Below are 132,077 nucleotides of genomic sequence, written 5' to 3'. Positions count from 1 at the left end.
TTTATTTGTATTATATTACTAAAAATAATGGGAAGCATAATTTAATACAACGAGCCGAACGAAGAATCTACGTCTTCGGGTGAGGCCCACCAACTGTCTGCACCACAGTTTCAACATGGTTTTGTATGCCAGCGCCAAGTCATAGTCAACAGCTTGAAGAACTTTGCACAGCGGCAACGTAAGACCAAAGAGCTCTTTTGCTACGAATAAACTGGTCAGAAACTGTCCTTACTCCTGATTGAGCTTGCTAACTGATGATGGCACTGCGGAAGTCTCAGCACATTCGCTTTTTTCTTGAAGCTCTTGCAGTGCTTCTAAGGGTGGCTTAGAGAGCTCCACAGGGGCGGTTAACGGCATCACGTACCTTCCACCCTCGTGTTTCACAAAGGGTTAATAGGGGGTAGTTTTCTAGATTCTGGCATGCACAGTCGAATTCGGTCTTTTGAGTACCTGGGTACGGGAGGAGGATGAGCCAAAAAATTGCAGATCAGAGACATTTTCCCAAACACGTTTTCATGACTGGAATGGAGCAGACTGAAGACGAGTTGCCTATGTGCTCACAGCGGACATAAATTGCTCGTGGATGCTGCTGTCTAATCGAGAGCTTGAGGTGCCTCTCGGGCACCTCGCTCATAGCAGCTGCTCGCGTCATATCCCTGTCCTGTAAGCTTGCTCAAGTCCAAACCATGGTTTTTTCAACATTTCTAATATTGTGGTGGCCAGACCTTGTCGGTTAAATCTGATACGGGAACAAACCCAGGAAAACCTTCGCGCAAAGCTCTGTCTGAAACATACCGAACACAAATGGACAGCTGCTCTGTGTTTCTTATGTCAGATGTTTCATCCGCTAAAACCGAATAGCCCACACTTTCGTTTACCCTTTGAACAATATCGGCTTGAATCATCTTTCTACAAACACCAATAAGCTCATTTTGCGCAACTAGGGGAAAGATACATTCCATCTCCACTTTTTTCAACATGCTTTTTCAGCTCGTCATCACCACATCGCATTCTCATTCTCAAAAGAGAACGGAAATTTCCGTCGTTTAAAGCTGGTTCTTTTTTTCGGGACGCAGAGGACCGTCATCATTCGTACCACGAAGGACTAGCTGCTGTCGCCCACAAAAAACAATAGTTTCTACAACCGGTTTGAGCCTCATACGATTTTCATTTGCTTGAGCTTTTCTAGCATCATCACTAACTTGAAGAAAATATTGTCTTGCTTGCTTTTCAGTACGGCTACAAAGCCCTCCGCAAATACAGCACTTCCTATATGGAAATTCAATTTACTGTGACAAGCGGAAACTTCAATCGCGTCTTTCCGCGCTGTAAATGGTTTTAGGACCAGTGCTCCAAGCCTTTGCTGATTTACTCTACCGGAGTATTCGGTTGCAAAGATTACACAGTATTTGCAGAAAGCACCCTTAAATTTATTTGAGTACACAAGCCACAGAAAACGAGCCATCCAGCTCCGCTGAAACCTTAAATTACGTTTGCCTGATGCTGGAAACGAGTAGCTCTCATCTGGCAGCCACGGAGATTCAGTTAACTGCAAATTTGCAGTAATGTCTAAATCACGGGCCCTGTTGACAGCTTTTCCAATGTCGTTTTGTGGGATCTGAAGATAGTTGCTGCCTTGGGAAGTCTCCTGCGTTAACGGATCGTCATCCCCTGGAGAAAACTTTCGAGAGTTAGAACTGGCATAAGGCGTTTCCGAAGCTACACCTAAGGGTCCTAAAACAACGATCCCCGGTTTACTAACATTTTTTCAAGACAAAACGTTCAGGCGCAAGGATAAAACGCAAGATAAAAGACCAGGGATACTGGTCTTTTACCCTAACGATGAAATTAACATTCTGTTTCTGGTTACCGGGTATCCACGCTTTCTATTGAGGGTCTTTTCCTTTGAAAGTATCGAAATAAATCGTTATCCGCTTGTTGCTTCCTCATTGTTTCAGTGTTAGATACAAACTGACCTGAGATTAGATTGCACCAGCAGAAGAGAAGGCTGAGCTGAAGAAGAAGATATGCTGCCTAATCTTAATAATTGACTTTATTGTTCACTCAACGGCAACTAGTTGAAGCTAATCCGGTAATTATAGTGACCTTGTGATTTGGTTAGCTGACTTGCAGAAACTAGAAGGCTACTGTAACAAAAGAGACCTGTTTAAGGGCTCATTTAAAAACTCATATTTATGCCTAATCATTTTTTTTTATAAATTGGACTTGATAGCACATTCCCATAAGGTTTCGGTTGTTTCCCCCATTTTTAAATGAAGAAAGTGCCTTTTCCAATCAAATGACCAAAAAAAGGTGTTTTTCAAAACCTAGGCAGGAGCAAAAAACTAAGGGGGCAAGAACGTCCCTTCCCCTCAATTCCCGCCGTTAGAACCAGCACACAGGCTTTGTCGCAGAGTAAAGTTAGAAGGTTCAATTCAAAACTGTTGATCATTCAAGCTTTATTTTTGATAGATTTTTAGTTGAAAAGTTTTTAGTTTTATTTATTCTTTTTCGGAATAATCCTTTACTTTTAAGATGAGTAGGCGATTCATGAAACTTACTAAGAGGGTCTGGAGGGGTATATGTGATGGGCTCTTATAAATCTCCAGTTAAGGGATTTGAACCATAAATTTTGCAATGGTACCGTTTTATGTTTCCAAATTCTTCCACTTAAGAAGTGGTACCAAAAGTGCCGTTTTTAGTGCTATATGGCACTTTTGAAAGGTAAAATTGATAAGAAGCACTTAGATATGAGTAATAGGTTTTAAATGAGCCTTCCCGGGATATGCTTACAAAAATGAGTGCATCAAATTTGTAAGAATAGTAGATTATCTGAAAAGTAATCATAAGAAGGGAAAAACCATGATTGAAAAAAAATCAAAGCTGGATTCGAACGCATGACAATCTAATTGGAAGTCCAGCGGTGTACTAACAGAATCACCCTTCTAATCATGTAATTTAATATATTGGTGTTTGTAGGACTTTAATTGGGTAGCTTATTAAGGGGGCCTGGAGGACGAATATGCGGGAGGTGTTCTTGCGAACCTCCAGTTAAGGGTTTTGGACCATAATTATTACAATGATTCCGTATTATGCTTCCAAAATTTTCCACTTAAGAAGTGGCACAAAAAGTGTTTTTTTCAGTGCTATATCTCACTTACGAATGGTAGAATTGATAAAAGCAAGTAGATATGAGCAAAAAGTTTTCCAATGAGCCATTAAACATCACTCTAAAAAGTTCTAGTAGCCCACTAGCTCCAGCTTTTCCACTGAGGCATGGCACCAAATTGCCATTTTAAGTGCCATTTGAAATTTGCAGATGGTGGAATTTATAGGAAGAACGTAGATACGAGCAATATTTTTTAAATGAGCTATCAAAATATATGAGCTATCTAAGCTATCTGTAATTTTATATGAGCTATCTAAGATGTTTTGGTAGCCCCCTAGCCCCACCCCATGAGAAACGGCATAAAAAGTGCCTCTTTTTGTGCCATATGGCACTTGCCCAGACGGTGGAATTTATATAAACCACGCAGATATGAGAAATAGCTTTTAAATGAGCTCTTAAGCATCTCTCTATGATGTTCTAGTAAACCGCTAAACCTGGAAAAAAACAAGAAGAAAAAAAAAACCGATTTAACATTTTTGAACTTTTAGTCACTATGGGCTGTGGTTCACTCTTTACTGGGAGTTGCAGCTAATGCTTCAGCCGCGACAGAAGAGTTCCTTGCTGAAATTCTCCCCAAAAACTAGTTAACATTGAAATCTGTGAAATATAATAGATGGTAGAATTTTTAAAAACCTTGCAAATATAACCAATAGCTTTTAATTGAGCCATTAAACATGCATCTACGATGGTGTGGTGGCCTGCTAATGTTTCAGTAGCCTACTGATGAACAGACTATTTGTGAAACTTACTAATGGGGCTGGGGGTTGGGGGTGTACGGGAGAGGTTCTTTTAAACCTCCAGTTAAGGGTTCTGGAAGATAACTATTACAATATTACTATTTTCTCCATGACCACACACTGCCTTTTCTATGACGAAATCAATAAGAATTCCAAATAGGGATAGGTCACTTTTATTCGACAGTGAAGCGAAATATAAAATATAAAAAAAAAACAAAAAACAAAGACTCTAAATATTTCGATGACACAGTCGGTCATCATTCTATTATACTCACACTACTGAGATGTACTAAAGAAAACTGACCGGTTTCAGTGGATGGTTGAATTATACAGGCTTATCTTAGTTTTGAAAACATTTTTGGAGAAACTAAATTTCAGCTGGGAGGGGTGGGGGATGGCCCGAACGTAGGTCTAGAGGAAAACCGGGATCTGGGAGGGAAAGTTGTACCCTCCGTATCATAAAAAATCACGCCCCTGACCCCAACTCCTTTATACTAAGGGATTGGAGAAGCGTATGCATGAGATTCTGGAACTACTATATGCTGTTTATTAAAAAATAGATTACTTAGGGTTGTACCTACTTATTCGAATTATTTACTTGACAATTCAACCGTAACATTCTCTCTATACGCAAGATTGTGCAGCAAAAGAGGAAGAAAGACAAATGAAAAACAGTTCTGGAGGAGAATGTAGGAAATTTTTGAAATGCAAACAAACTTAGCTTGAAATACCATTTATAGTACCTACACAAGAAATGATCTCTTTATGAAAATTTCCATCCATTTCTGGGACAAAATAAATCCCTAAGCCCAAAGTCACATTTTTGTAGAGCTAGTAAAATTTTCCACAAGTATGTCGATATACAAACCTGTCCGCTCAGTTAACCTTTTGTCGCGAAGCTGCTCACATGGAACTACTTTCTGAAGTGTGACTAAATTTAATTTTTTACGAAAGAGAATTAAAGATCTATTTCTTCTTTTTTATTTTTTTTTGTTTTTTACAAAAAGAAACAACACTATCTTTTGATTTTTATCCACTGTAAACTTATTTTTTCCTTCAATTCTTGTACGGCTTCTTAGTTCAGCTTCTTAATAAGGGTTGAGGTGTCTTATCTCCCCTAGATTAGAGGTGATTAGAAATTATAAAAAAAAAAAAAATGCAACTGAAACTAAGGACCAACATTAAAACTTAAAACAAACAGAAATTATTCCGTATAAATAGAAAAGGTCATAGCAGCGTTGTTTCTGAATTAAATTTTAATCAAAAACGAGCATAGATTAATTTAAAAAAAAAGTTTTTCCGAGGGAAGTAAAGAGCGGAGTTGAAACTTAAAACGGACAAAAATTGCTACTTCACAGCCTATCTAACATATATCAATAAAACTAATGCAAATAAATCAACTGGTGATATTTCCCTATGTTTGTAGGATTACAGAAAACTAGCGCTTTGAAGTAGTAATTTTCGTTCGTTTTAAATTTCAAAATCGTTCTTTACTTCCCTCAGAAAAACTTTGTTTTTTCAAATTAATTACATTAAAAACACAACATGTGATAAAAAAAAATCTCCGTATTAAGTGCTATGTTTTATACCAAGTACATTTAGCTTTGAAAAACTTAATATTGCTTAGACACAATAGTGTTTGTTCCGAATACAATTTTTGTATTCTGGAGTCCAAGTTTTCAATCAGGCTAGATTTTATAACAGTTTTTTCTTTTGAGAAATTAATAAAAAAAACTTAGTTGCACAAAATAAGTTTATCAAAAAATCAGTATTAGTAAATAAATGAAACCCAAAACAAACAGAAATTAAATCAATCCAAACTCAAAACCAGCAGAAATTAATCTGAGTAGGGTTCTAAACCCTATGATTTCTAAAAGCCAGAATATAATTTGTACTTTACTGAAAAAAAAATCAAATGAATTTACTGAAAAAAATGTGCATTGTCAGTTTAATATACATATGCTGACATTTATTCCTTAAAATCTTAATTAAGTTTTGATTCTTAAAGTTATAAAGTGAAAACATTTAAAAGAATTTTTTTCAGTAAAGTAAAAATTATGTTCTGGCTCTTAGAAATCATATGGCTTAGAACACTACTCAGATCAATTTCTGCTCGTTTTGAGTTTGACTTATTTTAATTTATGTTTGTTTTGGGTTTCATTTATTTATTAATACTGATTTGTGGCCGTTGTATGCTTGGTATATTATTTGATTATATTTTTGTTCATTTTTGAAAAGTGAAAACATTTAAAAGAATTTTTTCAGTAAAGTACAAATTATATTCTGGCTCTTAGAAATCATATGGCTTAGAACCAGATCAATTTCTGCTCGTTTTGAGTTTGACTTATTTTAATTTCTGTTTGTTTTGGGTTTCATTTATTTATTAATACTGATTTGTGGTAGTTCTATGCTTGGTTGATTATTTGATTCTATTTTAGTTCATTTTTGGTTTAATGGAGTTCTTTACTTTTTTTTTAAAGACTTATTTTGTTCAAAAAGTTTTTTTGATTAATTTCTGTTCGTTTTATATTGCCATAGTCTTTTTCAAGGAGAAAGAGTGGGCCTCTTCTGAAGTTAAACAAACATCCCTTACATATGAGATGAGATATGAGATGAGATATACATTTATTAAAAAAGAAAACAAACACTATTCGCCTTTTGCCTGCCAAGAAAGACAATAAGCTTGAAAGGGCAAGCGAGGTTATCACTCTAAGCTAATTAAAATAATATTCATACCTTGCTACTCAACACACAAGAAAATTATCGGATGAAGGAATGAAGGAAAAAAAGAGAGAAAGAGGAAAAGACAAGAATTAGATAGAAACAAAAAAAAAAAAAAAAAAAAAAAAAGAAAAAAAGCAAACTAAATCGGGGAAATACCTTAAATAGAATGACAACCTGGAGTGGGAATAACACCAAATTCACACGCGAGATAAAAGAAACTTCTTTGCCCGTGACTTGAAAGCCGGAAGACTAGGCGCATTTTTCACACACTCGGGCAATATATTCCAAACATGGGGACCATAATGGCGAATCACAAAAGATACCCGAGTGGTGCTCCTAAACTCATGAGTTAAGTCATCAGCTTTTCTTGCATTATGATCATGAAGGTCTCTATTAAAAGTAAAAATATTTTCAAAAGCAGGGGTGAGCAGCTGATTCAAATATTTATGCGAGAAAATCGCGACATGGTAATCTCGAATTTGGGATACATCCATTAACTTATTCTTTTTAAAATGCTCATAAGCAGGAACCTCATCAGAATCTTCAAATTCAGATAATAATTTTACAGCTCTATTCTGAAGTTTTTGTACTCTTTTGAAACATGTAACAAAATTACTTGCCCATATAGAGCATCCGTAGTTAATATATGGGTAAAATATAGAAAAATAAATCATTTTCAGGATCTTTTTTGGGACTAGATTTTTAATTCTTCGCATCACCCCAAGGCCTCTGCTTAATTTTTCAGCTACTGCACTTGAATGGTTTTTCCACGACAGGTTTTCATCAATTAAAAACCCCAAATACTTCGTTGTTGCTACTCTCTTTATCACATTATCTTGAACCGTGATATGGTCATTTCCAGCACTAGACGAAAGTCTAGAAAATATCATGAAAAAAGTTTTAGAAAAGCTTACGGTTAACATATTTTGCTGAGAAAAAGTTAGAAATTCAGAAACTGCATTATGAATTTTATTATATAAAACATCAAGTGAAGGCGCTGCCAGAAAGAGCAAAGTGTCATCTGCAAACAGGATGACACCAGTCTCTGACAGGTAATGTTTCACTCGATCAATGAAAATAATGAAAAGTAGAGGTCCCAAGATTGACCCTTGTGGGACCCCACACTCTACTTTCTTTTTTGAAGATAAAGATGACCCATTCTGAACTATCTGATACCGATATTGTAGATACGATGAAAACCACTCCAGACTTGAACCCTTCACCCCAATCGAGTCAAGAGCTAAAACCTTTATACCCCCTGGGCATAACTTACAAACCTTGCCCCTAGTCTCAGGGGTTTTTTTTAACCCCAAAAGCCTTGTTATATGATATTTAGACTATTTTGAATAGAATGGCTATCTCAAAGTTTCTATTAGACATATTTCGGGACAATATGACGTGTGTGTAGGGAAAGAGGGTAGCTGCCCTCTGATCACTTTGACTCTTAAAAAGTGCACTAGAGCGTCTGATTACCAATCCAATGAGCCCCCTTTGAAGTTTAAATTACCACACTTTCTATAAAAACCCTATGTGTCCCCAGGGCAAAATTTACATCCCTTGCCCTGAGGGCTGGGGGGATTTATTATCCTCAAATACATAGTTTTTGAACCTTTCTGATAGGCTTAACAAAATGGCTATATCGAAGTTTTGATTGGAAGTGTTTGAGGAAATGATAGGCGTGGAGGGAGACATTTGCCCTCTAATCACTTTCGACTAATAAAAATGGCACTAGTCCTCTCAATTTCCAATCAAAATGAGCAAAACCTTTTTGAATCTTCTGCGACAAAAATTTCTGTAAGAACATTAAATGCCCCAAAGGCATAACTTACGACTCTTGTCCTGGGGGCTATGAAGGGTATGGTTGTCATCCTCAAAGCCATAATTTCCAGAACTTTCAACTACGTTGAACAAAATGGCTATCTGAAAACTTTGATTGGATGTGTTTGGGGAAATGGTGAGCGTGAGAGGGAGGTTAGTTACCCTCCAATCACATTCGACTATTAAAAAGGGCACCAGCCTTCTCAATTTCAAATTGAATGAACCCCTTTTGAAGTTTCTACAACAACGCTATCAATAATATACTTATATGCCCCTTGGTCATAAGTTAAAACCTTTGCCCTGGGGGCTCTGGGGGTTTTTCCATCCTCAAATACTAAATTTCCAGAACTTTCCAGAACCTTAAACAAAATGGCTATTTCTAAACTTTTATTGGATATGTTTCGGGAAGTACTGGAAGTGAGAGGGGGGTTAGTTGCCCTCCATTCAATTTCGACTATTAAAAATAGCACTAGCCCTTTCAATTTCCAATCAAATGAGCCTTTATTGAATTTTCTACGACAAAACTTTCTATAAGTTCTTTCAAACTACATTGAACCAAATGGCTATCTCAAAATTTTGATTGGATGTGTTTGGGATAAATTGTGGGCATGGAAGGGGTGTTAGTTGCCTTCCGATCACTTTTGACTATTTAATATGGTACCAGCCATTCCACTTTCCAATCCAATGAGCCCTTTTTGAAGTTTCTACGACAACGCTTTCTATGAAAATCTTATATGCCCCTTAGGGCATAACTAATAACCATTGCCCAGACGGCTGTGGGGGAGGGTTGTCAGCCTCAAAGAACTATTTTTCTGAACTTTCAACGACGTTGAAAAAAATGGGTGTCTTAAAACCTTGATTGGATATGTGTGGGGGAATACTGGGCGTGAGAGTTAGTTGCCCTCCAATCCCTTTTGACTATTAAAAATGACACTAGCCCTTTGAATTTCCAATCGAATGATCCCTTTTTGAAGTTTCTACGACAAAGCTTTCTATAAAAACCTTATATGCCCCCAGAGCATAACTTACAACCCTTGCCCTGAGGGTTTTGGGGGAGTGTCCTTCTCAAAAACATAATTTCTAGCTGGAAATCAACTACGCTAAACAAAATGGCTATCCCAAAATTTTGATTGCATGTGTTTTGGGAAATGGTGGGCGTAGAAGGGGTGTTAGTTGCCTTCCAATCACTTTCGACTATTAAAAAGGGCACAAGCCACTCCAATTTCCAATCGAATGATTCCTTATCGGAGTTTCTACGACAACTCCTTCGATACGATGTGCCCTGGTCTAAAGAAAGAAAAAAAAATAATACATTGTGTCAACATTGTCCTTTACTTAGGCAGCGCTATTGCACTGCCTATGATCGTCTGTTCTTTGCTGTTGAATGGAAACAGGGGTTTGGGATATTTTGGTAAATGGAATGAAATATTGGTAGGAGGGGTTGTTCTGACCAGGAACTGGGTATTTGCAGGATTTTTTTTTCTTTCCTCTCTTCTCTATTTTATTTTTTCTTTATTTAATGATATTACATACGTTTAAGGGGTTTATGTACTTCAAACAAGTAAAAGCTTAAGAAGGGCTGTGTTTTTTTTTTGTTTTTTTTTTTTTATTATCGAATCAGACATGTTTCTTAAGATGACGTAGAAAAAATATCGTTTCACCAACAAGATAAAATTTTAACGCAGAAATTCCTCTAATAATGTAAGCTAATTAGCTTAAGAATGAAGAACATTTCTGATCTTGTGGAAATGCACGAACTTCATTTGCCAAAAAAGCAAAAGATGATGTTAAAATATAAATATGTCGATCTAGAATTTGTACAAGGACTCAAAGGGTCAAATTGATTCCATCTATAAAGGGCGTTCCCCTTATGCTTCGCTGGGTGTATCATAGTGGACTTTAATATACAGCACTGTGCATGCGTTTATATTGCCGCGTGTCATATTTTTTAGATTATTATTGCAAGGTCGCAAAGTATCAAGTTCATTGTAACGAACGAAAGAGTATTGTTTAGTCTTTTGCTTAAAGTGGAGGAAATTGGATCGATTGACAATAAAAAAAAAATCGTTTTATGTATTGTCAAAAGCAGGAATTTTAAATAGAGCAGAATGGTATGAGATCAAAAGTTGCATGTTTTTCTGCGTCCTTTGTTCATTATTTTATTGTTCTGCTTTAGCCTACTTCATTGATTTAGGCAAGGATGTCAGGCCAAAATATTCGTTTTGAAAGAGACGTTGTGACACTGATTTTTTTTGCAATTTTACAGTGAAGAAGCAGCTTAGACGTTTTTTTTTGAATTATGTTTATTGATTTTCAATGGGACCAGTATTTAATCTAAGAACGTTCTTCATGATTTGAAATTTCTTTGTCACAAAAATCGGGAAAAGGGCAGCAAAATAAAACTTAATAGCCAAATGATGAATTTTTATTTAAAAAAAAAATATCTAAAAAGCTTCAGATATGTCAGGAAGCTATTTCAATCAGCAATAAATGAAATTGGCCGATATAAGGATATTCTAGAGATGGATATTCCAAAAGGGATGAAAGCAATTTGTCACGAGGAAGAGGATTATTCAAAAAGTCATTGCTGGTTTTTTTTTAGCAGAAAAGTGTCATTTTTCTAAATAATCAAACATTTTGTAATTCTTGTATATTTATTACACTTTAAAGGGAGGAAGTGAGGCCTGACGTGAGGAGGAATAAAAATAGATACAAAGTTAATGGTCTTTCAAGCTTCCTTCGGGTAAAATTTTGAATTGCAAAATTTCGATATAATGAGGGGGCGTCAGCTTTTTAGAAATATCTAGGTAGGACATGGCCTAAAATTGGTTGGGAACCTTTGCTCTTGAGGGCCTTGCTTTCTGTTGATATTCATACTGGTCCCTTTTTTTACTGCGTTTTTTTGCTTATTTTATTATGGACAAATTGAAAGGTAAACAAACCAATTAAGCTACAAAGTTTTTTTTTTTATTTTCACTAGTTGACTTACTCTCCAGTTTGTCTATAAAACACCAAATAGAAACGTGGTTTAGGACTCAGATTTCCGCTAGAAGGAAAAAATGGTCTGTTTTACATTGGAAATTATTTTGTTCTGATGATAATCCTGTGCAGTACCAGCTGAGAACTAACCTCTTATTTTGGCAGCTCAAAACTACAGCCTATAATAACGACACATCTTGTCCATGAAATGCTTATTATCAAACAGTTCACGGTTAGGAGCGAACTACAGTTAGGAGCGACGCGGTTCAATAGTAACCGAATCTCTAAAAAACTGAATTTTTATATCAATAGATACACCTAAAGAATAAGTTTATTAATCTGATTCAAAATTGAAAATTTACCTTATTTTGAAAAAAATGTTGAAACACCCCCCCAGGAGTTAAGAAATCTTGACAAAAATCCCACTACCAGATATAGTGTATCAGAGAACCCTACTGTAGCGGTTTCAAGCTTCTAACTATGAAAGTATTGAATCTTGTATTGTGTGGATTGGTGTTTTTTTTGTTTTTGTTTTTTTCTTTCCCCAAGGTTGATCGTATCGAACCAATGGTCCAAGAGGATCGGTAGAGGACTCATAAAAAGGGAAGTTGAAAGCTCTAGTGCCCCTTTTAAGTGACCAACAATATTTGAGGATACCTAGACCTTCCCTCTTGAGTCCCAAGCCCAAAGTCGTTTGACCAAAATTTTGAGATCGCCATTTGTTTCAGCAAAATTGAAAGGTCCAATAGCTATGCTTTTGGTAATGATATGATACTTCATTTTCCCAGGGGAAAGGGCTCCAAGTTACACAATTATTGCAATATGAGTGGAATCATGTCAAACCAATGGTCCTAGAATATCAGCAGAGGGATCATTCGAACGGAAATTGAAAAATCTGACACCTTTTATCAGTCCTCAAAATGGATGGAGGTTAGTTAGCCCTGTCCTCCCTCCCAAAGTCACCCAATAAAAATTTTGAGACAGCCATTTTGCTCAGGATAGTTGTTTGGTCCAATTTATGTCCTTTGGGAATAACATGACCCCCCACAGTCCCTGAGGAAAGGAATGTAAGCTGTGAAATTTGCCAATATTGTTCAACTATAATATTTCTAGGTACAATGTGCATCTAATAGCCTTGGGGTAGAGCGTTAACCTTGAAATTGAGAGAATAACCAGTTCAAAAACTGGTTATTCTCTATTTTTTTCAGAAAAAATGAAGAGTTGTAGCTTAAATTTTGACATAAAATAATACATTGGGGATGGTGGAATTAATAGGAAAAGCTTTCCAAGGAGGGGAATTTTGACATGATTTGAAAACGTCCTCGGGAAATTTCCTATAACATTTTCAGCGACGAAAATGTGAGAGCGAATTTACGTGAGAAGAGCTTTACTTTGAGTAATTTTCTGTTGAGACCGAACTTTCTATGGAGGGAAGCTTGATTCCCGTGCATTATTTGAGAAACGATCAGGAATTCATTAAAAAAAGCACGTTTTTTAAACTGAAAAGAAGGAGCAACATTGAAACTTAAAACAAACAGAAATCTGTTCGTATATTAGTTTGGCTGTCTCCTCCTCAATGTCCTAGGTTGGCTGTCTTTTTACGTTAGAGTTTGACTTTTTGTCCCGATTTTTTTTTTAAACTAAACACAAGGACCGTTTGATTGAAATTAGAAGCTCTTTTAAAAGTACTAAAGATTTTTTGCGTGAAGGGCAAAGTGTTGAAGAGAGGGCGACCCCCATAATATAAAGAAAATAGCATAGGCCAGGCTAGCAACAGTAGTGATTAGGCCTATTATGCTTTAAAAGAAAATTAAATTGAGAATTACATGTAATGTTCCTTTAGTTTGTATCTAATGTATGTCATATAAAGCAGTATGAAATAAGCAGTGTGGTAACAAAAGATTAGATTTATTTTATTCCTAATTCAGCATTTCAAAATATAATTTCTTATTCTCTGGAAATCTATTAATAGGCCAAATAATGCCTAAGACTAAGTGTTTTTAATTTATTTTTTTATCTTTTGAAATGGCATTATTTTGTAGTAAGAACTGATGGTATTAGCAAAGGATTGGGGGTATTGAGAAGGATGCATGTTAAGAAAATAATTCTTACTTTGTAATAGGCCTATATAAAAAACTTGTTTTAACACAGATACTTCTTCTATACTTTACACTCTCCCCCTTCCTTTGCGAGGAAATACATAGCCTGTATTTTATATTTCTGGGGTGTTTTTCTGTTTCTAGATTGTGTTATCATTGGTTTAATTTATGGGTACACAGTGAAAACAAGAGTGACACATGGCAAAATACATGGGACATTAGGGTACTGGGGGTGATAGTAGAAATTAAAGCTTTTCGCCTAAAATTGATTTAAGTAGTCTAAAGCTTAAAGCTGTTTCCCCAAATTTGTTTAGTTGGTCTAACCCAGATCGATTTTCAACTATTAAAAGATCTAAACCCGAACTGGCCAGCGATGACAAAACAAAGAAATGAATATGAAAATGACAAACGGGTGTGTGACCAGTAAAGGAAAACACAAAAAGGATGAAAAATCAAACGAATATTTCACCTGTACATAACAAGGCGTAATAGAATCTAAAATTAAAAATATAAATAAAAAAGATATACAAAACTGAAACAAACTACTAGTTACTCATATATACACTTGCCAGCTATCTTCATTAAATCAGAAAAGTAACTGATTCTGGTTTCATGAAGGTAGCTGGCAATTGTATATGTGAGTAACTGTATATTACATATTTTAGTTAGTTTGTTGTAGTTTTATGTATATTTTTTATTTACATTTTTAAGTTTTAGATTCTAGTTTTTTCCCGCTGAAGACGCCGTGTTGTATACGGAAGAAATATTCGTTTGATTTTTTGTTCTCTCTGTTTTCCTTTACTTGCCATAAACCTGTTTGTCATCTTTATATTCATTTCTTTGTATTTTCAACTATGTTATAATGCCAGCTTCAGAAAACTAGCCAAGTCATATTTAAGTATTTTAAAAGCAATTTATGCAATAAAACAATCAGTACATAATGAAAAATATATCGCATAATAGAATATTACAGTTCTTAACTGTGGAAAAAAGGAAGAAACACAACCAAAGGCACTTAGGAAGTTGAAAAATTCAAAATCAAAAAGTTAATTTGCATTATAAATATAATAAAAATAATTTTATTGATCACTTCTTGATGAATTAGTTTTGCTACACGGCCTTCACAATTCCTTGTGTCTCATGTTTTTTTCAGGTGAAGCTGTCTCAAGTTTTTTTTTCAGCTGAAAGTAAGGAGCGATATTAAAACTTAAAACGAACAGAAGCTATTCCGAGTATGAAAGGGTTCCTCCTCAATGTCTTGCTCTTCATGTCAATATATAGGCTACTCTATTTACGGTTCTATATATTACACCCGGTCCCGAAAGCAATCTTCCTGTCAAACTTTACGAAAATGTAGCCGTTTTTCAGAATTTGAATTAAAATCAAGTTGGTGGACGGACTGTGAATAAAAAGTTATTAGTCTGAGTGAGAGGCAAAACCGGCATAAGTCTTTTGCATAAGCTTCTCTTATCTTAGCACTTTTCATGTGCTTCGACATTAAGAAATTTGTTCATTCTAAAGTAACCCTAGTGTTATCCAGCCTGTCCCTCATTAAGATCATTGTTTGTAATTCACGTGAAGATTGTGAAGATCATGGTACAATTGCTCAGACTCTGTGGTTAATCTTCAGGTGCAGCCAGCCCGAGACAAGTGTGGACAAATAGACCTAAAATAGTGTGTATAGAAAAGTCATAGTCCTTCGAAGCAATTATGTAAGTGAGCCAAAAATAAATTATCATATATATTAGAATCCAGTTTTTTTTTTTTTTTTTTTTTTTTTTTTTTTTTTTTTTAAGATAGGCTTTTCATTCCTTTTCCACAACATGCTCGAAATGTATAATTTTTTTTTTCAGTTTGCTTCAAGACAACTAATGTTCTTCTTCGTCTTGTTCTTTTGGAAGGTGCAGATGATCAAAGGTAAAGCTTTATATTATCAGTATGTATATAGTTTTTTCACAAATATAAGAAGGGCGTAAAAGAATTTTAAATAATATAATTCTAGGCTAAAATCATGTGCATGATAATGACGAATATATCCAATTTTCAAATTATTGGGTTGTTTATTTGATTATTTTGGAGTATAAATATTTTTATGCTGTTGCAAGGTTGTTGTCCTGCAGAAACTGGATTACTTGGCTCTCATAGAATTCAAAAACCATTATCGAAGGGCAAAGGACACCATCATCTTTGCAAACTTTTATCACATGCAACGGGAATTTTCTTGTTCAATCAGAGTTGAATATTTTTTCAGCTTCAACTGAAACAGAACTGAAACTGGTTTTATTTTTTAGATGGTCCCATAGCTCATATATTGTCCTGTTCACAGGTTTTTCAGTCAATCATAATTTTATTCATTTTAAAAAGTAATCTATATTTACAAGCACCAAAAATCTATGCACCAGACAAAGCTTAGCTTGTTGGTGAAACTTAGCTTCAGCAAAATCTACTTAAGATAAAATCGAAAATCATCTGTTGAAATAATGTATTTTGTATAATATGCCCATGTATAAATTTTACAGTTTTCGAACATTTCTGTATTGTTTATTTTTGTAAAATCAGGTCTAGTTGTGGTTTTAGGTCAATATCGCAATTGTACTCATGGCTTTCTTGCGCAGATATACATAAATATGATGGTGTAAAAAGACTTTTCAAAGAACTGTTTATCATCATGCTTAATTTTTTTTATAATTCACAAAGACAACTGCTCATTGGACATGGACATTTTTTAACATTTTTTTTTTTCATTTTGCTTGCCGGTAAATTTTATTCTGCAAACAGGCTAGAGAATGATTCTTTAGCTTCACTATGGCAATGCTGAGATATATTGCTAACAAACTAAATTGCTTTTACTAAACTTTTACTGTACTTCTAAAAAAGCGTAGAGATATCCATCCTCAATTAGAGAATATTATGAAGATTTTGATTTTTAGAATCTGTTTTTTTTTTCTTATCAAAAATATAGTAGAATTTTGTTCTGGAGTAGGAATATCTCCTTTTCTCTTTATCTTGTGTATCTACCGTCATCTTTCTTGTTAATTCAACTTGTAACCACTTAAAATTTTGCTTTCAATCCTTTTGAAAGGCCATACAATGCTGTTTATCTCACCTTGAAGCAAACCCCTGATTTATGGAAGGTGGAAGGGGGAGCAGTAGAGGGATTTTCTTCTCTCTGATTTTGAGAATTCTTCAGCCTTGTGCCCTTGACCATAATGTAATATTACTCGTCAGTTATTCTAAGGTTTTTTGATTCATTGAGCCTTAGGTTCACGAAAATATTCTTTCTTAAGAGAAGTTCAAATTTCTTTGCAGCACTTCGACACAAAAATTTACAATAGTAAGAATTTCTTTAAATTATATTTATAGTACCTCTAAAATTCTTTTAGTGTACTTCCTGTTTGTAAGACTTGCATAGAATTTCACAATTGAATTAAAATCACAATTCCATAAATCCAGAGGTGCCAATTCCATAAATCCAGCGCATAAAATTGATATCATGCTAAGATAGCTTTACCATTACGATATTTGACGACGAGTCAGACAGGGCGTATTTGAGTCAATTATTCTACCCGATAATCCGGTTAAATTATTTTACTTCATAGAGTACTTATACGGGTAAAAATAAATACACTCTTCCACGTGGTCGGTGGAACTGCCAAGAATGAGCAAATAAGTCGTTGATAAATATGAGTGTAATCTAATTAAATTCTAAACATAATGCCAAGCCTATTGGCTAATGGTTTGCTTAAAGTGATAAACACATATGTATTTTATTTCCATACCAAGATTAGAATATTAGAAGCTACAATGGTGACAGTAGTTAAATATTGCTCGGAAGCGCGGGCTCTATGAAAAGATGATGAAGACTTGCTATATGTTTTCGAAAGAAACTGCTTAAGGGTTTTTTCGGGTACCCGGTTTACCAGCCATATTTTAAAAAATAAGATCTGCGAAACATGGGGTTAAATAACGTTCTCTAGGTCTATAATGATAGAATGGTTGAGGTGGTTAGGGCATGTTGTGCGGATGAAGGATGACAGATTACCGAAGATTGTTCTTTTCGGCCAACCATCTAGGGCTGAACGGAAAGCAGGTCGTCCCCGTCTGGGGTGGGAGGCCGTCATAAAGAGAGATTTAAAGGAAATGGGAACTTCGTGGGCGGGTGTAAAAGGGAGGCTTTGAATAGATTGGGGTGGAGGAGGAGCGTACGTAGCTGTGTTGGCCTCAGGCGGCTTGGTGCTGCGATGAGTTGTTAGTAGTAGTAGTAGTAGTATTTTATTTCCGGCGAAACCCAAACCAGAATCTCCCAAAATCACAAGATTTCTTAGGGACCGTCATTCAAACTCTTGTAACAATATGTTGCACTTTGTAAATATTTTAACATAATATGTATTGAGACTTGATATAGTATTTTTAATACATCAAGAGATCAGTCTTATGGCCTATTTGGACAGAAACATAACAAACGGCCAAATTAGACTTTCGAGATTAAAAAAACCTCTTTTTTCTCTTTTTTTAGAGAGTGAGTTTTATGACAGCATTTCCCATTAGCGAAATTACTAATTGGGTTCAGTGCTTTTTGTTTTGTTTTTCATTGTTTTTTCAAAGAACTATTTGTAAAAAATTGATTTCATAAGAAAGAAGTTTTCAAGGAAAAGTGAAGAGCTAAATTAAACAAAAAAGACGAACAGAAATAAAGTCAAGTAATAATTTAAACTTTAAACCAACAAAATCCCTACCATTGAGTAAATGACACCCAAAACGAATAAGATTAGCAATGAATAATCACAAAAAACAATTACAACAAATTGGAATATGGGCTAGCCCCCTCTGAATCTTTAAAAATCAGAGCGTCATCTACGAATTACTGAGAACTTTGTTTGGTGTATTTTAAACAGTGTGTTAATATCTGTCAAAGCATAAAGAACAATAACAAAAAGAAAAAAAGAAATCACCGTAATAACCAAGATTACAGAAAATAATTAATGAGACTTGTTTTGTATATAATAATATTCATTGCTGGAAGTGTAACAAAATTGGACTTATTTATGTTATAAAAGAGAAAATGTTTCAAACACATTCTGTTTTCAATAAAGTGCAAATGATATTACAGATTTTAGAACGCTTAGAGGGCATGCACCCTATACCAGTTTGTATTAATTTCTGTCCGTATTAAGTCTGATCATTTGGTGCTAGGCATATTCCCCCGCAAACACCCCCAAGTAAAAATTCCCCCGGCGAACTTCCCCCGACACAGAAAATCCTTCTCTAGGAAAATTACCCCTGGGTAAATCTTCCCGTGGAAAATTCCATCAACATGCAAAATCCAGCAGCCAGAGAAAGAATATGACAAATTAAAATAATGAAGAAAAGGTTTTAATGAATTTTTTTAAAACAGATATCTCAAAATTTGATTCGAAATCATAGTAGTTAGAGGAGGGCCAGATAACAAAGGATTCGAGAGGAAGGCTGATTGCCTCCCCCCCAGTAGCTTTCAGCCTTTGACAGGACAAGACCTTTCAATTTTCAATAACGATTCCCTTCTCAAGTTTCTGAAATAGCCCCTTCCATTTGATATTGGTGGGAAAAAGTTTTTGGCACTTTTGTGATCCTTGGGCATGGCTCTGAGAGAAATATTTTTTTTCATTCCCCTTCTGCATTGGGGAACTTTTTTAGCCCCCTTTTACTAGAGGAGGGGCCAAATTCACAGGGACCAATCTTTCGAATAATTTTTCTTCATTAGCTACCTTAGCCCAAGGGCTGACGGAAGTTTCAAACTGATCAGAAAGGAGGCTCATTTACAGGCTCCTTTACAGGCTCCGGAACCCTCCTCCTTCCCACAGCAAGATGATCATTTTGACCAAGAAAAAAAATCTCTAAAATTTTCACACCACTAGATTCAAAAGATCAAACATGCCCCATTCCCTCCCCATTAAAATATATCTGTAAATAATTGAGTGTTTGCATATTTTATGGCACTTATTTCAGGGCCTATAGAGGTTAAATCCTCTTTCCATGCAAATTTATCGATATTATTAGCTATCTGAACAATATGGATACCTCCAAACGCTGAGGAGACGTCCTAAGGGGTTAAAAAGGACTAAATATAAGAGAAAAGTTCTTGGTCAAGGGCTGGCTGCTCTCCCATTACTTTTGACTTTTAAACAATGCACTAGAACTTTCAATTTCCGATCGAATGTGTATCCTCCGACCATGAAGAGAGATTGATTAGGGGGAAGACCCTTTCTTATACAGATTCAATTCTGCTTTTTTGAGGGCATAATGCTATTCTTTACTTTCACTATATGGGTCTAGACCAGGAGCATTCCCGGAATTCAAGAAGCAATTGATATCAATTTCTACATCCTTCTAATTCTATGTTAATCTGAAGATTCAAATAAAGTTTGTGCATTTTGATATTAAAGCTATTCTTAATGCTATTCTTTACTTTCACTATATGGGTCTAGACCAGGAGCATTCCCGGAATTCAAGAAGCAATAGATATCAATTTCTACATCCTTCTAATTCTATGTTAATCTGAAGATTCAATTAAAGTTTGTGCATTTTGATATTAAAGTACACTCTTCAAAGCATCTGTCACCCTCCCTCCACCTACATAATAAACCATCATCACTCCTTCCTAATGACTGATGCGGACTTACACATAATTACATACAATTTTCTGAAATACAAAATAATTAGTTTAGTTACATTAAGGTTTAAGATAAATGTCAGAACTTTTTTCTGCAATAAGATGGGAGGTGTCACACAGCAACACCTTTAATCAGGTTAATCTAGATGAAGAGAGATGAGAGATGACCCCTTGTCATCGTAATCTATAGATTCTGAGATTTCGACATTTTGGGTATGAAAATACACTGTTTTAGGTATCTGGCACCCCCTCCCCACCTAAACAATGAGACCACCCCCCTTTATAATAGCTGACGTACAATTATACAATCTTCTTCGCTCTTTTTATTTGTCTTAATTTTCCTCTAATCGGTCAATTTCACATTTGGTGAGAATATCCGGGGAGAATTTGCTCAGGGAAATTTTCCGCGAGGAAACTTTTCACATGGGGAGGAATTATCCCAGAGAAATATTTAATAGGAGGAAATTTCCAGGGGGATGGGGAAATCTACTGAGTGGGATAAGCTGAACCCCTATCATTCATTGTTTTGGGTCTCATTAATTCATTCATATTAATTTTCATTCGTTTTATATTTGAATTATTATATGATTTTATTTCTGCTACTTTTTGGTTTCCTTTATCTCTTTTCTTTGAATGAGCACTTTCTTCTTCAAGTTAAAAAAAAATTCTACCAAGGCCGTATCTAGGGGGTAGGGGGTTTGATTCCCCCCCCCCCCAATGTTTGTCTGACTCATAAAAACCTAATAAATATAAACAAATTTTTGATGCGTCTCTTTAAAGTTTTTTTGTCCCCCCTCCTGAAAGAAAATCCTTTTGTAAAAAAAAAACCGAAAAAAAATTCTAGATACGGCCTGATTTCTACTAATTTCTGATTGATATTATTTTTGCTGTCCAGCAAAGCGAACATTATTTTTATTATTATTATGTTTTTTTGGTTATTCTCTTGAAAGTTTAAGATTTTGCTTTCCTATATTTTTTTTGGCAAAATTTTTACAAAATAATTTAATAGTATTTCTTAAAATAGAACTCTGGGGGAATCGGGATGGGGAATCTATTCAGATGGACGGAAAATTTGCGTTGCTTTCGGGCTTCTATAGGGCACTCGCCATCCTGAACCCATTGTTTTCATACTTGAATAGAGAAAATTATTGATTGATCGTCTGTTCTTAAAGAATATGTCGTGTTATATTTAGCTGTAAGTGCTCATTTGATTAAATTAATGCACTATGAAGTCATTTATTAAAAACAGCTCTTTTTTGTTGTTTAAAAATACAAATAAAAACAGGATATAAAGAGCCAATACAACAAGATTTGTTTCCTGATTTAGGTTTTCTTAATTCAGACAATGATTATATCAAGCTATAATCAAACGTAGTATCAAACGTAAATAAACTATATGAAAAATCATGAAAATCTTAAGATTTTGGTAGGGGGCTACTTGCCGAATTTCCTCCATCCTGTGCATATACCTGGTGGCGTCAATATCTTCCAGAGAACTGTCCTCTTTTTTGTATTCATTTGACTTGATTTTCCATATATTATTGCCAATTTACGATATTACCTGAAAGTTTTAGCTCAACTCCTCAAGCCATCAATTTCGGTTCCCTAGATATTGCATATAAATTGTTTTCATGACATGGATGCATATGGTGTCTTTTCACATAGCTTCACACTTTCCCTCAAGCCATGATTCGGTATCCACTTGTTCAGCCCCCCCCCCCCTAAAGAAAATCTTTAAAATTTTAATTTAAAACCCTAACTCGCTCCTGAAATATTTCATATTGCCAACCTCGCAGCTTATAGTGCCTTCTGATCTATCTAGCTGCTCAACTGTGCACAAATTATGAAAGTCTCGTATGACCTTATAGTGTAAAGGCCTTTCCTCTCCCCCAAAAATAAATTTAATTCTCCTTTTCCAATATTCCCCCATTCTTTCTCCAATAATGCCTGAAATTTTCTGCTCCATTCCCCACAGCCTCAAAAGATGCGACATGCTCCTTTTAAGATGAGAATGCACATAGCGTCTCTTGATTTACCCATATCCCTACCCACGCTACTATTGTAAATCCACTTGACCCTCGAATCCCCCCTCAAAGTTTCAATTCAGTCTCTTAGGTCATGCGCAGGATATTGTAAATAGTTGGAAAAATCTTGCACACACACCGTCTTTTGATTTGCTCAGGCATGCAAGTTACTTCCAAAGTACACTTTTGTGTACCTTGGAAGTACCATGATCTGGCAATCATGGTTTAATGAACGACACGTGAAAGATTTGAAGTACAATTATTTAAAGCACAGAGTTTACGCTTTAATTAGTTGTACTAATTAAGCTTTACTTTAAAGTAAAGCTATAGAGAATTTCTTTTGTGGAAAAATTTTTTTAATTAATTTATGTTCGTTTTGAATTGACATAATTTTTTCCATTGGTTAATTAAAGGAATATTTAAAAACTTATTTAAGGTTTTTTTCCCCTAAAAAATCCACATTTTGGCTTGCTATTTATATAAATAATTTCTGAGACCACACTGGCTAATCATGATAAAACAAAAAATCGCGAAGAAAGGAAGAGAACGAGGACAATTAACAGCCAGTGAAAAAATTGAAAAAATATGCAAATATTTCGGTCAAGACCTCCGCTTGACCGTCCTCAGTGCAGAATAAAACTGATAAAAATATATAAAATTTATATATTTGCTGGTTTTTATGTTGGTAGAACCCAACAGCAATTGGGGGAGAGGTTATCTGAGCACAAGTCCTCAATCGACAAGGCAATAAGGTTACGCCAAAGGCCTGAGGTTTTTGATTCCGCCTTGGCACAACATGTGTACGAGAGTCCACACCATTTCATTTTGTTTGACGAGGCCTCCATCGTTGCCCCCGTTAAAGGTCTCACGCAAGTTTTCAGGGAGGCAGTTGAAATAAAAAAGCACATTCACCAAAAGGTAGCTCTCAATAGGGATACTGGGGAAATTTTTCTAAGTCCCATTTATGACAAAATTATTAATTCTGATCGTTTTTACATACATCCACAAAGTTATATTGTGCAATCGAATAGAGTCTCCAATAACAATCAAACTGGAAAGCGATCAGCCTTTAAAAGTGCTTTACGCAAAATGAAATTCTGAAATGCCATTTAAACTTGTTTCTTATTCAGTTACCTTTTCACTGATGATCAAACGCCAAGTCTGGGTTTGGCTTTTGCACGATGCCATTTCTGTTCGGGAGCATGAAGGGGAGTAACGTAACTCCTTCCTAATTCATATAAATACTTCTGACTCTAACCTTCAATTCACGTTAGAGATAGAACATAGCAAAACACTTTCTTTTCTGGATATCTTAAGTTTTGATAAGTGCCCTGACCTTGAATTTTCTATTTATAGAAAGCCTACGCATAACGATAGGTATTTGCATTTTTCCTCCAACCACTCTCCCTGCATAAAGAGGAGTTGTTATTTCTTTGGTTGACCGTGTAATAAGAATATGCTCAGAGCCTCAAATAGACTCAGAATTGAACTATATTAAGGACATTTTATTTTGCAATGGATACCCTATAAAATTAATTGAGACCATTATATACAAAAGGCGAAAAAAGGCAGAGGGGAGTGCATCAGGTCCACAAGCTCCAACAGATACCGTCCCATTGGTGGATGATAAGAATCTTTTCACTGTTCTACCCTACATTCCAAAATTGAGTGACAAATTGAAAAGAATCCTTAAAAAACAAAAACTTAGCGTCGCCTTTAAAAATTCAAATATTACACAGAACTTTTTTAACAACGGCAAAGATAAAACCAGCCCCATTCTGGGTAGTGGTGTTTATAGAATTCCTTGTTCTTGTGGCTGTTTTTATGTTGGTAGAACCCAACAGCAATTGGGGGAGAGGTTATCTGAGCACGTAAGCAGTCACAGTTTCAGTTGCATTAGCAAGTAGTCGCAGTTGCAGCTAATCTTAGTCACAAAAGTCACAGTCCCAGTCACAAGTAATTGCAGTTGTAGTTTCAAGTAGTCGCAGCAGAAATTAGATGCAGTCACAGTCGCAATTGCAAATAGTGCCAGTGATAAGTTGTCGCAGTAGTAATTAGTCACAAGTAGTGCAATCATAATTAGTCACAGTCGTAAGTAGTTACAGTTGCAGTTGCAAAAAGTCCCAGTTACAAGTTGATACAATCACAAGTTGCCGCAGTCACAAGCATTCACAATAACAGTCACAGTTGTAATCAGTCACAGTTAAAAGTTTTCCCATGATTTTGTTATGGAGTTCGACAAGTTTTGATCGTGATATGTAAGAACTTTGAAACTAGTCTAAGAGTTAAATAGTTGTGTTTGTATTATCATATATTGCCAAAGAAAGACTCTCTTACTTTCAAGACTCTCTTTGTGTTTTTTTAGGTTCCAATGAAACAGAAAATGGTCGATATTCCTGTCAACCCAATTTTGGCTCAAAAGTTTTACTATGCTATTATTCGGGCTATGAACCATTGGTTTCGATTGAACCTTGCTTGTGCTCACACTTAGTTGTTGAAGGAGCTACATTGCTGGACAGTGGAAAAGTTCTTGTTAACTCTGGTGAGTAGAGTCCTCTAGCTAACTCCAATTCTTATAGTACCAAGGATGTAGGTTAGGGTAGTACCCTATCAGGTTTTATGTAGGTACATGTGTTTAAATGTAAATTACCAGATATAATTGTACTGTTATGTGTTAGAAATAGATATGTGGATTGATTCTGTCGAAGTTTTGGAAGTAAGGAATGGCCCCCTTGAAGACTTTATATCTTAGCGAGCAATTTCTATATGTATATATTTTTTTTTACCAAGCAAACCATAATTTGTAAGCAATGGTGAATGTTAGATTAGGGGCTTCATGTACTGGCACAGAACATTAGTCTCCCGAATTGGGGTTAAGTTACTCTGTGTATAAGGATTTATTCAGATTTTCCCCATTATTTTCTTCTTCTGATTCATCCATAGCCTTGAACTTATTCTTGATTGCAGATTTTGACTGACTTTTTAACTATTAGATCTCTTTACTCCTGTCACTGCTCTTCTTAAAACTGTTCGTAAGCGGTAAAGCTCATTATCAGCCAAAGTAGATGGCTATTATTTGAATATTTGTTTAACATTTGGGATAACTAAGATGACAGGATGAATTTTTAAAATGTGATAAGGTTATATGCTGCTTCAACCATGGTGATTATAGCAGTTAGGCTGAAATAAACTGAATTTTTAACATAATTGTATTTACTTTTTGGAAATTGAATGTACAATTTTCAACCTAGGGAACACAAAATTCATTTAAACAAATTTGTGATGCTTAATTTTTTTTTAATGCCCCCCCCCCAAAAAAAAAAATGCTGGATGCCCCCCTGAACAACAGGTAGATACAAATAAGTGCAAAAATGTGGGGTTTTTGGCCTCTTTCTCCCTGTCATACATAACGTGATTAGCTGGATTAGTGAAATACGGTGATAGGCTGAAAAAAAATAATATGGTGACGATGTCATAAAAAAGAAATATAGGACACTGATTTTTCTTTTACTCTTTTGTTTAAAGGTAACTTAGTAACTTAAAAGTTGCCACTGTTTTGCATGTTATTATAAAACGCAAATAATTTCCGGAGATTTTATTCAAAATACAAGGAATTTCATTGGCTTTGAAATATATTTGTCGCTTTCTTCTTGGATTCAGTCTGCATGACCAGTTGATTGACGATAAGGGATCGGTAGCCCCTCAGCACTGAGTCGTAGGATTACAAAGACAATCGGAAATAATTGTTCATAAGAAATGAAAAAGTAAAGCGTATGATCTATAATTGAAATACTGATTTTCAGCACTTAACCTGCGGTAATGTAAATAGTTAAAGCAGAATAAAGAATGGAGTGAAAAAAGCTGGCATGAAAGAGTGATTTTTAATTTTTGTTCATATTCTATACAAAATCACCTCTTTGCAAGCATTAGCAATCCCAGCTTTCATTTGATGTCGCTAATGCTAAGTATGCTTATGAGCTCCATATACTATTTGTGTGCTAAGTAGGCTATACTATCAGATACGTATCCGCTCCAAAAACTTAGTATTAAACGCACCTAAAACTAAATAGAAGATGAAATATAAATTATAAAATTGTCTCTTGGAAAAAATTGTTTTTCAATCCATAATTTTTAATTAAACGTTTTATTAAAAATTTTGAAACTCCATATTTCTTCGTTTGTTACGGCAAAGTTATTGTAATGGGGAAATGATTGTTATACATGTTTGTTATACATGATTATTTGTTATACATTGTTATACATGATTGTTGTACAATATTGTTATATGACAGACAGTTCTGATAAGTATCACTGGTTTGCTATTGAGTTTTAATTACTCCTGCCATTGCTCTTCCTAAAAATTTTCGTCAGCGGTAAAGCTCACTATCAGCCAAAGTAGACGTCAATTATTTGTATATTTACTACTTTTTCGAAATAATATTACTTATTCCACTGATTCCACAATAACGATACTTTATTACTCATTCCAACCAACAATATTGGAGTCAAACCTAAGTATGATAGAAGCGTAAATATAAGCGAAAGATAGTTCTGAAAATTATCACTGGGCTGCTAGTGATTTTTAATTAACTTGAAGACGTGGGCACTTGCGCATCTTAATATTTTTTTTTTAATCAGAATGGTCATTATCACTTAAATTAGGCTTAAAACTCTGCTACTGTACGATATTTTGAATGTTAGCATCATAAAATACATATTTTAATGTATCATTTTTCGTGACGCAGATTTTTTTTTACCGTAATTACCAATTTAAAATTCCAGTTGAATACACACTTTCAACTCTTCCACAGCCCATTAAGTTAAAGTACTGACCTGCATGAACTCACTTGATAATTACTTGGCGTGGGAATTACCTTCAGGAATCATCACAAGGAACCATATAGATTTTTGAGTTGATTGATTTTGTTTCCGTGAGTATTCTGTTCGGAAACTTAAAGAACATTTCTTACTTAAATGCTTTATGCTAATGACTCTATACAGTAGAATATTTAGTGCTATGTACAATATTGAGTTTTTAATTCTTTTAAACCAGAGGCGTTGTCAGAATTTCAGGGGCCTCAAACGTGGAAAAGATCCTTGGGTGTGAATTATGTAAGCCTATTCATAAAGTTTATGTTTATATTATTTTCAGCCATTTTAGAGATAAGATGAACCAGGAACAGTAGTCACAGGTTCTCTACAGACATATTTTGGGTAATTTTTATTGAATTAAATTTTTTCAGTTGAGAATGCGTTTCGTTTTTTATTGTAAAAAAGGTGGCATCTATAGGTTTTGTGGAACCCTCGTTATCAATTGATGTGATAAATCAATTATCCTGGTTTAATTTTGTATTTTGGTTTCCCTCCTTTTGTACCTTTTTTTTTATCAAAAGTAAAGTGGAATGAGGCATTATTTATCGAAGTGGCTTAGAAAAAAGCTATGAATATAAGCGCAAAGAGCCAAAAAAGAGTGTGCCTGGTTTCTTACAAACGACCTTAGTGTTACACAGACATCAATTGTTTTATTCGTACCAAGATGTGCCACAACACAAAGTAATTTCTTCTTCCAGATATTTAGGCTTTTCCCCCGAGAATGAAAATTCATATTTAAACACTAAGAATTACTTTTGAACAAAAATTTTAAAAGATCCTTCAACAGCTTTGTAGTGAATATCTTTATTTTATTTTGTTAATCTGAATAAATGCTCCTTGGAACTTGCAAGTCAGCTAGATAGTCTGGATTTTTGAACTGAAATCTAGGGTGTTCTTACAACCATCTGGTTTTGTAAGTGCCCTCTCCTAGAATTCAGCCCTTATCTGTAAAAGAAAAATTTTGTTTAATTAAAAGGTTTCATAAGATTGTTTTACTGAAAATCTCTTAGCTTCTTGATTGCTGCATAAAGAAAAAGTGATAAAGGATTGTAAAATTGATAGCTATGGCTGTGTATATAAAATAAATATTCTGAAAAGAATAAATCCCAAACATTGAACTTCTATAAGATTTTTAAATCGAAAATCTCTTAGCTTCTTGATTGCCGTGTAAAGAAAAAGTAACAAAGAATTGTAAAATTGATAGCTATGGATGTGCGGATAAATAAATTTTCTGAAAAGATTAAATCCCAAACATTTAACTTCAAATTGTACGGGACTTGACCGTAGAAATGTTGCTCTAGAACTAAAAAAAATAGTCCATACTTCAGAGAAATTATCAGTTGAATTATGTTTTGACGTGATTGCTCTGCAAAAGACTCCTCTCGCGTTACACAAAGAAATGTTCGATTCAAAATATAATATATTAAAAACAAATCAAGGGGCTTTAAATCTAGTAGTTTATATTTGAGTAGCTTTTTTATATGCAGGGCCGGGCATACTTCTTAAACTGAACCCTCTAGTTAGTGTTCTCAGCTGAATTCTTTTCTGCCTTTGGTCTTTGTCGTAAATGGTTTCTTGATCGAATTCTTAAAAGTTTTACAAAAAAAGTATATTAATCGTTGTTTAGGATTGCTGTGTTGACGATGTTTATTTACTGATTTTTACAGTCATTTCAATTAATTTGTTGCCTTAGTGAAATTTTACAGCTTTTGTTGCCTTCTGTTTCCGAAGGAAATCATTAAATCATTTAAAAGAAAACTTCGGCGAAAATCTCATTTCTCTAAGATTCGGATCACACATGACACTATTCCTGTTACTGCATAAATAGAGATAACTGTCGATGGAGGGGTAACCTCGCTCCCTGTATTTCGAAAAATACGTTTTTGTGTCTTTATTTAAAAGATAAATCCTCCTCTCCCTACATTTTTGTGGTTTTGCTCAGAAATTTTTTTTTCAGAAATAGCTTGTATATAAATCCGTTAACATGAATTGGGATATTCAATTATTTTCTTCTCACAACAAGAAATGCTCTTCAAGAATTTTCTTGAGACTTTAAAAGTTTCTCTAATAGTTTTCCATTAATTAAAATCTTCCGTTTTTGCTGTTTTGAAAAATATTTACCTTTCCTAAAAGAAATTCTCAAGTATTTTCTGTTTTTATTTTGAGGGCTAAGAACCGGTGTTGCCAACGCTTTGAAATAAACTGTATTAGTTTGCCGACTAAAATTGTACCGCAAAGAGGTCAATTTGTACCATCTGAACAGCAGATTAAAAATATTCCATATTAAGCGGAAAATTATTCGACAAACTAATAATTGAACAGATATCCGATTCAGAAAGGAGCAAGTAAAACCAAGATGTACCGGGAAATTTGATTGTACCAAAACATTTCCTACTGTACCGCATTGTACTAGGACCTCCAAATTGTACCGAAAAGGTACAATTGTACCGTGCTGGCAACATTGCTAAGAACTGACTGTTAGTTCATTTGTTTTTATTTCAGATAACATGCTATCTTTGAAACTGCTGAAAGAAAGGAATCCAAATTTGCTAATCATTCTTTCGATTGGTACCCCTGCTATCACAAAAAGTAATTTCACTTCGCTTACCACTTTACCTGCCATTCAAAAAGCATTTATTGAAAGCATTGTCGACCATGTTGAAAGTGATCGAATTAACGGGATCGAAATCAATTGGGCATGGTCATTCAGAAGCGGAAATCCGAAGGAGCATAGACAAAACCTCAATCAGTTTACGAAGGTAAGATTCAGGGCTATTTTTATTATTCTATTTCCATTCTAATGTCTTCAGTCTTTCTAAATTTTTTTTAAATTTACCTCATCTGTATTTTGAGTGAGCTTTATAAAAGTTTTTGCTTCCTGTTAATTTTTTATTTATTTTCTTATCTTCATCTCTATTTTCTTATTAGTGATGAGAAAAACAGAAAAAAAAGACACTAGCCTTAAGTGTGTCCTATTTCATTAGTTTTCCCCAAGGTTTTACCTGACGTTTAACCTGAGCAAGCCTTTGGGGCATCTTTGATTAATGTTGTTTTCTCGTAGCTTTATCGCCATTTTGGTTTCTGCTGCATATTCTTCCTCCTTACAAACCATCCAAACCGTATCACTGGCACACGAAGAATTTCATTTATGAACAGAGATGAATCTCTGTTTTCTCTTCTGAAACTTTCCCTTCTATTTCCAAATCTTTCAACTAAGCTACTAGAAACTGATTTGTAAGTAATTTCTTTAATAAATATTCTTCAATAAACATACTGTTTATTCGTAGGATTTATTTGCTTACTTCCGAGAAAATATGATTCTCATACGACAGGAGAGAAGTATTGAAGAAAAAGAGCGCACAGTTACGCAACGATCGTTAGAAACCCTTAGTGGAGCCTCCACGGATGTGATCATGTAAGTCTTAAACCCATTCAGTACCTTAGAAATCGTTTTGTCTTACTTCTAAATTCGTTACTTCTTTATTCGTTACTTTTCGTTACTCTAAATTCGCGTTCTTAGGGAATTTCCTCGGCACCACTGGAAATTCCGTAAGCTGCCAAATCACTAAAATGATATTTCTTTAAAATTTTGGTAAAAGCTTATAAGACATCTTGAATCTGTTAATAATCCAAAAGACTAACAAGAAGATAGTTTAAAATAAAGAAAAACATAATGTTTTACCATTTTTTCAACGAAGCACTGTGCATTCAATTCACCTATGTTATAAATAATATGCCCCCTTTGTGGGCACGGTTTTCAATCGAAGTGGGTAGCTCTGTAGGGAGCTCTAAAAGCTGTCTAATTGTCCGTATGATATTTCCTTCGATCTGATTTTCCACGTTTTCCTAGCAGGTATGTTAAAACATTTTTAGGGATTACCATTTCCTGAATTTTATGAAGAAAATCTTGCTCTTTTTAATCAAATAAAAAATCACACTTTCCAATAGTATAAGTTTCATCAAGTCTGAATATTTTTATATCCGGCACAAAACGGTAGAAGTTAATTATTCTTTCTAAGATTTCCAAGAAAGTAGTTGCCGGCTATTAGTTTTATGTTTGTTCGGATTTCTTATCCAAACTCTCCAAATTATTACAAGACTGCGAAATAATTGCAAATAGTTTGCTTACACTAACTAGACAAGTGTATAGATGAAAGGATAGGGCGATTCTTCAAGGTACTAAAGTGGCTTAACGGTTTTACCTCAAAAGGAAGCTTATAAAAAACTTCAATAAAACCCCAGAGTTTTTTTCAGGTACTTTCATAAGAGCCATTTATTTTAATTAAACGGCCTTTGTCATTCAGGGATCATTCTTAAAGAATTGGAACAAAAATTCAAACTTTAGCGTAAAGAGCGAGGTATTGACTAGGGGACGAACCCCCTCATATACATAATAATTTCTGTTCGTTTTAAGTTTTAATGCTGATCCTTAGTTTCTGGTGAAAAAGCTTGTTTTTTATTTAATTCTTTATTAAAGAAGCAATAAGACGGATGCTAATCGAAATTTGTGAAGGGCGCGACAAATTTTTCCATTAAAATATAGGAAGGCCTTTTTCAAAATTTTCGCTGGTGTCCCAGTAATTATACTAGCTCAACTAGAGTAAAAAGAAAACAGTTTCTATATTCTTTGGGGTAAAAACTTGGGTTTTGAATCGACAAGGGAAAATAAACAAAAAGAAAAAGCAAATATTTCGATTAGGTCACCGATAACCAATTTTCAGTGATCGGGGCATAAGCCAATGGCACCAATTCTGGAAAATACAGGGATGAAGCTAAAATTTAGTTATATCTGCATAAAGATGCAAAAAAGCATTTTTAAAAATTTCCAGGGTAATTTTCACTTGAGAAAAAACAAAACGTCTACCTAAAGTTATATTTCCACATCTAGGGGGTTAATTTTACCCCTTCCTGTAGGTACGCCTGTATCGAACATGGTAAAGAAACAAAACAGTTAATAATTAAAAGGGTAAGGAGTATTATAATTCTAGTGATTTCTGGTAATCTATGTGCTAATTTAGCGATTCTTTTAAGAATCTAGTGATTTTTTTCACCGGGTGGCAACTCTGGTCAGACGTCTCGCAAGAATGGCAGCTGATAGTTCAATATCACCTTTCTCTTTCACTACTTTTGGGTCAACAGTTGCGTTTTGTTCAGTAATTTCACTATCCCCGAATTTTCTGGGATTTCCCCGAAAATCTTGCAAAAACAGAGCCGCGTAAACGCTTATGCATAGAAGCGTCCAAGCTTTAAATCTGGCCCTATGTGAGGGTGTATGAATAAAAAAATTTTATAAATCAAAAAGTTTTTCATATTGTGCTTGCCCGAAACATTGAAAGATTGGCAACTCACCTTAGTTGTGTGAAATAAGATGAAGATTGGCTGGTAACAATGACTGAGAGTGATTACAATTCTGCTATTAGGAGGCTAGGAACATTCATCAAGGCTACAATTGATCGCATTAAAAACTACAGGGAATAGTATGTTAAGTTTTATTCAAATTTACCTTAATAGCTTTCATTTCTTTTTTCATTGCTGTTATAATTTTTTGCTACTACTGCCTAGTGATTTTTTTTTTTACGATAAATATCACATTTTAGAGTAACATCCACTGAAGAGCCGCTGAATCTTACAATTTTTGATGGAGCGACGGTTTCTTCAACTTTGGTCGATATCCCCAGTTTACCAAAGTTTTCAGTGAAGACACCTGTCATCATAATCCGTCTTCCAACTGATCCAGAAATTCTCGTCAAGAACTATGATCTTAAATCGCTTACTAGGTAACCTCTTTTTTGTTTTTACAAAAAATTCGCAATAATGTATCCAGAATTTTCTGTGGGGTGATACATTTCGAAAAATAAAAACGAAATTCATTTGGTGTCTTGTTTTTCTGGGTTTTTTTTCAAGAACCTACTTAAAAAATGGTTTTATATAATGCAAGGCCCCGAACGTTATTTTTTTCCCTTTAGTTGTTCCCCTTTAGAAAATCGAAAAAGTGATAGATTGAAAAAAAAAACATGTAAAGTTGTACTAAAAAAGATAGCCAAAAAATAATTAATGTCTTTTGATTTGTTAAAACAAAAGCATTCAAAATAAGTCTTTAGGATTAATATAGTATTCATTTTAATTAATTTTTTTTTCCATTAGTTGTAAACAAAATTTTTAATCACAACCTTAGGATATTCAATGCCTGAATTGGAAGGCAAGTAGCTCTAGAATTTACTGTGGTGTGTTGAAAAGTGATTATTTTGCATAATTTCTGCTCATCGTTGCAAATTCAATTTTATTTTACGCTTGTATTTATTTATTACTGTATTATTACTGTATTTTATTTATTATTGTTTTTATTTATTTAAACTGAAAGTTCTACCATGATTCGACATAATTATAATGTAAAGTAGATCTGAGGGCACAATCACTACACATGACCACACGGAAAACGTAAGAAAGTAAAAAAACACATCCAGTGAAGAAAAGAATAAATGTAAATATTTAAGCTGGAATTTTCTATAAGCCATTAACCTCCCAGAAAATTCCAATCGTAGAAGGTGACTCTTTGTTTTAAATTTTTATTTTCTGAGGTATATTTTTTCTTATTATCTTCATTGGTTTTTATCTACCTTTTGTTCTTTTTGCTCTGAGGACTGGGACTGATTGAAGGTCTAAGCCAATATATTTGCATTTTTATATATTTTTTATTGGCATTGAATTGCCTCGTTTTCTCATTATCCTCCGTTCTTTTGTGTTTAGGGCTAGGTTAACCAATAAGTCTACTAGACAAATGTCCTAAAAGCGCTCCCGCCTGCAGAACCTAATTCCCAATCCTGTATAGCATTTCAAACTCACGAAGAGCCATATTAACTATATAAATTAGAGCTACTGTCCTATTATTCCTTCTCTTAGGATCCACTGAGACACTTTTACACTAGATAGAATGTTTTACCTCAAAGTGAATGAACAAACTAAATCAGCATAATGAATAAGCAAACTCTGGTTTAAAAGGAGTATAAATCTCTTAAAGTTAGCTTGCAGTGCAAAATGCAGTGCTAAAACTAGACAGCTGTCAGAAATACTAAATCTAAAATAATTGTTGGCCTGTATTAGTTTTTAGAAAATTTGTTTTATACCGCATGGCCAACAAAGGTTTATTCCGTCTAGACTAGACTATGACAAAATCCCTGAGCAATTTGCTCAGAAAATTCAAACTGAACACCATTTTACCAGTTTAAACCACACCCAGACAATAACTATTTTTGACTTATTATTGGTTTTGTGATGTGTTTTCTAAGTTCACCGGTATTCAGCGTAGAGCACAGAAGGTCAAATAACCTTGCCTTTTCTACCCATTGTTGCTATATTAAATTTTGATCCAGTAAAAGAAGGCAAAACCTGAATAGCAAATTTTGTGGCAGCGAAAGTACTGATGAGTTTTTAAACCACTGCAGCTATTACCAGCAAGCTCACTTTTTTGTATACTGGCGATATTCGAGGCGAAAGAATGTATTAGCGGAAGCAACAGAAACGCACAAGCGAAAATTTTCAAAACAAAGCGAAAACAAAATGATCTATATGTTTTGCCCTGGTATGTTATAATAGTAATTGAGTGCTTACTCCAACGTCAAATTGATATTCTATAAATTCATTTATTTGTTAATTTATGAAAAATTCAATGAAATAAGAAAATGTAAATTAGATGGATTTATTTGATAATAATGACATTACTAATTAAGTTGTTTCTTGTTTATTTTCAGGTCAGTAGATCTTTTTGTCCCGGCTACCCACAATATCACTACTGCAGATGAGCTTTCAATGAATATAACTTATCATCATAGTCGTCTTATGGGAAGTGGAGATATTCAAAATACTGTAAGTGCTTGTATTAATACAAAATACTATATAAACCAATGATTTCTCAGCATAAAATGATTCCCTAGCAAATTTTACAAATATTATAAAGGCCGAAAGACTGCAAAAACTGTTTTGTTCTAGTGAAAACTGTTTTACATCCTGATTTAAGCTTAATTGCATCCTGATTAAGGTTAATGCTTTTCCTATAGACCCTCATCGCTGTGGATATTAAAAATTTCTAAGGAATATCCTCCATTGTCCAGCTTTTTTTTAAATGTCTATTTCTATTACATTTAAGAAATATGTTTTTCTTCTAATTTTCTCTAATATCAAACAGTTCGTGGTAACGAACTGTGAGTAAAGAGAGACGTGGCTCAATAGAAACCGGAACTCCAAAAAATGGAATTTTGATATCAATAGATACATCAAAAGAATTGGTTTTTTATATTGATTCCAAATATAAAAGATTCATTAAGTTTAGTGTTACACATCAAAGGCTACGAGCCTGAGAAATTTTGCCTGATTTTCAAAAATAAGGAAACATCCCCCTAAAAGTCAAGGAGTCCTTATGAAAATCAAACCATCATATTCAGCGTATCCGAGAACCCTGATGTAGAAGTTTCAAGCTTCTATCTCAAAAAATGTTAAATTTTGTATTTTTATTTTTTTTGCCAGAAGAAAGATCAGGGATGACGTGTTTATTTGTTTCTTTTTTTTCCAGGTGAGATCGCATCGAACCAATAGTCCTAGAGCATTGTAAAAAAGTCCATTGTAAAGTTCTAGAGCATTGTAAAACCGAAATTAGAAGTTCTAGTGCCCTTTTCGAGTGACCAAAGAGATTGGAGGGCAACTGCCCCCCCCTCCCACCCACCCTTTTCCCTAAAAGTCATCCAATAAAAATTCTGAGATATCCAATTTATTCAACATAGTTGAAAAGCCCAGTAACTATGTCTTCTAGGATAACATGACCCCCCACAGCCCCTGGGGAAAGGTTTTACATTGTTTACGTTTAGTATTTCTTATTGGAAAGTATAAAGACATTTTCCGGGGAGGGAGGAGAATTTTTTGCTGGGGGGATAATTTTCCATCGGTAGGGAAGTTCTTGGAGGGGGGTGAACTTTCCAAGGGAAATTTTGCACGGGGGGAAGTTGCCAAGATTTCTTTACAAAACTTTTTTTTTATTTGCCTTACTTTCTCTTTGCCGACTCGTTTTTACAGTTGGAGATAATAAGGGGAATTGTCTGGGGGAGATATTTACCGGGCTGGAATTGTCTAGAGCATCTTTCCGTAGGTGGGGGAATTTTTCCAGCGGATGCAATGATCCTTGGGAGAGTTTTCCACAGGATAAATTCTCCAGAAGGAATTTTCTGCGGGAGCAGCTTTCTACTAGGGGGCGGGGGTATTTGTGAGAAGAATCTTCCACGGAGTGGGAATTTCCAGCATGATTTTAAAAACAATCAGAAATTAAATTCGTTTTCAAATAAAAGTGGGCTAAGAAAATTTGAAGCTAGAATGAAATTGTCTGTACGAATTTTCCTGGAGGAGGGGGGGGGGTATTTTAAGTGGAAAGAACTTAACATGGAGGGGGAGCCATATTTCACTGCATTCTATGAGGGGACACCCCCCTCATACACATAATAAATAATTTTGGTCGTATCCGGTAAGATTTTCACATTGGGAGAGTAGTTTCTGGAGGTGAACTTTGCAGAGGAATTTTTACGCGGGGGAAACTTTGCCAAAATCAATATGCAAACTATGTTTTAATTGCTTATTTACGGTGAACCAAATTCTAACCTGCATTTGTTGAAAAAAGTTCAGAAATTAAATATAAAAAACAAGTCTCTTTAACTGAAAGTAAGGAACGACATTAAAACTTAAAACGAACAGAAATTATTCCGTATATGAAGGGAGCTGTCTCCTCCTCAATGCCCCGCTCTTTACGCTAAAGTTTTTTATTGCTTTGAAAAGTAGAGTTGTGTCAAAGAGGCAATCTTTAACGTAAAGAGCGGGGGGTTGAGTTGGAGACAGCCCCTGTCATATACAGAATAATTTCTTTTCGTTTTAAGTTTTGATGTCGCTCTGTACTTTCAGCTAAAAAAAACTTGTTTTTTTTTATCTTAAAACAATAATTGCTCCTCTGTCAGGTATTTTCATAACCATCTGACTTCCAAGAAAAGAAAATACAACACAAGTCCATGGACAAGAGATCCAAAACAGATAGTTGGGAAAAGTGCGTTTATGGGTTACAATGGGGGTTTCGATTGACACAGAACAGGGGTCGGGGGTGATGTCTAAGAAGAGAAACCCCACAAGGAAAAAGTGATTTTGTTCGGCTGTTATGGATAGCGTTATTTGCAACACGTAAGGTGATTGTTTCTTTCATTCTCTCAACGGTAGTGAGATTTGCTCTACAAATAATTTAGACTCCAGGGATTTTCACTTCATTTAAGACAATTACTGCGTTGTTTTGTGAGTTACCTCTATTCTATCCTAAAATTTCTTGACGAGATAAGGACTCCACACAGCAGAAGCATACGCAAGCATTGGGTATATAAAGGACAAGGCAACTTTCAAAAATTGACAATTGAACTTGTCAATATCTCAAATAGGGGGCTTGTAGCATATGTTCACCATAATACATGATTGATTTAGTAATCGTGGTTCAAGTTCTTTGAAATTCCAGGCCAAAACTGACATTTCAAGTGGAATTGCTTGAGTGAAAAAAGAAGAGTATTGAGGAATCTTATTCTTGAAATTGTTAACTTCGAAGGATTCAATGCCATACCGTTTGTTGTAGATTCATCCAGTGTCTCTTCATAGATATTTATTGGACCCTTTTTTATTTATTTTCACTACATATCCTTAAGACAGCTAAATTATAAGAGTATTTCCATCTATTTGAAAAGTCGACGGAGAGGATGTTGATCAATGCTGAGAATAAAATGGTGCCTAACAAGACAAAAACTATTCTTTAATTACACAGTCACTTCTAGGAATATAATCTTCTTTCACTTTTTGGCTATTGGTTTTCTGATCTAGAAATAACCACCCCTTAGTCGGCTTCTTGAGGTTGAGTTATGCTTAGGTTCTTTACTTAGGCAACGCTATAGCACTAACTAAGTAAAGGACCATATGTGTGCGATGTGTGAGTTTTTGTTCATCACTACAAAACTTCTTAATGAAGGAACTTTTGCTAGAAACTTGGGAGGAGACTCATTCGATTGGAGATTGAAATTTATAGTGCATTTTAAAAGCTCAAAAGGAATTTGATGGCAACCAGCTACATTGACTACCATGACATTACAGTGAAGGCTTATAAATATCTAATTAGGCTACATTGACTACAATGACATTACATTGAAGGCTGACGAATCTCTAATTAGGCAGTTCTGCTGTGCTATCTCTGAGAAGCACTTAAGTTTTAGAATTAAAAAAATGTCAAGTCTGTTTCAACCGTACACCCACAAGTAAAATTGGTACTGTTCTATTAGCTGGGAAACACGCAAGAAGTACAGTTTGGTTAATGCTAATGAAATAAAAGAATATATGATAAAAATATAAGTTTAGAAACAAATTTTGGCTAGACCTATATATTTGCACATTAGGAGGGTGGGGCTAAAGCATAGCATATATTAAATACGTAACCTAACCTAAGTACCTTTTTTCCCCTAAACCCCAAAAAACTAAAGTTTAAATATAATTCCTGGAGTGAGAAAACCCTTGTTTATTCGGCGTCAGACCGGGTAATGCCTATTTGATCTTTGCTTTTCTGAAGTGGCTGTTTTTGCGTTTTGCTTTTCTGAAGTGGCTGAATCCCAGCTAATAGAACAGTACCATAAAATTACGTAGCAAATATATTACGCTGAAGAATTGATGGTTCTTGTCTATTATATAAAACACACTCGAGAAGTGAAGTTTGGTGACAATAAAATATGATGAAAATAGAATACTTTATTAGCAAAATTGTGAAGGTCATTTGTGAATATTTCGTTTTATTTAATAATTTTGTTTTATTTCATTAGCATTCACCAAACTTCACTTCTCGAGTTTGTTTTATATAATAGACAAGTACCGAATTGATGGAAAACTTAATCTTCCAAAATAGTTATGGTTTGCTGTAATTTTGTTCAATGCAAAATATTATTTAGGATACTCCCTTACATTGGCACGGCCCGATTTGATCAATGTTTGCATTGTTGATTTCTAAAGTGATATGCTTATTATTTAGTTCGTGGTCTTTTCTCCGTAATTCTTTTCAATTTCTTTTCTGTTTATCTCTCGTTTCTTTATAGTGTCAATTTACATTTTTTTTTTAGTTGTGCATGTGAAATATAGGGAATCCGGTTCCGTCACTAATAAAGTATCTATCTATACTCCTGTACTTTGAGGCTTGCAATGGAAACAGTTCATGCCAAACGAAGAGGTATGCAGTGGCGTAATTTGGTATGAGGTAGGGGGCAACTGTCCCTCTCAGGCATTGTTTTGCCCCCCTCCCCCTACTCCCGTTTTTCCCCCAGCTGAAATTTAGTTTCTTTCAAAGTCTCGTCAAAACTGTGATAAATCTGGATAATTCACGCATCAACAGAAACAGATCCTTTTTTTTAGTTTATATTTTTCTTTATAGTACTATAAATTAACTTTATAGTACTTTTATGGTACTATATAGCACATTTATGGTACCAAATGGCTTTTTTTTAGTTTTTACTTTCATTTTCACTTTATTTGGGAAAATTGACTCAAACTTGCCCCCCCCCTCATGATTTTGATGAAATTACGCCACTGGTGGTATGTCTGACAGTTGATACTGACAAACATGGAAAGCTATATCTTAAATATTTACCCTTTGAGTAAAAAAATACTGTGCCCATCTGTTTTTTTGTAATAAGTAAAAACATTTTATGATCTATAATGGACAATACAATGATTGACATGGCGATAATCACGAGGGAAATGAATGATTTCGTACTATTTTATACGCGGCATTTGTCATGAGTAGATTTATTATTATTCATTGATTTCAGATGTAAAAATGCAAAATCTGTAATAAAACTTTGGATGAGTGGATTATTTCTGTATTTGAAAAAAAACAACTATTGTTTCTTTAATATCATTATTATTTGTTATTTACAAGATAATATGCTTTTTTAAAATGCGTGGTAACAAATAGAAGATAGCACCATGTAAATCAAGTATATTTTACGCCACAAACCAAATTCCTTTTTAACTACGCGGGTCTAAACCACAAAAAATGTGTGGTGTTTAACCACCAATGTTGCTAAGTCTCAACAATAAAATCATCATAGTACATAATTGATAATAAATTCATCAGATATTTGAGTTGATGACCATCGTGTGGCCAGACAATCAGTTCACGTGGATCATGACCTTGCTCTAATTCATTCCAATTTTTTTTATTCGCAATCCTTATAGCTTTTCAAATCACGTTTTGGACTCTGGCTAATCAGCATATTAGCTTGTCATATTTGAAACTATTAACCTTTAACCCGATTCTAAAAAGAATTAATTTGTACTTTGAACAGCAAAACATGATGTAAGTTCTTCGAAGTGTTCATTATTATTTTTGAATAGATTTATTAATAAGCATTATGTTTTACAACACGACTTCTATGGGGATACAAGGTATTGGCATAAGAAACCCACTAAAATAAAAGGATATTTAGGCATAAAGATTATAGACATGGTGCTTAAAATGTTTGATCCCAAGCCAATTATTGGAAGTGTCTAAGGAGGAATAAAATTCCTTCTTAGACACTAATTTTTACTAATTAGTATAAAAGATGCAGGAGAAAGGTTAAGTGATTGGGATGAATTTATTAAATATCCTGAAAATCTTTCTTAGACTTCTTAAGAGGTGGCTGAAATATAAACTTCAATGATGATGGCATAGAGAAGACACGTGTCCTATGAAATATTTGCTCTATTTCTTGTCAATTTTATAATGGTGTTCTCGATTAACACCCAGTCCGGGGTTAACTGAAATTGTCTATTTGTCAAAGAAGACACATGATGTTACATATGGCTGCATTTACAAGGCTGTGTTAACATATGGTGTTATACATTACTGTATATATAATTTATTCAGTAATAATTATGCATTGTATATATGCACTGTGTATATACATTGTATATTATAATTATATACACTAATTATATATACAGTGACTTGAACCCAGCTCATAACAGTATTTTGTGAAATCTAGATAAAATAGGGTATTTTCGAGAAATTGGCAGAAGAAAGCTCACAGCAGTGACGGCCAAAATAAGTTGGATTAGATGTCAACCGTGAATTAATATACTGTACCTATACAACACGATAATTTGCTGTTTGACATAGGCTAATGCCCTTACTTCGCATGAATATTAGCCACTGTCAAATCTGGGGCTACCGTCGTGTCAATCTGTGCTCATTGGTGTAAGATTTCATGCAGATTGTCGACTAACTAATATATCCTATAACCAAACAATTTCAACCATTGCACGTTCGAATTATATTATAATTAACGGAACTAACTTTTTTTTAATGTTTTATCCAAAGGCCGCATTCAAATGAGTATTTTACCAAAATGCCTAGTTGTGAGGAACTTTCCCTTATTAGTTGTTGATTCAAGCTAGCTACATTTGTCAAAACAAAAGCAAATTCATTAGCAGCATATAAAATATCAACAGATTTTAGGAGGCAAAAATCCACTCTTCACGCCACGGGTACATTTGCCTGCATTCGTAAATAGCATAAAAGTAAACAGTTCTGAATATGAAAAGTAATGGAAGGAAAATACTTGTTTGATGACCAAGACTTGCTAAAATAGATGCTATTTTTTCAAGTTTTGAATATAACCAAGCACAGAGTGGCAAATCCTCTAAAACAAGGTCTAAAGTGGACACTTGACGCGTCAATGGAGGTTGGACATGTTAATCGTTCGCTCTGTATATGAGTTCTTAATTGTTAGATGGAGAACGTATTTTGAGAACCAGAATAAACTGAAAAGAAACTTCCGTGCATCAAGCAGAGGGACTCTGATTTCTGGGCCTCTGGGATTTCCCCTTTGGCAAGCTTCAGCCTCTTCAAAAATCCTCTCGCGGATGTGTTTCTCCGCCCCTCATTCTATTTTTGGCACCCAACAACTATTCTTCGCCCTCAGCTAAAAACAGCCTGGAAGAAAAGACACTCTACTTATGAAAAACACATTTGCTAAATATTACAGAAATTGTCACATGCAGGGATTTCTCACGACAAATAAAACAGAAAAAAGGAGACAGGAGTTAGAAAAAAGATTAAAAAGTGTTAGATGTAAAAACCTACGAAATACAGGACTGGCACAAAATTAAAGCAGAATTATAGAATGTTGAATAGTCGCAGTGTTTGCTGGATGACTGACATGAAAAAAGAAAAGAAAGATCAAACAGTTCCAAGTAACGAACTGTAAGTAAGGAGCGACCCGGCTCAATAGTAACCGAAACTCTAAAAAAACGGAATTTTGATACCAATAGATACATCAAAGAATCAGATTCTTATGCTAATTTGAAATAAATAAGTTTCATCAAGTTTAATCTTACCCATCAAAAGTTACGCACCTCAGAAAATTTACCTTATTTTCGAAAAAGGGGAAAACATCCCTTAAGAGTCATAGAACTTTAATGAAAATCACAACATCAGATTCAGCGTATCAGAGAACCCTGCTATAAAAGTTTCAAGGTCCTATCTGCAAAAATGTAGAATTTTGTATTTTTTGACAGAAGAAAGATCATGGATGCGCGTTTATTTGTTTTTTTTTCCAAGGGGTGATCATAACGACCCAGTGATCCTAGAATATCGCAGGAGGAATAATTCGAACGGAAATTAAAAGTTATACTGCCCTTTGTAAGTGAAAAAAAAATGGAGGATAACTAGGCCTCCCACGCTCATTTTTGCCCAGAGTCACCCGATCAAAATTTTGAGATGGCTATTTCGTTCAGCATGGTCGAAAATACAATAACTATGTCTTTGAGGATGACTTAATCCCGCACAATCTTCGGGGAAAGATCTGCAAGTTATGAACTTTGCCCAATGTTTACATATAGTATTGGTTATTGCCTTATTGGGAAGTACACAGAAGTTTTCAGGGGGGATTTTTTCTGGTAGTCGAGGATTTCGTGGGAGGATCTTTTCATGGAGAAAGTTTTTATGGGGGAAGGGATATTGCTATGAATGAGACGCCGGGTTTCCCAGTATTCTTTAAAGAAACTGATCAGAAATTAAATAAAAACAATTTTTTCAAATGAAAATAAGGAGCAACATCAAAACTTGAACTGAACAAAAATTATCACGTATATGATTGGGTTCACCCCCTAGTCATTACCTCGCTCTTTACGCTAAAATTTTTTTGTACTTTCATCAGAGCTATTTATTCTAATTAACGGCCTTTGTGATTGAGGGGTCATTCTTAAAGAGTTGGAACAGAATTTAAACTTTAGCGTAAATAGCGAGGTATTGACTAGGGGCAAACTCCCTAATATACGTAATAAAAATATACGAGTATAGAAGTTCGTTATGTAAGTTAATTCGTAAGTTACGTCAGATAAAAATTTCGAGAAAGCCATTTAGCCAAAAAAAAGTAAAATTAATATGCACATTTCGTTTTAATTATTCATGTACGGTGAGCCAAGATCAAAGCTGCATAAATTTAAAAACGTTCAGAAATTAAAAAAAAACAAGTTTTTTTGAACTGTAAGTAAGGAGCGACATTACAACTTAAAACGGAAAGAAATTATTCCGTATATGAAAGGGGTTGTCCCCTCCTCAATGCCCCAGTCTCTACGCTAAAGTTTTTTATTGTTTTAAAAAATAAAGTTGTGAGACAAAGTCAAACTTTAGCGTAAAGAGCGAGGCGTTGAGGAGGGGACAGCCCCTTTCATATACGGAATAAATCCTGTTCATTTTAAGTTTTAATGTCGCTCCTTACTTTCAGTTGAAAACACTTGTTGTTTTTATTTAATCTCTGGCGAGGATCGGAAGAGAACTGAGTGTAATTGTATATCAGAGAGCTATTCTTCTCTGGTGCTCATTATATAACGTCATAAAATTGTTTTCAATTTAAGAATTGGGTGGAAGCTACCGGCACTGCCTAATTGTATAAAACAATATCTGCAAGGGTGGACAAGAGAGATAAGTTTTCATCTTTAATTCATTATGTAAAGGGTTGCAGTTAGTAGCCTACTACTACTAATCTGCCTGCCTTGTTTAGCTTATTTATTTAATTATGTATGAATTGCAACACATTAGGTAATAATACATTTTCAGACTTTGACCAAGACATTCGAAGGCTATGAAATTCTTTACGATTATAACTAACGTTGTGTAAAAATTTCATCTTTTGATGCTACGCCTAACTGAACTTGGCAAAAATTTATTATTTTGTTTATTTTTAAGTTTACGAGTGAGTAAATTACTTTAATGTATTTGCAAAATGATTTGGTCATGGTAGACTAGTATTGCTTCCTAGTTTTTAATAACATGGGGCAATTTATTTGATCACTTCTAATTTTTCTCAGAGTGATATTAAGTGACCTTGCTGTATCAGAAGGCCAATCTATTTTTAACGTACATTCTTCTTCAATTAATTATTGTTATTCCGGGCTATTTCAAATAATTACGCATAATCTCGCACTGTGAGACCCATTAAGAAAAGAAACTCAGTAGAAATGAAAGCAAAGCGAATTTTCGCCTTTAAGTACTCCTATAATTGACCCAATATTAATTTTGAATAAGAGAGTAAGGTGTATTTCGCTTATTCGTGACCCTGGTTATAAGTGTTTTGGTAAATTTAGTCGATTACGATGGAAGTCTCCGAGCTGATAAAATGACTAAGTTGAATCAATTTTCAGTAAATTGGGTGTCTGAAATAGACACACAACATTTTTTAATGGTTTCAATTTAGATGCACTTCTTCTATGGCTATAGTACTGAAGCTTCGAAACCAATTTCTCAGTTTATTTTCTTTATTTTGGGTAAATTTAGTCGATTACGATGGAAGTCTCCGAGCTGATAAAATGACTAAGTTGAATCAATTTTCAGTATATTGGGTGTCTGAAATAGACGCACAACATTTTTTTAATGGTTTCAATTTAGATGCATTTCTTCTATGGCTATAGTACTGAAGCTTCGAAACCAATTTCTCAGTTTATTTTCTTTATTTTGGGTAAATTTAGTCGATTACGATGGAAGTCTCCGAGCTGATAAAATGACTAAGTTGAATCAATTTTCAGTAAATTGGGTGTCTGAAATAGACGCACAACATTTTTTAATGGTTTCAATTTAGATGCACTTCTTCTATAGCTATAGTACTGAAGCTTCGAAACCAATTTCTCAGTTTATTTTTCTTTTATTTTGGATTTAGGTTGCAAATTTTGTATGCTGCAACAGGGGATGACATTGAGGCTAGGGCTGAACTTATCAAAATACTTTAGCACATCTTCTTTATAAAATAGCCAAGTGCTTTGCTCACCGAGCTAAATCCTTTACCCTCTGGGATGTTTATATTAAAAAAAAAGAATACTATTTCTAATAGCTTTATTCCTTTTTTGAACTAGAATAGATTTTCAAAGACTAGGTCTGAGTGACAAAAAAAAATGCCAGTTTCGAAATACCTATGGATTTCTTAGCTGACTTATAAGGCAGACCAATGAAAATGATAGAGGCTAGTCGTGAATAATGAGTTTAAAGTAGGTTATTCAAAAATTGACTGTGCTTAAATTGTTATGAATTTTTATTTATAACCTAAGATTAATAACGTGGCTCAGTCATTATGTTGTACGACTAACAAAAATACTATCCATTTCATGAAATAACGGACAAGAAATCAACAAAAAAAAAGTTAAAATGAGAAGTTTTATTTAAGTCAAGACCTTAATAACTTGAATTTAGGGCTAGAAAGGACAAGCCAGAGATACTTTCCACTAGCGGACTGGATTCGCTTTCCACATTTACACAAGACAAAATCTTGACAAGACAAGGCTTTCCGCAAGACAAGATCTTGTCTTCTCGTGAAAAAGGGTCTAGCACCTTCTCACTAGTCATTAATAGTGAAAAGCCAAGGCGACTTCATTTTCCAGCTTACTAAAAAAAGCCTTGGCCACTTGTTAACTATTTCAAACAGTAGTATGCTTACTCCCTAAACTAGATGATTTTGGCTCTTAACTAGTTCAAATCGAAAAAATTTAATTTTAGAGTCCTTGAGCAACTCCTAAAATATCTGATCCAACGCAAGGTTTTGAAGATGGTTCATGATTTGGGCTAAAAATGTAAAAATGCTTCAGTAAGTAAACAGACTTTTTTTCTTCGATCTGTATACTTGTAACCATTAATTTGATTTTAGAAGTTTAAGACGCAACGCATTCCCATCCTTCTATTCCTCTAATTTTTCAAATATGGCCTTCCAAAATTTGAAAATTTACAAACCTATAGAAAATAATTTGGCTAAAGAAGGCTATCTAATTTAGCTATTCATTTGGTTTTGATTGAAGGAAAAATAAACTCTAGAATCTAGATTATTAGGTAATTTGATGGGCCTTAGCGCCACAAATGTGTTTACTTCTTTTGATTGTAACTTTAGCTTAATGTTTAAGTTTTATCTCTCGTCGCTTTGAGTTTTATTTCGTCGTTCGTTGTTCGGGGTGTGGGGGACAAAAAAAACTTAGCAAAACGCATAAAAATTAGTTTTCATGCATTTTATTACGTTTTTGCAAGTCGGATAAACAATGGTGGGGGGGAGGGGTTCAAACACCCTAACCCCTCTCCTGGACACGGCCTTGTGCCGTTCATATAAATTTTTGTTTCCTACTACGTTCGACGTCTTAAACGAACTGTAGTTTTCAATTTGAAATTAGATGTTTACTTTTTCGTAAATAGCGACGAAAACCACACTGCCTATCCATAATAAACAACAAAATATAAGTAGAACAATGGAAAAAATAGTTTCTATAAGACAGTGGAATGTGAAATTTAATTGAATATTTCGACCCTATATCCAAGGGCCGTCCTCAGCAAAACAAATGAAAATAATATAAAAGTAGCTCACATTAAAATACCATCATTAAAACTAAAATCTTTTTAAAACAGTCTTAGCATCTTTTCTTCCGGGAAGTTCAACCAGGACTGCTACGTCAAATGAGGTGAAAAAAGGCAATTCATTCAAGTGAAATCAAAATATTTAAAAACAAGATTTCAATGCTAATTTTGCATTTTTGGAAGAGAGCCTATAAGGTCTATCCGTAACAGGTTGAGTGGTATTGTCTACTGATTTTGTAATATAATTTGTTAAATCATAATACTTGTGTATTATGCGCCATTCACTCAAGATAATGCTGTGTAGAATTTGAGAACATACCGGTATTTTTGTCAGTTTCTTCGTTAGCTCCTCAATTTCAGTTGAAAAACTTGTTTTTTTTTCTTTAATTACTTACAGATAGTATTTTTTAATGGGAAACATAAGTTCTTAAAAAAAATGTAAAGAGCCTGACTAAACCAAAAGTGAGCAGAAATAAAGTCAAATAATCTTCAAAGTAAAAACTATGGAGCATAATAGAAAAAGAAATTAAAAAAGTATATAATAATTTTTTATATGAAAAAGACTATGTCAATAAAAAATGAACGGAAATTAATATAAAAAAAGACTTTTTCCACAAAACAAGTTTGTCAATAAAGAATAGTAAACATCCTCGTTAAACCAAAATTGAGTAGAAATAAATCCAAATAATTTTCCAAGCGTAGAACTACCATAAATTGCCATAAATATATGAATTTAACCCAAAACGAACAGAAATCATAGGCAGCGCAATAGCGTTGCGTAAGTAAAAAACGATGTTGGCACAATGTATTATTATTCTTTTTTATAATTATTTTTTGTTCGTATTAGACCAGGGCACTTCGTATCAAAGGAGTTGTCGTACAAACTTCGAAAGGGGTACATTTGATTGGAAATTGGAGTGGCTAGTGCCCTTTTTAATAGTCGAAAGTGATTGGAGGGCAACTAGCCCCCCCTCACCATGCCCATAATTTCCCCAAACAAATCCAATCAAAATTTTGAGATATTAATTTTGCTAAGCGTAGTTGAATTCCAGATAGAATATATGTTTTCGAGGAGGTCACTCCCCCACAACCCTCAGGTTAAGGGTTTTAAGTTATACCCTGGGGGCATATAATAACGATGTTGGCACAATGTATTGTTTATTATTTTTTTCTTTTAGACCAGCGCAATTCGTATCGAAGAAGTTGTCGTAGTAACTTCGAAAAGGGATCATTCAGTTGGAATTTGGAATGACTTGTGCCCTTTTTAATAGTCGAAAGTGATTGAAAGGCAACTAATACGCCTTCCACACCCACCATTTCCCGAAAAACATACAATCAAAATTTTGATATAGCCATTTTGTTCAGCGTAGTTGATTTATAGATATAAAATATGTTTTCGAGGAGTTTACTCCCCCACAACCCTCTTGGCAAGGGTTTTAAGTTATGCCCTGGGGGCATATAAGAACTATATTGGCAAAATGTATTATTTTTTTTCCTTTAGGGCACTTCGTATCGGAGAAGTTGTCGTAGAAACTTCGAAAAGGGCTCATTCATTTAGAAATCGGAGTGGCTTGTGCCCTTTTTAATAGTCGAAAGTGAATGGAAGGAAGCTAACACCCCTTCCACGCCCACCATTTCCCAGAACACATCCAATCAAAATTTTGAAATAGCCATTTTATTCAGCGTAGTTGCTTTCCAAATAGAAATTATTTTTTTGAGGAGGACACTCCCCCACATCCCTCAGGGCAAGGGCTACAAGTTATGCCCTGGGGGCATATAAGGTTTTTATATAAGGTTTTTTACGTAAAAACTTCAGAAATGGCTCATTCGATTAAAAATTCAATGGGCTTGTGCCCTTTTTAATAGTCGAAAGCGACTGGAGGGCAACTAACCCCTATCTCACGCCCACCTTTCCCCCAAACACATCCAATCAAAACTTTTAGATAGCCATTTTGTTCAGTGTAGTTGATTTTCAGATAGAAATTCTGGTTTTGAGGAGGACACTCCCCCACAGCCCTCAAGGCAAGGGCTGTAAGTTATGACTTGACTTACTTGACTTATGTCTCCTGCCGGGCGCTGCTCGGCGTAGAGAGTGACGTCTGCCTCCTCCATCCACTTCGGTCCATGGCAAGCGTTTGCACATCGCTCAACCTGATATTTGCCATCGCCAGGAACTCGGACAGGCTGTCAGACCATCGTTTCTTCGGTCGGCCGCGAGGTCGCTTCAAACCGGCTTTGGCAGGGTTGAAGTCATGGATCGTTTTTGCAGGTATGTGTAGAGGCATTTGAAGTAGGTGTCCGAACCATCGTAGTGTTCGCTCGGCTGCTTGGGTCGAAAACCGAGACTGCTTGGTGAGCTGCAGCAGCTTCTCCTTGCTGACAAAGTCGAACCATCGTAGACCTTCGATCCTCCTCAGGCTCTTCGACTGAAAGACATCAATTGTCTTGAGGGTTGCAGCTGAAGCTTGCCACGTCTCAGCTCGATAGAGCATCACAGAGCCGACGAGGGCGTTGAAAATCCGCAGCTTCGTTGTGCGACTGATGTTCGGTTTTCGCCAGAGGTAACGGTTCAGTCTGCCCATGGCAGAAGACGCTTTGGATATTCTCGCTTGTAGTTCAGAAAGAAGCGAGCCATCTGAAGAAATTATGGAGCCCAGGTAGGTGAACCTTTGGACAACTTCGATGCTAGTGGTGCTGTCCAGGCTAACTGAAGGATTGGCAGCAGGGGAGAATGGGTCTATGGCCATAATTTTCGTTTTAGTCCAGTTTATCTGCAGTCCTACTTTTGCAGCCTCTTCTCGTAGGATTCGAAGCGCTTCCAGCAACTGCTCCATGGAGTCCACCAGAATGGCCAAGTCATCGGCAAAATCAGCATCTGTAATGAAACGATCTCCAAACTTGAGTCCAAAGCTGAGACGGGAAGTAGTCCTTGTCATAACGTAGTCTATGATGACATTGAAGAGCTCTGGGGCAACTGCACATCCTTGGCGCACTCCTGTCGTGATTTGGAAGAACGGGCTGCGGCGGCCGTTCACTTGAACACAGCTCTCCGTCCCATAGTGTAGAGCTTTGAAGAGTCTGAAGTATTTCTTAGGGAAGCATGTCGATTCTAGAATCCGCCAAAGAGCTTCTCGGTCCACTGAGTCGAACGCAGCACGGACGTCGACGAAGGTAAAAAAAAAGCTTTTTGTCGGAACTCCGTGGCTTTTTCTATGATTTGTCGGATCGTAAAAATCGGGCTCGATGGTTGAACGGTCCGACATGAAACCAGCTTGCTCCGGTCACCGGATTTTACGAATGATATTTCGACATCGATCTAGCAGGACCATTGAGAAAAGTTTTCCTGGGACAGACAGTAGGGTTATTCCACGGTAGTTCAAGCAGTCGCGTCTAGAACCATTCCTCTTACATAAAGGGATAATGACACCCTTCCGCCAAACGTCGGGAATTATCTCGGTTTGCCAGATTGTAGAGAACAGGGTGTGGAGAAACAGGAGCATAACAGGACCTGCATATTTTAGCAGCTCTGAACTCAGGCCACAGATACTGGCAGCTTTATTGTTCTTGAGCCTTTTTACTGCATTTCCAATTTCTGAGGGGCTGAAAGGCTCGTCTGGAGGAGCATCTGTTTCGGATCTTGGACTGCCAGGTTGTCTGGGACTATCAGCAAGAGGCATAGACGGGTTAGTGTTGTTCAGGAGTGAGCAGAAGTGGTCCTTCCACCGCTCGAGACAAGAACCCTCATCAGAGAGAAGTGTCCCATCCCTGGATAGGACGGGTCCCAATGCTGGTGTTTTATTTTCTGTGAGATCGCGGAGGTGCTTGAACAGGCTACCCATGTCTTTCTTTTTTGCTGCTAGTTCGATTTCATCGTCTTTCCTTGCAACAAACTGAGTTCGGTCTCGGTGAATAAGTCTGTTCCGCACTCCATTGAGCCTTCGATAGGTGGCCATGTCCCCAAGAAGTCTTGCCCTCCGCCTTTGCTCTATGACCTGCAGTGTTTCGTCAGTTAGCCACGATTTCTTCGGGAAACTTCGCTTGCCAATCACCAGCTGTGCTGCTTCGCTGGTCTGTGATTTAAAATACTTCCAGGCGTCTTCGCTGTTGTTGAGTGTGCCCAGGAGCTCAAAGCGATTTGATATCTCAACACTATACTTCTGGCGAGTATATGGCTCCTTTAGTTTCCCAATATCCACTGCTACTGGTTTTCTTTTCGATCGCTGTGCATGGAGGCGAAGCTGGACATCAGCACACACAAGCCTGTGATCTGCATTTCCGAGTTCTGCTGATCTATTAGTTCTACAGTTCTTCGGCGATGATCTCTAGCGTTTAGAAATAATAACGTAGTCAATCGTCTTCTTTGTGCAACCTTTGTTACTATATCACGTCTACTGGCGGATAGTCTTCCATTGAAAGTAGGTGTTCGCGATCACAAATTCATAGGATCGGCACAGTTCGAGGAGGCAAAGGCCATTGTTGTTCAATAGGGCGGGGGATACAAGTCCCAGTATGCCACGCCACACCCCCAGATCATCTTGTAACCCAGTATTGAAGTCACCGAGAAGAGCAGCGACATCGTGGGGGGAAACTATGGATAGAAATCTAGTCAAAGTAGCGTAGAACTCTTTATTGGTTACGTCGTCGAACTAGTTGGTCGGGACATAGCATACTAAAATTGTCATCCTGCCATGCTTGTGCCCAAAGCGGGCCTTCATTATTCTGTCCGATACAGCTTCGTGCAAGAGTAAGGCCTTTCTTGCAAGGCCGTTTAGCGCGAGGCCAACACCATTTCTTCTCATGCTCCCTCCAGACCAGACTAACGAGTGATTATCGCTTATTCGCTCTTCTCCACTTCCAGTAAGACGGGTTTCTGTGAGACCTGCAATCGCCACTTTATTCTTACAAAGTTCTTGAGAAAGTAGGTTCTTTGATGCTGGTGCATTCAGTGTGAAAACATTCCAGGTGGCTATTCGAAGCCCCCTTTGGTCTAGAAAGTTCAGTCTGTCAGTCTTTCTGACGTCGTCAGCATGTCCGTTGACGCACGTAGGTCTCGATCTTAAAACGAGGTCCAGATCCGAGGCTATGCAGTCACTTTGCGTAGCACTTGATTTTCAGGTGGATGGTCGCTAGCCCAACCGACCCAAGGCCTGGAATCTGATTAGATATAGGTTTAACCTAGATACTGAGAGTCCCAAGGTGGGCTCCGCCCGCCACAGCAGGGTGCAGCCACCCTGATCAGAGGGGGTAGTGCGAGGATGACCCCATATCCAGAGGCACGGGGTCAGCAGACACGGTCTGCATCAGTCCGGACGAACTCCATTCGCCTCCATTCTGTAAGTTATACCCTGGGGGTATATAAGGTTTTTATAGAAAGCGTTGTCGTAGAAACTTCAAAAAAGGCTCATTCGATTGGAAATTCAAAGGGCTAGTGCCCATTTTAATAGTCGAAAATGATTGGAGGGCAAATAACCCCCTCTCACACCCACCTTTTCCCCAAATTCATCCAATCAAAATTTTAAGATAGCCATTTTGTTCAACGTAGTTGAAAGTTCTGGAAATCAGGTCTTTGAGGGTGACAACCCCTCCCCCTCACAGCCCTCAAAGCAAGGGTTGTAAGTTATGCCCTTGGGGCATATAAGGTTTCTATAGAATGCTTTGTCGTAGAAACTTCAAAAAGGGCTCAATCGATTGGAAATTGAAATTGCTAGTGCCCTTTTTAATATTCGAAAGTGATTGGAAGGCAACTAACACCCCTTCCACGCCCACCATTTCCCCATAAACATCCAATCGAAATTTTGAGATAGCCATTTTTTCCACGCAGTTTCAAGTTCAGAAAATTACGCCTTTGATTAGACCCCTCCCCCAACTGTCTTCAGGGCAAGGGTTATAAGTTATGCCCTGGGGGCATATAAGTTTTTTATTGAAATCTTTGTCGTAGAAACTTGAAGAAGGGCTCATTCGACTGGAAATTCAAATGGCTAGTGCTCTTTTTAACAGTCTCAAAAGTCGTTTGAGGGCAACTAACCCCCCTCTCTCGCCCACCTTTTCCCCAAACACATCCAATAAAAATTTTAGATAACCATTTTATTCAACGTAGTTGAAAGTTTTGGAAATTAGGTCTTTAAGGATGACAACGCCTCTACTCCCACAGCCTTCAGGGCAAGGGTCGTAAGTTATGCCTTGGGGGCATATAAGGTTTTTACATAAAGCGATGTTGTAGAAACTTCAAAAAGGGCTCATTCAATTGGAAATTGAAAGGACAGGGCCCTTTTAATAGTCGAAAGTGATCGAAGGGCAACTAACCCCCTTTGACGCCCACCATTTCCCCAAACACAAACAATCAAAATTTTGAGATATCCATTTTGTTCAACGTAGTTGAAAGTTCTGGAAATTAGGTCTTTTAGGATGATAACCCCCTCAGAGCCCTCAGTGCAAGGTTGTAAGTTATGCCCTGGGGGTATATAAGGCTTATATGGAAAACTATTGTAGAAATTTCAAAAAGGGCTCATTTGATTGGAAATTGAAATTGCCCTTTTTAATAGTTTAAAGTGAGTGGAGAATAATTAACCCCCCTCTCACGCCCACCATTTCCCCACACACATTCAATCAAAGTTTAGAGATAACCATTTTGTTCAGCGTAGTTGAAAGTTCTGGAATTTTTTGTTTAAGGATGATAAACCCCCCAGAGCCCCTAGGGCAAAGGTCGTAAGTTATGCCCTGGGGGCATAAAAGGTTTTTTATAGATAGAGTTGTCGTAAAAACTTCAAAAGGAAACTGAATCATTCAATTCAATTGGAAACTGAGAGAGCTAGTGCCCTTTTTAATAGTTGAAAGGGATTGGAGGGTTACTAACCCTCCTCTCACGCCCACCATCTCCCCAAACACATCCAATCAAATTTTCAAATAGCCATTTTGTTCAACGTTGCTGAAAAATCTGGAGTTAGGTATTTGAGGATGACACGCCCCTCCCCCCCCAGCCCTCAGGGCAAGGGTTGTAAGTTATGCCCTGGGGGCATATAATATTTGTATTGAAAGCGTTGTCGTAGAAACTCAAAAAGGGCTCATTCAATTGGAAATCAGAAGGCTTTCGCCCTTTTTAATAGTCGAAAGTTATTGGAAGGCTAGACATTTTTATAGTAAAGATCGATGTGGGTATAATGTATTATTTTGTTGTTGTTGTAGTTGTTGTTTTGACCAGGGCACTTTGTATTGAAGGAGTTGTCGTAGGAACTTCGAAAAGGGTTCATTCGATTGAAAATAGAAACGGCTGATGCCCTTTTTAATAGTCGAAAGTGATTGGAGGGTTACTAACCCTCCTCTTACGCCCACCATACCCCCAAACACATCCAATCAAAATTTTCAGATAGCCATTTTGTTCAACGTTGCTCAAAAATCTGGAATTTAGGTATTTGAGGATGACACGCCCCTCCCCCCAGCCCTCAGGGCAAGGGTTGTAAGTTATGCCCTGGGGGCATATAATAATTGTATTGAAAGTGTTGTCGTAGAAACTCAAAAAGGGCTCATTCAATTGGAAATCAGAAGGCCTTCGCCCTTTTTAATAGTCGAAAGTTATTGGAAGGCTTGACATTTTTATAGTAAAGATCGATGTGGGTATAATGTATTATTTTGTTGTTGTTGTTTTGACCAGGGCACTTCGTATCGAAGGAGTTGTCGTAGGAACTTCGAAAAGGGTTCATTCGATTGAAAATAGAAAGGGATGATGCCCTTTTTAATAGTCGAAAGTGATTGGAGGGAAACTAATCCTCTTCCCACGCCCACCCTCCCATTTGCCTTTATGTTTAAAAATTAAATGCTTCCTTAAGATTAAATTAAAATGCACTGTGTTAATGCTAATTCCCAATAAAGCATATCAGCAGTATCCCTAGAACGACTGCGGGTATTATGTTCAAACTTTCGGGGCTACTTCTGCTCTTAAAATTTAACCAAATCAAAATAGCGTAAGTGCATCCAAGCTATCAAAGAAAGTAAACAAATTTTTTGCGAATGGTATCAAGTTTTCCATTTCAGGTCAACTAGAGGAGGTATGAAGCTAAATTAAACACTACTATTTGTGTCCAGATTTTTAAAAGGGTGTATGTTGTTAAAAACTGCTGAAAATTTTTCTCCAGCATACGAAAGCAGGCAATAGTATAAATTCTTAAAAAAAACGAAAAGATTTTAAGTATTATTTTCTTTTTCCCTGAAAAGACTATGTCAATATAAAACGAACAGAAATTAATTAAAACAACTTGTTCACAAAATAAGTTTTTCAAAGAAAAGTAAAGAACTCCATTAAACAAAAATGAGCAAAAATAAAATCAAATAATCTACCAAGCATAAAACTACCACAAATCAGCATCGATAAATAAATGAAACCCAAAACGAACAGAAATCACAATAAATAACCGGGTTAAACTCAAAACGAGCAGAAATTAACATAAGTTGGGCTCAAAACCCTTATGCCTTCCCAAGGCCAGAACGTAGTTTGCACTTTACTGAAAAAAATACATATGAATGTGCATTGTCGTTTTAATATACATATACTGATATTTAGTAATCAAAATGTTAATATTATTTGATTTATTAAAGTTATAAAAGTAAAAACAATTATATTTTTTCAGTAAAGTGCACATTATGTTCTGGCCTTGGGAAGGCATAGTGGTTTTGAGCCCAACTTATGTTAATTTCAGCTTGTTTTGTGTTTGACTCGGTTATTTATTGTAATTTCTGTTCGTTTTGGGCTTTATTTATTTATCGATGCTGATTTGTGTTAGTTTCACGCTTTGCAGATTATTTCATTTAAGTTTTGCTCAGCTTTTGTTTAATGGAGTTCTTTAATTTTCTTTGAAAAACTTATTTTGTGAAAAAGTTTGTTTAATTAATTACAATAAATAACCTATTCAAACTCAAAATAGCAACAATTAGCATGAGTAGGGCTGACAACCCCACACCTCCTCAAGACCAGAATATAATTTGCATTTTACTGAAAACAAAATGCATTTTAAATGTTTTCACTTTTTTTACTTTTACAAATAAGGAATAGATATCAGAATATGTATATCAAACTGACAATACACGGCTATTTATTTATTTTTTCAAGTGAAGTGCAAATTATTCTCTGGTCTGAAGAAGACATGGGTGTTGTCAGCCTTGTTAATGGTGATTTGTGGTAGTTTTAAACTTGGAAGATAAGAAAAACGAACTTGTAGAATTTTGACAACACTTTCGCCTGTAAAAGTTTTTAGTGCCATATATTTTTGCTTAATTTTGATGATTGTTCGCCTATATTTTTTTCTTCCTCAATTTTTTTTTTAATTTGGCACCTGCTATTGCCAAAATTGCAGAGGTTCATATGGAAGTCTTTTCAACACAAATGGTTTTTTGATTTTTCTCTAAGTTTTTAAGATACTTTTTGGTTTGTAAATTCCTTTTTTTCCCATTCCTTAGCACTTTTCAACGAAAATAAAAAAAAAACTCAAATAAAAGTTTCAAATTTAGAATCCTTATTTTCCACAGTGGGGAGGGTATTTTCAACGAGGGAGTATTTTCCGAGGGGGTTATTTTCCGTGGAGGGGGTATTTTTCGTGGGGAAGGACATTTTCCGGGGGTTATATTCCGAGTTGGGGTATTTTCCGGGGTTAAACACCCCCCATTAACTATATTCATTTATGTTATTTTACTGTGTTCATGGCAGTATATTTGACTTTAAAATACACTTATTTATCTATCTATCTAAATATGCAGAATAATATTGTACCAAACCCACTTTGCATGCAGACCCGCTATACTTTACTCCTCCCCCTGTAATATGCAAATCTATAGCCCAAATTTATTTCTAAAGTAACGAAGAAACTAACGAAAAAACCGGCGTGTTCTCGAATTTTACACGGCGTAAACTTGTGTGAGTGGCGCATAATACACAAGTACCAAAATTCCATCCCCCTACGGAAATTAGAAAAATAAAACTCAAATAATTTTTTTCAAATTTAGAAAACCTCATTTTCCGAGGGGGGTATTTTTTTGGGGGGGGGGGGTATTTACCGGCGGGGGCGTATTTTCTGCGGGGGGCATTTTTTGGAAGTTATTTTCCAGGGAGTAATCGCGGGGGGGGGGGTAAACGCCGGCCAACACCAAAAATATGGCCGCTTAAAGTAGAATCAAAAGAAATAATAGTACTATTAGAATTTAAAGATTTAGTTATATCGTCTTTGTGCTGTTGTAGGCGTTTATGATCGTATTTTAAAGCGAGTTTCTTTCATTTGTTTTGCTGAGGATGGCCCTTGGATATAGGGTCAAAATATTCATTTAAAGTTCGCATTCCACTGTCTTATAGAAAATATTTCCCTATTTTTCTTCTTATATTTTGTTGTTTACTTTTTCATTGTTGAGCATGTCTTTTTATATTTAACTTTTAATAAATAAAAATAATGAAAACTGTAATTTCTTCCATGCTACCTTCCCAAGGCCAGAACATAATTTGCACTTTACTGAAGAAAATACAAATGAATGTGCATTGTCAGTTTAATATACATATACTCATATTTAGTAATCAAAATGTTAATATTATTTGATTTATTACAGCTATAAAAAAAAAAAAACATTTGTATTTTTTCAGTAAAGTGCAAATTATGTTCTGGCCTTGGGAAGGCATAGGGGTTTTGAGCCCAACTTATGTTAATTTCTGCTCGTTTTGAGTTTGACTCAGTTATTTATTGTAATTTATGTTCGTTTTGGGTTTCATTTATTTATCGATGCTGATTTGTGGTAGTTTCATGCTTTGTAGATTATTTGATTTTAATTTTGCTCAGTTTTTGTTTAAGGGAGTTCTTTACTTTTCTTTGAAAAACTTATTTTGTGAAAAAGTTTTTTTTAATTAATTACAATAAATAACCGATTCAAACTCAAAATAGCAACAATTAGCATGAGTAGGGCTGACAACCACAGACCTCTTCAAGACGAGAACATAATTTGCACTTTACTGAAAACAAAACACATTTTAAATGTTTTCACTTTTTTTTACTTTAACAAATAAAGAAGTATTAAGACTATAAGGAATAGATATCAGAATATGTATATCAAACTGACAATACACGGCTATTTATTTAATTTTTTAAGTAAAGTGCAAATTATTCTCTGGTCTGAAGAAGACATGGGTGTTGTCAGCCTTGTTAATGGTGATTTGTGGTAGTTTTAAACTTGGAAGATAAGAAAAACGAACTCGTAGAATTTGACAACGCTTTCGCCTGTAAAAACTTAAACAATTTGGAATTTGTTGGTTCCCAAAGCCAACTATCCTTTCAAAAAATACCCAAATCTTCTTAAAGTTTTTGGTGCCATATATTTTAGCTTAATTTTGATGATTGTTCGCCTATATTTTTTTCTTCTTCAATTTTTTTTTTAATTTGGCACCTGCTACTGCCAAAAATTGCAGAAGTTCATATGGAAGTCATTTTTTTGTTGCTCCAACCAAATCATATAGAAAAAATGTTTGTGAAAACATTCCAGAAAAAAACTGAAAAGGGGCCACTCAGTCACAAATTATAACTTTTGTTTTCCTCATTAATGGTCAAAATCTATTGGCAGGCAACCAACAATGGGGCGACACACATTTTTTCCATGGTTTTTCCCTAGTCTGCTTTTTTTTCTTTTTGTTTTCTTATAATTATTTCACAGTCCCAAATTTCCTGAGGGAAATTTGCCCGCCTGCACCCCCCCCCCTGCCGGCGCCCATATATATAACAACCCTTTGTGATTTTTTTTTCAGGACTCAGTTCTTGATCTTCTCATAAGTCTTGGAGTTCCAAAGGAGAAAATAATACCTTCAATCCCAACATTCGGTGAATATTTTCGTCTAGCAAATAGTAGCAACAATCTTCCTCAGTCAAAGTCCATTGGTACCCCTTCTTTATTAACATTCCGCCAGGTAAGTTTATTTTCTTGAAGAATTGTCAAGGGTTTTGAACCTATGTTAGATCTTGTATTGATTTAATTAAAAACGCCATATTAATTGTACCGACCAGAAAATGGTACTTAGAAAAATTGAACAACATAAAAAAGTAAATGAAACAATAGTTGGAAATTAAAAATGATCAGAACGTTTCCATGTACTAATTAATAACTTGAAAACTGCTAACTAGTTTTTTAATTAATTTCACTTTCGCTCGTTCCTTGTGGATCTATTGATTACGTTATTTCAGCTCCATGGAGTTTTGATTATGCGCTCAACACATCTTAACGAATCGGAAAAGTGGGTTGGTCATCCCTACTGAGGTGACATGAGTGGTGAAGTAATGGGAAATCATTTGTAAGAATCCGAAACGTATAGAAATTTTCGAAATATCAGAGGGAAGAAAAATGTTTACTGCCGGAAGTAGCTCCGTTCATCTACATTCCGAACTCTTCTTCTGCAGCATCAATTTCTTATCGTATTTCCAATGAAATTTTGATTCTAATCAGTTTCGTCGTTAAGGGAGGAAGTTACCCCTCCTTCGCCCCCCCCCCCCAAAAAAATGGAAAAAACTATAATTTATTAAGTAGCTTTAAAACTGCTGCTCATTTTAAGTGTCAAATTTGCTTTTTATTCTGAGCAGAATTTTTTTTAATTAATCCATGCTCATTTTTAACGTAAGGAAAATAAGAAAATTTGCGGTTCATTACAATTCATAATATGTTCCACATTAATAATTTTCGAAATGTACTGCCTTTGAAACCATATCATCAAATAAAAATGTGGGCCTAGTTAATGGCAAAATTGAATAACGTTCTATTCTTCCTGTTTCGCCACATTTGCTCAGGTTAATTTTTTCCCTTGACATTTAAGGTGCTTTACTTCATAAAATCTACCAGTTCGAGATTGGATTTTCTTGTTTTAAAACTTTCAAAAATGGAAATGAATACAACCTCTATATCTGCAAAAAGGACAGAAATGAAATCATAGAAGTATAAGAAGGTATATAAACAGTGAATATGATTTCATGAATGAAAAAGAAATCATTGAATTGTACTCGTATTTGTACTACAACTAGATAGGAGAAATCAGTTGTAGTTTGGTCATGGAATTTTGTAGAGGAGGATCCGCTCCAGGAATCAATTAATTGTTATAATTATTATTTCCAGTATTTAATTGAAACTCCAATTCTCTTATTTGTCATTGAAATACCTAATAAGCACTAATAAACTCCTACTCCTTGCGTTTTGGATTCATATACTAACGCATAAATATTGAACTGCCTCTATTTACAATACCATGCTGATTTCTCACTATTTTCGCTTTTCTGAATATTTCTTTTAACCAGCTCCAAAAAAACTGACATAAATGTGCTAAGAATTATAACTGAAATTAGTCGCATTTCAAACAATGTCAGTGCTACTTGTGGTACATTTATCTCTGCATCAACATGCTGTACGAAATCTCTGCTGAGAATAGAATAAATTGAGTTAAAACAAAATATGTATATTTTTCTCTCAATTTAGAAGTTTTGCGATTTATAGACATAAGAACGATATTCTGCGTCAACCTCTCAGGAAATATTTACCCCCCCCCCATACCCTGATTTACCCAAGAAAAACTTTTGAGTATTTTTATAGAATTCGTTTTTTTAATATACAAAGGGGAAGGTAATTTATAAACTCTAGGAGTCAATGTTCCCTTCCAATTGGCATCCCTGGCAATTTTTAGTTAATTTATGGTTTCTGCCGCAGTGATGCCCAAAATTGTTCCAATTTTCTGGATATTCTTTGTCAAACAATGCCCAATGGATAAGTCAATAATTCTAATTCTACTTTCCAAATGCTTTCATATTTAAAACAGGGTTGCTATTTAAATGTGGGCAATATGTCACAATATGCTGTATCTTTACTTAAACAGCGCTATTGTGCTGCCTATGATTTTTGTTTCGGCTTTAGCCCACTGATATCAATGCTATTTATCGCAAACTCACAAAAATATTAATTTAACAAAAAATTATAAATACTATATCAATAAATCCCATATATTAAAAAATTGGTACAACAAATTAAATCTTACAGAGTCAAAATCCATTCAAAATTACGAGCAAATGAATAGCACGATAACCGGGGCTCTTAGAATAGAGCTTGGTTCATTTACAAGATTGAGCATCCTTTGTTTGGTGTGGGGGTTGGGGGAAGTTGAGGGGGAATATGTACTGTAGCATTAGTGGTGAATCTGGCTGAAAAAAGGCGAGTATAACGACATTCACCTTCACAAATCCGAAAGTTTGTTTGCGCTACACTACTGCCGTCTGCAGCAGCTCATTGCTCACAATTTTAGTAAAAGCCAAGCACCAGCCCTTATTTTTATGATTGTTTAACGTGTGTTTATTGTTTATAATGTATTGCGTAATATTTTTAAGTTCACCAAGTGGCGTGTTTGTTAAATAGCTACTGAAAGCAAAAAAAAATATGCGCTTTTCTTTTCTACCGCTTGAATAGCACCTACTTCAATACCACTCCCTCTTGCCCTCCCCCCCCTCAACAAAATACTGTAGCTACGCCCCTGATTCTAATGGAAGACATGTAATTCTTTATGGTTGAATAGTATCTGTTGAAATTTTAAATAGTTGAGGTACAAACTGAAGAAATTGGAATCAGTTCCAAAAGAGGCACAGTCAAATATTAACCGTATACTGATACGATTCTGTACCGCAAGTATACATGTTTAATACTCATGAATGTAGACTATGGTAAAAATGCCACAAATTATGATTTTTTCTTTTAGTTTTGCTCAAGGTTTGAGAATTGTTTTTAAACTTTGCTAGAATTATGACAAGTATTTTCAAGCTCTATTACTTGAAAACCGCACGTCTAATTGGTATTGCTTACAATATCTAATTTTTCAAGTTAGTAAAATGAGCAAATATAAAAAAAAGAAGTGGGATATACAAGCACGGCCATATTCAGAGGAGATGAACGGGTCTACTGAGTTTAATTACGCCCCCCCTCTTCCTTGAAAATTTGTCCGACTCGTAAAGAAGCAACAAAAATGAATGTCTACAAATTTTGATGTGTTTCGTAAAATGTTGTTTGTAAAGCACCCCCCCCCTAAAAAACTCCCTTTAAACCAAAATCCTAGATACACCCTTGCATAAAAGTCACCATATAATTTAATTTCGTAAACCTAAAAATAAAATCCGTTCTTGTATATTTTCTGTGAATTGTGGGTTTTTAAGAGCTCAAATATAACATTTTTTCTTCTTCTCCACTTTCATTTTAGACTTGCTCTGATTCTTGCTGTCTCCTAACAGCACATTTCTTCGTTCTTCACTGTGATTTTGGAAACTTTCTGATACTCACTTTTCGTGTGTCTTCTAACTCTACAATTCTTGGTTCTTCCTTTCGTTTTTAACACGTCCTGATTCTTACTGTTGCTTGTAACTCTCGCTGCTGAGTATATTTTAACTGCATATTTCTTTGTTCTCGCTGTCATGTCTTCTAACCACACATTTCCTTGTTCTTCATCTTCATTTTGATTTGTTCTGATCCTCATTGTTGTAACCATGTCTTGGTTACAATATAAAATAACATGTCTTGTAACCGCATATTTTTTTTTGCTTTTCACTTTTGTTTTTGAGTCGTTCTAACTCTTGCTACCACTTATCTTTTAACTGCAAATTCTTATGTTCTTCAATTTTGTTTTTGACTTGTTCCAATTGTCGTTTTTGCTAGTATTCTAATTACATATTTCTTTGTTCTTTATTTTCATTTATCATTGCTTCAGACATTTTTTCAGTGCCTTTTGCCTTAGGTGCTTGGATTAATCCTGTCACTTTTGATGGTTTAGGTTGTTCATTATCACCCGTAAATTTTCATTTTTCAGGTCGTTCTTTTGATCTTGTCCCATTTCATTGTCCACTTTGTTCATTCTGAGCTTAGGTTTTTGTCCTCTTTTGTTCTTTTTTGTCCTTATTCTGTGCTTACGTTGATTTATGTGTGTGTTTCTCTTAGATATTATGAAGTTGCTTTTTTGAAATTTCTTTTCGAAATTTACATCATCGAATATAGACACATGAATTTACATATTTCAAAATTTTTGTTCTGTAAATTCTTCTAAAACGGTTTTTAAATCTATTTTCCTTGCGTCTTCACTTTCTATCAACATAATTGCCAAACTATTTAGTCCATTCTGATTCATTGTTGATATCAGATTTTTTTTTTCTTTAGCATGGAAAATGATGTCTCTCCAGAAGCAACATTTACTTTGCATTGCTAAGGACATTTCACAATATCGAAAATCAGTTGTTCATTTTGATAGCAGCGCGGGGCCCTTTCAAACGTGGGGTCCTATTTGACCCAATCGCCCTTTATCCGGCCCTGGTACAGGGATCTTCTGAGCCCAAGAACTCATTAGACAATTTTTAAGCTTATCGGACACACAATAATTAGGTATATTTTTGAGGGTCATAAATCTTCTGATATATTTATAAGGGTAGATGGATAAATTACATTCCAGGCTAAGTAGCTATTTTTGGTCTGCGTTGATTGATAATCAGCCAGAACAGTCCGGGGGGGGGGTGAGGGTCTGTAAAATTGGAGGAACAAAGAATGGGGACCGTTTCCGGGTCCACGGCAGGTCACATAAGCATTTTCTTATATGATATCATGCATAGCATAAATAAGATAGTTGAGTTTCCAATGCATCAATTATATATATAATATAATGTCCGTTGGAAGGCCCAAAAAGCGAGAATTTACAGTTGCAGTCACTTTAAAGGTTGTGCCAAGGTAAGCCCAATGTAGACAATTATTTGAAAAAAAAATATTTGTAAAAATTAAATTTTCAACATATAATTCAATGTATAAAAATAAAAAATTCAATATGTATTGAAATAAAAATATTTGAAAAAATGAGGGTTTTATCGGTTCATGAGGCCCGAAATGATCGCAAAATCTTTCGCCTTGGATCGGCTTGCAACTTACAGCACATTTAGATGGTTCGAAGTGGACCTTAACAAAATAAAAAGCATTTTGAAGCACCGACTGTGTCAATTTGTAACGCCTCAAGATGACTTTTAATGTAATTGTTTTTCTGTTATCAGCGAACTTACAGTGAAGACTAAAATAAAAATAAATAAAAATGACGCAGGCTTTCTAAAATAATAATTAAAAGTCATTGCATAAACCTATGGGCTGTCAAAAATTTTTATTGAGCACTCAAACTTTGCCTCAGGTTTTAAACGTTGTCCAATATTTTATTTCTTTAGTATAAATATTGAAAAAAACTTTAAACTCGACGAAGAAACAAAGATTTTGCCTGTATTGATTTTTGTCACCCAAACATGGGAAAAAACTTTGTTCTGTTTCTAATTGGCTTAAACTTAGATGTCATATTTTGGGTCAAAGTAACCTCAATGATGACAAACATTAAATAAAATTTGGTTTTATGTAAAATTGAAACTCACAGGGATGAATCAAACAAAATAAAAACAACACAGAATTTCAATATCCTTCCAATTCAGGTTGAACTACGACACTTATTAAGCAAATGTTTAAGAGTGTCTAGATAAAATGCTAACAAAATCAATTAATTTTCCGTAGGTTTTGGGAGTTTGAGGTGCAAGAATAGTTTGAAATTATTGCCAAGGAAACATTGTCACGAATGCCAGGATTTGTTTTTGCAGCTAAAAATATTTGGGACAATCAGAAATTAAATTTGCGGACGGATATTGGAATACAAGGGCCTAAGGAACTGTCAATGATCAAGTATGGTTCTGAAACATTGTCCCTTCAAAAGGCTGAGGAAGATTTGTTAAACATTTTCCAGATAAACTGTCTAAGGGTAATTTTAGTTACTGGCTTGACTGACCGTACATATATATACGGTCGTACAATTTATGCCTATTTTACAAAAAAAAAATCGAGTTCGATACCACTTTTTAGGGCTATAATTAAAAACAGGTTAAGATGGCTAAGCCACGTTTTACAGATTAAAGATGACAGATTTCTAAGGATTGTAGTTTTTGGCCATTCATCTGGGGTCAAAAGTAAAATAGTTCTCCCTCAGACAGCACGAGAAGAGGTCGAAGAGGATAATGAAAAGAAATTAGGACTTCAAGTAGCTTGATGATGCAGTAAGTTGATAGTAGCAGCAGTGGCGTCAAATTTCGAGTCAATTTTAAGTCTAGGGCAGACAATTCCATACACCGGTATCACCTACTCTGTAACTTAAACCCTTGCAAGATGGTTATAAGTGTTTGGTATCATATGCGTTCATTAATATCTTACTGTGGCCCAAGATCCCTCCTGAGCCTTCAAAAACTCATAAGAGCCTCCATAAAACGTAGAGAATATATTTAATGAAAGGCTAGGAGTTTAAGTATTTTTCTGTCTTTTCCCTAGTGTCTCCCTCGTGTCTCCTCCGATCGCTCCAACAATTTTGTAGCAAAATTTTGAGACAATATACCAAGGATTGCGAAAATGGAAATAGCTACACTTATTTTAATGAAATATATTTACTAAGTGCAATATCATAGTTATGTGCGTCAATTATATTTCAATCTTCTTCCCTAAAAAAAGAAATCCCGAAAATTTAAGCAGGCCTTTTGAAATGTGAGTAATTTAACTTTCAGTTGAAATTCCTAATTTTTCTCATTCAATATTTTAACTTTTGAGTGGACATACTATTGTTAACAGTTTCTGCTTCATTTTTCCTGTGACTTTGTAAGATCACTGCTCCAAAACAAAGAAGTAAAAAAGTTAAAAAAGACCCTTACTCTAAAATTTATTAATCCTATTAATATCAATTCGTTTTCACGAGATCAATAAAATGAGCTTGTTAATAGGGTTCCTCTCAAAGCTTTGATAAGTACACAGAATAAAAAAAATAATAATACTAGAATATTTAAATAACATGTAGTTTAGACACTTCATCGGGTTTGTCGATTCTAGAGTTCAAGTTTTTTATCAAGATACAGACTATTAGGCTGATGGAAGTGGATCCAGGAAAACAGACGAACATGAATAAAGAGATAAGTCCCATTTTTGAAAGAAATTGCTGTTCTATCCTTTTTTGCTGTCCAACTCCAATCCGGACAATAGTAATGTATTTCCAGTTAATAAATTTCCAGAAACTTATCATATAAAATATTTTTTTTCCAGATCTATAATTCAGTTTAACGCGCTGTCACTGAAACTATACACAATAGAAAATTGAAGCCATGTAGTGAAATCCTTGGAAAGACCCCGAAATGTACAGAATACATGACACTTAATTTTTTTTGTAAGACCCTCATTAGGATCTATCAAAATTTATCAATAACGCCAGGAAATACGCACAGTCAGAGGGGTTCCAAAATTGTACTTAAAATATAAATACTTTCTCTGCTGACCAAGACGAGAACACTTTTGCTGGCAAAATTTGTCCCTCTATAATGGCTGATCCCTTATGAGTGGCACATTCTGCATATATACGGCCCAACATTAGCTCTTCATTTGCTTCTTATTTGAGCTCTTAAAAACCCACAATTCACAGAAAATATACAAGAACGGATTATATTTTTAGGTTTACGAAATTAAATTATATGGTGACTTTTATGCAAGGGTGCATCTAGGATTTTGGTTTAAAGGGAGTTTTTTAGGGGGGGGGGGTACTTTACAAAAAACACTTTACGAAACACATCAAAATTTGTAGACATTCATTTTTGTTGCTTCTTTACGAGTCGGACAAATTTTCAAGGAAGAGGGGGGGGGCGTAATTAAACTCAGTAGACCCATTCATCTCCTCTGAATATGGCCGTGCTTGTATATCCCACTTCTTTTTTTTTATATTTGCTCATTTTACTAACTTGAAACATTAGATATTGTAAGCAATACCAATTAGACGTGCGGTTTTCAAGTAATAGAGCTTGAAAATGCTTGTCATAATTCTAGTAAAGTTTAAAAACAATTCTCAAACCTTGACCAAAACTCAAAGAAAAAATCATCATTTGTGGCATTTTTACCATAGTCTACATTCATGGGTATTAAACATGCATACTTGCGGTACAGAATCGTATCAGTATACGGTTAATATTTGACTGTGCCTCTTTTGGAACTGATTCCAATTTCTTCAGTTTGTACCTCAACTATTTAAAATTTCAACAGATACTATTCAACCATAAAGAATTACATGTCTTCCATTAGAATCAGGGGCGTAAAACAAATGTGAAACTGGAACTCATGTTTTGCTTCGAATCATAAATAGTCGTAATGTTTTTAGCTTCAAAATAGCGGCACAAATTTATCACAAAATCCATTTAGTGGCAAGCCCATCACAGACCCCTGAAGGTGATTCTGAACCATATTCATATGGACAAATGTACAATGTACCCCAATGAAGATGTTCAAGAACCAATTTTTGGTTCTTGAACATCTATATATATATATATATATATATATATATATATATATATATATATATATATATATATATATATATATATATATATATATATATATATATATATATATATATATATATATATATATATATATATATATATATATATATATATATACAGTCAAGGTCAAGCATTCATGCAGTTAACACCTCTCACCTCTTATTTTCTGAGAGGATTATCTCTTGAAAAAAACAGTTTTTGGCTATATTGTCTGTCAGGCTGTGTGATTAAACTATTTGTGCTATTTCATTTGGATTGAATTATTTCATTTGGATAATTAGAAGGCGTTTATTGGAAAGTGGGGGGGGGGACTTAAAAAAGCCCCCCTTGCGGGTAAGTCATTGTTTTGTGACTTTGCATTGAGATTTAATTACGCTTGGACCTACGATGGCTGAAAGTGAAAAAATTATTTTGAATCCGTTACAGAATTGTGTTACGAGAGCACTTACAGATGGAATAAAATTGGAGTGTATCGTAAAAGCGTGTGTTGCTTTCTATACACATGAAAATGTTATAAAGGCAAAGTGAATCCTTCATACTGAGTTGAATATTACGAATCGTCTTGTGACCTACTCTAAAGATGAAGACAATATCACTGAAATGTGCAAAATTCTAGTTTCAGCTGCGAAAAATAATGTGAGCATGCCAAAATTTGTCATCTTTAACCCCTGCTCGGTTGCGGTCATCCGAGATGCGGTGAATGCAACAGTTACTGCCAAAGTAAATGAACTCTCTCGGAAGCTTGATAATTTTTTAGCTACTCAGTCCGCTCCAGCCACCAGTATTTTCACAAGCAGTCGTAGTGCACTTGAAACGTACCAGCCCAGAAACTCTACCTATTCTGTTGTCTTGAAAAATCCCCCCAAGGAGCCTAATGGCTCAAATGGCCGGACAGCTTTCATAGACAGTTTCAGTGAAAATACAAATGACATTACTGAACTTTGCAAATCTGCAAACGAATGGAAGCTTGTGGTCAGGTCGAAAGCTGCAGCAGCGAAAATCGTTGAGGAAGCGAAATCTTCCAAGCCCGATCTCAAAATTACTGTTCGAGAGCCCCTGCACATAGCTGTGCTTCGAAATGTCCCTGAGGATATTAACTGTGAAGGACTAAATAATCTAATCCTGAATAGTACGAAGACTGAACAGTGCGGAAAATCCCGTTCTTTCAAAGTGCATTTTGACACTTCCAGTGAGCTCCAACAATTTCTGAGTGTTTCGGTGATTATCGGCTACGAGCGTCTACCTGCTGATCCGTTTAAGTTCTTGCCAAGAGAATGCTATAACTGTCACAAAATCGGTCACATCGCTTCCCAGTGTACGGCTGAACCTTTATGCTCTAGATGTGCCTCAAGTGAACATCGTTCTACGCGAGATGAACCATGCAGACAGCCGACATTCTGCGTTGAATGCAAAATCGGTAGTCACACGTGTTACAGTGTAAAATGTCCCTCAAATAGTAATCCACAAAAGAAATGACATCTGAAGCTTCTGCAGTTAAATGTTTATCGTGGGACATTAATGGCTCATTCGCAAATAAAATTCCGTTCTTAGATGCTGCTTTTTAGCAAAATGAAGTTGTCTGTTTACAAGAACATTTCGTCACAAGCCACAGTAAAAGTATTCTTAGTTTTAATAGTTCAGTATCGGTTTATTCAGTTTCAGCGAAGCAGCTAAGTTGAAAAGGACGACCCTCCGGTGGTATTGCCACTTTTGTTCGTTCGACTCTAAGATCTAGTGTATTTGAAGTCAATGATAGTTTTCTGGCGATTCGTGTTGAGGGCTGTGTTTTTATTATGTATATTTGCCTACAAATTACCATGATGACCGTTCGGAACGTGCTTTTACTTATTCTAGTGATAAACTCGGCCAGTGTATTAGCCATATTAGATCCTTAAGCCTTCAATGCATATTAGTTGGTGACTTCATTTACGACTTGAATGAACCGCTCTTATCTAGGTCTTTACGTTCTACGTTGTTGCTTAGTATTTTGGAGACAAGTTTGACCTCAAGTGCAAAGATTTAAATTTTACACACGTACGCACCTCAATGTCCACATCAGATCTCGATCACATCGTTGCGTCCGCAAATCTCAGGATTTCGCCTGTCAAGGTTGTGCTTGATTTTTAGCCGTCTGATCACTTACCAATACAGTTCTCAGCCGAGATTCCTTGCCACAGCTCAGATACACAAACGCAAACAACTTCGAAAACACCTCCTAGGTCTCGCCATGATTGGCGTAAAATTAACCCTGTTTCATTTCAAGAAGAAGCCGCCAGAGTCCTTAGTAAGATCCGTGTCCCTTTCCATCTTCTCTCTTGATTAACTGCTCTTTCAAGGGAGGAAACACAACTATCAGTTGACTTTTATTGCGCAGAAATTGGCCATGCCCTTCTCTGTGCTGAAAAAGCTGCCGTCCCTCTAAGTAGACCCTGTCATCATACCCTTCCTGGCTGGTCTGAAAATCCAGAGTTAGTGGATACCCATTCTAAGTCTAAATTTTGGCTTCGACTTTGGGTTTCTTGTGGACAACCCTGTTCGGGGGTAGTCAATTCAATCCGCCTGCTCACAAAAAGAAAATTTGCAAAGGAGCTAAAAGCTCACAGAAAAAAGATGATTGATATCGATTCTACAAGGGCCAAGACTAATCCTTCTCTCCTTTGGCGTTTTCTGTCCTCTAAAAGCGATGAGTCTTTATCCGCATCTGCTATCCCTGATTCTGAATGGTACGCATATTATGGGTCAGAAATTTAGCCTCCTGACCCAGCCCTCAACGAAAGATAAGAAGCTGAGTTGGACGACTTCTTAGATAGTTGTCCTCGGAGTGATTATCTTGTAACGGAGGGATCTGTATGCAAGGCCATCTCTCACCTAAAACCTAAACAATCTTTTGGGATTGATGGGATCAGTGCACTCCATCTAAAAAGTGGTGGGCCCGCTCTCATTAGTCATGTAACCCTCTTGATGCAGATTATCCTCATTCAGGGTATTGTCCCAACCACTTTCTCAATTGGAGTTCTTACGCCAGTTCCTAAAATGAAATGTTACCATGCAATGCTCCTTTTTCCGTCCAATCACGGTTGCTACCTCTCTCTGCAAGTTATTTGAACTTTTATTCGTAGATGAGTTTGAAAATCTGTGTTGCAGTCCACCAAGACAATTCGGTTTCCAACGCGGCATTGGTTGTGCGGAAGTGCTCCATGTCGTTGCATATGCACTCCTGGATGCACACAAATCAGGAGAAAGTCTAGCGATCGAGGGCTTAGACCTGCAGAGAGTCTCTTATTCATTGATGCATGCGCTTACGTTGATAAATTCAGCTACAAGAGAAGTGAACTAAAATATCATCCGGGCTTTCCGCGATCTTTATTCTCGCCTTCGCGTGCGACTCAAGCTCCTTCCCAATAAAGGCCTTCCGCCAGCCCCACGGTCAGCTTTGATACCAGTCCGTAAAGGTGCCCGTCAGGGAGCAGTTTTATCCCCCAATTTCTTCAACAACTACATTATTGAACCTCAAGACAGCTGTCCTTCATCATGCATTCTCAGTTCCATTGACATCTCCCTAGTATGCTATGCTGATGACACGCTGAATCTCAGCCGGATGCTTAACCACCTTTCAGAAATATTCTCATGTCTGCAGTCCAACTACGAGAAAGTCGGTCTGAGATTTAACTCCCAAAAGTTGGAAGTCTTGCTTTACAATTGGAAGAATGACCCTCCTACTAATATCACACTAGGTGATTGCTCAGTAAAACCAGTTGATAAAATAGTATATCTGGGGCTGCCAATAGGTTCCTCTTTACAGCGTACCCGCTCCCTCCTGATCTCACATCTTGAACGGCAAATTTCCAGCTCCTATACTTTGATCGTTAAATCCACTCTGAGATTTAACCGTCCACTACTGGCAAGTATTTACAACGCTACCGCTCTGCCACATATATTATATGCGACCCCTTTCTGGAAATTATTGGCAAACCGTGAAAAGTCTAAAATCCGCTCTTTATTTTTCCGTTTTGCAAAGTACCTACTAAAATTGCCACCTTGGACAAAAAATAGTTTTCTGATTCGGCGCTACAACCTAGCGGACCCAAATCTAGCTGTTGAGACACTTATTAGCCGGCAAAAAACAAAACCAGCAATTCTAAAGCACAAGTGGGCAAGTTCGCTTGTTTAATTTTCCCTCTTGTTTCCCTTTTTTGTTCTTTTTTTTCTCCTTTCAAAAGTTGTTGTCTTTGTTGCTATTTTCGAAGAAGTTGTTGTTTCTGTTGTAATCTTTGAGTATATTATCTTTCTGTTTCCACTTTTCGTATTATTTTGGATACTATTTAAGAAGTTGTTGCTATTGTTGTTATTATTTTTTTTCTTTAGTATATTATCTTTTTGTTTCCACTTTTCGCATTTTTGTATACTCCGTCATTGTACATTTATTTTATACGACGGGTTTTCAATATATAATATTATATATATATATATATATATATATATATATATATATATATATATATATATATATATATATATATATATATATATATATATATATATATATATATATATATATATATATATATATATATATATATTTTTTTTTTTTTTTTTTATATATATATATATATATATATATATATATATATATATATATATATATATATATATATATATATATATATATATATATATATATATATATATATATATATATATATATATATTAACTGTTTGTTTCACCGAACTGTTTGTCAACACCGAACCTTTGTTTCTTTTAACTGTTCAGGTGATTGGACAAAAACTTCTTCTTTTGCTTTCGCTTGTCTTTTGTCATTATGAAAGACATATCACCGAACCTTTATTTCTTTTAATTGTTCAGGTGGTTGGACAAAAACTTCTTTTTCTTCCAACGATTTATCCAGTTCAGATTTTTGATTTTCAAAAGTATGGTAGGTGTTGATGACCTTATCCATGTCAAAGTCCCTAACTCAATAATCATCACTATCATTATCAATTTGTTTGCTTCGTTACACCTCGGTTTATCTTTCGTCATTTTGAAATACACATCGCCCAACCTTTGTTTTTTTAACAAAGGTATTGTAGGTCTTGTTGACCTTATCCGTGTCAAAATCCAAAACCCAATCATCATCACTATCATTTTCAATTTTGACACATTTTGATTCTCGCTGTCCAGGTTGATTTTCATTGACTCGTTGCTTTTCATTTTCATTTTTGACTCCCTCACTTGTTTGTTAACGTATGTCTTCTAACTGCATGTGTCTTTGTGCTTCATTTTCAGGTTAGTTCAAAGAATCATCATTTATAATATCTGCAACTGCAAATTTTCGTTTTTTGGGCCTTCCAACAGACAATATATTACATGAATAACTGTTGCGTTCGAAACTCAACAATCTTATTTATGTTATGCATGAGATAATATAAGAAAATACTTAAATGATGCCACATATGATGTCATAAGAAACGCTTATATGATACACTAACATAGTACATAACGTCATTTGCAAAAAAAATAAATTTATGCTCTTAACGATTTTTCTCAAACGCCTGACCTATCTATATCGTTTTTTATGCGAAAACATACCTAGATACCAATTTCCCCACAAAAATATGGGCCATTTTTGAAAGATAGAATAAATATATACATATACAATTATTACTCAAATATACAGATAGTATATATATATATATATATATATATATATATATATATATATATATATATATATATATATATATATATATATATATATATATATATATATATATATATATATATATGCTGATGTTTGGCTGAATATTTGTGTTATTAATTATTTAAGTTTTCTTTTGTAGTGGTACGATCCTCAGCTCTTAAATTTCTTTCTTTTTTTTATTGTTTTATTTTAGATTTGTAGCATTATGAAAGATGGAACATGGACTGTTGAGCGTGAAGATGATTTGACAGGATCTTATGCATACAGAGACGACCAATGGATCGCTTTTGATGATGACTCTACTGCAAAGATTAAGGTAAAATAATGATCTTTTGAATGGTTTTACAAAGTGGATTGTTTTTATCATTTAATCATTTTTAAATGAAATTATAGAGCCCAAAACTATTTACTATCATGGTTGCAGTGGTAACTGTAACCTAGTAAAGGACGAACAATACACCATTAGAATTGCCTGGGTCGAGAACCCTTTACAGAAAACATACAGTCCCTGTTTTGAACAACAAGGAATAAACATTGGCTTGAAAAACAAAAAAAATCACTATTTTTTGCTTGGGAAGCATCTTTTTATCTGTCCGCTTTTCCTCCACTGTTAGCAGTGTAAATGAACATCCTAGAGAGCGGTTTAAGAGCTCATTTTAATTGAAATTTCTTCATCTCTCACTTTCGTAGCACAATATCTAAGTTAAAATCATTTTTTTTTGTAAAAAACTGCTTTTTCGTATACAAAATAATGAATGACGTCACAACCGTAATTTAGAATACTAAAAGACAAACACAGCCCATAGTAACCAAACAAATAGTCTGAAACCCATAAAAATGGTAAAGTACACCATTAGAATTACCTTGGCCGAAAACCCTATACAGAACACTTGCAGTCCCTCGGCTTGAACAACAAGAAAAATTTATTGGCTTAAAAAACAAAGAAAATCTCTTTTTTCACAAGGGAAGCATGTTTTTTTCTAATTTTCCTCCTCTACTAGCGTGGCACTATAAAATCATAGACAACTGTTTAAGGGCTCGTAGTGCGTCACGGTGGACCTTTTTTGAGTTTACTTAACAAGAACCGTGACTGCAAACTGCGCTATAGGGTGACCTAAATTAGTGGCGCCCCTTAAGGAACCTAAATAATAAAACAACTAAAAGCAAGGAGCAACATCAAAACATAGAACAAACCCAAATTTTTATGTATATGAGGATGGTTGCACCCTCCTCAGAACCTCACTCTTCACACTAAAGTTTTTGGAACCTTTAAAAGAAGCTTCTTTTTCTTGTCGGCCCTTGTGTTTTATGAGTCATTCTTAAAAAGTTGAGACAAAATTCAAACTTTTGCGTAAAGAGCGGAGTAAACCCCCTTCATATGAGTATTAATTTCTGTTCGTCTTAATTTTTGATGCTGCTCCTTACTTTCAGTTGTAAAAACTTCATTTTTTAAATAGTGCTTGGAAATCCGGATCCCCTTCATGTAAAATTTATTTCCATCCTTAGAAAGCTTCTCCTACGTAACCCCCCTCCTGAGCCAGGAAAATTTCCCCAAAACATTTCCATTTTCTAGTAAAATTCCATCCAAAAAATTCCCCCTAGAGAATTTATCCCGCAGAAAAATTCCCCATGGAGAATTTGTCCCATTGAAAATCCTACGGAAAGATCCTCTAGACAATCCCAATCTGGTGAAAATTTCCCCCGGACATTCCCCTTAACATCTCCACATGTAAAATTGAGTTGGCAAAGAGAAGTAAGACAAATAAAAATAATTTTGCATAGGAATCCTGGTTAAATCCGCCAGTGTAAAATTTACCCTGGAAAGTCCACCCCCGAAAACTTCTCCCCGTGGCAAATCTCCATAGAAGAAAGTTGACCCTCCACCCCCTGAAAAAATTCTGTATACTTCCCAATAACAAATATTATACGTAAACATTTGGCAAATTTTATGACTGAAAGACCTTTCCCTAGGGGCTGTGGGGGTTATGTTATCCACAAAGGCATAGTTACTGGACCTTTCAACTATGCTAAATAAAATGGTCATCTTAAATTTTTGACTTAGTATGGGACGTAATCGTCTCTTGCTAGGTTGTCACTACCGCAGCAACCCAGACTAGCTACTATTGCAACCTGGATTACTAGCTACCGCTGCAAACCGGATTACTAGCTACCGCTGCAACCCTGATAAATACACAGGCACCATTTATAAGGAACTATACTGATGCTTTATGTAATTAAAAATGAAATCCTATGTTGATCATCGTATGGAAGATGATGTTAAGGACATTTTTTACTCAAGCATTATACGAAAATGGAGTTTTTTTGAAAAAACTGATTTTATCTAAATAACAATCTTTGCTAATTACAAAAGGTCTCATAAATAAAGTTGTTTTTTTTTAAATAAATAATAAAATCGTTCTCTATGATATTCCAGTACCCGCTAGTTGTGGGAAAAAGAAAAGATGGAAAAAAGAAGCCTTCAATGCAGAATATCGTGGTGGCAGCTACTTCTCCTTTTTTCAAGCCAATAGATTTTCCTTGTTGTTCAAGCCAAGGGACGGCAAGTTTCCATTATAGTGTACTTCTTGTTTCGATCTGACACTATTTTTAGGAGTTATGGAACATAGTACTACTACTACTACTAACAGCTCATCGCAGCACCAAGCCGCCTGAGGCCAACACAACTACGCACGCTCCTCCTCCACCCCAATCTATTCAAAGCCTCCCTTTTTTCACCCGCCCACGAAGTTCCCATTTCCTTTAAATCTTTCTTTATGACGTCCTCCCACCCAAGACGGGGACGACCTACTTTCCGTTTAGCCCTAGATGGTTGGCCGAAAAGAACAATCTTCGGCAATCTGTCATCCTTCATCCGAACAACATGCCCTAACCACCTCAACCTTTCTTTCATTATAGACCTAGAAAGCGGTATTGAACCACATTTTTCGTATAGCCTATTGTTTGAAATACGGTCAGTCAGCCGGGTACCCAGAACAATCCTTAAGCAATTTCTCTGGAAAACATCTAGCAAATCTTCATCCGCTTTTCGGAGCGTCCATGCTTCAGAGCCATATTTGACCACTGTCATCACTGTAGCTTCTAAGATTCTAATCTTGGTTTGCAGACTTATCTTCCTATTCTTCCAGACTTTTTTTAACTGTGAAAAAACACCCTGAGCCTTGGCTATTCTATTTTTAACATCTTCACTGCTCCCACCATCTTTACTAATAATACTACCAAGGTAAGTGAAACTGCCCACCTGATCAATCTTTTCATTACCCAACGTCACCTTTTCATCTTCACTTATTCCTAGCCTTAGTGACTTGGTCTTCCTAACATTAATTTTCAAACCAATACTAGCACCCTGAACTCGCAAAACCTCTAAAACTTCATTCATTTTGCTCACACTTTCATCTAGGATGCTTAAATCATCAGCATAATCCAAGTCCAGGAGACTTTTTCCTCCCCATTTGATTCCGTGGTCTCCCATTGCCTTTCCTGTGCTCCTTAAAACAAAGTCCATCAAAATAATCCATATAAAGGGGGATAGAACACAACCCTGCTTAACTCCTGATTTAATACAAAACCAGCTGCTAACCTCATTTCCTACCTTAACCGCAACAGTGTTATTCTCGTACATAGCACTAATCACTTTAATGTATTTGTCTGGTATACCATACAAGGATAAAACCTTTACTAAAGCTCCTCTATCAACAGAATCGAACGCTTGCTCATAATCTATAAAACTGAGGACCAAAGGTGTTTGAAAACTTAGGCACTTCTCAATTATTAACCTAAGAGTGAAAATTTGGTCAACACATCCTCTACCTTTTCTAAAACCGCACTGCTCTTCTCTTAAAACTTTGTCTACGGCATCTCTCAGTCTAAAAAGTATCATATTACTAAGCAATTTGCTACCTACAGAGACCAGGCTAATGCCTCGATAATTACCACACTCACTTTTATCACCTTTCTTATAAAGTGGCTTAATTAAGGTTTTCCTAAAATCATTAGGTACTTCCCCTTTTTCAAAAATCATATTCATAATCTCCAATAACTTATTTCTAACCTCAGAGCCACCATATTTAAGAAACTCATTTACTACCCTATCAGCACCTGGAGCCTTCTTTAATCCTTTTAGTACTGTTTCTAATTCCTCCTCACAAAACAAATCTTCCTTCACATCCAAGGTATCACAGACTTTTTCATTTTCCTCTATATTTTTTCCTGCAACTCTATCTCGGTTAAGCAAATTCTCAAAATGTTCGGCCCATCTCGCTTTAGCTTTTGCCTTATCACTAATTGCCACCCCATTCCTATCTTTAACTGGGACAAGTCCGGATTGACTACTACCTCTCAATTTGTTAACGTGCCAGTACAATATTTTACTATTATGCCGTCTAGCTGCATCTTCTAAATCCTCGGCAATTTTATCCATGGCCTCCACTTCACACCTCCTTAGTTCATATTTCAATGCTTTCTCCACTTTCTTTACATTTCTTTTGTTTTCATGTGATCTATCACTCAGATAATTATTGTACAAGTCCTTTCTCCTTTCTATTAAACTTAAAGCTTTTTCACTAATATTCTTAGCTGCAGTTCTAGCTTTCTTCCCTAATACACCTTCAGCAACTTCACAAATTATTTTTCTAAAATTATTCCAACCATCTTCCACATTATCAAATTTTAAACTCTCAAGTTTAGTATTCAACTGTTCCTGGAAAGTTTCTCTCAAATTCTCATCCTGGAGTCTACTAAAATCATAACTTCCCGGGAGGTAATTACCCTTGTGATATTTCAGCTTTAAATTAACCCTTGACACTACTAGATGGTGATCTTTACTTTTAACATAAATAACAGCACTCCTATATACCCTAGTATCTTGTATTGATCCTGCCAGTCTTCGGTTTACTATAACATAATCAATAAGGTTTGCTGTCTTACCATCACGTGAATACCATGTTAGCTTATGAGCCATTTTATGACCAAACACCGTATTGGTTATAATTAGATTGTTATACCTACAAAATTGCAAAAGTCTGTATCCATTACTGTTTTCTTTTCCTACACCAAATTTACCTAAGCTGGGATACCTTCTATCCTTATTTCTACCAACCTGGGCGTTAAAATCTCACAGTAATAACATCATATTTCTACCTGGGACCTTGTCTATTTGCTCCTGTAACTGTAAGTAGAATTTGTCTGAGTCACTAGTATCTCCATCAGTCGGTTCTACAGGGGCGTATACTACTATAACTGATACCTTGAACTTTCTAGTCATAAAATGAGCAATTAGTATTCTGTTATTAATACCTTCCCAGCCTAAACAAGACTTAGCAGCTTCCTTATTCATCATGAGCCCTACTCCCTGTCTATGTAACCCATCCTTCCTGCCTGAGTAAACAAATTCTATATCACCTAATTTCATGCTTCCTACCCCTGGGATATGAGTTTCTGAAACTCCTAATAGATCTAGTTCGAATCGTCTGAATTCGTCAGTCAAAATGTCGATACGATAGTCATTTTTTAATGTCGTAACATTCCAAGTTCCAATTTTCATGTTCTTTAAATCATTGAAATTTTTTTCGCCTCAGGAAAAGCAAGGATCCCGGATACCAGTGCAGGACGGGGATCACATATCTTCTCAAGTCTACAACGAAGTGCTTAAGCCGGCTTAGACCCAGACAGCAAGAAGTCCCTGGGACCTTCATGACTGGAGGCTTTGTGCAATCCTGGGTCCATCGTGGTCAAAACATGGTTTTCAGCGCTTGGCGATGCTCTTCTATCAACAAGAGTCGAAATCCTGCACAGACAATCTCAATCCTATTACCTCCGACTCATTATATATTCATGCCTACAAATATTATGCTACTATGGGGAGGCAACCCGTAATGGATAAATTAGCTAGGAAGAGGTTTTTCAGCCCAAAGACACCCATCAAAACATACCAATCCCAGAAGAATTGTCCATTAGTCAGAATCCCGTGCGAATGCTTTGTCGTTTACTAGGCTATAATTTCCTCGAGGGGCGCCACTCCTCAAGTGGGAACATAGTATTTCTTAGAATTTGACGTAATCGTCTCTAACTAGGCTGATAGCTACTGCTGCAGCCCTGATTCCAAATATAAAATCAAAACAATTTCACCCCTCATTGTTTGTATAATTTACAAAATTTAGGTTCTTTGTAAATTTATTTAACACATTTTAACACAAACAAAAGAACCGAACATTTAATAGGAACTAATTCACTCGACATTATTTTGTTCTGGAAATAGACTACTGTCATCAACATCAGCACGTGTTTGGTGATAGTTTTGAAAATACTCTTTTTTAAAACCTTTAGTTCCATCTGGCCCTCTCGGCTGCCTAATTACAATGACTCTGGGACCAGTATACGGCTCTTCTTTTTTGTAGTTCTCACCTCTTCTACACGGTGGCACATATACATTTGAATTTGCGATTTTGTCTAGGTTATCATTATCGACGATTGATCTTTCCATTAAACTGTCTGTTTTTGTGACAGCATCTATTTTTACGTGGTTTTCTGCCTTTGAACTCTTGGGCCCAGCACCTTTTGCACCACTAGAAGGAGGCTCTTTTTCTGAGCAAGGCTTTGTACCCTGCCTCCACCAACTATCTGAAGATGAGTCTTGGGTAGAATTTTTTCGCGTTTTTGTTGAAATATTTCTTCTGCGTTTTTTTTTATTTTGAGGTGTCGGCACTATCATCCTTTTTATCACTAGAAGAAAGCTCTTTCCTTGAGCACAGCTTTGTGCCATGCACCAACCAATTATCTGAAGGTGCTTCTTGATCCTGGCTCACTTTGTTCTGACTCCTGGGCTCAATTTTATTCTGGCTTAAAGGTAAACCTTCTTCTTGAGCCTCATTTCTGTTGGAATTCTCGTACAAATTGTGACCTTTGGTACACTTCAATTTCTTTATATTAAAGTTTGAATTTCCACAGTTATTTTTCATGGCTTCATCAGAATCCTCTTTTTCTGGGCTTTCATTTTGTTCTTCCTTGCACATTTCCTTCTTAAGAAGTTCTATGTCAGAAATCAACTTATTCACTTTTGCTGCTTGCGAATCACGAAGTGTTGATAATGTCCTCAGAATATTTTCAATCCTAATGTTGTAATTCAGGTCACTTCTAGCAGTCTCTTTCAGAGTATTATCAACTTTATAATAACTAATTACCGTTTGCTCGGATTGAAACAAGTTTTTTGCTGCTACACATTCTATTTGTTGCATCTTTTCCACTTCTTTTTCCAAGTTGTTTACGGTTGAAATCAGTTTACCAACTTGAATGTAAAGGCTGGATAAGATTCCATCTAAATCACGTTTTCCAATTCGGCTTTGGAATCTTTTTAATTTTTCAGTAAGTGAGTTTGTCCGTCGTATAGAATCTACGATTTCCTTCCGTAATCTGAATCTTTTCTTCACTTCTGGGGTTCTATAAAACATGGATAGTCTTTCGGCAATTGTGGCAATCTCTTTGTCTAGTTTTCCGAACGGATCAGTCCATTTACTAGGAGCCATGATGGCCTCTTTGTCTATCTGACCTGAATTGTCATTTTCCAAGTTCATTTTTTTGGCATCAGGTCCCAGTTTAGAAATTCTAGTAGATCTAAAGATTTCCACTTTCTTCTCTACTGATCTTTTCTCTCCTGCAAGACAGCATACATTTTTTACCGTCTAAAAATTTTTAGCTTTGGTAATAACTTTAGCTGACATGATTGATTGCTTGCTTTTCAGTAACTTGATATAGATTAACTAATAAGAAAATCACTGGAAACAGTCACTTATATGCAAGAAGTGACGTCATTTATGATGTGTGGTATACAGCTAGGCTGACGTTATTCAATATCATTTTTCATTTTATCTATCAATCTAGAAAATTGATTTGTGGTGACGTCATGTAAATTGAATTGCCAAAGGCCCATGTCCATTTTTTAATATCTCAAGTACATCCTTAATATCTCAAGTACACCCGATCTTTGATTTCTAAAGAAAACAAAAAAACTTTAATTGTGAAATTCAATCTAATGGTTCGTGGTAAAGAACTGAAAGTAAGGAGCGACCCAGCTCAATAGTAACCGAAACTATAAAAAACGGAATTTTGATGTCAATAATTATGGAAAAAAAGTTTTTTATCTTGATTAAATGAAAAAACAAGTTGTTTTAACTGAAAGTAAGGAGCGACATTAAAACTTAAAACGAACAGAAATTATTCCATATTTGAAAGGGGCTGTCCGCTCCTCAACACCTCGCCCTTTATGCTTAAGTTTCTTATTGTTTAAAAAAATAAAGTTATGAGACAGAGTCAAACTTTAGCGTAAAGAGCGAGGCGTTGAGGAGGGGACAGCCCCTTTCATATATGGAATAATTTCTGTTCGTTTTAAGTTTTAATGTCTCTCCTTACCTTCAGTTAAAAAAGACTTGCTTTTTTATATTTAATTTCTGAACTTATTGAATTAATGCAGCTTTGACTTTGGCTCACCGTACATGAATAATTCAAACGAAATGTGCATGTTAATTTTACTTTTTTTGGCTAAATTGCTCTCTCGAAATTTTGTTCTGACGTGACTTACGAATTAACTTACGTAACGAACTTCTATATTCGTATATTTTTATTACGTATATTAGGGGGTTCACCCCCTAGTCAATACCTCGCTCTTTACGCTAAAGTTCAAATTTTGTTCCAATTCTATAGGAATGACCCCTTAATCACAAAGGCCCTTAGTTACAATAAATAGCTCCGATGAAAGTACAAAAAAAGCTTTAGCGTAAAGAGCGAGGTAATGACTAGGGGGCGAACTCAATCATATATATATATATAATTATTTCTGTTCGTGTTCAGTTTTGATGTTGTTCCTTACTTTCATTTGAAATTTGTTTTTTTATTTAATTTCTGATCGTTTTTTTAAATAACGCTGGGAAATCCGGTGTCCCTTTATAGCAATGTCCCTCCCCCCATGAAAACTTCCTCCATGGAAAGATCCTATCACGTAAACCCCGACCCAACCCACCCCCTACTAGAAAAGATCCCCCCTGAAAACTTCTGTATACTTCCCAATAACCAATACTATATGTAAACATTGGGTTAAATTCATAACTTGAAGACCCTCCCCGGGGACGGTGGGGGAATTATTCATCCTCAAAGACACAGTTATTGCATTGTTCGACCATACTGAACAAAATGGATATCTCAAAATTGGATCGGGTGACTCTGGGAAAAAAAGAGCGTGGGAGGGGGCCTAGTTGCCCTCCATTTTTTGGTCCCTTAAAAAGTGCACTTGAACTTATAATTTGCGTTCGAATGAGCCTTCCCGCGAAATTCTAGGAGCACTGGGTCGATACGATCACCCCTGGGGAAAAAAAACAACAAAAACCAAATAAACACGCATCTGTGATCTTTCTTCTGGCAAAAAATACAAAATTCCACATTTTTCAGATAGGAGCTTAAAACTACTAAAGTAGAGTTCTCTGATACGTTGAATCTTGTGGTGTAATTTTCATTAAGGTTTTATGGCATTAAGGGGGTGTTTTCCCCTTTTTCGAAAATAAGGTAAATTTTCTAAGGTGTAACTTTTGATTGGTAAGATTAAACTTTATGAAACTTATATATTTGAAATCAGCATAAAAATTTGATTCTTTAGATGTATCTATTGGCATCAAAGTTCGGTTTTTTATAGTTTCGGTTACTATTGAGCCGGGTCGCTCCTTACTTACAGTTCTTTACCACGAACTGTTTTATTTCAAATACATAAGTTTCATTAATTTTTGCTGTACCCATTAAAGGTTACGAGCCTGAGAAAATTTGCCTGGTTTTTGAAAAAAGGAGCAAACACACCCAAAACGTCATAGAATCTGAATGAAAATTACACCATCATATTCAGCGTATCAGAGAACCCTACTGTAGAGATTTCAACCTCTATCTGCAAAAATGTGGAATTTTGTGCTTTTTGCCAGAAGAAAAATCCCGGATGTGTCTTTATTTATTATTTTTTTTTCAAAGGTGATCATAGTTGACCCAGTGGACCTAGAACATCGGGAGAGGGCTCATTCTAACGAAAATCAAAATGAGGGCAACTACGCCGCCTCCCATGCCACTTTCCTCAAAATCATCCAATCAATTTTTGAGATAGCTTTTTTGTTCAGCATAATTGGAAGGCCCAATAACTATGCCTTTGAAGATAACATGACCCCCCACAGCCCCTGGGGAAATGTCTAAGTTATAAAATTTGCCTATTGTTTATGTATAGTATTTGTTATTGGGAAGTATGCATGCATTTTTGAGGTGGGAAGCAGAGGACGAATTTTTTGCTGGGGGGATTTTGCACGGGGACAATTTACCAAGGAGATGGAAGTTTCCACGGGGTGAACTTTTCAGGAGAAATTTTATGCTGGGGAATTCGCCAGAGTTCTTATACGAAATTTCTTTATATGTCTTGCTTTCTCTTTACCGACTTAATTTTACGTGTGGGGATGTTAAGGGTAATTGTCCGGGGTAAATTGTCACCAGGATTTAATTGTCCAGAGGATATTTCCATGGGGAGGGGGATTTTTTCCGCCAGATTACCTGGCGTTATTTAAGATAATCAGAAATTAAATAGAAAAAAACAATCTTTTTCAGCTGAAAGTAAGAAGCAATACTAAAACTTAAAACGAACAAAATTATTCCATATATGAGGAGGTTTCCCCGAGGCCTTGCTCTTTACGCCGCCGCCTCCCACGCCACTTTTTCCCCAAAATAATTCGATCAAAATTAGCTCTTTTGCTATTTTGTTCTATTTCGAACAAAATAGCAAAATAGCTGTTTTAGCTATGTTGTTCAGCATAGTTGAAAGGCACCAATAACTATGTCTTTGAAGATAACATGACCCTCCACAACCCCTGGGGAAATGTCTTTAAGTTACAAAATTTGCCTGTTTTTTACGTATAGTATTTCTTATTGGGAAGTATGCATCCATTTTTCAGGTGGGGAGGAGAGGACGAATTTTCTGCTGGGGGGATTTTGCACGGGGAGAATTTGCCAAGGAACTGGAAGTTTCCAGGGGATGAACCGTTCAGGGGAAATCTTATGCTGGGGGAATTTGCCAGAATTCTTAGAGGAAACTTCTTTATATGTCTTGCTTTCTCTTTAACGACTCAATTTTATGCGTGGATAAGTTAAGGGAAAATTGTCAGGGGTAAATTTTCACCAGGATTGAATTGTCCAGAGGATATTTTCATGGGGCAGGGGATTTTTCCGCCAGATTTCCAGGCGTTATTTAAAACGATCAGAAGTTAATTAGAAAAAAAACAAGTTTTTTCGGCTGAAAGTAAGGAACAAGATTAAAACTTAAAACAAACAAAAATTATTAAGTATAGGCCTTGCTCTTTACGCTAAAGTTTAAATTTTCTCCCAGTTCTTTAAAAACCACTCCTGAAAGACAAGGGTCGTTAAAAGTGCAGAAAAACTTTAGCGTAAAGAGCGAATTGTTGAGGAGGGGGAAACCCCCCTCATATACGTAATAATTTCTGTTGGTTTTAAGTTTTAATGTTGCTCCTTAGTTTGAGCTGAAAAAGTTGTTTTTTTATTTAATAAAAAAACATGTACAATTTCAATTAACGTGTATATTTCAAGCCTTAAGAAATACCAAGCAGAAAGTAGAAATGATTTTTGGAGGCTTAGATGGGACTCTAAATCTAAAATTGGGTCTTACTTATAAAAATTCCTCATGAGGTTAAATATCAGTCAGCGTCCAAGCCTTAATGGAAGATTGTTTGATCTGATTTCTGCTCATTTTTGGTTCAATGGAGCTCTTTAGTTTTCTTTGAAAAAGTTATTTTGTGGAAAAAGTTTTTTAAACTAATTATCAAAAACTTAATAAAGTTTTTTAAAGTTATAATCACTAGCCCATTCGTAAGTTATTACTGCGTGAGGCCCAACTATATAGGTGCTCACTGCAAGATAGAGGTAAAAAATCACTTATAAACATGTTATGCCTCTTTTGACTTGGTGTTTGTAGGTCCAATCCTGTTCATTACTAATATTGCACAGAGCGCACTCAAATGTGCTAATAAATTACAGAAGTAAAAGCATTCAAACTTTTAAGAAGTATGAGGCATATGTTGTGAGTACACATGTTGTGAGTACACATGTTGTTTGTTTAGTACACATATTTTTATATGTGACGTAATGATAAAATTTTATTTATATAGGTTCCATCGCTTAGGATTTTTGTTTATGTAAACTACTTTAAAAAAAAATGCTAAATGCAAAAGTACTTTCATATATTTTATTGATATTTTCATGCAACACTCTTTGAGTCAGCAAATTTCTATGAAGAAATTGATAAAATATTCATCACCATTACTGAAGAAGTTAGTACGGCACTTGCAAGCCGGTGAGGGAATTCGTCCCAGAATAAATATGGGTTGTAAGAGAAAACACTCAGAAATTAATGAGTCTATTGACCATACTTTAGTTGGACCAGGGCCAGCACCATTCAGTGACAGTTATGAGGCAAAAATAGAAAGAGGTAAATGTGACTATTCTAGAAAGATAACCTTGGAGGAGGCCAGATCAGGTCGAGCGGCCAGAAAAATTCGTGTTTATGCTGATGGTATCTATGATTTGTTCCATCCAGGCCATGCTAAACAGCTTCTTCAAGCCAAAAAGACTTTTCCTAATGTATATCTGATAGTTGGTATTTGTAATGATGCCCTAACACATTCAAAAAAGGGCATAACTGTGATGAATGAAAATGAGAGGTACGAAGCAGTGAGGCACTGTCGATACGTTGATGAGATTGTTATAAATGCCCCCTGGTCGATAGATGAAGAATACCTTGGAAAACACAAGATAGACTTTGTCGCTCATGATGAGATTCCATATACAACTGGAAGTGGTCATGATGTTTATGGGCATATCAAAGCCAAGGGAATGTTTATCTCTACTAAAAGAACAGAGGATGTGTCCACCTCAGATATAATAGCACGTGTCGTGAAAGATTATGATGAATTTGCACGTAGAAATTTGCAGCGAGGACTGGATAGGAAACAAATGAATATTTCTTTCTTAAATGCAAAGAGATTTGAATTTCAAGAGAAAGTGAATGAATTAAAAGTGAAAGGAAAGATTGTTATTGATCGGATGAACGAAAAAAGACTTGGATTTATAGAAAAATGGGAAATTACGTCAAAAGAATTGATTCTAAGCTTTTTGAAACGTTTTTGGAGGGAAGGTCGACTGGTAAAGCCAGTGAGCACTCTTCGGAATGAGGGTAAGAACATGATAAGCAATTCACTAAGTCCGACTGGAAGTCCAGGAGGCTCTGACGAGGAAGATGATGTCGAGACAGAAATTCCGCCTCCAAAGCGACATTGCAAGCGTTTTTGAAGATAATGTGTTTCTTGTGAAAAAATGGTGAAGTCACAAAAACCGTGAATGGAAAATTTTAGTTGTTGGTCAAACAACTTCGTTTAATATTCATTTTATTCAATCAATAATCTAACGGTTAAATCGTATCTTTATGGGCAAATTTTTAAATTCTTTTGCTAGTCATCAGTTTGAATTGCTAGGTCTACAAGCTTATAAAAAAACAAAGAAATGAATCTAAAAGAGTTTATGTATCACAAGCTTTTGTAGCATTTTAAATATTAAAAGTGACTTTTAAAATTTTTCATACATGTATAAAATGGATATGAGTGTAAAGTTTATATTTACATTTAAATGCACCCCCAAGCAATAGAAGAAGAACAATATAGAGGTTTCGTACTAAAGCGGAAGGATCAATTCATGACATGTAGAATAAGCAAAGAACTGGTATAACCATTTCTTTTCAATTGGTGTGCATTAGTAGCATCCCTAGGGAGCTAGGATTCCTTTGTACTGCTTTTTGTGAACTCTGGTCAAACCCAATTACAACGTCAAATTTGACACATTTGGAATTGACATTTAAAAGATAGGCCGTTAACCGAAAGGTTAGTGGTTCAAACCCACCTGGAGTCGATTTCTCTTAGTTTGATTTTCAGCTATCAATAAATCCCATTTATAGTATTGATCCTTTATGTATTAAATAAAAAAAACAATTTTTTATTTAACTGAAAGTAAGGAGCGACATTAAAACTTAAAACGAACAGAAATTATTCCGTATATGAAAGGGGCTGTCCGCTCCTCAACGCTTCGCTCTTTACGCTAAATTTTTTATTATTTAAAAAATAAAGTTGTGAGACAGAGTCAAACTTTAGCGTAAAGAGCGAGGCGTTGAGGAGGGGACAGCCCCTTTCATATACGGAATAATTTCTGTTCGTTTTAAGTTTTAATGTCGCTATTTACTTTCGGTTAAAAAAACTTTTTTTTGTAGTTAATTTCTGAACGTTTTTGAATTAATGCAGCTTTGATGTTGGCTTACCGTGCATGAATAATTAAAACGAAATTTGCATATTAATTTTCTTTTTTTTGGCTAAATGGCTTTCTCGAAATTTTGTTCTGACGTAACTTACGAAGTAACTTACGTAACGAATTTCTATATTCGTATGTTTTATTACGTATATTAGGGAGTTCGCTCCCTAGTCAATACATCGCTCTTTACGCTAAAGTTCGAATTTTGTTTGAATCACAAACCCCTGAATCACAAAGGCCGGTTAATTAGAATAGATAGCTCTTTTGAAAGTACTAAAAAAAAAATTGGCGTAAACAGCAAGGTATTGACTAGGGGGTGAACCCCCTCATTCGATTGGAAATTCAAAGGGCTAGTGCCCTTTTTAATAGTCGAAAGTGATTGGATGGCAAATAACCCAACCCCCTACCCCACAGCCCTCAGGGCAAGGGTTTTAAGCTATGCCCTGGGGGCATATAAGGTTTTTATAGAAAGTGTTGTCTTAGAAACTTCAAAAAGGGCTTATTTGATTGGAAACTGAAATGGCTACTGCCCTTTTTAATAGTCGAAAGTGATGGAAGGCAACTAACACCCCTTCCAAGCCTACCATTTCCCCAAACACATCCAATCGAAATTTTCAGATAGCCATTTTATTCAACGCAGTTGAAATTTCTGTAAATTATGTCTTTGAGCAAGACACTCCCCCCACAGTCTTCGGGGCAAGGGTTATAAGTTATGCCCTGGGGGCGTATAAGGTTTTATTGAAAGCGTAGTCGTATAAACTTCATAAAGGACTCATTAAATTTGAACTTGAAATGGCTATTGCTCTTTTAAACAGTAAGAAGAGATTGGAAGACCACTACCCCGTATCACGACCACCATTTCCCCAAACACAGCCGATCAAAATGTTTAGATAGCCATTTTGTTCAAAGCAGTTGAAATTTATCGAAATTAGGTCTTTGAGGATGACAACCCCCACACAGCCCACAGGGCAAGGGTTGTAAGTTATGCCCTAGGGGTATATACGTGCTATAGAAAGCGTTGTCATAGAAACTTCAAAAGGGGCTAATTCAATTTGGAAATTGAAATGGCTAGTGCCCTTTTTAATAGTTGAAAATGATTGGAGGGCAACTAAACACATTCAATCAAAATTTTGAGATAGCCATTTTGTTCAACATAGTTGAAAGTTCTGGAAATTATGTCTTTGAGGATGACAACCCCCTCCCCCTCTAAGCCCTCAGGGCAAGGGTTGTAAGTTTTGTCCTGGGGACGTTTATAGAAAGTGATGTAACTAACCGATGATGTAAAAAGTGATATTTTTTTTTTTCTCCCTTCTCACACCCACCATTTCTCCAAACACATTTAATCAAAGTTTTGAGATAGCCATTTTGTTCAACGTAGCTGAAAGTTCTGGAAATTATGTATTTGAGGATGACAAACCCCCCAGAGCCCCTAGGGTAAAGGTGCAAAGAGAACTAGCCCTCTCAATTTCCAATTGAATGAGCCGCTTTTAAAATTTCTATGACAACACGATCTATAAAAACTTTGGATGCCCCCAGGGCATAGGTTGTAAGTTATGCCCTGGGGGCATCTAAGGTTTGCATAGATAACGTTGTCATAAGAATTTCAAAAGGGGCTCATTCGATTTGAAATTGAGATGACTAGTGCCCTTTTTAATAGTCGAAAGTGATTGGAGGTCAATTAACCCCCCTCTCACGCCCACCATATCCCCAAACAAACTCAATCAAAATTTTGAGATAGCCATTTTGTTCAACGTCGTTTAAAGTTCTGAAAATTAGGTCTTTGAATATAACAATCCCCCTACAGCCCTCAGGGCAAGGGTTGTAAGTTATGCCCTGGGGACGTTTATAGAAAGTGATGTAAATAACCCCCTTCTCACACCCACCATTTCCCCAAACACATTTAATCAAAGTTTTGAGATAGCCATTTTGTTCAACGTAGCTGAAAGTTCTGGAAATTATGTATTTGTGGATGACAAACCCCCCAGAGCCCCCAGGGTAAAGGTGCAAAGGGAACTAGTCCTCTCAATTTCCAATTGAATGAGCCGCTTTTGAAATTTCTATGACAACACTATCTATACAAACTTTGGATGCCCCCAGGGCATAGGTTGTAAGTTATGCCCTGGGGGCATCTAAGGTTTGTATAGATAACGTTGTCATAAGAATTTCAAAAGGGGCTCATTCAATTTGAAATTGAGATGACTAGTGCCCTTTTTAATATTCGAATGTGATTGGAGGGTAACTAACCCCCCTCTCACTCCCACCATTTCCCCAAACACATCCAATCAAAATTTTGAGATAGCCATTTTGTTGAACGTAGTTGAAAGTTCTGGAAATTAGGTCCTTGAATATAACACCCCCCCCACAGCCCTCAGGGCTAAGGTTTTAAGTTATGCCCTGGGGGCATATAATGTTTTTATAGAAAGTGTTGTTGTAAAAATTTCAAAAAGGGCTCATTCGAATGGTAATTGAATGGGCTATTACCCTTTCAATTTTTTATGGAAGGGATGGTTGTTTAACTTCAGAAGAGGCTCAGTGTTTCTCCATGAAAAAGACTACTTCAGTATAAAACAAACAGAAATTAATCAAAAAACTTTTTGCACAAAATCAAATTTTCAAAAAAAAGTAAAGAACTCCATTAAACCAAAAATGTACAAAAATAGAATCAAATAATTTACCAAGCAAGCAACTACTACAAATTAAGACTGATAAGTAAATGAAACCCAAAACAACCAGAAATGAAAATAAATCAAACACTATAGGGGCAAAAATTATCCTTAGTAGGGTGTTAAAACCTATGCTTTTCATAAGTCAGAAAACAAACTTTAATTTTCTGAAAAAAAAATCTTTTAAAATTTTTTAACTTTTATAACTTTAAGAAATAAAAAATTAAATAAGATTTTAAGGAATAAATATCAGCATATGTATATTAAACTGACAATGCATATTTTTTTCAGTAAATTCATTTGAAGTTTGTAGCTTCGAAGGCGAAATACTCCTGTGTAGAGGACGATGGACTAAAATACTCTTACTTCAGATACTGTCGCAGGTATGAAAGAGCGACCAACGCGAATCAGTTTCGAATTACAGTATCTATTTGTTTCAAACGTGCTGGTTTCATAAACTTCCTCAATGAAGAAAGAGCTGAAGTATTCGTAAGGACTGGGAAACGGTTCTGGGACAAAGCCGAGGTGAGATTCGTGTGGCACATCGCCATGTAAGTATGGCTTGTAATCCTTATATCTCGATCGATATGGCACACGACTATTTGTATCCTCTGACTGATCTTCTGACATCCCCTCCAGAAAGTTACTTTCGAGAAAAGGTGGTGCAGGTCCAGGGATTTCCTGATCTTCAGCTACTTCATCAACTAGAAGTCTCATTTCTTCGCAAAGCAATTCACTGTCATCCATGTTAGGGAGCAATTCGTCTTCGCTATCTGATTCCTCTAGCTCTTCTGGGTCAGAAACGGTGCCATCTGGCAGCTAAAAAAATATCTCCACGGTGCACTGACTGTTGAGTCTCCTCGCTGCCTTCTTCTGAGACATGCGTCTCGTTTTCTCGTATTCATCCTCCTTATTCTGTATAGATATATATATATATATATATGTATATATATATATATATATATATATATATATATATATATATATATATATATATATATATATATATATATATATATATATATATATATATATATATATATATATATATATATATATATATATATATATATATATATATATATATATATATATATATATATATATATATATATATATATATATATATATATATATATATATATATATATATATATATATATATATATATATATATATATATATATATATATATATATATATATATATATATATATATATATATATATATATATACACACACACACACACACACACACACACACACACACACACACACACACACACACACACACAGAAAATAGAATGTAATATATTTTATTCACTACTATAGCTGGAGCTAACATGAGCATGTCATAACATACAAAAGAGACCAAAAAAAGGATAAAACAAATGAAAAAAATAAGTAGCAACACAAAAAATTAAGGCAACAAGTCAATAAATTAAAGTTTTCAAGCAAGGCCAATAAAATACAATGATTCAATAAAAAAAATTGATATATTTCAAGAATCAATTTTCACAGTTAAAATAGTGAACATTTATAGTATAGACTTTACTGTATAAACTTTATACAGAATATATCGGAACATCAAAAATATAAATGCTTAGTACACTTGAAACCCTAACAGGCAAAAAACTGGAATAAACTGCATCAAACATTAAATATTTGTAGGGTAAAATTGTTAGAATACCGAGTAAAATAAGGGACAAATGATTTGCAATATCTCTCGGTACTAGAGGCTGGGTACGTCATGAACTGTGGACAATTAGTTTTTGTTTGTCGGAGTATAGTGACTTTTTCCTTCAGCATAGGGGCGGGGGATCTCGAGGTCGGGTAGGAGACCACGATGGGCTGGGGAATTCAGACAATTTAGTCCAAACCGATATGTCAACTCATGTCTACGACTATCAAGTGATTTCAAGTTGAGCTGTTTTAGTGCATCATCATATGTTGAGTAGTTATGTCCAAGTATAATTTCTACAGCTCTTTTTTGTATCATCTCAATTCTATCTGATTGATATTTCGTCAAACCCGGATACCAAGCTGGACATGCATACTCAAGAGAAGTTCTAACGTAGGCACCAAGAAAAGAGCACCAAGAAAAGAACGGAAGAAGGCCGCCCGAGTAGAAGAGAAGAAATCTATTCAATTTTTTGCTTTATATCTATAATTCCTGAACCAGATTATAGTAGAAACTCTCTTGCCTTCCTTATTCCTATTGTAGTACAAACATACCTACTCAGTGTGACCGTCCTCGTACGAGGCAGGGGGATTTCTGAGTCCTATAGCTTCGTTCCTGATTCTAGAATGGCCGAGAAAAAAATTCCTAGGCCCTTGGCAATGACTCAACATCTGCTCTGATTTTTTGTAGAACTTTATGGCCCATTCCACCTCTTAGCAAAATTAAAAAAGAACCTACCTTTTGACCCATTTTGACCCATTTTGACCCACTTCCTTTGATTACTCAATAAAAACTGAAAGCGGAAGTGAAACATCATCTGAGGGTGGTTTTTCTATTGTCCTGAAGTTGAAGTTTAGCCCCATAGATGGCTGACTCGGTTGCTCTTTTGAAAGTTCACGAAATCGAAGACGTTTTTAAGCTTGCCTCGTACGAGGACGCTCAGACTGAAATGGTACAAAACAGACAAAAAATATGATGAACTTAAGCTGGGTGTTCTCTAACATAGATGCTCTTTGTTTGATGTGAAATTGCAAACAGGAAAAAGCATATGGCTTTTTCTTAATTGGAATACTAAGAGACGATGTGGCAACAACCTCCGATTATGACATCATTGAGCAATCTTTAACATGAAATATGAAGTTTTTCGTAGAAAAGTTTATATCATTTTAAAAATAATTTGTTTTAATTACAAAAGGTTTTTAACCTCATTAACTTCCTTTAAAATGAGCCATTGAACAATTCTTTACGATGTTCCAGTGTCAAGCTATCCGTGGAAAAAATAGAAAAATAAAAAATGCCGTTTAGGCAGAATGCTGTAGTAGCTGCCACTTTTCTTGATTTGCAAGCCAAAATATTTCCCTTGCTTTTCAAGCCAAGGGACAGAAAGTTTCCTATGTAGGGGTTTCGGAGAAGGCGGCTCTAATGGTATACTTTTTGTTTTGATCTGACTCTATTTTTAGGACTTATGGTATATTATATTTTTTAATATTGGACGTGATCGTCTCTTACTAGGTTGCTAGCTACTACTGCAACCCGGATCAGACGACTTTGGGGGAAAACGAGCGTGAGAGGGGAAGGAGTAGTTGTCCTCCAATCTTTTTGGTCACTTTAAAAAAAGGACACTAGAACTCTTAGTTTCCGTCCGAATAAGCCGTCTTCCAATATTATAGGATTATTGGTTTGATGTCATCACCCCTGGGGAAAAAAACAACAACAATAAAACAGCAACAAGTAAACACAAATCTGTGATCTTTCTTTTGGCAAAAAAATACAAAATTTCAAATTTTTGCAGATGTCAGCTTGAAAACTCTACTGTAAAGTTCTCTGATACGCTGAATCTGATGGTGTAATTTTCATTAGGATGCCTTGACTTTTGGGGATGTTTCCCCCTTTCCGGATAATCGGACAAATTTTTTCAGGCTCTTTGCTTTTGATGGGTAGCACTGAATTTAATGAATTTTACATATTTGGAGCTAGCTTAATGGGCCGATTTTTGTATGATTCTATCCATATAAAACTTCCGTTTTTAGAGTTTCGGTTACTATTGAGCCACGTCGCTCCTTACTTGCAGTTCGTTAACACGAACTGTTTTATTATAACCTGGTAAAGCACACATCATTGTACTGGATTCTGATTAACGGTTATTTCTTCCGGGCTCTGTTTGTTTTGGTCGTTATTTTTTGGGCTGACAAAGCGTTTAATTGAACCGTTTGAAGAGCTTCAGCGAATTACATATCTTTGTATGGTATCATGGGCGCCCATAAGCTGAATTCCAGGGGGGGCAAACCTCGTCTAATCGGCACTTTTAATGCTATATAATAGAAATATCAGAACAAATATATAAAAATAAGGCATCATCATTCAGCTAGGGGGGGCGGACGTCCCCCCCCTTATGGGCGCCCATGTATGGTATACCAGATAAATACGTTAAAGTGATCAGTGCTATGTTTGAGAAATTCATTGCTGTGGTTACAGTAGGAAATGAGGTTAGTAGCTGGTTTCTCAGTGAGTCAAGAGTTAAGCAGAGATGTGATCTATTCCCATTTATATGGATAATTGTGAGGGACTTAGTCCTTAGAAACACAGACAAGTCTATGCAAGAGCATAGAATCAAATAGGAAAGTAACATTCTTCCAGACTAAAATTATGTTGATGATTTGAGCGTCCTAGCTGAAAATTTAGCGAAAGGAATTAATTTTTGGTGGTTTTGAGAGTTTGGCAGCAAGAATATGCTTGAAATTCAATATTAAGAAAATTACATCACTGAGGCTGGGAATAAATTAAGGTGAAGAGGCAATGTTGGGTAAACGAGAAAATTGATAAAGTGAACAGTTTTACTTACCTAGGTAGCATTATTATCAAAGATGGGGGATGCAGCAAAGATTTTAAAAGTTGAGTAGCCAATACCCAGGGTGTTTTTTTTCTTACAATAGAAAGAAGTTTGGAAGAACTGGAAGATGAGCCTGGAAGCTAAGATTAGACTTAGGTGATGTCAATAGTTAAGTATGCTTCTGAGACTAGGGTACCTTAAAAGACAGAGGATTTTTTAGAGGGTTTCCACGGTAATTGTCTAGGAGTTTGTTGAGGTACCCGTCTGACTAACCGTATTTCAAACAGTAAGTTCTATGAAACTGGTGTCAATATCTCACTTTCTAGGACTATAATGAGAGAAAAATGGAGATGACTAGGACACATTCTGTGGATGAAGAATGAAATATTGCCAAAGATCCACCTTTGGCCAAACATCTAGGGACAAGCAAAAAGTAGGTCGTCTCTGAATGGCGTTGGTATAGATCAAAAGAAAGGATTTAAAGGAAATAGGGAGTTCTTTGAAAGGTGTAAAAAGGGAATATTTAAATATATTGGGATAGAAGAGGAACACAAGCAGTTGTGTTCGTGCCGCAGTGATTTGTTAGTAGCAGTAGTAGTACCCCCCTCCTCCAGTACCAATGTTACAGAAGTAGTCCAAAAATTATATCGCCTGAATTAAAACAGACTAGAGATTAATTCCTACTCTGTTCCCCATACTTCTGTTTACAATTACTTGAAGACTCACTAAGAGTTAGAAAATTCTGGCATACAAGCACACTTTTGAAGCTTCAAGCACACTCTCTCATCTGCACGAAGATCCATCCATCCGGCTCCACAATGGATTGTGCAAATTATGCGCCACTACTTTATCAAGCCTCAAATGAACACACTTAGTTAAATTAAACTTTATAAAACGAAAGACCTATTTAGCCGTCTATTTCGTTTGGAGTACGTGCATCTTTAGGAACGAATATGCCACCGTGTGGTATTACTTTCTGTGAAACCTTGAAACTCCAAATATAATTTCAAATCTATTTGGCTATGTCAAAAACCCATCACTCGCTGGGTTTTTGACAACCTTTGGGTTGAAATAGTCTCTTTGGGCCACAAAATGGTAGAAAACGCTTACTTGTTGTGGCACAGTCTTCTTTACTACTTTTACTTTTTCTTTCTAAGCAGCCTTCTTCAGAAAGTGTAGCACCATTGCTTCAAAACGGTCACCCCTGATAAAAAAAAACAACAAAAAAACACGAAAACAGCAAACAAACAAATTAAGACTAATTCATGACCATTTTTCTCAGAAAAATACATTGAAACCTCTACAATCAAGTTCGTCAATATGCTGGATTTTGTGGTGTAATTATCATCAGAGATCATCCTTTTGGGGTTAATTCTCCCTTTTTTCGTAAAAAAAAATATCAAACTTTCACTAGCTCGTAATTTTTGTTGGGTAATTTTAAACTAAATGATATGCACATATTCAGGATCCCCACATGAGGTCAATTCTCTTAATATGTATATTGCAATCACGAAACGCTCATTATTTACTTTTCTTCTAATACACAAAAAGTAGTTACCTTAAACCCAGTATTTCCTTGGAAATGTCTAGAAAAAGATCCAGGTAATGCTTGCCTGTCCCTAATAGGATATTCCCTAATGACGGAGATACCTCCTTATCTTTTATGCTGGTAAGAAAAGGAATATAATTTCTCTTAGGTTGCAATAAGAACATTATTTCGTAACAAGATGGGAGCTATAAGCTCTTATCACCTAAATTTTGGCGTAATCTAAATGAAGGGAGATTGGAGATTAATCTGTACTAATCTTTCGTGCCCTTCTCCTCAGACCCTGTTTTATATCTATCTGAAGGTTTAGGATGAGGTAGCAAGTTAGGCATAAAAATACACTTTTTGAGCGATCATGCACCCCTCCACTTTTGCACAATGACCCGCTGGTAAATCTTCACAATGCGCACTTATACATTCGCGTATGTTATGTGATTTTAGCAAACATCAAGTAAATCAGTTTTTTTTCAAATTATTGATGTGTTTTCGTAACGTTTTGCGTAATACTTGATTGCTTTTCTACAGAAGTTGTTATCATCATTAATATTATAGGTAGAAAAAAAGATACTGGTGAATTTCTTAGGACCTCGTCATTGTCTGTTTTTGGTTTAGTGCAACCATTTTTATGGCATAAGTAGCCTTGTATCATGTTGGCAGATTCACCAGTTTAATCATTTGGTAAATATTACAAACGGGAAGCTTAGGTTGGGTGTGGTTGTAGTTTTTGATCTATTACCCATTTCGTTGCATCAGAGCAAAATTTGTAGGTCAATTTAAATGTAATACTGTTGAACAGATTAGTTTCGGCAAGGTCGTTTCTTTATCTTTTCTAAAGAAAATTTCTGACCCCATCCCTTCATGCGCTGACTAAGGATTTATAGTTGTTATTTTCTGCTATAGTAAAAACAAAAAAAACAAAAAACACCTGTGTAAATGAGTTTAAATGCTTAAATTCTGACAATCCCATTTTTATCAGCGAGATCCTAAAGCAGCTTTTTGAGTTAGAGAAGACAATGTATAGTCCAGTAAAACTACGGTTTAACCGGGACAAAATTGCAACAAAAGATTTTTTCACACCAGATGTTCAGTTTAAATCGTTGAACAACATATCCAAAATCGGCTAAAATCGCCTGCCGGGAAAACCTTCTGGGGCTGCTTAAAGAGGGTGGAAGGAGGAAAAAAATAGGTTTTTCCATTTTTGATATTTAGAAAGCATTTTTTATATTCAGAAAAAATCGCTGAACAACATATCCGAAATCTGCTAAAATCGCCCGTCGGAAAAATCTTCAATGGCTGCTTAAAGGGGGTGGGAGGCACAAAAAAAAATCGGTTTTTCGTTTGACAATTAGGAAGATTTTTTTACAATAAAATGTTCAGAAAAAATCGCTCAACATTATATTCAAAACCCGCGAAACTCGCCCGCCGAGGAAACCTTCTGGGGCTGCTTAAGGGAGGTGAAAGGGGTGAATTTTTTTTTCAATTTTTGTTATTTCTGTACGTTTAGGGACTCGATTCAGGTATAAACAACTCGCTGAAACCGAAAATGTTGTTACTTTTATTGTAAAACGTCTGTAACTTATATTAAACTACAAAAAATAAGATTTTAATAACTCCATCGCAAAAATAAAGGAAATAGCTTTTCTTCCGAAATGTTAGAAAGATCAGATCAATGGAAGCCTGAAATACTTCAAACAGCAACACAGGAAAATCTCGAACGGCAATTTAAAGGAGCAGTGAAGTACCCCACTCTTTGTTGCTTCGCTAATCGTTGGAAACCTGGTTATCCGATGAGAATCAACCATGTGAAGACCAGACTGCAGAAAAAGAGAAACTATAGGCATAGACGCATAGAAACTTGTCAAATCTTTCTTTTTATCGGCTTCTTTTACAGTTGGAAAACAAAAACATTAAAAAGTCTATATATAAATCACAATTTTGATAATCATCATTTTTAGATCACATAATATTGAGAATCACCATTTCATTAATGAGCACTGCAAAAGAGCACAACCACCGTTATTGCTAAACACTAAAATTCTTCTTCTTCTAGAGATGTTGGTTCAGAGTTATTACAGCTTGTTCCCATGCGCTCTCTGCAAGCAATTGTGCAGGGCATGCCATTCTTACGGCAAGAGCATCTGGCCGTATCGCAACCTGATTTGCATTTGCAGCGGATAATTTGAAGAAGACTTTGGGGAGCTGGTTTCTTCTCCGTCATTACTGGGATGTAACTATCAGCAGAGAGTCGCCATCCCCAGTATTCCGGTTTCATCGCAGCAGCCTCGCTTTTTCAGTCCATTACTTGCAAATACACGTAAAAAGAATGGAGCTTCGCAGCTGAGGGTGTGGGAGGCATCGTATCAGGGCAGACAAATGTGGAAGAGGCAGCGAGCTTGGCCAAGAACAGACGATGTCTCAAGGACACGAGAGTTCCTTCAGGCTTTCCTTTATAAATTCTCAAAAGAGCTTGTTCACCAGCTACAACGAGCTCGTCTTTCGTACCCTTCGAGTCCATAAAGACCTTAGCAACCTCACGGAAAGATGGATCGGACCGGTACAATGACAGTCCGACAGATTTACCAATTCCTTGTAATCTCGAAGTGGTGTCACAACCTAGGAACGCGTACAAAAATAGAATTGCACCACACATGTCCCTTAGTTTTTCTTTGATGGAGCAAATATTCCATAGTTTATGTTCATTTGAAGCTTTCGTCTCGGATCTGAAATACAGGCCTAGGTGGGTGGCAGTGACATGATAGAGGAGGAGGATAAGGAGGTCAGTGTCGTCGCCGATGACACGCGTCAACTGAGTTCTTGCACTATGAATGGCTGTGGTTGCAATCACGAAATCCGTGTCAGCAGAGGGTTGTTGTACCGAACAACCTGCTGAGGAAAATTTTTCTCCTATGTCTAGAATTATCCGCTGCTTGTTTGTGCAGTTTTGCAAGAACTCTTCCTTCTTTCTTGTTAGCTTTGTTGTACCAGAGAATTCTACCATTGGGCACTGTTTACCCCTAGAACGTTTGAGGTGAGCCATACCTTTCGTCGAAGGACCATTGTCATATCCATCAAAAACTACCGAAGCTTTTCCAAATCTAGTGGTGACATACTTGACGTAACTTTCGCAACCTACGTTTTCGAAACCTAGCTGTACCTAGTCTTTAATGGGCCGTATAGACTAGAATATTAAAGTTTCTATGCGTCTATTCTTAGTCTCTCTTTTTCTAAAGTCTAGTTTTCACAAGTTTGATTCTCGTCAGATAACCAGATTCCCGACGACTAGCGAAGCAAAAAAGAGTGAGGTACTTCTCTGCTCCTTTAAGTTCGAGATTTTCCTTTATTGCTTTTCGTAGGCTGTTCGAAGTATTTCAGGCGTCCATTGATCTGATCTTTCTGTAAAAGTTCGGAAGAAAAGCTACTTCCTTTATTTTGGCAATGGAGTTATTAAAATCTTATTTTCTGTAGATTAATATAAGTTAGAGAAGTGTTACAATAAAATTGATATCATTTTCGGTTTCAGCGAGTTGATTTATACCAGAATCGAGTCTCTGAACGTACCGAAATAACAAAAATCGAAAAAAAGGACTTTTCACCCCTTTCACCCCCTTTAAGCAGCCCCAAAAGTTTTTCCCGGCGGGCAATTTTAGCGGATTTTGGATATGTTGTTCAGAGATTTTTTCAGAACATTTTAGTGTAAAAAAAGCTTCCTAAATGTCAAAACTGAAAAAATACTTTTTTCGCCCCCTTCCACCCTCTTTAAGCAGCCCCAGAAGGTTTTCACGGAGGTGATTTTTGGAGATTTTGGACATGTTGTCCAGCAATTTTTTCTGAACATTTTAGTGTAAAAAAAGCTTCCTAAATATCAAAAATGAAAAAACCTATTTTTTCGCCCCCTTCCACCCCCTTTAAGCACCCCCAGAAGGTTTTTCCGGTGGGCGATTTTAGCAAATTTTGGATATGTTGTCCGGCGATTTTTTTCTGAACGTTTTAGTGCAAAAAAAGCTTCCTAAATGTCAAAAACGAAAAAACCTATTTTTTCGCCCCCTTCCATCCCTTTTAAGCAGCCCCAGAAGGTTTTCCTGGCGGGTGATTTTTAGCCGATTCCAGATATGTTGTTCAGCGATTTTTTTTGAACATTTTTGTGCAAAAAAAACCTTTGTTGCAATTTTGTCCGGGTCGACCCACTTTTCTCCGTACTTTTACTGGACTAATAGGATTGCTTCCGAATTCCAATACTCTCACTGTCTCCTGTATTTGAATTAATTGCTTATTTAATGTTAATAGTTTAATTTAAAAACATGCTCATTTTAATTACTGAAAACATTAAACCAGCCTTAAAAATACAGGATGTTTCCTAAGCATAAGACAAATCCATGAGCAACCTGCAAAAAATAAGGCTAATTTACAACTGAGCAATCTTTTACCAACCATGATATCGATAACTTGGTACTTTCGCATTATATGGGCCTTTCTAAAAAGTCAAGTTTGTTTAATCCTAATGAAATAAAATAAAATAAAATAGGATGACTATATAATAGTTTAGAAACAAATTTAGGCTAAATATTTGCACATTAGGGGAGTGGGGGGGGGGCAAACCATTGCATATATTAAATACAATACTTTTTCATTAGCTGGACTCTTTTTATATCTCTAACTCGAGAGACACTTTGAAAAGCCTGTTTTTCAACGGGATGATACAAGACTCCATTGTAGAGAAATACAATGTATAGCGTGGTTTTAATTGTGTGGAAGATATTCAAAGTGTCGTATTTTGGGGTTTTTAGGGGGGAAAGAGGTACCTAGGTTAGGTTAGCTTACCTATTTAATATATGTTATGCTTTGCCCCCCCACCCCCTAATATGAAAATATACAGCCCAAATTTGTTTCTAAACTATTATATAGTCATCCTATTTTATTTTATTTCATTAGCATTAACCAAACTAGCACTATATAAAAGAGTACAGCTAATGAAAGAGTACTTTAAATACGTAACCTAACCTAGGTACCTTTTTCCCCATCTAAACTCCAAAAAACAACACTTAAAATATCTTAAAAACACGCTAGACAAAGTATTTCTCTCAGCGGTGTCAAACAGTTCGTGGTAACGAACTGTAAATAAGGAGCGACCCGGCTCAATGGTAACTGAAACTCTAAAAAACGGAATTAATTCTGATGTCAAATATGTAAGTTTCATCAAGGTTAGTCTTACCCACAAAAATTTACGCGCCTGAGAAAATTTGGCTGATTTTAAAAAAAGGGGAAAGACCCCTAAAAGCTATAGAACCTTAATGAAAATCACACCATCATATTCAACTTATCAGAGAACGCTACTGTAGAAGTTTCAAGCACCTATTTACAAAAATGTGGAACTTAGCATTTTTTGTCAGAAGAAAGATCACGGATGCGTGTTTGTTTGTTTTTCTGTTTTTTTTTTTTGCCAGGGGTGATCGTATCGAGCCAGTGGTCCTAGAATATCGTGGGAGGGCTTATTGGAACGGAAATTAAAAGTTCTAGTGCCGTTTTTAAGTGACCAAAAAATGTAGGGTAACTAGGCCCCCTCCCACGCTCATTTTTTCCCCAAAGTCACCCGATCAAAATTTTGAGATAGCCATTTTGTTCAGCATGGTCGAAAATATGATACCTATGTCTTTTAGGATGACTTAATCCCCCAAAGTCCCCTGGCGGATGGCTGAAAGTTATGAACTTTACCCAATGCTAACACATAGTATTGGTTATCGGGAAGTAAACAGACGTTTTCATGGGGGATTTAATCTAGTAGGTTGGGGAGAGGGGTCGGGGGTCATATGGGAGGATCTTTCCATGGAGGAAGTTTTCATGGGGGAAGGGACATTGCTATGAAGTAAGCGCCAGATTTCCCAGCATTACTAAAGAAATAGATCAGAAATTAAATAAAAAAAAACAAGTTTTTCAACTGAAAGTAAGGAGCAACATCAAAACTTAAAACGAACAGAAAATATTACATATATGATTGGGTTCGCACCCTAGTCCTCGCTCTTTAAGCCAAAGATGTTTAAGTCTTTCATAAGAGCTATTTATTCTAATTAACGGCCTTTGTGACTAAGCGGTCATTTTTAAAGAATTGGAACAAAATTCAAACTTTAGCTTAAAGAGCAAGGCATTAACTAGGGGGCGAACCCCGTAATATACGTATTAAAAATCAATGAATATAGAAGTCCGTTACATAAGTTAATTCGTAAGTTACGTATATTTATTACTAATAAAAATGTTCGTAAATAAAATTAAACAAGTTACGAGAAAGCCATTTAACCAAAAAAAGTAAAATTAATATGCAAATTTTGTTTTAATTACTCATGTACGGCGAGCCAAATTCAAAACCTGCATTAATTCAAAAACGTTCAGAAATTAAATAAAAAACAACAAGTTATTTTTAACTGAAAGTAAGCAGCGACATTAAAACTTAAAAGGAACAGAAATTATTCCGTATATGAAAGGGGCTGTGATCTCCTCAACACCTCGCTCTTTACGCTAAAGTTTGACTTTTTCAGACTTCTATTTTTTTTTAAACAATAACAAACTTTAGCGTAGAGAGCGAGGTGTCGAGGAGGACACATCCCCTTTCATACACGGAATAATTTCTGTTCGTTTTAAGTTTTATCGTCGTTCCTTACTTTCAGTTAAAAAAAACTTCTTTTTTTATTTAATTTATCGTTAAGGAAGGAAGCAGTATCCAAACACTTGTTTGTAGTGAAACTATATTCGTCTTAAACAACTTAAAAAAGAGCTAACAAATTAAACTGAATATTTGATGCATAATGCTATTCATTGCTGAATACTCATAAGTTCAAAATGTTACTATAATTTTAATGTTTATTTTCAATATTCAGTACAAAAGAAAATATTCGTAATATAATTCGTTTTCAGTAAAGCGCCAATGACGCAGTAGGTTTTAAACTTTTACAGTGAGAGAAGGAGGTGATACCCAAATTCTTATTTGCAGTGATTTTTGTTCATTTCAAGCTTGATTTGCATATTCAATTTAAGTTTCACTTGTTTTAAGATTTATTTATTTATTAATTTACATACATATCTATTGTATGTTTGTTTGCACTGATTGTTTATTTAATTTCTGTTCGTTTTAAGTTTTATTTATACTTCAATAGGAAATTTCTTTTTCGTTTTAAGCTTGATTTTCATATTCAATCTAAGCATTACTCGCTTTATGATCTTTTTATTGATTAAATAAAAAAAAACAAGTTTTTTAAACTGAAAGTAAGGAGCGACATTAAAATTTAAAACGAACAGAAATTAATCCGTATATGAAAGGGCCTGTCCCTTCCTCAATACCTCGCTCTTTACGCTAAAGTTTTTTTTATTGTTTTAAAAAAATAAAGTTGTGAGAAAGAGTCAAACTTTAGCGTAAAGATCGAGGCGTTGAGGTGGGGTCAACCCCTTTCATTTGTGGAATAATTTCTGTTCATTTTAAGTTTTAATGTCACTCCTTACTTTCAGTTTAAAAACTTGTTTTTTTTTATTTAATTTCTGATCGTTTTTTAGTTAATGCAGCTTTTATTTTGGCTCACCTTCATTGAATAAGTAAACAAAATTTGCATAAAATTTTACTTTTCTTTTGCTAAATGGCTGTCTCTAAATTTGGTTCTGAGGTAATTTACAAATTAACTTACGTAACGAACTTCTATATTCGTATATTTTTCTTCTGGCAAAAAATACAAAGTTGCAGATTTTTGCAGATATGAGCTTGAAACCTAAGTAATAGGGTTTTCTGATACGCTGAATCTGACGGTGTGATTTTAATTAAAATTCTTTCACTTGTAGGGGGTGTTTTCCCCCTCTTTAAAAAATCAGGTAAATTTTCTCAGGCTCGTAGCCTTTGATGAATAATACTAAACTTAATGAAATTTATATATTTAGAATCAGTATTATAAGCCCATTCTTTTGATATATTTATTGACATCAAAATTCCGTTTTTTAAAGTTTCGATTACTATTGAGCTGCATCGCTTGCTTTTTTTATTGTTTTATTTTTTAATTACGTATATGTTATTACGTATATGAGGGGGTTCTCCCCTTTGTCAATAGTGCGCTCTTTACGTTAAAAGTTAAAAAAAAATTTAATTCACAAACCCCTGAATCACAAAGTCCGTTTAATTAGAATAGATAGCTCTTTTGAAAGCGCTAAAAAAAACTGTTGCATAAAGTGCGAGGTATTGAACTGGGGGAGAGCTACCTTATATAATTAATAATTTATGTTCGTTTTAAGTTTTAATGCTGATTCTTACTTTCAGTTGAAAAAACTTGTTTTTTTTAATTTAATTTCTGATCGTTTTTTAAATAATGCTTGGAAATCCGGCGCCCCCTTCATAGAAATGTCCCTTACCCCAAAGAAACATCCTCCACGGAAAGATTCTCCCAAGTAACCCCCACCTCCAGCCCCCCCCCCACCAGAAATAAATCCTTCCTGAAAATGTCTGTATACTTCACAATAACCAATACAATATGTAAGCAATGGGCAAAGTTCATAACCTGCAGCCTTTCCCCTGGGAACTGTGGGGGATTAAGTCATCGTAAAAGACATATTTATTAGATTTTCGACTATACTGAACAAAATGGTTATCTCAAAATTTTAATTGGGTGACTTTGAGAAAAAAATGAGCGTGGGAGGGGGCCTAGTTGCCCTCCATTTTTTGGTCACTTAAAAAGAGCGCTAGAACTTTTAATTTCCGTTCCAATGAGCCCTCCTACGATATTCTAGGGCCAATGGGTCAATACGATTACCCCTGGAAAAAAACAAACAAACAAACACGCATCCGTGATCTTTCTTCTGGCAAAAAATGGAAAATCCCACATTTTTATAGATAGGAACTTGAAACCTCGACAGTAGGGTTTTCTGAGACACTGAATATGATGGTGTGACTTTCATTAAGTTTTTATGACTGTTAGGGGGTCTTCTCCCCTTTTTTCGAAAATAAGCCAAATTTTCTAAGGGGTTTAGCTTTTGATTGGTAAAATTAGACTTGATGAAACTTATATATTTGAAATCAGCATTAAAATCTGATTCTTTTGATGTATCTATTGGTATCAAAATTCCGTTATTTAGAGTTTCGGTTACCATTGAGCCCGGTCGCTCCTTACTTACAGTTCGTTACCACGAACTGTTTGACATTGGGTAACGTTCATAACTTTTAGCCCTCCCCCCGGGGTCTTCGAGGGATTAAGTCATCCTAAAAGACATAGTTATAATATTTTCGAACATGCTGAAAAAATGGCATCTTTCGAACATCTCAAAATTTTGATCGGGTGACTTTGGGAAAAAAATGAGCGTGGGAGGGGGCCTAGTTGCCCTCCATTTTTTTTGTTTACTTAAAAAGGGCACTTGAACTTTTAATTTCCGCTCCAATGAACCCTCCCACGATATTTTAGGACCACTGGGTCGATACGATCACCCCTGGGGAAAAGAAAAAACAAAACAAAAAAAAACAAAGAAACACGCATCCCTGATCTTTCTTCTGGCAAAAAATAGAAAATTCCACATTTTTGTAGATAGGAGCTTGGAACATCTACAGTAGGGTTATCTGATACGCTGAATATGATGGTGTGATTTTCATTAAGGTTCTATAGCTTTTAGGGGTCTTTCCCCCTTTTTTCAAAAATCAGCCAAATTTTCTCAGGCACGTAACTTTTGATGGGTAAGATTAAACTTGATGAAACTTATATATTTGAAATCAAAATGAAATTCTGATTCTTTTGATGCATCTATTGATATCAAAATTCCGTTTTTTAGAGTTTCGGTTACCATTGAGCCGGGTCGCTCCTTACTTAATAGAGTTGTGAGAAAGTCAAACTTTAGCGTAAAGAGATAGGCGTTAAGGAGGGGGAAGCCCTTTTCATATAATGAATAATTTCTGTTCGTTTTAAGTTTTAACGTCGTTCCTTACTTTCAGTTAAAAAACTTGTTTTTGTATTTAATTTTTGAACGTTTTTGAATTAATGCAGGTTTTGATCTTGGCTCATCGTACATGAATAATTAAAACAAAATTTGCATATTAATTTACTTTTATTTGGTTAAATGGCTTTCCCGAAATTTGTTTAATTCTATTTACGAACGTTTTTATTAGTAATAAATATACATAACTTACGAATCAGTATACGTACCGACCTTCTATATTCATATGTTTTTAAAACCTATATAAGGGGGTTCGCTCCTTGGTCAATAGCCCGCGCTTGAAACTATAGTTCGAATTTCGTTCCAATTCTTTAAAAATGACCGCTTAATCAAAAAGGCTCAAACTAACTATATGGAACGCGAGAGTGGGTATCTAAGCTCTGCCACTCTTTAAGTGGTCCATACCTGATGGACGAAAGCAGATTAACCGAAAGGGGTTGTTATAACTTATATGCAACTTGTTTTTGAAAAAATTTGTCTTAGTTGAGCCTTTCAGATGTCCACATATTATAAGAGGGAAACTATCCTAAACCAAGCTTGTCAGAACATCTACCAAGAAACGCGGCAGTATCTCCGCAAAAAAATTTGCGGAGTTGTATCTAGTGTCCTAGTTCTAGTTTTCAGGGATAGGGTCATATGTATTCTTTTTCAGGAGGTAGGGTGAGGGCGTCTCCAAATTCCTGTCATAAGGATATCTAGCAGAATAGGTCACTTGATTTCAATCAAGCTTTGTCTGAAGTAAGAGTGACTGTTCAAGTTTCACTTTTGAAAGATTCCACCATTTCAAGTATATTGTAGAGGAGGGGTTCCAAAATTCTTGTCGTTAGAAGATTAACCAGAAGTTGTCACATCTTAGCCAAAATTTGCTAAAAGGACGAACTACTCTACTAATTATTCTATTTGGGGATTAGGATCCTACCCGATACTCGCAAGAAAGAGGTAGAGGAATACCCTTTAAGTTCTTGTCATTAGATCATCTAGTACAAATGGTCATCAGATCTCAACCAAACTTGGTGATAGAAAATAAGAGTATGTGTCATAGTTGGGCTTTTTGGTTGTCCAAAAATAATCCAACCTCTGCAGTAGGAAGAGACAGTCTTTAGATTCGTATAATCAGGGTATATATTGAAAATGGTGGTCAAATCTCAACCAAAATTTATGATAAGTATCTGATAGTGTGATATATGTGTATTTTTGAGATGCAGATTTGATGCCGTCTTTGAAGAAACAAAAAACGTAGCTGTCCCTATATTTTGCTGGGCCATCTAGCAGCAGCGATTACCTTGTCTTACCTTTATATGGGCAAAATTATTAGTAAGTGTCTTAATTATGTCTGGAAAGAATACCCCATCTAACTTTTTTGGAGGGAGTGGGTCTCTAAATTCTTGCAATTGGACCCAATTAACGGAGGAGGTAGTTAAATCTCAACAAAGGTTAGTTTGTAGTAAGGAATCATTTCCTAGTTATTTCTTTTTCCTATTATAACCTGATCCAAGTAGAAATCAAAAACAGCCAAATTATCCTAGTTCAACCATCTGGGGGGGGGGTCCCCTACCTGATCTGAAACTTACTGGGAAAGAAATCCTTCGATTCTTTTCATCATAAACTCTACCAGAATGGGTTGTCTGGTATAAATGAATCTTGGGGAGAATATGCTTTATAAAGACCCTGAACTGATCCTGCCTTTGTCGGAAATTATCTTAAATTAGTAGCTGACAAACATCTAGTTCTCCATTCTCACCAGCACAATGTACAGGCAAATAATTCGAAGAATTTAAGGCATCTATTGTGGCATCATTTGAAATTAGTATCTGATAAATATTTGGCTTTTCACTGACAGCATCTACATGTTAAGATGTGTTTCTAAGAGAATTTAAAGTATCTTTGGTGGCATAGTTTGAAATCTAGACCTCTATTCCCAGTAGCAAAATGTAAATGCATAGAAATTTCATAATTTGGGACGTTTAAAATCAATAGCTGACAGATATCAAATTAATCTCTTCTAGCAATATACTGCCAAAGCATCCACCAGAAAAGCACTTTACAATTGAATGTTCACCTTTGCTTAGATGATATTCCAGAATATCTATATCATTTTTCAAAACAGCTTTATTAAATTAAAGGCATTACTATAGTTCTTTAAATAGCTCCTATGACACCTAACATCACAACTCTTTATTTTAGATCTTACAGCCATCACTGTGTCTAGTATACATATTTTCTAATTATCAACTTTGAATGCTAAGGCGAGTTGACTCATTACCTTTTCATATCGTTACATGCCATCATTACGTCATAATATATTTTTACTCTAACGTCATTTGTGGTTGAAACCTATGATTATGACGTCTTTCATCATCTTGTGTAAGAAGAAGTAGTTTTATTTTAAAAATGTGTTTATTTTCAATATTTTGCTTTGGTACTCACAAATGCACGTTGATGTAGCAATTTACTTTTAATGAAACCTTAAACAGCTCTCTGTAATATTCGGTTGCCACGCTAGCAGTGAAGAGAAAAAAGGACGCATCAGTGCTCTCCGTGCAAAAACGGCCTTTTTCTTGCTGTTCAAGTCAGATTGCTGTAGATTTCCTGCACAGGGTCTTCGGCATTAGAGATTTAGAGAGTGTACTTTTAATTTCGATCCAATGCTATTTTTTGGGGTGGGGGGGGGCCTTTATATTTTTTAGAAATTCCCATAAAACGGTTTTCAAAACAACGTTTTACTATGAATAATAATGCAGACAATAGTTACTATTTTTGAATCAGCTACGAATGGCAGTTTTCTCACTAGCCACTTTTTCTAACACCTTTTTTAATTTTTGGTTACTATAGGCCGTTCAAAATGAGCATTATGGTTTCAGCTGGCACTGCAACCATAATGTTCTTTTTACCACCTTAGGTAATGTGGTTTAATAAATTAAAATTTTCTTATATTTTACTTATGGCAAAGGATTTAATCACAATTTTTCAAAAGAATTAAAAATGACGTTGGATATTAATGCAAACTCTTTCGAACCAAACACAAATTGTACTGAAATTGATGAAGCAAAATCAGTAATTTATAAAAAACGTAAAGGAGTAGCTTTAAAATAAAGTATAAATAAAAGGGAAGCAGGTCTTTCTTATTCAATCAGATGTACCAATTTAGAAAAATACAGAGGAGGGAGAAAAGGATTTATTTCCGAAATATTTAGTGAAGATATATAAAAGTTTTTTTTTAAGAAAAGACAAGGGGTATTTATAAATTTCTTGCTAAGAGAGAAAAGGGATTTGTAAAATCAAGCTCACAGTTTCCTCCCACCCTGCAGAGTTTTCAACTTGTTTTTCAAAAAAACATTTTACTATTAGGATTAAACGAGATAACAGTTACCATTCCTGAATTGAGTCTATGCGTTTAACCCTGGAAAATACCCCCCGAAAAATTCCCCCTGTAGAAAATACCCCCCGCGACATAACCTCTTGCAAAATCCCACCCGCGGAAAATCCCCCCAAAGAATTCTCACCCCCACAGAAAATACCCCCAGGAAATTCCCCCAGGGAAAGTTCTCCTCGGATAATCCCCCCCCCTTTATTCCCCATGGATAATTCCGGATATTCATTAGAAGGGATATTGTAAGTTCTACTTGCCTGTTTAAGTCAGAAGCAATCCTATAGCATTAGCTATGGTCAAGGCCGTATCCAGGACGGGGGGGGGGTGAGCACCCCCCACCATCCCCTCGAAATTTTGTCTGACAAGTAAAAACGTAACAAAAATGAATATAAAGAAATTTTTTACGTGTTTTTGCATAGTCCCCTCTAAAAAAATAATAGGTGATTGGAGGCCAGCCAGTCCCTCTCCTAAGACTGTATTTGATATATTGCCGTTTTATTACCCCTTAGGACATCTGATCGACACTTTGAGTAACCTATTTAGTACTTTCTCTTTGGCTTCTCAGTTTTGCATCTGGCAGAATTTACCATAGGAGGGAGTGAATTATTGGGGGGAGGCGAGTTTTCCACGGGGGGGGGCATTTTTCGGGAATAAATTTTCTGTGGTGTGGAATTTTGCAGGGGGGCAATTATCCGCGGGGGTATTTTCAGGGGGGTCCAAGGGGTAATCGCCGGCTCACCCTGAATCATCTAAAACTTACAATTTTTTTCACCAGGATGCTGATTTTTTAAGTTTTTTTTAATTTTTGGTTAAAAAGGGCCGTGGTTCACTATTTACGAGTTGCAGCTAACGCTGCAACCGTGATAAAAGAGGAGGCGAAGCTATAGTCTTTGAATTAGGACGTCTGCCAGAACGGTTTGTTGGATTAAACCAAAAACTGGTGGAAAGTGAGATTCTATTCCACACTGTCTCTCTTGACGTTGAGACATGACTCGACCTTTGTAAGGATAGGGGGTCTTGAAATTGCAATTAAGTTTGCATCGATCAAAAGGTGAGGGATATCAGAACGTCTCCAGAACAATGCATTTCGACTGGGCCTCTGTCAGGAAAAGGCTGTATTACTGTCAATTCAATAAACAAGAAGGATTACTGAGTCTATATTAAACTTTTTACGAATTAGTGAGAAGTTTTGTTGCTGCGCTTTTAGAGCTTGGAGTCAAGTTTTGCAAACATTGTTGCTTTTGTCGATTTACAACTATGACCCCAAGAGCCATACGTGCTGTGAAACTCCAGGGTGCCTCAGGTCAAGAGTTCAATTTATGTCTGTTTAAGTCAGTTGCATTAAGTAGCTCTCGACCGTTCCGAAAATCTAAAACTAACGCTGGAACTATAAATTGAAATCCCCATGAACGATGAAAGCTTTGTATTAAAGCTAATGACACTAAATCATAATATTATTTAATATTGAATCGTCGATCAGTTTCGTTTTATTAAAAACCGAATATATGTATATTGATCCTTGTTTTTAAGCTTTGTCCACATTTCACGCAAAATTTTGTTTTGTCTATCGTTATTTGTCTTCCAAACAAAAACGCACTGCCTGTTAAAACTAAACTTCTGACAAAATAAGCAAGACTTATTTAAGTAGTTTGTTAAAGTAACTGACAAAGCAAGTGTATATAGACAATTCTTATTTCATTTATTATTAATATCATTATTATTATTCTTGATTCTAATTTTCGAAGAAGAACTAACCGTGCTTCAGTTGCTGGTATGCTTTATTCGTCGGAGCATATCTAGCAAAATAATCCTAGTTAAATTTTTTTTTTTGGGGGGGGGGGGGTAGTAGATGGTTAAGCATGGTATTTAGAGCTTGGCCGTTCAAAATCATAACAGAGTTGATAATTTTTTAATAATTCATACGTAAAAGCAGAATTTATTCTCATATTTGCTCCGGCATTAATTGTATGGTTCTTTTGACCTATAGACTTTTTTTTTCTATTTATTATATTTATTCCTAAAACTCAACGTCTGCCCTGCATTTTAGGTTGCCTAGTCATTTATAGCTGTGCCAATCCAAATTTTCTTAAGTAAGGATTGTTTTGCCTTTTTTTGCTTTTGGGCAGTCGTTGTGTATTTGGGACTGCGACTTGTTGAACACAAAATAATATATTTTTTTTTCAGGGAAAATATTTTTTACTTCGGGAACTTGCTGGAGCTGCAGTATTTTATATTGATGCAGATGACACGCAGGGATATTGTGGAAAAGAAAAATATCCTATTACTAAAGTTTTACAAGAGACTTTATCCTCGTTCAGACGTTCTCGCCGCAGTGCAGTGCTTGAAAGTTTGGAAGAAGACCTATTAACTTTATCAACAGATGCTCGACCTGTTTATTATAATAATGTGAAACTATCAGAATATCGTATTGCTCGTATTGTTGATAATAATGGGTACAATAAGGCTTACCGTGAAACAAGTGAAACAGCTCTAACTTGTTCTCGTCAAGGGTATTTTCGGAATCCTGAGAACTGCAATTATTTCTATAGGTGTGTGAAGTTTAACCAGTATACTGATGATTTTACAGTATTTGAATATCTATGTCCAGAGGGTTTAGTGTTTGATGAAAAGTGGGAAGTATGCACATGGCCGTCACAAACTTCACCATGTGATGGATCTAGTGAGATACGACCAGTTCCAAAGAATAAGTTTATTTGTCCAGGTGAAGGATATTACGCGGACCCCGAAAATTGTCGATGGTTCTTTGCATGCAAGGATTATTCCGGCTACGGAGAGTTAACCCAGTATGAATTCAGATGTCCATTCGGTCTTGTATTTGACGCAAGTAATTTAATATGTAATTGGCCCTGGATCGTTGATTCTTGCAGTAAAGGAGCCTATCAGCAAAGCTATCCTTCAAGCTATCAAAAGCCAGAATTTGCCTCAGGTGTTGTAAATACCAATAACAAGGCAACACTTCTGAAATATCAAATGGAAGGTAACATAGTTAGAAAAGAGCCAGGTACACCAGGCTATCTTCTTGGAAAAGTTGTTACCAATACTGAAGAGATTGCTAAGGATTGCATAAGTTGTGTTAGCAACCCCATAAATTTTAACAGGAATAGAGACAAGTCCCTTACATTCCCCAATAAAGATAATATTTATCCTGCAGTAATGATAAGCAATAGCCCAGGAGTTCATGACGATTCATTATATAACAGGCCGTTCTACTCTAACAAACACTTCCCGCAAAACCAACAATCAATTCCTCCTAAGATCAGTAATTCATATACAGCTCCCTCTGTCTCGAATAAAGAATCAATTAGCAGCTACAGTGACACTCTTGGTTATGATTATGATTCTAGACATCAAGACGGAGGACCAACGGTGAGGCCTTATCAACAACCTTACCAATTGAATCCTTCACAATTCGGACTTGACCGTTCAGAATTTCACAGAGACAGTCACTATAAAGATAGTTATCACAGTTCCCGCACAAAGTCTAAAAATTATCAATCCGACATAGACTCTAGGAAACTTCATAGTTCTTCTGATATCAATATTCCAAATCACAGTAGTTTAGATCATAGTCAACAAGCTTCCTTCGGAAATAAGAAGGAGAACAGAGCCAATTTAGATTCTCGAGTCTCCTTATACCAACAAAATCATCCTGCCCCTGGAAGTTCGAGTCACCGTACACCTTTTGCGAACAAAAGTAATTATCAATCTAGACCGAAGGAGAGTTCTAGTTACATAAGGAAAGAATATTCAGTCAGTAAGGAAAAGACAGCAGTTAATAATGGAAATGGGTACCAGTCAGCTAAAACAGGCAACAATTATGTACATAAGGCAGATAATTCTCCTACACCTCAGTACCCTCAAAGACAAGAAGGTGGAAGATTAATTCACAGTGGAGCTCTTAGCTCTTCTGATATCACTATATCAGATCACGGAAGTTTTGCTCATAGTCAGCAAACTTCCTCCGAAAATAAGGATGAGAATGGAGCGAATTTGAATTCTGGAGTCCCATTATACCAACAAAATAAGTTTCCAAGCTATGGGACTTATGTTCGTCCTGTTCCTGGAAGTTCAAGTCAACTTGCTCCTTTCCCAAAAGAAAATAATTATAAATCTAGGCCGACAGAGAGTTCTAGTTACATAAGGAAGGAATATTCGGTAAGTAAAGATATGACAGCAGCTAATAAGGGAAATGGGTACCAGTCAGTAAAAACAAGTACAAATTATGAGGATAATGCACAGTATTCCCCTACCCCTCAGTACCCTCAGAGGCAAGATGGTGAAAGGTTCATTCACAGTGGAGTTCATACCTCTTCTGATATCACTATTCAAGATCATGGTAGTGTTGCTCATAGCCAGGAAGCATCCTTTGGAAATAAGGAGGGGAACCGTGCCAATTTGGAATATGGAATTCCATTGTACCAACAAAACAAGTTTCCAAGCTATGGGACGCATGTTCGTCCTGTTCCTGGAAGTTCAAGTCATCGCACTGCCGTTCCAAATGAAAATAATTATCAATCTAGACCAACAGAGAGTTCTAGTTATATAAGGAAAGAATATTCAGTTAGTAAAGAAAATGCAGCAGCTAATAATGGAAATGGGTACCAAACATCTAAAATAGGTAACGCTTATGAGCATAATACACAATATTCTCCTACACCACAGTACCCTCAAAGACAAAATGGTGAAAGGTTCATTCACAGTGGAACAGGTCTTTCTCGAGAGGGAGAAAAGATTGACGGATATCCATTTCCTAGCTTTAGCAGAGCTCCTTCATACACCCCGACAGAATATACAGCTGTTTATGATAGGCCCGCTGGCCTACAAACATACCAAAAAGATAAAAATATACTTAGTGAATCTTTAAATCCTGGAACTCATTTTCAGGCTAATGGTTATAATGGAGCCAAAGGATTTCTCAGACCGATCGCCACACACTCTGTATTTGGAGACAGATCTAGAATAAATAGTGGAAGACCTAAATCTATTAAACTAAAAAAGCCTAAGCAGCCTGCAGTCCTAAAAAAATTTAATAAAAACAATCCAGCAAAACCTCATATAGATGATTTTTCTTCCAGTTATAAACCCCTTGAAAGCTCTGATTTTGGTGAAAAAAACATGTTATTCCAAAAGGGAACGGGCATCAGCAAGCCTACACTTCTAGATCCTAATGTCAACATCCACATAAAATCAGAGAAAGCATTGACCTCGGTGTCTATAAAAGGGTCAAAGAAGCCAAAGATTATCAAAAAGGTTGTTATTAGACCACATAAGTCAGATGGTGAGAAAAAAGTGGCAGCAACTTACACTGAAAAGGTTGTACCGTTACAAAATGCGGCTTTTTCACAAAAAAAAGAAACTGATATATCGTATTTAAATCAGAATAAAGAAAGTGCCTATAGAAGACCTATTGTAGGTGGTGCTTTCGGATTTAAGCCATTGAATGAAACGCTTCCATCTGAGTCATGCTCACGACCTGGTCTTTTCAGACACCCAGAGGACTGCCGAAAGTTTTACGAATGTTATTACGACCGTTGGATACAAAAATACACCCTACATATATTTAGTTGCCCAATTAAGCTGGTTTACGATGAAGAAATATATGCTTGTAACTGGCCGTTTCAAGGACCACAGTGTGTTCCTAATCAACCCTTAGAAGAATACGAAGATAATAAGCCGTTTGTTGTTGCTGTCGAGGCTTAGGCCTGTTTAAACCATATACGTTGCCATCCACAGCTTTTATATTGCATATAGGTTTACGATAGTTTTATTTTTACTTGGCTTTGGCAGTCTGACTTGATTATGCACACTTCTGTATAAAAATAACACAAAAAGATTCGAATAGTGATGAGCTCGTAAACATGTTTGTGATGTTCTATTTGTATAAGGTTTATTTTTTTAAAGAAATCTAAGCGTATCAAAATATATTTTTATAAATATCTTGTAAAATTTAACTCACTGTAACAGGACATTAGTATAACTAGAATAAATTTTCACAGGCTCATTCGTCCTATTGCTTCGGTGCTTAATGTTGCTCAGAAACACTGGCAGTTCATAGTCTTTAAACAAACTTTTTGCTGTCGAAGTTGCATAAAAAGAAACAGCAGTATTTGGTGGAAATTTATACTTCGGAATAACCTTGTCCTGGCCTTCCTTCTTTATCTTATCTGACTTCCTCTGTAATTTTTCATTATCTTCCAGCTCCACAATCTGTATTACTACTTCTGAGCCTGCTATCATAGGATCTGTTTCATCATTTGCATGAGTGTTCATATTTAGATTTTCAGAATCCAAACTACTTAAAGGCGAAGGGTCACTAAAAACTTCTGGTGAGCTTTTCGAATTTTGGATAATGTCGCCTTTGTTATGTCTGGAAGTAATTGTGGATATAGCATTTGGACTTGTATTGTCTTTTTCCGTTTGGAGAGTCGATTTTGGGCTTGTTGCTGAGACAGAATCAATAACGGAATTTTTAAGTTTTATGGGGGTTCTGTCGCTATCATAGCTGAGAGTAGAATTTAACAATATTTCTGAATTTTCTGGTGAGTTCTCGGCTGGAGTTGCTATTGATTTGCCTTTTTGCTTAGAAGGAAGGTTTCGGTTTTGTTTGATGAGGGATCTAAAATTTTTGTCAGCTTCCAGGCGTTGGCTCCTGTCAAACAAAACTTTTCTTTCTGATTTGCTTGTGACAATAGACGTTACAATCTTTATTGGTGTAGGAGTTGTCATGGAAGTAGTTGGGGATGTGGGAAAATCATGCACAGTTGAGGTCACTATTACACTATCAGAATCAAAATTTTGAGGAGTGTTTGAATTTACTTCATCAGATGATGTTCGTGTATTAAGCGGTAATTTAATATTTTCTAACAGAGTTTCTGCAATTTCTGTCATCTGTGGTTCAGTAAATGACTCTGAAATTATTACTGGTTAGTTTTAACATCGTTTTTTTCTGTCTCTGAAAACTGCTTCATGTTAATTAGTGGTGTCACTTCCTCTTTTGGTTTGACAATTGATGTCGTGTTAGTTCTTTCTCGTATCTGCTGGGCATCACCAGGCACGTCCAAATTTTGGTCCAAGTCTATATTTGTAAAAGTTGATTGAGTAATTTTGTCAAACGGTGGAATTAAAGTAGTTTCTCTAATCGTAGCATCGTCTTCTGATTGATCCATTTCTGCTTCTAGAGGCAATATTTCAACTGTCTCTGCCACTGTACTTGAATTAATTTCTTCGGTAGACAATTCTGTGCTAGCAAATTGTGTCGTTAAGGATTCTTGACTTTCTTCGTCACCAAAGAAAATTTGTTCAGATCTATTTTTACTAGTTTCATTAAGTTCAATAGAATCTATAGTAGTAAGTAACGGATGCTCCGAAGTGGTAAGAGCCTGTGTTGTAGCTATTTGTGATCGCAACCTTGACAATGGATTTAGTCTGTCAGATTTAACTTTAAAGACATTACGAATAGTTGAAAATTGAGGCCTTACTGTTGACTTAGATGATGTACGGCTTTCTGGCATCCGCATTGAATTGAAAAATGGCTTTGAAAAATGCTTTGGTACAAATTTTTTCCGAGAGGTTGCAGGCTCAGTTAAAAATGGCGAGGTTGTCGTTTTAAAAAATCTTGGTATATAGGTAGACCTTTCGATGTTACTGGAAATCAGAATCCGTTCAGTGGTGCTAGGAATAGTGTGTTTTTCTTCTTCTGTTGATATGGTAAACTCTATCGATTCTTCATTTGGAGCAGGAGACTCTTCTGTCATCTCTTGAAAATTTTCTACTTCAATTGGTTTCTGAGTCAGTATTATCGGTTTTAACTCAGAAGCAGAAGCAAAATACCGTTCTTGAGGGATTAGTGATGAGGCTCTCTTTGGTAATCCTGTTAGTTTCATCCTGCTTTCTTGGGACTTCAACGGTAGTTTTCTTAAATTAATGTTACTTGTAGATGTGGCTTCTTTGAGAGGGACGGAGTACCTATTTCTAGGATGTGTCCTTGTCCGATTTGATAATACATTTGCAAAAGGTACCCGTGTTTTTATTTGGAATGTAGCGGCAGAAGATATATCCTGTGATTTCATCTTTGGCTTTACCCTCTCTGCTACTTTTTGTTGCAAAATTTTAAGAGGTGGGATTACGGTAGCATCAGAAGGAGGTGTTATAGTAGTTAATATATTGGCTGGCTTTCTCTTAGAGAATAAGTTTTGCCTCCTTTCCTTCATTTCTTTTTTGATGGTTTCTTTGATAGATTGGGCTCTAAGAGTTGTATGTTCTATACTATCAGGAATGACACCAACTGTAGTAGTATCTAGTAAGTGTTCAACGGTTGATAGCTCACTTTGAACTTTTGTAGTCTTGTTTTCTTCGTCACTAAAAATATTTGTTTCAGTCTCACTCTCAAAATTTTCATCTGGAAATATGCCACTAACGTCAAGTAGAGTGGGATGGGGAACATCAGGTGTTGAGAAATTTTCTTCTTCGTCTTCCTCTACTTCTTCATATTCATAAATATATTCTGGGTTAGGTACTTCTGTAGTTGTGGTTGTTGTTGTTCTTCTAAATGGTGAAATTTTTCGCCTATTGCCAGCATTAGTTTTTATTAAATGCATGTTCTTCATTTCGTTATGGCTTGGGTTGTTCTTAAGTACAGTTTTAGGTTCTACACCTGTTTCGTAAGCTTCCTCTTGCCGCTTGGTCGTGACAGGAACAGTAGTAAATTCAATATTAGGAGTTGCCAAATGCTGTTTTCGCCTCAAGAAGCCTGAGTGGAGAGGATTTTTAAAGCTTGGCTCGGTAGGAGTCTTTAGAGTAGGGTGGCCTATGGTTACAGTAGTGCTAGGACTTTTCAGAAGTGGGGATTCATCATTCAAGCGCTCGATTTGTAAAGGCTCTTCGGCAATTTTGTTCCCAAATGTCACTAAATTTGCTGCAAGTGGTGTAGTTGTTTCTAAATCTTCTGTGACTAATTTAATGTCAGTTTCATGGTTCACTTGTTTATCATAACTGTCAAGAAGGCTTAGCTGCATATTTGAAGCTGATAGCTCTAATAAACTGGGCAGGCCTCCTGGTCTTTTCTGGCATCCCTCTGGATGTCTACATACTTTTTTTAATCGTAGCGGTTGGCCGTCTTCAATAAGTCGTCTTACACTTTTAGCCTTCATCTGGGAAACTTGGGGACTGTTCTCTCTTTCACTATTTAGTGTTAATTCAGGACTATTCTTAGAGTATGTATCAAAAAGGCTGTCTCTTTTTGGTATCTGGCTGGTTTTAATCCCATATGGGTGGTTAGGATCTGGAACCGACCAGCTGTAGTCTTCTGCTAAAACTCCAACAGCTAAGTAAGCCACTCTGAGCATGTAGACTGCTAAATACAGCATGCTGGCAGCTCTAAGAAAAGAATAAAAAAAGTTACTACTTATCGAAGGTACAAACGGAACCTTTTTTTTTAAGACGTTCTGACCTAGATTATTTCTTTAGGGCCTGGAGTTTCTCCTCCATCCTTCCTTCCTTCCTTTCTAACACACACTCTCTCTCTCTCTCTCTTTCTCTCTCTCTCTCTCTCTCTCTCTTTCTCTCTCTCTTTTTTTTTGTCGTTTCTCTTGATATCAGTTTTTGGCTTTTCTCCTTATCAATATCTCTCTCAGTTTCCCCCTCCCTCTCATATCTCTCAATCTTCATTTGAAACTACCATTTTTTTAGGAGTGAAGATGTTATTAAATATGAATAGTCAGCAATGTGTTAAATTCTATTCACGCCTTCATTGATTTATATTTCTTAACTAGCAAATTTTTCAGTTAGAATGCCACCATGGCATGTCTAAAGCACTGCATAGTTTTTCAGTTTTCAAAATAGTTTTCAGTTTTAAACTGTTTTTGAGTTAAAAAAAAAAAAAAAAAAAAATCAAAGTGCATAGAAAACAACTTCAATCATCAACTTTGGAGCTTCTCAGAGAAATCCTTAGATTGTTTCAAGCTGCAATTTTAGTTAGTTTAAGGTAAAGGTAAGGTATAAAACACCCAAATGAGATAATCTCAACCATACTAAACTCTCAGTCCCTTGTTTAAACTCTATTTCAGTATGTTAATTGACTGGATTGACTAAAATAAATTTTCTGTAATCAAATAGTTTATGGAAACGAATTGTAAGTAAGGACGGATTTCGACTAATACTAACCAAAACATAAAAAGAAGTAGTTCTCAATGGTAATACGGAATATATAAATTAATTAAGTTCGTGTTATACATTAAAAGTTAAGAACATGAGAATATTTGCCAGATTTTCAAAAAAGAGAATATACAATTCAAAGGGGGGAAGGATCTTGATGAAAGTTACATCACCAAATTCAGAATATCAGAGAACTTTTAAGTAGAGTTTTGAAGCTCTCATGTACAAAACTATGGAGTTGTGCATCATTTTGAGAGTACGATCACTGGATAAAATAAAAAAAAGATTAAGATTCTCCAGAGCCATTAATGGCTGACAGGACGTCAAATTGATATTTTAGTTGTTGGTTATCTTTTAAACGGATAAGTACCTAACCTGTCACCCAATTGTGCTGCCGTGGGGATTGATCCCTGGGCTCCGTACTACCAAGCAGAGAATCAATCCGTGAAGCTACCACATGGTAGAAGATCACCGATTCGTTTTTATTTATTTCTTTCCTATGGGCTGTTGTATCGAATACATGGTCCTAAGAAATCAGGGGACAGCTATTTCAAACGGAAATTAAAGTTTTGTGCCCGTTTAAGATGACCAAGAGAATTGTGTCACGGTAAAGTGGCTTTTTCCGCTTTTTTTGGCACACAACTACAATTTTGGGACAGTCAGTTAATTTAAAATTGTTTGAAAACAATATATCAAGCTTTTCAGATTCAGAGGAGGTTATATCGTACGGTAGAACAGTCGTTCTAAAGCACCATGCAGTTCATTAGAAAAACGACTAATATATACTTCTTTCAACGTTTCCTTTAACGAAGTTGATTCAGTTGATATTAAATTGAATTACGGACAGTGATATATTATTATCCATCAGCCTGTATTTAGTCAATTTTTACTAATTAAAAGGGATTGAGTGTCAGAGAAATTGTGTTAATTAAAAAAAATGTCGTTCCCAATCTAGGACGCTAGCAATTATTTTACAATTCTTGATACGATGTATATACCATTAAACAGTAAGCAGGAACGGGTTTTTGAAGACAGTAATCCCCCATCGTATCTTGGATACGCCCAGGAATGATCTAAAGAATCATCAGAAATTTAATAAAATATCTTTCCCAAACGAAAATAAAAAACACAACGATTAAGGTAAGACCACAGAAAGCTTTCCGTATATGAAGGAGGTTGCCACCTATTTCCCCCAAAATTCTTCCCACTAAAAATTCCCCAAGACAATCCCGCGGGAGTTTTCTGCAGGGAAACTCTCCCCCGGAGAGTTTTCCTGAAACATACGGATATTTTTCTGCAGGAAAAATATCCGTATGTTTTCCAATAATAAATACAATCTGTAAGCAATGGATAAATTACGAAACTTAAAAAGACTCTTAAACTTCTACAATGGGGCTCTCTGAGTATTTTTAAGTTAGGGAGGGAGGAAGATATCTCAATGGGTACATTTTACTGTCAAAAAATCCCAGCTGTCATTAAGGCATAAGATAAATACAGAATTAGTTCTAAGGGAGAGACAAGGGGAGGGTGGAGGTAGAAACTGTCGTATAATCCCCCGGGCCGTAACCAGGAATTTTTTGGGGGAAGGGGGTAAAAAGAAACTTTCTAAACACATCAAAAATGTGAAATTGATGTCCAATCCCTTATGATCTCCGGGAGTAATTCCGGTCTAGGCTGTTATTAAGAAAGTAAAGAGTAACATTAGACACCAAAATGAACAGAATCTATTCCGTAGAGAAGGGAGACTACTTCCTTATCCACACCCCCACCTCATTGTCAAAAAACTTCGGAAAGTGCTCATTAGGTCAGAAATTTTAGAGTTCGTTCTTTTTCTAAAGTCGAAAGTGATTGCAGTGCAACCAGCCGGGGGGTGGGGGTATTTTCCGGGGAGGGATGTTTTAAGAGGGGGGATTTTACACGAGGTATTTTCTGTGGGGGGGGGGTGTATTTTGCGGGTAATTTTTAATGACAGGAGTTTTTAGTGTGTGTGTGGGGGGGGGGTATTTTCCGTTGAGGTGATTTTTTCCGCTGAGAGGGTATTTTCCCAGGGACTATTTTCCAGGGGGGTGTTTTCCTGGGGGAAGTTGAACCCTGGCCACCGATGGTAAAGACCCCTCTCATTAGAATACCAAAACTATCTGCAATTATATTATAATTTCTGTAGCATTTTCAACAGTATTTAGTTATTTGTCCGTCTAAATTTTACAGCATGGGTCTTGGACCTCTTAAGGGTGGTATGAGGTTTCCGTAGAGGGACATAAAGAGTCCTTTTTACAATCTAATTTACTTCAAATTTATTGGAACTTCATCAAAACAGTAAATTTAAGTTATGGTAAAATTCTACTTTAGCTACTTTCGGCTATCTTGGAAAGGAGTTTGGTTAGGAAAACGAAACTTTCAGGGATAGATCTACAGGCTAAAGTATGTCCTGGGAAGGTATTTGAAGTACCTACCTCCACTCCTTCTCCCTCTAGAGGGTCCTGACCTTTGATGACCTTTAAGAATCTGTGTGTGTTATAAAAGTGAAACCTTGTAAAATAGATCTTCTGCTTAAAATGAAGTCCAACAAAATTGTTTTCAGCCTCACAACTTTGTTCAATCCTGATTTATAGAGTTTTAAAGATATGCAAATACATTTCTTAAATTTTGAAAATTAACATTGACATGGCTTAAAATACTACTCAAATAACAGGAATTGCATTTTCAGAACTAAAGCCAGAGAAAAAGAATCTTATAACTGAAAATTAAGGTAAAATGTTGTTGTGTCAAAATTTCAATAGGTATAGACTTGTCATGTAGGCAAATTTCAGGATCCTCTAGAGGGAGAAGGAAAGGAGATAAGTATTTCAAAATACTTCCCAGGACATATTTTAGCCTGTAGACCCATCCCTGAAAGTTTCATTTTCCTAACCTCACCCCTTTTCAAGATAGGAAAAAGTAACTAAAGTAGAATTTTACCAAGTTAATCTTTCAAAGATTATGGTTTTTTGGGGGGACAAGGAATTGTATGCCTCTGGTTATAATATTAATATATACTTTGCCTACCGAGAAAAATCACAAGGAGTGTGAACAGAAAGTGTAGTAAAGATTCACAATAAATCTAATATATAATCATAAGAAAATTCATAAAAACTATCACTTAAATCTTGACCTACAAAATAAAGCGATCTTGCACTGAGTTTGAGGCTAGAGCACCAAGGCCACTATCCCTTCCCCATTGTGTTCTAGTTGGATCTCTTCTTCTCAATAAAAATATGTTCTGTCCGAAAAAAATTCTTATTTCTTTTATCTTCTCACCTTCACGACTTTAAACCAACCATTATTTAAAACTTATCTTTTAACAAGATAGTACAAGAAATGTATCTTTTGAATATATGCATTTCTGGGGTAGTATGTTATTTCTGAATGACTCTGTTACAGGGTTCCATTTGATTTGTTCTTTATGGTGTTCTAGCTAAAAAAAAGAGTTGGTTTTCTTTTTCAAATTTTAATCCTTTGCCAAAAGATACATGAATTACATTATCGTCTAGATCAATATGCTTTTTTGGTTAGAAATTACTTTTTCTTCAAAAAAATATTATTTTTTTGCTTTCAAAGCATTTAAATATATTACTTTTCTTTAAAATAAGCCTTTAAACATCTGTCTATGGTATTCCAGTGCCCTGATAGTGACAACAAAAAAAGAAGAAGAATCAAGAAAAAATAGGATACGTCAGTTCTACCCTGCAATTGAATAAAAAAAAACAAGCTTTTTTTCAACTGAAAGTGAGGAGCAACATCAAAACTTAAAACAAACAGATATCATTACGAATATTAGGGAGGTTGCCTCTTCTTAATATCTCGCTCTTTACGCTTAAGTTTTCATAGAACTTGAAAAAGCTTATTATTCTAACTAAATGGCCCTTGTGTTTCAGGAGTCGTTCTCCAGGAAATGGGACAAAAAGTCAAACTTTAGCGTAAAGAGCCAAGTATTGAGGAGGGGACCAACTCCCTCATATACCTGATAATTTCTGTTGGTTTTAACTTTTGATATTGTTCCTTACTTTCAGTTGAATAAACTTGATTTCATTTAATTTCTGATCGTTTTCAAATAGTTTGGGGAATACCGTTCCCCCTCAATGGTATATCCCTCCCCTCACGGAAAATCCCTTGATGGAAAGTTCCTTCCACGTATGATACACCTCCCCGCCAGAAAAACTCCCAAGGCAATTCCATTCTAGCTGAAAATTCTCTCGGAAAATTTTTTGCGGACGATTCCGGGGGAAAAATTTCTCTCACCGCACTTTGATTTGAAAAGACGTTGATTTCTGGTTGTTTTTAAAATCATGCCAGAAATTCCCTCCTCGTGGAAAATTTGTCCCGCAAATCCTCCCACCCCTTAGTAGATAGTTGCTCCAGCAGAAAATTACATCGCTTTACTTCATCTTTAAATAGTCAAGTAAGCTTTAGCCAAGGAGCAAAATCCCTATTTCAGCTCTCTGCTGTGCAATAACCGATGTCATATCTAGCAGCTAAAGTGTTAAAATAGCCTTTATTTTGAGGGAACTCATGACGGTTGATTCATTGAATGAATGAACTTTATTTCCCATTAAAAAGACACGATGTCACTAGCGGAATAATAAAAGGAAAGATAGCAAAAAAAAAAATGATTCAAAGTAGAAACAAAAACTGTTTCCCAACCTACCTTAGCAAGTACTTCCTTTTGTCAAAGTTAGCCGGGTCTACACAATCTGGACTTTCCAAAATCACTGGGATATTTTTGCATAAGAATTCTTTATCATCCAAGATGCAAGTAACTGTCCCTTAGTACACCCTTTGCTTACACATACCCGGGCTTGTACCGTTTGTTATTGCATATAGCCATCGTAAAAATCAACCCTATGATCAATCCTAATCAAGAATGCTTTGACCTAACGTAAGATCAGCTGTTTACAATAATAGACGGACTCGCTGGTCCAGTTTGTAATTGCCTTGTTTTTAACTTTCATCTATTAAATAGGCCTATGACTTGAGGTCATAGACACATGAATATTATTTATAGCAGGTGCTTTCATTTAAACGAAAAAAACTCCGGAAATTAGCTTTATTTTGTTTGGGGATATCAATTCACAAAGTTCACGAAGGACGTAGGCAGGATGTTCTGAGGACCCCCCCCCCCAAATACAAAATATGGTGTTACTTTCACCAGAATTTCCTACATCCTGCTGTTCAGATAAATTAATCCTCTTCATTCCTATACACCTCTTTCATATTCTAGACAAAAATTGATCCACTGGAACAGTCCTTTCTAAGCCCCTCTTGTTTTTCTTTAATTCTTTTAATGTCTAGCCTGTCTTTAACTAGTATACATACACTTTGGCAAACCTCCAAATTGAAAATTTCTTAAATTAAGACCGTTGAATCTTATACCGATGAGTGAGTGTTCTTGTGGGATATAGGTGTTTTCAACTCCAGGAAATTCCCCGCTGTAAGATTCCCCCGTGGAAAATTCCCTTGGAAAGCTCCCACTGCGGAAAATTTTTCATGGAAAAATCCTGCCACCAAAGTTCCCACTGGATAGTTCCGGATGCTATTAAAAGGGAAATTGAAAGTTCTAGTCACCTCTTTAAGTCAGAGGTAATGTTATGGCATTGCCATAAAAGAGCCATAAGAGTTTAATGTATTAATATCTATTTATTTTTTATTTTTTCCTCGATGTGCCTCATACGAAAGAAGTGGCCGCAAAAACTTGGAAGGGGTTCACTTGATTGCAAATTAAAAGTTCTAGTGCCCTTTTTAAGAGTCAAAAATAATTAGAGAGCAACAAGCCACCCACCACTGTTTTTTCCACCCATTAACTTGATTGCAAATTAAAAGTTCTAGTGCCCTTTTTAAGAGTAAAAAATAATTAGAGGGCAACAAGACACCCACCACCGTTTTTTCCCCCCAAAATCATCTGATCAGAATTTTGAGATGACCATTCTGTTCCAAACATGCCAAAGGTCACACATCATGCCTGCGGGTTTTGACAATTCTCCTTCCAGCCCCCTGGGCAAGAACTGTAAGCTATGCAAGCTGCCCATTGTTATGCTAGAGGGTTTTTATGAGAAGGGTGGTCGAATAGACTTTGGTGGGTGATCGTTCAATTGGAAATAGACAGTTCCGGTGCTATTCTGAAAATCTAGCAAATTTTCGTACAGTTACTACCGAAAAAGTCGTTACCAACTACAGTGTTTTAAAAAGCTTTCTATTCCAATTCAACGGCGGCCCTTGTGTTTCAGCAGTCATTATTAAAGAATTGTGACAAAAAGTCCAACTTTAGCGTAAAGAGTAGTGTTTTCCCTTGCTCTTTACGTCAATCCCTTGCTCTTTACGCCGGCGTTTGACCTTTTTTTCTAGTACTTTAAGAACTACTGCTCAAACAAATCAGCCGTTGGATTGAAATAAAAAACATCATGGTTGCAACCTGGGAAAGAGCGAATAACACAACCAAAAGTTAAAAAACACATTTAAAAAACAACTGCCTAATGAAAAAAAAGTTCTCCTTTGACACTGATTCAGGAACGGTAATTATTATTTTGGTTCGGGTTAAAAGTAAAATTAAATAGCGAACAGAAATTTATATTTAAAAAAAAGAGTCTGAAACCCCTCAAAAATGGTGTCAGATCAAAATAAAAAGTGTTCCATTGGAAACAGCATGGTTGACAACCCTTTAGAGGGAAATTACAGTTCCCCACATTGAACAACAAAGAAAATTGCTTTTTTACATGGGTAGCACTGATCTGTCACCCGTTTTCTCTCTTTTTTTTTCTCAGGGCTAGACGACTAGTATAACATCATAGAGAGATGTTTAGTGGCTCATTAGAAATATATTTCTCATATCTACGTTATTCTTATGAATTCTACAATCTGCAAGTGCCACATGGTATTGAAAATGGCACTTTTGGTGCCATGTCTCAAGGGGAAAAGCAAGAAGAAAGTGGAACTTTTTAGAGTGATGTTTAATGGCTCTTTTGAAAGCTATTGCTCATATCTACGTGCTTTTTTTTATCAATTCATAAATGCGATATACTAATAATTGTACTTGTACTTGGGTCAGGAAATAAGCTATATAGCTCTCCCTGGCGACAGGATCCGGCAGAATGTTGAATTCCACAGGTTACGGTCTTGGGTTAATGGGGCGATAATTTCAAGCCATGAAGGGTCCCATCTGCGACCATGTCTCCGGAATCCGCCAATTGGCTCGAGGTCAGATTTGACTGTGTTAAGCCAAATAAATGCGATATGGCACTAAAGACAACACTTATGGTGCCACTTCTTAAGTGGAAAATCTTAGAAGTATGAAACGGTATCATTGTAATAATTATTGTCCAAAACCCTTAACTGCAGGTTTACAAGAATACTCCTGTATATTTGACTTAGTTGACTTAAGTCCCGTTCGTCCTTGAAGGTCGTCTTGGGGCCTCTTTCTTCGTAACGGCGTGCATGTGCCTTCTGTATGCCTCACGGTTTTCTGCTAGGCGAAGAAGGTCCGACGTCTTTTAATGTATTTTGAGTGACTGTTGTGACTGGTGGTCAAACTACCGAGGTAAGGGAACTCGTTGACTCACTGGATAAGTTTCAGGTCTGGCTTAACTGTATCCTACGGCTTTCGTGAGCAGCACAGAGCCTTCGTTTCTGATGCACTTATTATCACTCCAAAAGAACTAGTGGCTTCGAGGACATAGTTAGCAACGGCCTGTAGATCCTCAGGTGTTTCAGCCATTTCATTGATATCGTCGGCGTAGGCTAGCTTATCTGTCTGAACACCCCCTCTATGTGCGCCGCAAGTTGTTTCCACCAGGGATAAGACTGCTGTGAGGAAGGGGTTAAACAGCTCTGGAGACAAGAGGAATCCTTGAAGGACACCTGCAGACGTCAGTGAACCAAAATAAAAACTGAATCATTTTAAGGGCGATAAGAAATTAACTGAAAAAAACAAGTTTTTTTAACTGAAAGTAAGGAGTGACAGTAAAAAAAGAAACGAACAGAAATTATTGTTTACATGAATGAGACTATCCCTTGTTCAATGCTTCGTTCTTTACGATAAAGTTTGACTCTGTCTCACAACTTTACTTTTTAAAACAATAAAAAACTTTAGCGTAAAGAGTGAGGCGTTGAGAAGGGGACAGCCCCTTTCATATACGGAATAACTTCTGTTCGTTTTAAGTTTTAATCTCGCTCCTTACTTTCCGTAAAAAAAAATATTAATGTTTTTACTTTTATAACTTTAATAAATTAAATAATATTAACATTTTGATTACTAAATATCAGTATATGTATATTAAACTGACAATGCACATTCATTTTTTTTCAGTAAAGTGAGAATTGTGTTTTGACTTTGGGAAGGCATAGGGGTTTTGAGCCCTACTCCTGTTATTTTCTGCTCGTGTTGAGTTTGATTCTGTTATGTAGCGCAATTTCTGTTCGTTTTGGGTTGCATTTATTTATCGATGCTGATTTGTGGTACTGACAACTTACCAGTTCTCATCAAACTACCCTCATCTCGTCTACTATCACGAAAGAACACTGAGCTGTATGACTGGTCTTGCTTGGGGCATTTTGCTTTATGCCTAGAGTCATTCCTGTGGACAGGTTAAATTGTCTGAATAAAAAAACAACTCGGAATTCCAGTACCAATGTTTTACTGCAAAATAGAGATTAGCTTAGCTGGAGATTACCTGGAGTCTGTGTATAGATGTGTATAAATTGCTTACTCCTTACTATTACAAAATCGGTACCATATAAGAAAAAAATTAAGATAATACCTTACAATTAAATTTTTCCTGGTACCGAGCGGGATTCGAATCTGAAACCTCTAACTTTAAAAGCTTGATTTCCTCCACTACTCCGCTACCAGATAAATTTACACTTTATTTTGCAGTAGAATGATGTAAATTAGTTGTAAATATAAAAGAAACAGATATGTTCTTGCTCTTGTATTTAATTCATTAAAAAAATCTTTCCCAAATAGAAGTTTTTCATAGAAAAGTAACGGTCATATTAAACTTAAGATTAAAAAAATAAAGGTAAAATCCTAGTTTAGCTACTTTTGCTATCTTGGAAAGGGGTAGGTTAGGAAAATGAACTTTCCAGTTCCAGGCATGGGTCTACAGGTTAAAGCATGATCCGAGAAGATGTTTTGAAGTACCTACTTCCACTCATTCTCCCTCTAGAGGGCTGTGACCTTTGTTGACCTTTAAAAATCTTTGCTTTATGAAAGTGAAACCTTGCGAAACAGATCTTCTGCTTCAATGAGGTACAAGAAAACTGTTTTTAACTTCACAAACTTGGCTCAATTTCAATTTATGAGGATTCAAAGATCTACAAACACATATCCTAAATTTAGGAAGAAACCCATTAATATGGTTTAAAAATCTACTGAAATAACAGGAACTGTATATTCAGAACTAAAACTAGAGAAAAACAAACTGGCAACTGGAAACTAAGGTAAAATGTTATTTTGTCAAAATTTCAATAGGTAATAGACCTGTCAACATGGGCACCCATATGGGGGGGGGGTCAGAGGGAGGTCCAGTCCCCCTCCCCTAGCTGAATGATTCTGCCTTTTGGTTCTGCTTTGTGATTTATATTAGGCCGATGAAGATTTGGTGGTGCTGATTAGACCCGGTAGCCCCCTCCTAAAATTCAGCTTTTGGGTGCCCATGCTTGTCAAGTAGGCAAATTTCTACGACTTAGAAATCAGAAGAGGGTTAACATGGAACATGGATGCTTGATAATACCTTCCCAGGGTATAGTTTTGGCCCTGGATTCATTACTGAAAGTTTCATTTTTCTAACCTAACCCCTTTCCAAGATAGCAAAAAGTGGCTAACCTAGAGTTTTATCAAAATAAAAACCTACAATAACCCAAACTCAAAACAACCAGAAATTGCTATTAAAGAATAAATGAAACCCGCAGTAGAATGTGTGGTTTGCTCACAGTAGAATGCGATTTCTTACTGCAATTAAATAAAAAAAAACAAGTTTTTTAAACTGAAAGTAAGGAGCGACATTAAAACTTAAAACGAACAGAAATTATTCCGTATATGAAAGGGGCTGTCACCTCCTCAACGCCTCGCTCTTGACGCTAAAGTTTTTTATTGTTTTAAAAAATAAAGTTGTGAGAAAAAGTCAAACTTCAGCGTAAAGAGCGAGGCGTTGAGGAGGGGACATCCCCTTTCATATACGGAATAAGTTCTGTTCGTTTTAAGTTTTAATGTCACTCCTTACTTTCAGTTGAAAAAACTTGTTTTGTTATTTAATTTCTGATCGTTTTTTAGTTAATGCAGCTTTTATTTGCACAAAAATTTTACTTTTCTTTTGCTAAATGGATGTCTTTACAAATTAACTTGCGTAACTAACTTCTATATTCGTATATTTTTCTTCTGGCAAAAAATACAAAGTTGCAGATTTTTGCAGCTATGAGCTTGAAACCTATGTAATAGGGTTTTCTGATACGCTGAATCTGACGGTGTGATTTTCATTAAAATTCTTTCACTTGTAGGGGATGTTTGCCCCCTCTTTAAAAAATCGAGTAAATTTTCTCAGGCTCGTAGCCTTGGATGAGTAATACTAAACTTAATAAAATTTATATATTTAGGATCAGCATTATAAACACATTCTTTTGATACATTTATTGACATCAAAATTCCGTTTTTAAAAGTTTCGATTACTATTGAGCCGTATCGCTTGTTTTTTTTTTATTGTTTTTTTTTTATTACGTATATGTTATTACGTATATGAAGGGGTTCTCCCCTTATTAAATAACACACTCTTTACTTTAAAATTTAAAAAAAATTTTTATTAAAAAACCCATTAATAAAAATGGCCTTTTAATTAGAATATATAGATATTTTTAAATCAATAAAAAAAACTGTAGCTTAACGAGTGTGGTATTGAGTTGGGGGAGAACCCCCTCACATGCGTTTTAATTTCTGTTCTTTTTAAGTTCTAATATTCCTTCTTACATTTCAGTTGAAAAAACTTGTTTTTTTTATTTAATTTCTGATCGTTTTTAAATAATGCTTGGAAATCCGGCGCCCCCTTCATAGAAATGTCCCTTACCCCAAAGAAACATCCTCCACGGAAATATTCTCCAGAGTAACCCCCTTCTCTAGCCCCCCCCCCCTCTAGAAAAAAACCCTTCCTGAAAATGGTTGTATACTTCCCAATAACCAATAAATAATGCTGGCAAGTCCGGCGCCCCCTTCATGGCAATTTCCCTTCCCCCATGAAAACTTCCTTCATGAACAGATCCTCCAACATAACCACCGACCCACCCTTCCCTCCCACTACCAGAAAAAAAACCTCCTGAATACTTCTGTATACTTCCCAATAAACCAATACTATATGTTAACATTAGTAGTAAGGCATCTATATATTTGAAACTTACATTCAAACTTACTCCTGTAAGGCATCTATATATTAAAAATATACATGCAAATATACGCCTGAGGCAGTTGCGGGTATATTTTAAACGAATTGGGTCATCAGGGTCATTAGCAAAGAGACACCATTTCTATAGAAGGTATAGTAATTTGAAATATCATATGGAATTTGCTTGAAGGTATATACTTTGCGTACGCGCCCGTAGCAAACAGGTTGGTTATAATCTGTTCTGGTTCAAGTTTTTTCTGACACAATTAACTGAATTTCTATTTCATGATATACAAGTTTTTTTTTTAGGTTAGATCCGTGTCGGAAAAACCGGTGTATCTTTTTAGTTTTCTTTACAATTCATATTATTAAGAGAATTGAATTCAAAGAGAATAGTTTTTATTTGCAAGGAAATTAGTAGAGGAAAAAAATGAGTGGTGCATTTACATTATTGGAGATTAATGTTGGAGCTAACAACAGTGATGTAATTACTTCTTTAGTTTACGAGATTTGCGAATTTTTTGCGAGGAGGTATTAGCGTAAAGGTATTGCGATGGTTAAGAATGCCTCACGGGTAATTAAAGAATGGGGTGCTTACATCAGATACTAAATATATTTGACGCTTACAAGAGACATTGCTAGAGTCAAATATATTTGGTGTTGGTGATATTATGACCCTCCAAGTCCCCTGGGGAAAGGGCTGCACAGTGTATCGGTATCGGACGTATTATTTTTGGGCGTATTGGTATCGCAGGTATCTATACAGATTTTTAGTAGCTCGTATAAAAGATATTACTCATATCTACGTTCTTCCTATAAATTCAACCATCAGCAACTTCAAAACGGCACTAAAAACGGCACTTTTGGTGCAATGTCTCAAGTGGAAAAGCTGGGGCTAGTAGACTACCAGCACTTTTAGATTGACGTTTAATGGCTCATTCGAAAGCTAATGCTCGTATCTACGTGATGTTTATCATTTCTACCATCAATTAAAAAAATAATTTTGATTTAA

General features: G+C 35.7%; 3 protein-coding genes across 3 annotated transcripts; 2 read left to right on the top strand and 1 right to left on the bottom strand.

Annotated features, from left to right (window-relative positions):
- The first annotated feature begins 10,469 nt into the window (after positions 1-10,469).
- On the top strand, positions 10,470-115,219 carry LOC148956772 (uncharacterized). Its single transcript, XM_089087235.1, has 10 exons — positions 10,470-10,559; positions 15,380-15,443; positions 24,565-24,741; positions 29,574-29,830; positions 30,359-30,486; positions 32,669-32,848; positions 34,820-34,934; positions 58,745-58,903; positions 73,266-73,388; positions 111,681-115,219. Exons 1-10 carry the CDS (start codon positions 10,557-10,559, stop codon positions 115,215-115,217), a joined length of 4,743 nt encoding a protein of 1,580 aa, XP_088943361.1. The 5' UTR covers positions 10,470-10,556; the 3' UTR covers positions 115,218-115,219.
- On the top strand, positions 85,490-86,458 carry LOC148956773 (choline-phosphate cytidylyltransferase A-like). The gene has a single exon (XM_089096399.1). The coding sequence runs from the start codon at positions 85,490-85,492 to the stop codon at positions 86,456-86,458; it is 969 nt and encodes a 322-aa protein (XP_088952525.1).
- A 1,215-nt stretch (positions 115,220-116,434) lies between the features above and the next one.
- Positions 116,435-124,509, bottom strand: LOC148956771 (uncharacterized). Its single transcript, XM_089087244.1, has 2 exons — positions 124,354-124,509; positions 116,435-118,892 (listed from the first exon to the last, which is right to left on the bottom strand). The coding sequence occupies exon 2, from the start codon at positions 118,880-118,882 to the stop codon at positions 116,435-116,437; it is 2,448 nt and encodes an 815-aa protein (XP_088943370.1). The 5' UTR covers positions 118,883-118,892; positions 124,354-124,509.
- Positions 124,510-132,077: the final 7,568 nt, after the last annotated feature.

This window comes from Artemia sp. Qi Xiang Cuo, chromosome 1 (genome assembly GCF_049724085.1).
Source record: "Artemia sp. Qi Xiang Cuo chromosome 1, ASM4972408v1, whole genome shotgun sequence".
Taxonomy (NCBI): Eukaryota; Metazoa; Arthropoda; class Branchiopoda; order Anostraca; family Artemiidae; genus Artemia; species Artemia sp. Qi Xiang Cuo.
This window is presented reverse-complemented; position numbering and strand designations above follow the sequence as displayed.

Excerpts from the sequence above, each read along its gene's own strand:
- LOC148956772 (XM_089087235.1), top strand. Across the intron at positions 24,742-29,573 it reads AAAAGTTCTTGTTAACTCTG|ATAACATGCTATCTTTGAAA; the intron begins GTGAGTAGAGTC and ends TTTTTATTTCAG. Across the intron at positions 30,487-32,668 it reads GCCTCCACGGATGTGATCAT|AGTAACATCCACTGAAGAGC; the intron begins GTAAGTCTTAAA and ends ATCACATTTTAG.
- LOC148956773 (XM_089096399.1), top strand. The coding sequence starts at position 85,490 with ATGGGTTGTAAGAGAAAACACTCAGAAATTAATGAGTCTATTGACCAT.
- LOC148956771 (XM_089087244.1), bottom strand. The coding sequence starts at position 118,882 with ATGCTGTATTTAGCAGTCTACATGCTCAGAGTGGCTTACTTAGCTGTT.